We start from the raw sequence: 144179 nt of genomic DNA, 5'->3' as shown, positions 1-144179 counted from the left end.
ATCATGCCTTGGTAGCTCATGTGGATCAATATTTGTGGCATGCTCGCTACGCACATCTGAATTATACTTGTTTGTGGCTGTTGTTTTCTCAATAGATGGTTAAGGATCTTCCACCAATGGAACCCTCCCACTCCACTTGTGTGGCTTGTCTTTAGGGCAAGCAACACCGAGATGCCTTTTCTCATGAGGATACTCATCGGGCTTCTCATATTCTGGAGCTCATTCATATAGACTTGTGTGGCCCCATGCAGACTACTCCCTAAGGAGGAGCCAGATGCTTTATGCTTATTATTGATGATTACTCGGACAAAGTCTGGGTTTATCTCTTGGCTGAAAAATATCAAGTTTTCTCCTGCTTCCAAGAGTTGATGACTTTGGTCGAGAGTGCGAAACCACAAAACGTTTGACAAGTCCGCTTCGACAATGGAGGAGAATTCATCTCCAAAGACTTCCATAAATTTTTCTCACAGAAAGTTATAAGCCGTCAATTTTCCACACCTCAAGCTCCTCAGCACAATGGTGTGGTTGAATGCAAGAACATGATTTTAGGAGATGGCCCATACCATGCTTTCTTCTTTTGATCTTCCTCCCTCTTTGTGGGGAGAAGCTGTGAACACTATTGTTTACATTATCAACCGTTCTCCTACAAAGACGGTTTCTTATATGATTCCAGAGGAGGATTTTATTGGACAAAAACCTTCTGTCTCTCATTTGAAGGTTTTTGGTTGTGATGCCTCTGTTCATATCCCTGATTCTGACAGATCCAATTTTTATCCTAAGTCCAAGAAGTGAAAATTCTTTGGATATAGCTCTCATTCCAAAGCTTACAGATTATGGGATCCGGAGTCACGATCCTTGGTGATTTTTCGTGATGTTCACTTTGTTGAACCCTCATCAGATGATTCTCGCTCTCATCCCAAGCTTTACCCAGTGAGGTCCCTCCTCCTTCCTCAGCCATCCCAACTCCACCACCATATTCTCCACCATCAACTTCTTTACCCCTACCTCTCCACCCCCACTTTCTGCTGCCTTGGCTTCTCCTCCTCCTCCTCTTGCTCCTGTGCAGCAATAGAGGATTGCCCCCAAGATTCCATGATGACTGGAATCCATTGTTCATGATTCTCATCTCTCTGATATGGAACTTCATCAGTTTGCTGATTCTTCAACATAATTTTTGACACGTGCATAGAGATTACAGCAACTTCGTCATTCTTGTAACCTCACCCTGATGAATATAGTGATACAGTCACATGAGCCTACTGTAGCTAAAGAGGTTCTTGCTCTTCTTGAGTGGCGGGTGGTCATGGAGGCCGAGATTGATTCCATCGAGAGGAATCATACATGGGAGCTTGTGGACTGTCGGCCTTTGCATCGACAGGTTATTGGGGTCAAGTGGGTCTTTAAGACCAAGTTTCATACTGATGGATCTTTGGACAAACACAAAGCCAGATTGGTTGTCGAGAGCCATCCAATTTCTTGCCTAATGGATCCTAACTCCAAGCTCTCCTATGACGATCCCTCTCTCCTCTTCGAGGATACATAGTACTGGAGGCTTGTTGGTTCTCTTATTTATTTGACTTACACCAGGCCCGACATTTCTTACAGTGTCAGTGTTCTCAGTTAGTTTTCATCCGCTCCTTGACATTCTCATTGGCAGGCTGCTCTGAGTGTTCTCTAATACACCTTGGACTCTCTCTTTTGGAGGAGGCGCTGAGCTTATTGGATACTCTGATGCTAATTGGGTGGGTGACTATAATACTACATGCTCCACTTTTGGTTATTGATTCACTCTTGATTCCGATCTTATTTCTTGGAGATGCAAGAAGAAAAATAAAGTTTCATTATCTTCTATAAAGGCTGAGTACCATGCTTATTTGGATGGATACATGTTGTGAGCTGTTATGGATGTTGAGAAATCTTGATGTACTCTTGGATTCCCCAATAAAATTTTTACAGACAACCGTAGTGCCTTGGTGTTGGCTCAAACTTCTTCATCCTTTCATGGCAGGACCAAACATATTGAGCTCCACTTTCAGGTGGTCGTCGATGGCATCATTACATTGGAGTATTGTCCTTCTCAAGACAACCTTGTTGATCTCTTCGCCAAACCTCTTTCTCGAGATACTATTGATCAGCTCCTTACCCGTATAGGAGTTAGACCTCCCATGCTGGAGCTGAGAGGAGGTGTTGGACATGTCATCTCTAGCTCTCTTTTACTCCAGTTAATGCCTCTTTTTATCTAGATATTTATCTAATGTCATTAGGGATTTTCCCCATATTTCTTCACTATTTTATAGCTTATTTTTAGGCATTTATCACTTTTGCTACAGTCGTGTGCCTTTTGCTACTAGCCGTCTGCTCTCCATGAGATGTATATAAGCATGACCATTGTGCCTTCATATTCATTCAATACTTTTCAGTTTCTAGCTCGTGTTGGATCTCTCTTGGTTGTCTACTCTGTTGTGTGATCTTTATTTCCTTCTGCTTCATATTTACATATTCTCACACTATGTGCTAAAGTGCAGCCAATTATGAAAGCCGAGGCATCTATGTGCACATGAATAATATCCCAATTAGGAGATCTTAGAATTGGTGCACTTGCTAGGGCCTTCTTGAGAGTGTCATAGGTCTTTTTACACTCGTTTATCCACTCAACGATGACAAGCAGCCTATACAAGGGTCTTGCCATGTTGACATATAGGATTATAAATCTTTTATAGTATTTGACATGTCCCATGAAATACTGGACACCCTTGTAGTTGGTGGGTGGTAGAAGCTCAAGAATTAGCTTCACCTTGCTATCATCAGTGGAGATGCCATGTTCAGAAACAATGTGGCCCAATATTACTCCATGCCTCACCTAGAATTGGTATTTGAGTGGGCTAAGTGATATTTGATATAATTTGCATTTTTTAGTACCTTTCTAAGGCACCAAAGATGTGCTTTCCATTTGGAATTGACAAAAATGTCATCCATGAAAACCTGAAGGGACTCCCTAAGGTATTTCTTGTATGCTATGCACATAAGTCTTATAAGCCTTTGGAAAGTGCCTGGGGCATTGGATAGGTCGAATGGCATAACCATGTACGCATAAATGTCCCACTCTCTGTGGCAAATGCAATCTTATGTTGATCTTTTGGGTCTATTTCCACTTGGTTATTGCCCGAGAACCTAGTTGTAGGTCTCCTTGCTTGCTATTCATTCTAGCACATGCTTGGTGATTGTTAATAGGTAATAGCCATTTTGTGTGCTTTATCTCATAAATGAATCCATCTTCAATGAGTTTGTCAATCTCATTCTTTGACCATCCATCTTCAATGAGTTTGTCAATCTCATTCTTTGACCATTCTTGAATACTTTGTTTTCATTTGGTAGGCTCTATGCGTTGATGGCCACGCTCCTTCCACAATGGGAATTGTGTGCATGACCACCTCTGAGGGTGTGCCCTTCCTGTCAGTATATTTCCAAGCAAAGAAGTGGGATCCTCGTGAGGATTTGCTAGGTTGACCTCTTTAACCTTAGCCTGTCCACCCATCGTAAGATGTTTCAAGGGTTCTCTTTGCCTTCTCAAAGTGCACAAAGCGGTCACCCCCGCAATGTATGTTTTGAAATGCTCAGGCACCTATCTAAGGTCTTCAGCACCAATACTCTCTGTTGTAGGGTGCACTTAGCTTCTTTTTTTGCTTCTGCTAAGACTTTGTTCTTTTCCCTTCTTGCAAACTGTAAGTAGTTAGTGTCCCCTAGGATTCCCTCTTCCTCCCTCTCATAGATTTCTGTTAGGGTCAGTTGGGTCATGGGGGTCACTCTGGGAATGGGTGATTGTAATATCGGAGGTGGTAGGGGTAGTTCTGGGTCTCTTAGAAGGACTCCTCTTTGGGGCATATATATGGCACTAAGTGAGGTGCATTGATAGGTGTTGGTCGGGTGGAGATGGTGCAACCATCGATTTGCTGCCTCTTTTGTTGCTGAGGCAGACTTTTGTAGCAATGGACAGTGTCATGGTTTCGCATGTGCACCAAACACCTCCTTGTCTGTCTTAGGTGGGGACATTCTGTGTTGGTGTGGTTGGTGCTGCATGGCATATTGAACACTAGAATAACTCACTTTTAGGGTACAGATGGGTGGAAGCATGGTAAGGTAGAGTCAAAAGATGTGTCCCATACATAGCTATTAAGTATAGTTAAATAGCAGTCAAAAGATGTAAATTTAAATTTTATTAAAAAGGTATTTTTTCAAAACTGTTTTTTTTTAATGAATGAAACCTCTCACTCCCCCTCCCCCTCCCCCCCCCTCCCCCCCTTCTCTCTCTCTCTCTCTCTCTCTCTCTCTCTCTCTCTCTCTCTCTCTCTCTCTCTCTCTCTACATCTCTATTACTGCAACAGAGTAGCCATAGCCATTAGCTTCTTTGCAATGTTCTGGAATACATGTTGGGCATTGAAGCCACGCACACAAAGGCATGGAGAGTGGGAAAGAAGAGAGAAGGTAGTGGCGAATCTTCTAAGGAGAGAGCACTTATTATTCGTTTCCCCTCCATGGAAGCGAAGAAGGACTTCTTGAAGAGACGTCCTACACTCAAGAGGATGGGAATATATTTCTTGAAGATGACCTCACACTCTCGCAACTTGCCCACATGAAAGAAGTTATGCTCGAGATAAGGGCAGCCCGAGAGAAAGGGAAAGTGGCCTTCTATAGAGATGGTAGAGTGGTGATTATGGAGAGGCGCTCTCACGACGGCGCGAGACCTATGGGACTACACTCAAAGTTGCTACTTGGAATTGTAATGGATCTCTACGCCTTGATGTAGGGGCTTTTGAGGATAGTTTCATTGGAAGGGACATCATCTTCTACTGTGAGACGCATCAGGCTCCTGGACAGTCCATGCCACATGTTAGTGGATACCGATGGGAGATAGCTTGTAGATAGGAGACTCGTTCAGAGCATAGAGGACGGGGCTCAGGAGGAGTGGCAGTATTGTTTAGAGAGGAGCTGCAGCCCTGATACATATAGTTTGCAGAGATGAGCAGGCTAGGTACATGTGGGTTAGACTGAGGGCAGAGATGGGCAGATATCTCTACATTGCTATATGCTATTTTGCTCCTAGTACATCAGTGTATGCATCACCTAGCGGCGGGCAGTCTTCCTTTTCTATTTTGGATGATGACATTCGTTCTCTAGGGATGGTGACATCATTCTCCTGGGGGACTTCAATGCTAGGACCGCCCATAACCAGATAGTATTTTATGATACCTCAGAAGAGATGTTGAGGGAGCTTGATGTTAGGGATATGGGCCTATCTAGACTCTCACAGGATGAGGAACACACTAAGTATGGGTGGTATTTGATAGACATGGGGACTGCACATGGATTGGCCATCCTGAATGGCCTATAGAGATTCCCGGCAGCAGCGGGCGGTTTCACTTACTTTCCACATCGGCATGGTGCTAGTATAGTGGACTATGTTATGGCTCAGCCCAGTCTCATTCCCTCTTTTCAAGATTTTATGGTAGGCACTAGGCCGGTTGGAGTAGCAATGGATCATGCTATCTTGTCCTTCACTCTCACATTTCAGTTCAGCACAGCTCCATTGGGACAGGTCTCCACACACACTTGTTATACCTTTACGAGGGAGATTTGCACCATGTACACGGATGAGATATACAGACACTTATGTGCCGAGGAGCCGGGACGGCCATTAGATGAGCTCACTCAGATATTGATAGAGACGCTTCATGCTGCAGCATTAGAGGCATATCCCCATAGTCAGCCTGCACGGAGACAATTTGGGAACATGCCGCCCCAGAACAGCTGGTATGATGAGTGCAGAGAGATGAGGATCAGATTACAGAGAGAGGTGCTCATGGGTGTTACCACTCACAGATAGTCACGGATTACCTTCCAGCGCCTAGTGCGACGGAAGAAGAGGGCTTATCTTGCTCAGTTAGAGAGGGATTTGTATCAGTTATTTATGAGTCAGGACTCAGGCAAGGCATGGAGACTATTCCATGAGCATTCACCATCACGAGCCATTACCTCCACAGAGATTTGGGGTGAGTATGCAGCATCCCTGTACACAGCACCAGGACACCGCCCTTGCCGCCAGGCCCAGAGACATGTGCTTTCTTTATTGCTGAGATGGTAAGGAAAGCTATTGACAGGATGAGGAATGGGAGAGCATATGATCATGAAGGTTTGGTAGCAGAGCACTTTATTCATGCCAGAGATATGCTTGCAGAGCTTATTGCTATGATGTTTAACCGAGCCATGTGTGACGGTTTTCCAGAGACTTGGAATATGTCCACGATTGTCAGGGGATCCCATGCTTCCTGGGAATTATCGTACCATCATGATTGGTCACTCATTGGCTAGATTATATGCATCTATTCTTGAGTAGGAGTTGAGTAGATGGGCAGAGAGAGAGGGCATACGTGCATCAGTAGGCAGGGTTCAGGAGAGGTTTCTCCACTCTTGACCATATCTTGACACTCAAAGCTATTATTGAGGAGGGCAGATTATATGGCAGGAGGATTTATTGTTGCTTTGTGGATTTCTGCAAAGCTTTTGACACAGTATCGAGAGCCAGACTGATGCGCAGACTACAGGAGGTGGTAGTGCCCACAGAGCTGATTTGGGAAATCATGGCTTTATATGGGGCAGGTACGTACTACTCAGGGTATATCTAAGGTGGCTCACTCCACAAGTGGGATGAAACAGGGCTGCCCCCTTTCTCCCACCTTATTTGGGATGTATGTGGATGAGGTTTCGGACTATGTAGAGCGGGAAGGTGATAGAGGAGCACAGCTAGCAAGGACATGGATTTCGCTGTTATTATATGCTGATGATATTGTGCTGATCTCAGATTCTCCAAAGGGGATACGTCATTTGGATGCATTGCACACGTTTGCACAGGACAGTGGATTGTCTGTTAACCTTAGTAAAACCAAGGTGATGGTGTTTAACACCACAGCACAGCACAGCGGGTTAGAAGGTCAGTACCCACCTTTACATATGGTCAAGAGACAGTGGAGTATACAGATGCATATACTTACCTTGGTGTGGTTTTTAGTGGCCCACTATTTTCCTTGCGGAGAGCAGCGGAGACCAGATTGACCAGAGCTTATGCAGCATTGGGGAGACGAGAGGATGTATTCGTAGGTTCAGTTTTAGTAACCTCGAACAAAGCTCTGGCTCTTTGACACTTTGGTCACTTCAGCCATGCTGTATATGGAGTGGAGATATGGGGATCCTCAGTGGATCACCACAGCTGAGCTGGTATTGTTGAGATATCGAGCTCATCCACAGTGAGGCGGTGGACACTGATGACCCGCCTGGGGGATAGGCCCCACACTTACACCACTGGCATGGTTGGTGAGATCTTGGGTGATATGCGGCCAGTGGGATGACAGGTTGTGTGACAGCCATTCTAGAGACTGGCATAATTACAGCGCCAGCTCATTTAGTTGGGTTCACACTATAGAGAACTCGTGTATGTATTGGTTGAGTACCTTTCATATTAGGTGTACTCTTATCTTGTATATGGTGTGTTGAGTGTTGAGTGAAGAAGAAGAAGATTTTCAGCCTCTCACCTTGTGTGTTCTCTATTAGGGTTTTGTGAGTGTGTGTGTGCTTGCAAGAGCTCAAGCTCTCTTCCCCCCTGCATCTTTTCATGGTATCAGAGCCTGGTTCGTGCTAAGGGCTGAGCTGCAAGCAAGAGAACCACAGGAAGCGATATGAGGGTAAGAGCTTCAAATACTCTTTCCTACTTGTGTTGGTGACTGCACCCTTGTCGGGAGCTCTACGGGAGGCACCGGCAAACGATCTCTGATTGACGAGCTTTCTTCGTGGGAGTAAAGCTATAGGGCAACTATATTGTCTTATCGGACGTCATTTTTTGGGCCGAAAACGCGTTTCGGGCGCGTCTGGACCTCCGTTTTTCAGAAAGCAGGCGATTTCGAGCACTGCTGGGTAAGTCATCGATTCTCTGCATAACTCCGTTTTAAGAACTGCAGGAAGACAGATTGACTATGCAGACACTGTGGGTACTGCAAAGAGGTCAACAGTTGCCATTGGGTGTATGTATGCACATTGAAGTCACTGGTTGTGACATTTGAGAGTACTACAGTACCGCTGTGCAGTAATACAGCAGTTTGTGTAGGACAAACCAGAGTGCTGTTTCTGGTAAAATTGTGTGTTTGGCAAGATGTCAAATGATGGGATAACCCAGATTGTGGTTGAGAAGCTTGATAAGAATAACTTTCATGCTTGGAGATTCAGGTTGATGAATTTCCTGATGGGAAAGGGCTATTGGGAATACATAGAAGGTGAGCATGAAGAGGCACCAGAGATACCGGACATAAATCCGACTGCTGCAGATGTGAAAGAGTTTAAAGACTGGAACCAAGGAGCCAGGAAAGTTATGTATTGGCTCTCCATTAGTATACAGGACACCATGATTGGGCACATTCAGGATGCCAAGTCCCCCAAGGAGGCGTGGGACACCTTGGTAAAGCTCTATGAAACAAATACCAAGGCATGTAAGATACAGTTGAAGAATGAACTTCATACTGTGGAGAAAAAGAGCATGTTTGTGAATGACTATGCGTTGAAGATAAAAGGTATTGTGGAATCCCTTTTGCATCTATTGGTGTGTCAGTAGATGATGATAAGATGGAGGTCTGTCTATGTGGTCTCGGGCCACAATACAAGGCGTTCAAGACATCTATTCAGACTCGGAAAAAAATTCCCAACTTTACAGATTTGGTGTCTATGCTGATTATAGAAGAGAAGAGCTTGGGTGAAGACCAACAGTCTTCACAAAACAAAAACAGTTCAGAGCAATAAGCCTTTTACACAAGTTTAGGAAGAGGACGAGGTAGAGGACGTCGTGGACGCGGTCAAGGAGGTGGCCGAACAGGTAATCAGAATTATGGCCAGTAGTAGCAACACCAACAACAGTCCCAGAATACACAACAATAACAACAACAACACGTAGGTGAAAGAGGCAAATTCAGAGGCAGGGGGAGTCAAAGAGGTCATGGAAATTGGCAAAGGCAGTATAATGATGCACGTGAATGTTATTATTGTGGTAAGCCTGGACATGTGCAGGCAGAATGTTATAAGAAGCAGGTTGACATGCAAAATGGAAAAGTGCAGCAAAACAACTATGCATTCTCAAGCAGAAATAATGAGGATAATGAAAGGTTGTTTGTTATGCAGCATGTCGTGAATGCCATGTCTGAAAATGTTGATGCAGCACAAAAAGATGATGTATGGTATGTGGATTCAGGTGCTTCAAACCACATGACAAGTCATGGGGAGTGGTTCAAGGAGATGAAAAACCCGGAAAGACCAGGTTTTGTTGAGACAGGGGATGACACTGCTCATCCAATTGCCCATGTTGGAGATGTGCTATTATCTATGCAGGATGGCAAAGTGAAGTACCTTGTAGATGTACTTCACCTTCCGAACATAACAAAGAATCTGGTTTCAGTTGGCCAGATGATTGAGCAAGGTTTGCAGGTTCGGTTTAACCCTGATGGTTGTTATGTTGAAGACTTTAAAGACAAGTGCAGGTTGGTTGCAAAAGGCAACAGAGTAGGCAGAATGTTTACATTGAATGTAGACATGCCTGAAATGAGTGTTGCGATGTTTGCAAATGGTTTAGAAATTGTTGCAGACACAGACATTTGGCATAAAAGAATTGGACATGTGAATGTGCAGCGAATGAAGTCTATACAGACTAAAGAAATTGTGACAGGGCTGCCAAAGTTTAAAGTGGAAGGTATGCAGAGAATATGTGAAGCATGCCAATTTGGAAAGCAAACAAAGCATGTATTTCCACGTAATAGATATGTGAGCAGAAATGCACTAGATATTGTGCATTCAGATGTATGGGGTCCTACGAAGACCATGTCTATGGGAGGTTGCAGGTATTATGTGACATTCATTGATGACCACACAAGGAAAGGGTGGGTATATTTCATGAAGGAGAAGAGTGAGGTGTTCACTCACTTTCAGAATTTCAGAGTTTTGGTTGAAAAGCAAACAGGGAAATATGTAAAGTGCCTAAGGTCAGATGGAGGGGAGAGTACTTCTCCAATGAGTTCGCTGAATTTTTGAAGAAGAATGGTATTCGGAGAAAGTTTACATGCAGATACACTCCGCAGCAAAATGGAGTTGCTGAGCAAAAAAACAGGCACATTGCTGAGATTGCACGAGCATTGATGGAAGAGAAGAATATGCCGCATAGCTATTGGGCTGAGGCTGTTTCTACAGCAGTATACATCATGAACAGGACTCCAACTACAGCCATACATGATGTAACTCCAGAGGAGAGGTTTACTGGCAGAAAACTAGATTTGTCTCATCTGAAAGTCTTTGGATGCATTGCATATGTGCATGTGCCAGATGAGCTGAGAACTAAGCTGGATCCAAAAGCTGAAAAATGTGTGTTTATTGGATATTCCCTTGAGCAAAAGGAATACAGGTGTTATAACCCTGCTACACGTGAGTTGAGGGTAAGCAGGAATGTTGTCTTTGATGAGATGAGCAACTAGTATGGTGCTGAAAAAGAAGCTATTGGGGCTTATGTGAGTGGAAGTGTGGTTGCACAGAATGCATGTCACCAATCACAGTCTTTGATGAGTGGACTAGGAGCGTCCTCATCTAGTGGGTCTGTTGATAGACCATGGAGTGGCAGGCTGCGTCATAATACCAGTCCTGCAAATGTGATTAGTACATCACGTAAAGGAAAAGAGAAAGTGGTTGAGCCCCTTGGTATGCCTGACATTTCTGCAGGGCATTCTCATGTTGATGGAGAGTTTAGTGGCAGGCTGCGTCATAATACCAGTCCTGCAAATGTGATTAGTACATCACGTAAAGGAAAAGAGAAAGTGGTTGAGCCCCTTGGTATGCCTGACATTTCTGCAGGGCATTCTCATGTTGATGGAGAGTTTAGTGGCTCAGATATGAGCCTGGATGAGGAGCTTGGGATCCCAGCTATGAGAACACCTGGTGTAAAGAAGGCTATGGAATCCATGAATGAAAAGCTGCGAAGATCTGGGAGAGTGAAAAACCCTGTGCAGAGGTTTACCTATGATGGTTATGTGGCACTATGCATATATGGCAAAGGTTGTGCAGGTTGTAGAGCCCACATGCATTGATGAGGCTGTTGGAAATGTGTGTTGGGAGAAAGCTATGGATGAGGAGATTGATGCACTATATGGAAATGAAACTTGGGATTTAGTGCAATTGCTTGAAGGCAAGAAAGCCATTGGATGCAAGTGGGTGTATAAAGTAAAACATAACAGTGATAGAAGCATAAACAGGTACAAGGCTAGATTGGTAGCCAAAGGATATGTGCAGACATATGGCATTGATTATGAGGAAACTTTCAGCCCAGTTGCCAAGATGGCAACAGTGAGAGTTGTGATAGCAGTGGCTACATCAAAGCAATGGTCTTTACATCAGATGGATGTAACGAATGCATTCTTGCATGGGGATTTGCAAGAAGAGGTGTATATGTTGCAGCCACCTGGTTATGAGGATGTGGGTCACCCCGAGCATGTTTGCAGGTTGAAGAAAGCCTTGTATGGCTTAAAACAAGCACCAAGAGCATGGTCTGACAAGATTTTTGAATATCTTGTCACTATTGGCTTTCATGTAGCCAATGCAGATTTCTCGTTGTATGTGAGACATGGTGATAGAGCGGTTGTGCTTGTTGTCATCTATGTAGATGACTTGATCATTACGGGGGACCATGATGCAGAGATCTTTGATGTAAAGATCTTGCTTAGACAGAAGTTTGAGATGAAGGATCTGGGGGTGCTGAGATAGTTTTTGGGCATTGAGGTGATTAGGTCACCACATGGTATTGGATTACTGCAGAGACAGTATGGCTTGGACATGTTGTCCAAGTATGGTATGACAGGCTGTAAGCCTATCTCAGTGCCATTGGATCAGAATGGCAAGTTGAGTGTAGATTCAGGAGAGATTTTGGAGGATCCTACTATGTAGAGGTCTACTACCATTTTGTCAGAGAGAAGGTCTTGGCAGGAGACCTTGACCTTGTGTATGTCAGCACAGAGGATCAGGTAGCTGATATCTTCACCAAAGCATTGGGTACAGAGAAGCTCCACAGATTCAGAGCTTCGCTTGGTGTACATGAGATGGAGTTGAGCTCGAGGGGGAGTGTTGAGATATCGAGCTCATCCAGTGAGGCGGTGGACACTGATGACCCGCCTGAGAGATAGGCCCCACACTTACACCACTGGCATGGTTGGTGAGATCTTGGGTGATATGCGGCCAGTGGGATGACAAGCTGTGTGACAGCCATTCTAGAGACTGGCATAGTTATAGCGCCAGCTCATTTAGTTGGGTTCACACTATAGAGAACCTGTGTATGTATTGGTTGAGTACCTTTCATATTAGGTGTACTCTTATCTTGTATATGGTGTGTTGAGTGTTGAGTGAAGAAGAAGAAGATTTTTAGCCTCTCACCTTGTGTGTTCTCTATTAGAGTTTTGTGAGTGTGTGTGTGCTTGCAAGAGCTCAAGCTCTCTTCCCCCTGCATCTTTTCAGGTATGATATTATCCGTGCAGAGAAGGCTGCCCCCCCATTGGTAGTAGAGGCACTCACTCGATCAGTCTCCTTTATACATAGCACTTGGGCTCTCCCTAGAGACAAATATCCCTCTAGGATCCTTTGCAAGTGACCTAGCGCTTCACTCATAGGCCGCTTCCTTGGTCCCTCATCCACCATACCGGAAGCTCACCATTTAAATCGAACTGAGGCTGGTCAAGACCTCGGTCGACCTTGCTACGTGAGACGTCCTCCATTGACTCTCCATCAGCTGTTGCAACTTTATCAGTTAGGTCACCACCACAACCTCATTCACAAGACGATCAAAAATGCTTCCCCAGCATTTTTGACATAAAACAGTCATTTAAAAACAGGTCATAATTACAGTTTCTATAATGAACTCTCGTCTTTCACATTGTTCCACATCAATCCACATTACTTAATCCACGTCCAGTTCATATGTATACCCATTCTCATCCAATCGCATCATTTTTCGTCTCATCACATCTTTCCTCATTTACCCTCATCACATCTCATCCACTCGCATCATATGTATACCCATTCTCATCCACTCACATCATTCTCATCCAATCGCATCATTTTCTATCTCATCACATCTTTCCTCATTTACCCTCATCACATCTCATCCAATCACATCATTTTCTATCTCATCACATCTTTCCTCATTTACCCTCATCACATCTCATCCAATCACATCAATCTCATCCAATTGCATCATTTTCTATCTCATCACATCTTTCCTCATCCAATCGCATCAATCTCATCCAATCGCATCATTTTCCATCGCATCCATCTCATCCAATCGCATCATTTTCCATCGCATCAATCTCATCCAATCGCATCATTTTCCATCTCATCCAATCGCATCATTTTTCATCTCATCACATCTTTCCTCATTTACCCTCATCACATCTCATCCACTCGCATCATATGTATACCCATTCTCATCCAATCGCATCATTTTTCATCTCATCACATCTTTCCTCATTTACCCTCATCACATCTCATCCACTCGCATCTACCCATCTCCATATCTCATCATATCACATTCATTCACATCTACCTCGATCCACATCACATCACATTACATTCATTCGCATCACATCTCATTACATTCATTCGCATCACATCTCATTCATTCACCTCCCAATTCACATCACATCTCATCCATTCACCTCCCAATTCACATCTCATCCATTCACATCTCATATCATTCATTCACATCCTGATTCACATGACATCACATCTCATCCATTCACATCACATATCATTCATTCATACTTGTCCGACTCACATCACATTATATCCACCCATTCACATCTATCACATCACATTCATCCATTCACATCCATCACATCACATCCATTCACATCCCATAACATACATTTACATCCGATTCGCATGACATCACATCTCATTCATTCACATCCCGATTCACATCACATCACATCTCATTCATTCACTCAAATCGACATCACATCCTTTCACATACACATCCACATCCATTTTTTCACATACGCATCCACATTCATTCTTCCACATACACATCCACATTCATTCTCATTACATCACATCCTATCACATCCCATTTTGGGGATTTTTCTTTTATAAATTGGATTTATCTCCTCCCCATACTTAGATTGATCCTATTGGTCCATATAGGAACCTTAATTGGAGCATAATTCAAAATTTTCTGAAAATTTGGACCCTTAGGCTAAGGCCCTTTTTACCTATTTTCAATTAATTCCAATTGCACATTGGAAAGTTCTTTTTGAATTTCTGTTTCAAGGGAAACCATTTTTGACACTAGACGGATTTTTATATCCAAAAAATATCTCAATTTTGGATTACCTCTCTCTAGATATTTTCTCTCTCTAGGTCAAAATAGGGTAAAATAGAATCTTTCTTTTATTTCAAAGAGGAAAATAATTACAAAATTAGAAGGGGAGGTTCTTACACCTTTACACTTCAAAAGGGGGAGGGAGGAATCTTACATTTGTGGTGATTCTAGCAGCTCTGAGCAGAGCCTTGATGAGGAGGTTGGAATTCCTTTTATGGTTACTCCTGGTGTAAGGAGAACCAGGGCTGTTTTGAGGACACCCGGCAGTGATCCAGGTGTATACAGGTCTATGAGGGTTAGGTACCCTGTTGACAAGTTGAGATATGACGGATATACATCTCATCATTATGCTTACATGGTTAAAAAAATACAGGAGTTGGAGCCCACTTGTTTTGACCAGGCACTTTAAAATAAGAAATGGAAAGTTGCCACCATGAATGAGGAGATGGGAGCATTGGATAAAAATGCAACATGGGAGTTAGTGACTTTGCCTAAGGAAAAGAAGGTAATTGGATGTGGGTCTATAAAGTCAAGCATAACACTGATGGTTCAATGAGGAGGTATAAGGAAAGATTGGTTGCCAAGGGCTATGCATAGACTTATGCATTGACTATGAGGAGACATTCAGCCCGGCTACAAGAATGGCAACCATGAGAGCTATCATTGCTACGTCTGTACAAAGGGTTGGTCTTTAAATCAGATGGATGTAAAGAGTGCCTTCTTGCATGGTGATTTGCAAGAAGAAGTATACATGATGCATCCACCAAGTCATGAGAGTGATGCACACCCCCAGATTTTGTGTGTAGGTTACACAAACCTTGTATGGCTTGAAGCAGGCACCCAGAGCATGGTCAAACAAGATCGGGGAGTATCTTGTGACCATTGGATTTCAGATATCCAATGCAGATTTTTTGCTTTATGTGAGAAAGAGAGATAGAGGGATCATGTTATTAGTCATCTATGTGGATGACTTGATTATCACTGGTGATAGTGATGATGACATACATGATGTCAGGAGGCTTTTGAATCAAACGTTTGAGATGAAGGATTTGGGTGAGCTGCAGTATTTCTTGGGCATAGAGGTGGTGAGATCACCTCATGGCATTTTGTTATTATAGAGGAAATATAGCTTGGACATGTTGTCGAAGTATGGTATGAAAGGCTGTAAGCCTGTTTCAGTGTCATTGGAGCAGAACACAAAGCTTTCCATAGATACAGGTGAGCTTTTGGAGGACCCCACTATGTACAGGCACATACTGAGTAGCTTGATCTACATGACTATAACTAGGCTAGACTTAAGCTATGTTATTAGACTTGTGAGTCAATTTATGCAGGCTCCTAGAAAGCCACACTTGGATGCGGGTAGACGGATTCTCAAGTACATAAAGTCTACAGTTGATTACGGACTTTTCTATGAGGCTGGTATAGAGATACATCTACATGGGTACACAGATGTTGATTGGGTTGGTAGTGTTGCAAACAAACAAGAGATCTACTAGTGGTTTTATGTTCTCATTTGGGAGTGCTGTTGTGAGTTGGAGCAGTATGAAGTAGCCAACAGTTGCCTTGTCGAGTAGAGAGGCAGAGTACAGGGGCGCTGCTATGGTAGCTTATGAGGTAGCTTGGTTTTAAAAGCTATCTTTGTACTCAATAGTTGCCTTGTCGAGTAGAGAGGCAGAGTACAGGGGTGCTGCATAGGGGTGCTGCATGGCAACTTGTGAGGTAGCTTGGTTTCAAAAGCTACTTGATGATATGGGTGAGCCCGTGGATAGAGCACTTGTCATTTATTGTGACAACATGAGTAGTATACAATTGGCCAATAACCCAGTATACCATGCTAGAACAAAGCACATTGAGGTGCACTATCACTTTGTGAGGAAGAAGGTTCTAGCAGGTGATGTAGATCGAGTATATGTCAGCACAAAGGATCAAGTGGCTGATATCTTCACGAAGGCATTGGGTACATAGAAGCTCCACAGGTTTAGGAGCTTACTTGGGGTGCAGTGTGTGGAGTTGAGCTTGAGGGGAAGCGTTGAGATATCGAGCTCAACTAGTGCTATGGCAGACATTGATGACCCACTTGGGTGATAGCTTCCGCACTTATGCCACTAGCATTGTTAGTGAGATTATGGTTGATATTCTGCCAGTGGATGACAGGATGTGTGACAGCCACTTTGGACTATTAGAGTTATGGCATAGTTATAGCACTAGCTCATATAGTTGAGTTCACACTATGGACTAACCATTATATGTTATTGTAGTAGAGTACTTTCCCTTTATGTATGTACTCTTATCTTTTAGTTATATGGGTATGAAGGGAGTGTGTGCAAGGCTCTCTTAGGTCTTTAGCACTATGGGTGGCTTTATTTTGATTTCAACTGATGATGAGGGTATGGCTACTACTACATGGACTTGGTGAAACATCCACAAACCCTTATACAAATGCTTCAAAGGTGGTGGTGGCATGTGAATCAAGGAGGAAGCCACTACCCTCCACTCTTGCTTAAACTTGGGGTTGTCATCAGAGGCATGGCTTTAGGTCTTTACCGCTTCTTGGATTTAATAGTGGACGACCATTTGCACCCTTTCTTTAATTCCTTTTTCATCAAGCATTCGAGGCATGCCCTTCATTTATGTCCTCTACCTTTATGCGTTTGTCCTTTAATTGGCCTCAGACATAGTTTTTTAACACATTAATCCATACATGGATCTCAATCTTTGCTCACATAGTTTCTCTAAGGAAACTAACCTCTTTGAGAGGGGTTCCATTTGATATTATGTCTTGCTAGAAGGCTTGGAACCAATTGTTCCATTGGCATGATTACTTCAAGCTCATGCAAGCTCTAAAGGTGTGTTAATAGCCACCTTGTAGGCAGTGCACGGGCAAAGTGTTGCATATGCTTCCAATCACTTCTGAATGCCTCTACTATCTGGGTGAGAATGGTGCCTGAAGTCTTATTTGTGCTATCAACTTAGCCATTCACTTGTGAGAAGTAAGGTGCCGACTTTATGTCCACCGAATTCCTTAAAAGCAAGAACTCCACCACTTTAATGACAGGAACCACAAAGTCAACATCTGCTGGATCAATGCTATTAACTGCTGGAACCAAAGTCGGATTATCTCCTGACTGCTGATCCTGAAGTCTTTTAAGCAATCTTTCCTTAAATGCTGGAACCAAAGCTAACAACTGATCTAATGACAATTGCAAGGGAGAATTTATGAGTACCTCAAACCAATCTTTGTCCCTTTCATCCTTCATCTTCACATTGCTTGCTGACTGATGCAGAACTAACTCTTCTTCATCCTCCAACTCCGATTCTTCTTGCTTGTCCTGATTCTTCAAAATTCTTCTTTGTACCTGGTCCCTGATGCCTTTTTGTTCCTTCCAATCAATTGGTCCTTTCTGTTTAGACCTGGTAACAGCCAATACCTCAATATCCTCAATATCCTCAGTATGCTCTTTGCTTTGCTGCTCCTGTATGTTTGGACCTTGCTTTACCTGTACCTGTTCATCTGCTAATTGAATCATGATTACATTTGCTTGAGCTGCTGGTTGATTCTGTTGTTGCTGCTGCCCCTGCTGGTTATTCTGATTGTACCTAATCACTGGGACACCTCTTTCTTCTCTATGTTTCACCCATAAGGCACATCCTGGCCCTATCCAATGATCTGGTGCTGAACAATAAACACAAGGCATGACTCTTGCCTGTCTTCCTTCATTGTTTTCCTGTTCCCTCCATGGTGGTCTATCAGATCTTGCTCTCTGAAATCCTCCTCTGCCCCTAGTTGGAGTAGCCTGGTTTGCTGCAACCTCACCCCTGCCTCTACCTGCATAAGGTGTAGTCTGACCCCTGTTCTCTTGGGATTATACCAACATAAAGCTGTCTTATGCCCATCCTTGTCACAAATTTCACAGAACTTCTTTTCTTTTGGTGCTGCAACAGAATAACCTATCTTTCTTAATTTACTTACCAAATCCTCCTCTTTGGATTGCTTTGCTTTGGTCTTGTGCTTTTTCTTTGTCTTCACCTCTTCTTCGTCTCACTGTCGGATCCTGCTTCTGAATCCTCCTGCTCAGAATCTGATGCTGACTCTGGCTGGTCATCTGACTCCGAATCATTCTTTTTGGTGTGTTTGCCCTTGCCGCTTCCAAGTCTTTTCTCTACTCTAGCTGCTGCAATTACCAAATCATTAATTCCACCTGCAATATCAATGCTAGCCACTGCATTTTTCAGCCCACTTCTCAATCCTTTCAGAAAATAACCTGCCAGCATCTCATTGGTGGGTCTCTCATTTCCCTGTAACCTTTCAACCAGAATTCTGAATTTCTGAGCATAGTCCTCTACAAGCATCTTCTTCTGTCTGATGTCTCGGAGTTTTCTTAAAATGTCTGTTGGAGTCTTTTCCCTCCTGAATCTCTGCAAAAAGGCTGTTCTAAGATCATCATATGTTGGGAAGTGTGGTATCCCATATTGGCTAAACCAACTCATAGCCTTCCCTTCTAGAGTTGCTGCAAATTGCTGCAATTTAACTGCATCATTGTACAACACAGTATACCCATTTGCTTCCCATTTTGTCTCAAACTGAGCTACATGACAATCAGCATCCTCCTTAGATCCTCCGCTGAATTTAGCTGCTTTCACCCTAGGGTTGGGTAGTTGTTGAGCCATCGGATTTGGCTGAGGTGGTTTCCTAGGTCTTTGCCTGGTAGCCCCCCTTAATGGGTTGAACTGAAGACTCCTTCTAACTCCTGCAGACCTTCCTGTCAGGATTAGGGCGCCTAGAAGTCCCCCCACTAGCCTCTTCTCTGGTGCAACTGAACTTTCCCCCCCTTGGCCTACAACAATTTCTTCAGGGATTTGGTGTTCCTGATCATCTTCACCCTTGTCATCATAATGAAACGGGTCAGTGTTACCAATTCGGGCCTGAGTCCTGGTATAGTAAACCCTTCCTACTCTTCTATCCCCCTCTGACATTCATTTCCCTTCTCGTAAAACAGAACGGGACCAGCGGGATCGCCAATGTGTTTGGGGTTCTCAAACACAACACAACTAACTACTTCTGACACAGCAAAGACACCCCCATTAGGTAACACTAACCTCAATTCCCACATCAGGCTAAACACAAACAGAGCATAGAGAACACGGATTGAGTAAAGATTTGCTAAACAAGATAGAGAATAACAGAACTGAACTGAAATACCATGTTTTGATTGATCAAGATGAATCGTACATTGCTTTCTTCTTCTTCTACTTCTTATAAAAGACGACTACAAAGCCCCTATAAATAGGCGACTTCAGACAGTTTAGACGGATGTAACTAGAATGTCACAAGACACTAACAGATGATATCCGACTAACCAGATCATAACAAACTCCGACTGATCAATAATCTTACTGAGTAGAATTTCGACTGAGCAAAGATACATATATCCGACTAAGCAACTATTAGGCAACTATTAGGTATTCTATCCATAGTTCAACAGTGTGTTCACACAAATCACTACCATATAATGCTACAAACCTCCCCTGGAGTGATGATATGAACATGTATAGGGTATGGCCGATCAATCCTGAAAAGGTAGTAAGCCTAAAGCTTTACGAAAAGCTTCGAACTTTTTACGGAGGAAAAGCCTTCGTGAATAAATCTGTCATGTTGTCATGTGTAGACACATAGATCAAGTTGATCTCTGTTTTGAAGAGAGTCTTTTCCTAACATAGTGGTAATCCACCTCAATGTGCTTAGTGTGAGCATAAAACACTGGGTTCCTCGCAACAACTGCTAATGCACTCTGGCTGTCACCACAGTGAAAATGGTAGTGCTAGACGACTATCGAACACCCAAATCAGCCACCATAAGAGGTCTGAGCCACACACACTCAACTATAGCTGTAAAAGCTACCTTGTACTCAGTCAGCTTCACAGCTAGGCTGCTTCTTGTTGCTGAGCCATGGTATACATGAATCACCAAGGCGAAAGCAAAACCCACTAGTAGACACTCGTGTGTCATAACATCCGGCCCAATCTAAATCACTAAAAGCATGCAGCTGTGACTCACCCCCCTTTGGATAAAATAATCCAAAATATTGAGTGCCCTGTAAATAGCAAAAAACCTACTTACAGTCTTCAAGATTAAACCTCTTCAATAGCTTCTGTATATATTTGGACTGTAGCATAACAATGTCATCATTGCGCTGCATAAACTGATCCCCAAATAATAATGCAAGGGCCCGAAATTTGACATCTCAAACGATGACTATAGCCTTAAAGGCTGAAACCTGATCTATATAGGTTTGGTGATGAGGAGCAACATGTCATTAACATATAGAACGATGACCAAAAATGTGTCCTTACTCCTCGAGGATACTCTCTGTTGGACTGTTGCAAAAATCATTTGCAACCAAGTATGCATGAATCTTCTTATACCATGCTCTAGTAGCCTGCTTAAGGTCATAAAGAGCCTTTTTTCAACCTGCATACTTTAGACTCTTCTTCTTTCACATCAAAACCAGGAGGCTGTGATACATAAACCTCCTCATGTAAATCACCATTCAAGAATGTAATCTTAATGTCCAACTGATGTACATTCCACCCATGATGTGATGCCAAAGCAATGAGACACCTAATGGTAGTCATATGAGATGTGGGTGCAAAGGTCTCATCATCATAATCAATGCCCTTTTGCTGGGCATGCCCCTTTGCAACAAGTTTGGCCTTGTAGTAGCGATCAATGCTACCATCTGCTTTGCATTTTAACTTGTAAACCCACTTAGTACCAATGGCCTTCTTGCCATGAGGTAGATCTGTTAAATACCAGGTGGCATTCTTGAGTATAGAGTTATACTCATCTTGCATAGCATGCATCCAATGATCATCATCCTGTGCTTCCTCAACAAAGGAAACAAGTTCCTCCTCATTACATAAATTAGAAATGAGAATAATCTGCATGATGAGAACCTACACAATTTTTGCTAAGTAAACGAGCTGCCAACTTGCTATCCCTCAATGTCTGCACAAGCCATTTTGGCATATGCCTAGATTCTCTATGGCTGCTCTCTCCTCATCCACTATATCCTCAATATTTGGCTCATCAAAAGGCTGATTCGCAGTCTTATTTTGCACCTATAAAGGCTGAATTTCAGCACTTGGTTGAGCATTCAATTGCTCTACATATGCCTGCCCTCCATTAAATAAAGGTAGGAGCGAATCAAACATGTCTTGTGAGCATACATTATGCTATTTTTTGCATGAAAGCATGGCTGAACTGAGTTTTTGACAAAAACAACATCTCTACTTTCTAAAATCTGCTTTGAGGCCAGATTGTAGAGTCTATATCCCTTGCTTTCTGAATTGTATCATTTAACTGCCTTATCATCAAGCTTACTGCGTTGTTGCTCAGGCACAAGAGCATAAGCAAGACAACCAAAAACACGCAAATGAGCCACAGAAGGCTTCCTGCCATGCCAAGCTTCATAAGGAGTTTTAGACTACAAGGCCTTGGTAGGGCATTTGTTCACCAACACATAGTTTGCGCACATAGTTACGCAAACTGACTACAAGGCCTTGGTAGAGCATTTGTTCAACACATAGTTGCCTCTAACCAAAAACCATGAGGTAAATCTTGGGATTTCACCATACATCATGCCATCTCCATGAGAGACTTGTTCTTCCTCTCAGCCACACCATTTTGCTGAGGTGTGTATGGCACTGTACATTGATGCCTTGGACATATACTCCCCCCCTCGATCTGAACAAAGGGTGCCAACTTTACATTCACATGCATTTTCAGCCATGGATACGAAGTGCTTAAAGCACATAAAAACCTCTGACTTCTACTTTAATGGATACACCCACCTATATCCACCTATATCTGGAGTAATCATCAATAAAAGTGACGAAGTAGAGATATCCCCCAATAGATGGTGTCCTCATAGGACCACATACATCACTATGTATAAGCTGTAATTTCTTAACAGCTCTCACAGATCCATCCTTTGGAAATGATACCCGATGCATTTTACCAAGAATACACCCCTCACATACATGTCTAGTAGAGGGGTCTCAAGAGTTGGCAACTCAGACACCATATCATACCTTTGAAGGCGTAACAAACTATCATAATTCAGATGGCCAAATTGTGCATGCCATAATTCTGCATCACTCATAGCACTAGTCATAGAGACTAAGCAAGCATCATGCTGTAACTTCTCAAATACATCCATGTTATATAGGCCATGAAACAAGGTACCTAAGGCAATGATAGAATAACCATCATTTCTATCCTGAACTGTACATATGTCATCTACAAATTTCGCCATCAAGCCTGACAAGGCTAAGGTTGAAACTGACAGAGCAAGTTCTTCTTAATGCCTGGCACATATAAAACTATCGAAAGAGTAAATGTGCCCCCATTTGCAGCAGTGAGCACAACTCTACCAACTCCTTTGACAGGATATGAGGAACCATTTGTACATGTGACAGTTCTTGCACTTGGGACAGATTCCAAAGATGAGAACAAACCTTTTTGTGAAGTAATGTGCTTACTAGCACCACTGTCAAAGGACCAAGCATCCGATTCAACCACTGACATGCATACATTATGAACAGAAGGGTCATAACTACAATGTACAGTCCATGCCCAATCATCTTGAGCAAAGATTCTAGATTCTTTCTAGCACCACTGTCAAAGGACCAAGCATCCGATTCAACCACTGACATGCATACATTATGAACAGAAGGGTCATAACTACAATGTACAGTCCATGCCCAATCATCTTGAGCAAAGATTCTAGATTCTTTCTGCTCTGCACTTGTTGGTGCAGATGCATCAGCCACCACAGCCATGCCCGATTCTTTCTTTTTCTCCTTCTCTAGCCTTTTCTTGCACTCATGTATGTAGTGCCCTGGTTTCCTGCTCTGCAATAGTGACACTTACCCTTCTTTTTAGGCTTACCACCTTCTTTCTCTGCATCCTTACCTAAGGATTCTAATTTTGGCTTATAGCCACCATGCAAAGAAGATTTACCTTTGTCTTTCTGATTGGCAACAAAAGCTTGGTCTCACCAACTCGCATATTAGATCTATTTTGCGTAGACTGCTCTTCTATCAAGAGTACTGAAACCAGCTCATCAAATGTAAGGGCATTTGGATTTCCCTTCATCATGAGTCTAAGGGTAGAGGCAAAACTCTAATAAGAATCCGGTAATGCATTGAGAACTATGGGCACCAATGTACTATCAGGATATATCTCATCCACACTAGCAAGCTGCTCCTTAAAATCTTTGATCTTGGTCAAGAAGCTATCCATTGAGTCTTCCTCGTTCATGTGCTCAAAATCCAATTGTTTGCGCAAATATGCAACACATGCTTCATTGTGCACCTTGTATGATGCAGTAAGTGCATCCCATGCCTGTTTTGAAGTCTTACATGATCAAATATGAGGAATGATGCTTCGCTTCACAGAAAGTGCAAGCAATGCATGTGTATGTGCATCTCTTCCATCCCATCTCGTTTGAGTAGTAGTGGGAGGTACTGGTGGTGCATGTGGAGGAGCGACATTTGTATAAGATTCTACTTTAGATGTACCTGCAGCACCTGGTTGCACTGGTAGTTGTGAAACAGGATGAGTTTCACTACCACTGACCACATTCCAAAGGCCTTTAGCAACCAGTACATGCCTCATCATATAGGACCACAATGGGTAGTTAGTCCCATCAAGTTTGTCCTCAGCACAGATAACATGTTGAATACATCACTACTGCTAGCCCCATGACTTTCTACCAAATGCAAAATCTTTCAGCACACTGCAAGTACTCAGTATTCACTGGATGCAACCCTGGATAGCTGCCAACAACTGACTGAATCACCCTGCAAAGTGTATGAAAAATAACACAGAGTAGAGACTAGAGTGTTACTGGCAAAAGTACGATGGTTAATGTTGTTGAAGTCACTATAGATGCTGCTGTACACCAAATCTTTCCCGCTACACAGTCCAAATACCCAGAATCGAGCAGAACCAATCCAAAATAATGCCTCTCCAAAATGTCTGCAGAAACCTTGCGGTGCACAAAACGCACCCGCTTGTATACAGCACACGACAATATACACCTTCTTATCCTAAGAGGGTATCTCAATTGGAGACAAAAAAATAGGGTCGTGTGAGGAGGGAGGCAGACTACTAGATCAAGGAAGCTAGCTCTGATACCAATTATTGAAATTAGGGTTAGGGTTTCAACAATGCACACACATAAGATAGAGAAGCTTGAGAGCACACAAACTCACTAGAATAGAATGAACAAATGTATGCCAGATACAAAAGATAAGTACACACCCCAAAATGAGTAGATAAGAAAGTGTACATACGCACGGGGGAAAAAACCTCCTAGTGAGGGAAAAAATGCCCCGGCGGTCCTAAGTGTGTTCACACACATCACTACCATATAATGCTAAAACCCCCACCATACAAAGCTTTATTGCAACTTATTGCACCAACATGCACTATGATGTATGATTTGAGGAGAGAGAGAGAGAGAGAGAGAGAGAGAGAGAGAGAGAGAGAGAGAGAGAGAGAGAGAATAATTAGTAAATTCCACCATAACTTAGTGACGTCTTGAAAAAAAAACTTATGAATTCAAAAGCTTGCGAGATATTCTTGGAAGCTCGCAAAAAAAAATTCCCCAATGTGACTATGATAAAGCACACCTAGGCTCCCTCTTTGCCCCTTCGCTAATGGGACAACCCACAAAGGCTAAGTCTCATTTTTTAAATGCTTATTCAAAATTACAAAGGTTAGGTGCATACGATCCTTCTCTTAAACCATGGTAAACCTTATATTTATATCGATACGCTCCAAAGAGTGTAAACCATCATAGAGTGGGGTAGAGAACCTTGTAGTCTTCTCTCGTGTCCTCGACAAAGTTTCCTCCACCTACACCAGAATGGAGGCTTGTGCAAACCTCTTTTGTGTTCTCCATTGTTAACCTATGACAGACATTGAGACTTACTATGTTTTACATCATTAATTTAAATATTCTGAGTCATGGGCCGGGCTTGTCGGCACCATATGTTAAGGATGAAGGGATTGGGTGATCTCGCCGATGAGAGGCGCACCTTGAATATCAGTAGGATAAGGGTTAGGATCGACCGGCCATGTATGGGCGCCCAAGTGTGAACGGCCAAGTCACCTATAAGAGTCAAATGTAACCCTAAAATCCTCATTCTCATGTGTTGTGAATACAAGAGTGCTCTTGCCTTATCTCCTTGGTTTCCTTCTCCTGCGTGTGTGAGAGAGAGAGAGAGAGTGAGAGAGCGATCGAGCACTGTGTAGCGGCACGGTGGCGGAGAGGCGGTAGAGCGGCGAGACGGCGGCTCCTTCTTCACGGCTGCGATGCGAGAATCCTTCAAGGCGGCGGTTGAGCGGTGAGTGACACACCCTTTGCATTCTATTTGAGCTTCCTTCCCTAGTTGTATGCTTGTAGCCATTCGTGGCTCGTATACGGTGTCCGGCAAGTCCCCAGCTACGACCTGTGCGGCAAAAGCGCACATTTTTGACGCCACTATCGGGGAGTTGCCCTGCACCAAGCTCCAGTTTGTAGCTCGAGCTGCTGCATGAAGTTTAATTTACACTGTAGGAAAGCGACTGTGTGTTTGTTGTTGAGGTATTTCCGTGTTCTGTTAGGCTGTTTCTGCAATTTGTCTTCTGCATTTCTGTTATTTTTTCCGCTCCGCGTGTGGGCGTGCATTCTGTTTTCTGGTTTTCTGCGAGGGGGGATTTTTGAATCCGTGGACCTGTGCTGTGTGCGAATTGCACCGCGGCCAAGGCTGAACCCTAGATAGAAACCCTAGAAAACTTATCCCAAACCAAAAAAGAAAAAAGAAAAAAGAAAAAATTAATTTTGAAAAAAAAATTAAAAAAATTAAAAATTAAAATTAAAATTTTTTTAAAAGAAAAAAAAACCAAACGTGTGGAGAGGAAAGATTTTTCATTTGGAGAAAAATTTTTTGAAAAGAAAGAACCCCAAACGACCCACGGCCTCGGCCTCAGTCTTTTGATATATATATATAGGAGAGTGAGCCTCCATAGCTTTCTTTCAAGTGAGAGCTTACGGGAAGTTGTGCCCTATATGTAGCCCACTCCCCAAGGAGTAAAGTGAGCATGTGGGATAAAGCCCTCACCCTTTCCTCCACAAGCAAATAGGCTTTCGCCCCTTCCCCCCAAAGGAAACGGACTGTTTTGAGGACTACAGGAGCTCTAGATAGGCGAACACGGTGCTGTAAAGCACACTAGGACCCTTTAAACGATACGCTCATTTCGAGCTATCACACGACCATAAGTAAGGGGGTCAAAAACGGGTTAAAAACAATCTAAAAACAAGTAAAAACAGGGTGCGAAACACCTAAGAAACCACTTGTGTGAGTTTCAAGGGTAGTAACCAGGGTACCCACGTCACATGCATCTACGTTCTGGTCCGGTGCTAGAGCCTGAACCACTAGAAAGTGTTTCAGTTTACGCAGGCTCACACCATCCCTCCACGTTAGCATCTTGGCCTTCGACTGGAACCCAAGGGAGTGCAACCCAAGATCCACGAATAGTGGATAGTGACTCGTCCTCTGACTCAGAAGCCATGGAAGGGCACCCTACCAAGAACCCTAAGGAGACAAGCAAAAACATGCCAGTGTGGGCCCCACAACCCGGATCTAGCATGTTTAGTCGTCTAATAGAGACCTTTAGTAGAGCTACACGCTCTGAGCATGCGACAAGCGAAGTAAATGAAGAAGGAGGGGTAGTGGATTCACCATTCACATCTCATGTGGACCCTACCCTCCCAAAGAGTGTCCATGTGGATATTCTACCGACTTCGTTTAATGAGGGCCCTACTGAGCTACCACCTTTCGATACTCTTCCTAAAGTAGAGGTCCCTAGAAGCCAATCCATAAGAAGTGACATTGCGTCCACTTCAAGAGAACCGTTTGGCACACCAAGTCTGGATGGGATATTTCTCAATGAAAATTGGGAATATGATCTACACACAGAGACTCTAACTGACCTATACACGGGTTACACATACCATGTAGGTTAGTTAGAAGTCCTACGATCTACATCTAGCGCCACTAATCTACATCTAGCGCCACTAATCTAGAGGAGTAGCAACAAATGATATGTGAGATTATTCATAGAATTATCCAAATTGAGAGGCAAAATAGGGGAGTGAACTTAGTTTCCACTGGCCCTATGAGGTTTTTGGATATGGGCAAGGCCAAACAACCAACCCTATCACAATTGGAGACTCCCTCTCGGTGAGTCCCATAGACCCTTCGTATGTTGTTTCGCCTGGAGTCTCAATGCAGGTTGAGCCCACGAGTAGTAACTTTAGCTTTCCAACCTTGGCTCAACTTTCCATTCAGGAATCCGCAATGCCTACCCCAATGATGAGCATAGCAAAAAATGCACCTGTTACCGCTATAGTTAGTACGACACCGCTACCTAGTGGAACAGTACCTACAACAGTGCGTGCCAGTGCCTATCAACCATATGTACCTATCGCTACTCATGCTCATGTAGCTCCTACGCCTCTTAGTATGCCAATGGCGTATGCTCCACGACCACCTTATCATAACCATTATCCGAGGGGAGCTAGGCCTAGTCACATATCATATCCTACGTCGTTTGCCAACATACTCAGACCAACGCCAACTCCTATCAGCCACGCTATCCCAGAAGTGCCTCCACCAGCTATGCCTGCTCACCTAGGTGATCTCGCAGCGTTTGCTCAGACGATCGGACGATCCATTGCGGAAAACATGCAGGGCATGCCTGAGAGAGAACCTAGAAGCAAGGCAGTACAAGTGGCTAAGCTCACTCAAAACTTCAGTGGTAACGAGGATGTTAGGAAGCACATTGAAGTATTTGAACACGTGTGTGATTCTTTGGAAGAGCACAATGAGTTGCATAAGTGTAAAGCCCTAGGCTTAACCTTGAGTGGGAAGGCCGGAGATTGGTATCGTACCTTAAGGGTTGAAGAGCGCACTCACTACCCCACTCTCAAGAGACTGTTCTTGAAAGAATACATACGTGAGGGTGTGGTTTGGGGAGTAGCATCTCAACTCCAAAAAGCCTAACGTGAGGAAGGGGAGTCAATGAGAGACTTTATAAGTCGATTGAAGCATCTAAATTCTCGCTGCACTCCTAATGAACGCTTCAATAACAACCAACTGCTCGATAGATTCATCCGAGGATTGCGCCACGAGGACATTTACAATGGCCTAGTCATTAGAGGTCTTACAACGTGGGAAGCAGTCACTGCCAATGCAATCCAGTTAGAAGACAACTTGATGATTTGCAGGTAAAAAGGTGTCTTCAGAAACAAAATCCGTTAGTTCGCAAGTATCTGGGCACGAGCCAATGACAGTAAAACCTATTGCCAAGGAGCCCAAGATATCCGAAATGTCTGTGAGACCGACCTTACTAAGGCTCTCCAAGAATACTTTAGGGGTAATCGAGCTCCTCAGAATAGCCATATGTACCCAAGGAGAGAGCAACAATGGTGTTCGGTGTGCTTAGGACCACATAGCACGAGTGAATGTCCCACATTCAGAGTCAAATTCAATGGGAATTGCAATGCATGTGGTAAGTATGGCCATCAATATAAAGATTGCCTAGTACTTAAGCGAATGTTGGCAAATCAGGCACCACTGGCCTAGCCAAACACACCTCAAGTACCCGCGCTGATGCCTGCACAACCTATCGAGCAACCGTCACAGCACATAGTTCCAAGGAATCCGAATGTAGTCTAGTCTGTGCCGTTACCACCGCCAGTGCTAGGACCACAACCTCCACATCCACCAAGGATTACCCCAATAAACCATATGGGTTGTGAGTCACATAGTGCGTGTGGGGATTATGAAGAGGAGATAGACCCCACTGCCCCATATGGGATTGATACGTTTGAAATGATTCCCCAGTACTACATGGAGGATCATTTCGGGCAAGTCAAGCCTCCTGTATATCAAGCGGCTGCTCTTGCCCCACAAGAGGGCAAAACCTTAATACCTTGGCGAGGAGACCACCTCTTCAATGCTACGATTGTGGTGGACCGCATCGTGTAGTGGAGTGCCCTAATAGGCTACAGAAGATCGCTACTCAAATGCAACCAAATCAAGGGAGCACATCGGGAATGCCGGTACTTACATGTAATCGTTGTGGCATAGATCATTTGATCGCTCAATGTCCACATAATCCTAATGCACCCAAGATTACGCCATTGAATTTGGTTGAGGTCACCAACCAAGCACGAGGAACCACACCTGTTGTACCCGCGAATGTAGTTACACGGTCAATGCTTCAAAATCAAAACTACATTCTTGAAGAGAGGGATACTGCATCAATCGCTCAGGCAAAGAAAAAGAAAACACGACGAAAGAGATCGCTTAATGCCACGAGCTCCAAGCCCAGTTCAAAGACTAACATAGGGACAGGAGACGACCCCGTGTATATGAATGATCCTGAAGATGATTCTGATTCAATAGAAACCATGGGGACCAAAGCCACTACCTTAAGGGAGGAACCCACTCGGGAGCTCAATGAAGGAGAATCAAGCGAGTACATAAATAAGGAAAAACAGAAGGAAACTTCCTCGGTCCCACAACTAAGTCAGTTAATGCCCTCTCGACCACCCAAACTGACTGAGACTCCCCACCAAGACAAGCCACGTGGGCCAAAAACCCTCAAGAAAAAGATTGGAACTTACCCAAACCCAGTTGAGGAGATTGAACAAGTGCAACACTTAAGGGGTTTGGTAGAAGAAACACAAAGAGAACTGGAGCCAAACCCGAGAAAAATCAAAATTCCAAACACAGTGTTTCCTATGCAACTTCAGCCTCACCGGAACCATAAACCGTTAGCTATACCTAGTATCATTGGGGAAGAAAGTGAGGATAGGACATTCGGAAGTGGGCAAACACCCTTCTTGCTGGAAAGAATGTTTAGTGAGGGAATGCCTGACCCCATTGAAGAGGAAGTGATTCCATCTTCACCAGTCCCTAGTCAAGGGGCGATGTCTCGAAAAGTACCGTTGAATGTGTCCAAGCTAATGGATTTCATGTCCTCTGAGATCAGAACCATGATCATATCCAAATTATACGGAGATCCTGAGCTATTCTTAGCTCTTCGGGCATTTCTCAATGGAGAACTAAAGGCGGGGCTACCACAATTTACAAATATGGATAGACCCGACACGCTTCAAGATGAAGGGGAGCATTGGGATCTACAACCCAACTTAGATGAAGACTCGGTCGTGGAAATACCTGTTAACAAGTTGGGACAGTACTTTGAAGGTGACGAATCTAATGCAACCCTCCCCATTACTACCAAGGGATTAACTCTAAAGGGAATCCTTGATGGTGGTGCTGGCGTGAGCATTGTGACTAAAAACTGTTGGGAATCTATGGGAAGACCTCACCTCAAAGTCACAAACATAGTGGTTAAGATGGCAAACGGAACTATTGCTAAACCTATTGGAATATTAAGGGACCTTAAGATCAAGGTTCTGGGATACAAGGTACGACATACCTTCATTGTAATGGATTTCTCCAAGCATCCTATGTCATGTCAAATGATCTTAGGACGTCCTTTCATGAGAGAAGCACAAATGGTGCATGACTAGTTGAAAAAACATGTCTATCTACAATTCCAGGACTCTGTCATTCGAGTTGATCTTGAGAATGGTCGTGCACATCCTTTAGGAAGCAAGGTTATCATTGATAATTGTTCGGATACCACTATTCACTCCGCCCCATTAAGGTATTGCTATACATGCAAAAAAGAGACTGATGATGGGAAAGATTCTCCTTATATGGATGTCCTACCGGGTATGACTGAGTTAGATAACGTGGATTGGGTACACCTAGCGGCAACCATAGACACATGGGAAAAAAGAGGCACAAGTTGGGTAACACCTGAGGGGGGCAAGATATGCCACCGCCGTTAGTGCCAATAAACATGATAGGTGTTATGCACTTGACTCCTGATGGCAAGAACGTGGCAAACTCCACCGACACTGAAAGTAGCAAAGACTCTGACCAATGCAACTCTGAGTCTGAATCTCAAGAAGAAACTGACCCTGAGCCTGATGGGGGGAAAGAATCAAATATTCACCCAAATGTGGAAGCAAGGTGCTCAAGGCCTAGGACAGTGACCTCATGCAACTCATCCGAAAGTGAAGATCGACCAAGTGAGTTCGAATCTGATAGAAACAAAAATCAAAAACTTGGTAAGAAGAAAACGAGACATAAGCGCCAACGCTATCGAGCTAATGTACGAACTGCAATAAACAAGGAGAGATCCACTGCAGAATGGCTTAGTTATGTAGGAGCCATTGTTGCTCATCGGAAGATAGCAGATAATTGGGGACAATATCTCCAAAGTGTCATGTGGTGTATTCCGCAACCTCATGACGTCGCCCAATTAGAGGTCGAAGAGAAGCCGAAACTAAGTCGTACTGCAAGAAGGCGACAAAGCCAAGAGTTAGCTCAGCAACAAAAGGAGGCAGAATTGAAAGAAAAAAGCCTGGCACAACAAGAACCAGTAGACTTACACCCTGCACCCGAGCATTTCAAATCATTCACCACAGGGGAACGTAAAGTGGTCTACAAAAAAGCCCAGCGAAGAACGCCTACCAATGGGAGTAGCGGTGTCTACGATGGCCCTATGGTAGTTAAGGAGATAGACTTAGCAGATCCGGGTGAGGAGTCTAAACCAGTTTTTATTGCTCAAGACCTCACCAAGGCGGAAGAAGCTGCACTTACGAAGCTTCTTAAAGAATTCAAGGACATATTTGCTTGGACATATCATGATATGAAGGGTGTTCCACCCTCGGTGGTGCAACACACGATTCCAATGATTAGCACTGCTAAACTAGTCCAGCAACGTCCCTACCCAATGAATCCTAAGTACGCAAAGATTGTACAAGAGGAAATTGAAAAGCTTGTAAAATGTGGATTCATATACCCTATTGAGCACTCAAAATGGGTTTCTCTGATAGTCATCGTACCGAAGAAGAATGGGAAACTCAGAGTCTGCGTTGACCTCAAAAAGGTTAATGCAAGATCATTACCCCTTGCCATATTCTGAACATGTGCTTGAAAGAGTGGCAGGCAAGGAGGCATATAGCTTTTTAGATGGGTACTCGGGTTACAATCAGATCACAATTACAGTCGAGGACCAAGCTAAAATAGCATTTATCATGGAGTTTGGAGTGTTTGCCTTTCGCGTCATGGCTTTTGGCTTGACCAATGCACCTACAACATTCCAATGATTGATAAACACGGGCTCGAAAGGATGTAAGAACACATTTTAGTTCAGGAGCGAAGATCAAAAGAAATTTAAATTTAAAAAAAAAGCCTATAATAAATGGCAATGCAAGTCTATGATGTGCTTTAATGTTGGCCTATTGCCTTATTAATACTTGGTAGGCGAGGAGTATTCTACTCCAGACCGATGCCTTGGTTGGTAGGGGGTAGCCTTGCCTAAGGTAAACTAATAGATTCTTGGAGAATGCTTTGTGTTAAACATGGTACCAGGATCGATGTTAGTTTTGCCTTAGGAAGGTCGCCATTGTGTGTAAAAATTGTCACGTGCATAAAAAATAAAAATAAAGGCAAAAGGCTCCTGTAACTTTGATGTTTCTTGTGTCCCTAGGCTCGTGGTATTAACTTGTTCTTAGAGTAGACACAGTGTGGTCATCAGTTTATTTATTAAGCTTGGTTATTTTCCTTGACTTAGGCCAGTTATAAACCTTGATTAACCTTCGACACCTTGCTAACTCTTGATTTACTTTCAATAATTTTAAACTCCTGTTAATTTGCTACACTAGCTCATTCATGTGACCCTTAAACTAAGTCTCATAGCAACATCCATTGTGGTCTAACATGCTTGAATTTATACACTTTATATCTTTTGAATTCCAGCATACTTTCACTCTACTTCCCTGTTTTGCAAACAGTCTACCACAACAACCCTATCGAGCTTACCATACCATAGCTTCCGAGGACGGAATCTACATCAGGAAGGGGGGCATGTTAACCTATGAGACGGACATTGAGACGTACTATATTTTACGTCATTAATTTAAATATTCTGAGTCATGGGCCGGGCTTGTCGGCACCATATGTTAAGGATGAAGGGATTAGGTGATCGCCGATGAGAGGCGCACCTTGAATATCAGTAGGATAAGGGTTAGGATCGGTCGGCCATGTATGGGCGCCCAAGTGTGAACGGCCAAGTCACCTATAAGAGTCAAATGTAACCCTAAAATCCTCATTCTCATGTGTTGTGAATACAAGAGTGCTCTTGCCTTATCTCCTTGGTTTCCTTCTCCTGCGTGTGTGTGTGTGAGAGAGAGAGAGAGTGAGTGAGAGAGCGATCGAGCACTGTGTAGCGGCATGGTGGGCGGAGAGGCGGTAGAGCAGCGAGACGGCGGCTCCTTCTTCACGGCAGCGACGCGGGAATCCTTCAAGGCGGCAGTTGAGCGGTGAGTGACACACCCTTTGCATTCTGTTTGAGCTTCCTTCCCTGGTTGTATGCTTGTAGCCATTCGTGGCTCGCATACGGTGTCCGGCAAGTCCCCAGCTACGACCTGTGCGGCAAAAGCGCACATCCATCATGGGCTAAAGAAATAGCTTCATCAAGTGTAGTAGGTTTGAACATGTTTACCTCTTCAAGTACTTCTTCAAGTACTTCTTCAAGCATACGCAGTTGAAGTAGAGTTTGCCAAAATTTCTCCATGTATTGTGATATCATCTCACAATCGTCCATGCATGACATATTTTGAGAGTAAATTGGGGTGGCAAAAATCTTGACTTCACTTTACACTGAAATTCCACCCAAGTAGTTGGATTGTCACTGCTTTTGCGAAGAACAAACCAAGTAGTTGGTTTGTCACTGCTTTTGCGAAGAACATTCCACCATAATGATGCTCAATCAACCATGTGGTTGGCAACACATTTGATCTTATCCCTTTCTGAAAAGGTCTCCTAAGAAAAATATCATCCAATTCACTTAACCATGAAAGGACAAGACGAGCATTCTTTTTGCCATCAAATTTGAGAAAAAAAAACTACAACAGCTAATCTTACTGTCCTATTTTGTTTATTGAGCCTTGATGATTTTGGCGATGCGTGCATCTTCAAATTGTGGAGTAGCAACTTCATTACTATCAAGTCATTATTCAAGGATGAGGCGCTTTTGTTGTTTATCTTAAAGTAGTTGATCGAGAAGTTGAATGCGATCTTCAAAAGTTGGTGGTGGAAGTGGTGAGTTTATAAATTCACCATCTCGGGCGTTGGCATCTCCATTTTGATAGTGTTGTCGTTGACGGGTTGGTTGAAATCGACTTTCGAATCCATGGGCTTGTGATGAAGAGGCGTGCATTGATTGGGTTAACTGGCTCAAATTTTCCTTAGTTCCTTGAAAAAACTCTTGAAAAAATTTTAGAAATTTTCTATAACTTTTTGAGAATCTTTAGGAATTTTTGGGCTCAAAAAGAGTATTTTTAGGTAAATGAATGAGCTATGCGAGAATAAAGATAATTTTTGGAGTTCTAAATTTTTTTTAGAATTGGAAAAAATATGCAAGATTCTGTATGAGGGTTGAGAGTAGAGGATTTTTTTTTTAGAATTTGAATGGGTTTTGGAAGCTGTAAAAGAAAGGTTTTATAAGCTTTTGAAATACTAATGTTTTAATACCTTTTTAAAAAAAAGCTTTAAGTCATAAAGCTTTATTTAAAGCTTTATTAACCAAAGCTTAAGAGAAAGCTTCAATGGTCGGTATTGCACAGCGAGTATGCAAAAATAGAAAAGTAACAAGATATTTTCGACCACCGAGTGCCGTTGAGGAGAAGGTGAAGTTGAATTGTAGCAAATGACCAAGGTGAGAGCGGTTTCGGGGCCTCTGGGTGGGAGAAACTCATCCTTGGTGGCCGATCCGGAAGAGGGATTGAAATTTAAAAAACCACTTTGGGATTTTAGGTGGTTTTTGCATGTGGTTTTGAAATTGGACAAGTGGTGTTCCACCTTGAAAGAACTTTTGGGTAAAAGAATTATGGTTTTTGTTACCCAATGCACAAAACATGCCTTTCTTGTAAATCATAGTCTTTCTATGCTTTGTATTTAAAAATTTACCTTTGGCCAAGCTCTTCCACTTCTTTGCCCACTACCTCTTCACCACTTTCAATTAATTGCAATCACTCTTGTCTCTTATACTACTGTTTGTGGGAGGTTGACATGAATCCAAATTAGTGATTTGCAATAATATAAAAATGTTGAAAATAGATAGAACAAAGGAATACTCAAGACACAATATTGGGTCCAATTTGCCCCCGCATAAGAGTGAGTCCACACTTCCTCTTAGTGTACTTAAATTTTTTTCTTGGGATAGCTTTTGGGGCTCAAAATAGTGTGCTTTATAAATATGTCGACTTCTTTAAGAATAGCTTCATTTAAAAATAGCCTTCTTGAGCATGCAAGCTAGACTTCTTTAAAAATAGATGTGAACCTTGAACCATATAAAAGTGTACATATCTTGAAAATTAAAAAATGCATAAGTGAGCTTTCACATATCCCAAATAATATATGCATTGCTAATAAATATAAATGACACCCAAGGTAAATTAATGGCAATTATTGTCACAAAATCGAATATTATTTTTTGATATTTAAAATCGGTCATCTCAAGATATTCTTGAACCAACACCAGCTCGCCTCCATTATCTGGTCTAATGATCTACACCTGCATCAACTAAGCTAATCAATTAATAAATTAATTGATTAAAAATAAACAACCATACAAAATTTCATATCATCAAGACGATGCAACCGATTTTTCCATGCATGTACGGGCGTACGCATAAAGTAAGCTACGATTGCCTCGATTAGAAAGGTGTCCCAATCTAAACCTATCTAGGAGAATTCATAAAAGTGAAAAACGTGGGAATATATATTCCATGGATTAACTCCAATCCGTCAAAAATAGAAAATGTGGGAATATATATTCCATGAATTAACTCCTCATAACAGTGTCCTTGTTGCCCAATCTCCAAGAGGAGGCTCACTAATCTTATGTCCCATAAATTCTCACATAAAGAAAGCAATACGAAATCCTGGTTTGTGTCCCAACATTATTCACTCTTTTCTTAGCATTTTGGTCTCTTTGAGGCAACAAGATCATGGGATCATCCCTTACATTGATATAAGACCAAATTCACAACTTGACTCCTCACACAATTGGAATTTTAGCCCAGAACTTCGTTAGGCTTAAATGAATAAGTTCTGTTTCCAGCCATAGTAGTAGTAGTAGTAGGAGCTTAAGAAGATTTCCCTAACCCTTCAAATCAAGAGTTAGTTAAGACTCTACCACTTTGCAGGTGCATAGAAATGCCCAATTGAGTCCTAACTTAGAAATGTCCAATTGAGTCCTAACTTAGAAATGCCCAATTAAGTCCTAAGTCTAATGGGCCTTTGGTCACTTAGTCAAAACATAATACATTTACTTATTCACAAAAATGGTAGTTTTGATGGCTTCACACGAGGTTATCAACATGCTATGCATGATCAAGAATAGTCCAAAACCAAAGTCTCTTAGCTTTTTCTAGCACAAAAGACTAATAACTTTTTCCAGCACTGGCTCAAAAACCAAGTTCCTCTACCTTCACAAATTTTAGAGTCATATAAAGCTATGAGGGTCTAGTCCTAGATGAGATATGCTTACAAGTCTAGTCCTAGATGAGATATGCTTACAAGTCTAGTCCTAGATGAGATATGCTTACAAGTCTAGTCCTAACAAGATATGGTCACTAGTTTGCTACTTTTATTTAGATGTGAACAAAAACTACTAAAAATAGCCATAGACTAAAGTTATCCATTTAAGCCTAAACTTGATATGTGGGTACCTCAAGGGTACCATACACATAGGCATATGCTCAATTCTAGTTAATTCCTCCCAAGAAGGGAGATTTTGACAAGCATGGAAAACTAAAGAGAACCCTCTGTTTTTAATAATTGGACACAAACTTTGTTCAAGTGATCTCTTTTAGGATCTATCTAAACTAGACCTGAGCATGTGTCAAGAAAACTGAAGAGAACCCTCCGTTTTCAACTACTAGACACAACTTTTGCTCAAGTGGTCTCTTTTAGGATCTGTCTAGACTAGATTAGAGTATGGGTCAAGATCTTTCTCTATGTAGGAGATGGTCCTATTCTTAAAAAAGGGGAGTCAGATAGAGTCAAGCATGGACAACTTGCCTTCTTAAGGTTGGGGTTTATAGAATCACATGAGCAAGTCTAAATAGTGTCCAATTGAATCCTAGGGTAGTTCAAGTAGTGTATATGCCCCCTACAATTTTGTTTGAATTTGGCAATCTGGGAGAGGAAGCTAGAAGTAGGCATGGAAAACTATATTTAGAAGGGTTGAAATACCTAAACTTAGAAGGATTGAAATCCCTAAACTAGATTTAGAAGGGTTGAAATACCTAAACTTAGAAGGGTTGAAATCCCTAAACTAGATTTCCTAGGAGGCCATATGATTTAAAGACTACTTGGATTAGATTTGGCGCACTCCTAAAGAGGCTACATGCTACGCTAGACTACTGTTATCTCATAATGGTCTACTAGATTTAGAAGGGTTGAAATTCCTAAAGTAGATTCCCTAGGAGGCCAAATGGTGTAGAGACTACTTGGATTAGATTTGGCATACTCCTAAAGAGGCTACGTGCTACACTAGACCACTGTTATCTCATAATGGTCCACATATGGAGTAGGTAGACTTTACTCTTTGACACCCTATCCTGACATCACGGGGGCAAGAGGGACCTAAGATGAGCTCAGGTAGCCATCGGTAATTTCTAGATTCTAGTACATCTTTATGGGTTGGGTTTATCTACATTGGGGATGGTGGCACTGACTATGATTACGGACCTACACAGTCATGTCATGGTTGCCATGCGCATATACAACTGCGTATATATGCGCTTGCTCAAGAACGATGTTAAAGCCATCTTCTCTTAAACCATGGTAAACCTTGTATTTATATCGATATGCTCCAAAGAGTGTAGGCCATCATAGTGTGGGCTCAAGAACCTTGCAGGCTCCTCTCTTGTCCCCAACAAAGTTTCCTCCATCTACACCAGAATGGGCTTTCTCAGTAATGGCATTAAAATCATCTTCAATGATGAATTTTCTCATGATGTCGTCTCTTAACCCTTCTTATAGCATTCCCAATATCAAATCATGTGTGTGGGGAGGTGGGGGTTTCTAATGAGGTGTCTACTAGCTCTATCCTTGTTTATGGGACATTTTATAAGGAATCCATTGGCCAAGAAGTGGGCTATCTTGATCCTTCTTATAAAGAATTCCCCTATCAATTGGGGGGGCTGGGCTCCCATATGGCATTGTATGTCTAGCCGAAGACAATCAACAGCTTATATAAGGGTTTAGTGTAGCATACCAAAAGATGAATCTTCTACAATGTGCCCCTTGAATCTCTGCACCCCCTTATAGTTGATGGGTGGTGGTAACTCCAAGGTCACATGGATCTTGTTCTCATCTCAGAAGAGATTCCATTTTTGGAGACAATGTGTCTAAGAAGGACACAATGTTTAACCCAGAATTGCCATTTAAGTGGGTCCGATGAGATGTGGTAGAGTTTACATTACTCAAAACAAGCATAAGATGAGCAAGATGCTCCTTCCACATTGAGTGCACACAGAGGTTATCAATAAATATCTTCAGGATATTATGAAGGAGATTCTTGAAGGCTATACACATCAAGCATTGGAAGGTGGTGGTGGGGACATTGGTCTCATCAACAAACCGCGAATGGGATGACACGATAAGTGTAGTCTTCCCACTCTCTAGTAAATATTGTCTCGTAAGGCAAAAGATATCACTATGTAGTAAATGTTGTTTTGTAAGGCAAAAGATATCTCTCCACAGTAAATGTTGTCTTGTAAGGCAAAAGATATCTCTCCGTAGTAAATGTCTTATAAGGCAAAAGATATCTCTCCGTGGTGGTAAATGTTCCCCACTTTGTAGCAAATGTTCTCCATTGTGTAGTAGTAAATGTTATCCACTTAGTAACAAATGTTTTCCCATTCTAAAATAAATGTTATCTTATAAGGCAAAAGATATTGGACTCTAGCATTAACTTTTGAGGTTTAACACAAAATCTAAGCTTTTTGTTCTTCTTGGGAACAATCACTATCGGCGGTGAAAAATCCTTCGTCGATGAGCTTGTCTAGATCTTTGGCTATTTGTCCATACTATTCATGTGGTAGGCTCTTTGTTTAGATGGCTTTGCATCTTCATGGAGAGGGATAATGTGTTTCACCACTTTTGAAGGAATTCCCTTCATGTCAATTTACTTCCACGCAAAAACATCCTAAAATTCTTTAAGAAGGCTACCAATTCTTCTTCTTTCTTAAGGGCGAGGTCTTTGGCAGCTTAGGTTCTTTCACCAGGGCTAGCAAGATTTACTTCTTTGACCTTCGCGGGGCCATCATATGAGGCAAGAGGCTCTCTGCATAGGTTTCCTTAAGCCTTCTCACCATGTACATGTCAAGTAGCATGTGGCACATACGTGGGCTCGACCAACTACGAGATTGCATGTTGGAGATCGGGCGACGAGCAAGTTTGAGGTTCAAGGGGGTGAGATGCCCGAGTCGAAGTACTACAGGTGTCTGGGCTAGTGTGGGCATGCACGCTCCTACATATAGCTCAGTGGGATAGGGGGATCCCTCATTCTTGCTCTATGGTTGGGAGATGAACATGAGCCATTCCTGTCCCATTCTGCGTAGCCAAAGTGTTTCCATAGGAGTGACCGTAGAATCACTGTCATGATTGGTTTGATTATATGGCAAGATAGGTGGCCGCGCAGCGAGCAAGACCGCCTACTCGCATGCGTATGACACGTCAGCACATATGTCGGCACCACCAATAGCAATGCCCAAGACGGTAGCCCGATAGTAGCATGCAGCAGTACACACCATGCCCAAGGTATACCTTAAGCCACAACTGGCCGCGCCCATGAGAGGGAGTGTAAGGAGAAGACAAGAAGGAGCACACACATTAGTTGAGATTAGAGGTGTGAGAAGAAGCTCTAGGTGCTTATCTCATGCAAGAAGGGAACCATCATGTATAGCAGCAACATCAAGTTGGTCGCTTGCTTCTTTCATGCAAGAGAGGAGAGGAGATTGGTCTCTATCTCTCGACCTCCCCACCATCTGCAACTCTCTCTCCACTGCTCCATCAACACAAGCACACGTAGTTGTGCCAGAGACATCATCGCTGGGCTCGTTGCCGCAATGCGCACTTCATCAACATTGGTCGGCAAACCTAAGGACCGAGTAGCTAGTTCCTATTTTCTTGCCCTACATTCTTTATTTATTCTATTTTCTTTGGATATTTAATTTTAGATATTAAAATTTCTTTTTTTATTAAATCTTGAAAATGGTCTCTAGCAGAGGTAGTGCATCCGTATGTGCCAAGTAGTTGTCGCCTAACAAACCAATGTGGTTTGTCCTCCGTCAGTCTCCGTGAGCTCGTGGATCCCCTCCACATCCTTTATCCATTGACGACCATGTGGGCTCATCCGCAAAGTGATGGACAACATAACATTAGATTATGATAGTCCGTAGAGGCTAGCAAGGCTAATGTAAACCACTCCTAGGATAATCTCCTCAACGAGGAGAAGTATGGAGACGATGCTCTTCGTACAAACATGGATGTAGATAACTCCGAGATGAAATCTTGCGCGAGTCCATTGTCCAATTGTTTACTAGGAGCCAAGTTTTAGAGAAAAACCAAAATGAAATTTGGCCATGCTTAGGAGAATTCACGCTCACTTGGATGCTGCACCCCGGCCACTCCCATAGGGAGTAATGTTGCACAGAGATCCGCACACAAGAGGGTATAATTTCCCTCTTGATGAGAGGATGTAGGGCCTCATGTGGGTAAGCAAGCCACAATGCTTGCCAAGCAGTCTCTATAGCATTTACTAATTTCCTTAAAGACCTCAAGGAGCTGACCTTGGGGGGGGGAAAAGATAGGCAAGGCATACAAATGGTGGATGAGCTTGGCCGATATAGCGCCATGCACCCTCATACTTGGGCAGAGTTCAAAACATTGTTTTGAAAGGAATTTTTGCCAGTAAATGAATTGTAGAGGTCTTGGCATGAGCGGGATAAATGCTTGATGCAGGGCATATCACTCACCCAATACATCTCTTAACTACCATGAGATTATCTTAAAGATAAAGGGAATCGATGAATTCTAAAATTTACGTGGTTTCACGAGGGGCTTGCTCCCTAATTACAAGGCTTATGTTGAGCCTAAGTAGCCCAATGATTTCAATAAAGAAATCAAATATGCCCAGATTTATGACGACATATTACGTTGATCCAAATCCAGTCTTAGGAAGACAATTGACTAGAAGGGTGCGATTTTATAAGAAAGTTGTTTTGAAGTAAAAAGGGGCAAGGGAGTTAGGGTGATCAAAGGGAACAACATGGGCGTTGTATTGGGCCAATGAAGAAGGTGGTTAAGAGTGTGTGTGCAGAAGAAAGAACTTCCAATGCTTCCACTTTTGGCAAAGGAGTGGGTGGATATGAAGACAATGTACAAAAAGCGAACCCTTGTAGAGTTTTAGGATGATTGTGTACTATTGATAATCTCTTGGTGGTTAGACTTTCCTTGAGACCAATGAAAGAAAAGGTTGAGTTTAGGATGATGGCATATTAGTGGTTAGAATTACTCAAGAGCAGAAAGGCTAAGTTTAGGAAAAGAAGAAAAAAGAGAGCTTGTAACCAAGTAAACAAGGTAAATGTAGGAGCTTAAATATGTGAGGCTAGAAATATCTTTTAAAAGCAACATAAAACATATGTGGGAGAAATGTAGTTGAGTTATAGTTGAATTATGGCTGATCCAAATAGTTGAGTTATGCAATCATCAAGATTGATGGTATATGGATTACATATAAGTGTTCCTTATGGGATAAATGTTCTTGAGTTGTAGCTAAATTATGGATGATCCAAATATTGTTTACAAATGTACCATCTTATCATGCACATCAATGGCACCGTACTTCTCCTATCTTGAGCAAGATTATGTGGAAGAAATTCTCAAGATTGGGTGTGTGATAAACATGGTTATCCATGGTTAGAGATGTGAGGCACTCTTTAAAGGCATGACCTCCTAGGGAAGATTCAATGAATGTTCCCTATATGATTTCTAGTCCAAGACCACCTTCAAGTGAGTTCAAATATTCCCTATATGATTGCGAGTCCTAGACCACCTCACACACTGAGTGAGAATATCACACCCACATGACATAGTTGGCCTTACAAAACCTTCTTATCCTTTGAAGTCTGAGTTCCAATAAGTTCTTTTTCACACCAGAATTCTCAACTATGGATGAATGGGAATCTAAGAGCCCACATAGCAAAATTCTAAGAGAATGAGCCATGCAACAGAAATTCTCAATGATGGATGAATGGGAATCTAAGAGCCCACATAGCAGAATTCTAAGAGAATGAGCCATGCAACATTGAGCACTCTCCTTCCATACTCAACTTATCCAAGACACTTATTTGACTTGTTCACGAGTGGGAATTTAAGAGCTCACATAGTTGAACTTGAAAAGTATGAGCTATGCCATAGTAATCACTCTCCTTCCATACCCAAGACCTAAGGATTATCGAAGGTTCCCACCATGAACAAATTATGACACTATTTTGAAAGGAATGAAATGAATGTCGTGTGTATAAGGGAAAGATAGTGTCCACATTCTTTGGTGACGGTGATGGCGTTAGCATGATCATCAAAAAGGATTTCTTAGAGGGGTCTTGTGGAAGCCCACCACTTATAGACATCGGTCTTATGGTTAAGCTTTTTTGATGGGAACATAGCAAGACCTTTGGGCGTCCTTTAGGATTTGTCCTTCAAGATGCAAAAATAAAGACCTTTGGGCTAAGCTTCCACCACTCATACATGGTGATGGATTTCTAAAGAAGAGGTTTATACACCAAATCCTTGGAGGGCCTTATTATATGAGAGACACAAGGTTGGTTCATTATTGGGAATCACATTTACATATGAGGGTAACCAAACCTTGAAGATGGCTTGAAAATAGGATTGAATCACCCAATGGGCCAAGGCATTCTCACAAATGAGTCCGATACAACGATTTGGACTATTTTAGTCAATATCTGTAACACATTAGCTTGGATTACTTTCATTGATATCTAAAAATCTTGTAACAAGATGTTAGATGGTGAGGATGACCACCACTTTGGTTGATATATATTCAATATCTATGACATAGTAGCTCATTTCGCTTCAATTGAGATTTGTAGAGCTTGCTAACAAGATGTTGGATGGTGAATATGGGGAACTGAAATATGGGCCTTGCTTCTTGAAGCCTAATGACTCTGAGGACCACCTTCACAAGTTAACCTGGTTTCACCTACCAGACCTACCATAAGGTGCTTCCCCATCTTACTCGCATATATAATGGATGCCCAATTATAGTAAGACATCACTGGAATTTATAAAGCAGCCTTACCCTAAGTTTAATACCAAATAGGGAAGTCACTAACTTCATGTACGTACTTGCTTACAACAACAACTAATGTCCCACAACTATTGTTAAGTTTTGCCTAGCCTAATGTGAAAGCTAGCCATCGTTTGGCCTAGTGTAAAAGCTAGTTATTTGTATATAAGTCTATTTTGATTAAGCAATATTCATTCTCTTGCAATTAAATACTTATGAGCTCTCCTTCTTCTCCCTACCCTCTTGCTTATGTTTTATTGAATCTTACTTTGCACAATGGATGCTTGCTAGATAAATTTGATTATAGGATCTCTCTTGTATGAGCTTCTCCTCTCCATCCACCTGTGGTGATTGATCCATAGTGTAGGAAACCTTCTTCTCACCTCCATCAAGGTGATTGAAGATTTACCTTTACACCCCATAGCCATGGAAGCATTTCCATGTGACAATGGAGTGAGTACGCAAGGGGACGATCCACATGGGAAGTTGCATTTATGACTCTATGGTAAAGCACTAAATGATACTTGTTTTGGCAATGGCTAAGGTAAGCACTTAACCTCTTTACTTAAGCACATTTGGGGATGTTGATGGAAAAATTCATAGGGCTTAATCTTATGTTTTTTGGTCAATTCCAAGTTATTAGGTTCACCCAATATTTCCTAGTGTTGATTATGAAGTTAAAATCCAAAAAACATACAGCTTTGGAGCTTTGGAGCTTTGGATGTGTTAGTTTTGTTACTTTTATTGCTTTTGAGTTTGTTTTGAATCTTGTTTTGCAATAGGTTAAATTAACAATGTGTTTGCAAGATTGGAAGGAAAAACCCTACTTTGATTATTAGTTGCATTTGATTTGAGCCCAAGTGGCTTAGATTTGATTACATAATTGAACTAGTGTGATTAAGAGTGATATCACTCTGAAAACATAAGCCTTGAGACCTTATAAAGTGGATTAGGTTGTGGTTGTTCTTTTCCTTTGATTGCGTTTATGAATTATTGAAATCGGTAACTTAAAGCATGTAAAATCAATCAAAAACACTTAGTCAAAAACACTTAGTCAAAAACACCTTTAAGGTAGGAGACATGAATCCACAATTATGCATTAAAAAATACGTGAGCATGATCTATAACAAATGTGAGACGCGAGTATGAGCTATAAGGCATGAGCATGAGCTACAACCAACATGAGACGTGATGTGCACATGAGTCAAATGGTTGTTAAACTTAATATAGGCAATGAAACTTGCCTTGAAAAATTGTAAGGACACACCTACCCATGTCCTAATCAGATTTTTGTATCATATAATCTATAATAGAATCAATTTCTAAGAAAAATACTCTTCTTTGTAATTATTATAACATTAAGTATAATTATTGCTCAATAATTGCTTACCAACCCCGAGTGAGGCACATGGCCCCCACACCACTTGGTATCCATGCCCAACTGTGCCTATTTCATAAAAGAAAAAATTAGTAGATCTAATAAAAATCCATGAAGATGAAATACATGAGATGTGAGATGCAAGCCATGATCCTATTTCATAAAAGGAAAAATTAGTAGATCTAATAAAAGGAAAAATCCATGAAGATGAAAGACATGAGATGTGAGACACAAACCATGATCCGTGATCCATGATCCTATTTCATAAAAGGAAAAACTAGTAGATCTAATAAAAATCCATGAGTCCAACAAGATGAAAGACATGAGATGTGAGACGTGAGCCATGATCTATGATCCATGATACATGAGTCCACAAGGCATGAGACGTGAGGACATGAGTCATGGGTCTAGCTCACCAGACTTATGTGAGCCATTTCATAAAAAATTGTGAGTCTATCTAGCCATTAGACGACGTAAGCCCAACGAGCTGTGAAATGTGAGACGTGAGGCATAGACGTGGGACATCAATCATTTCATTCAAAAATCAATGATGTGGTGAATTGGCTAACCGTGAGATGTGAGCCCACAACTTTAGGTGAGCCAAGTTGCTCCAAATTCATGTGAGCCCACCAAATGCGAGCATCGTGTTAACTATTATTTATAAAGAAATGACAATTTTCCACAATCTTGGATGGTGGTGTCAGCATAATTATTAAGGATTTCTAGGAAGCCTGAGGAAGCCCACTACTCGTTGGCACAAGCCTCATGGTCAAGCTTGCTGATGGGAACATAACCAACCATTGGACTTCCTGCATGATGCAAAAATGACTACCTTTTTTAACCAAGTTTCCACCACTCATTCACGGTGATGGATTTCTAGAGAAGATGATTATACACCATGATCCATCAAAGGCCTTACATGAGGGATACAAGGCTGGTCCATGATTGGGAAACCAATCACATTTATGAATGTAAAGATAATCAATCCTTGAGATTTTACTTTTAAAAAGGAAAGATTCATCCTATGGGTCAAGGCACAGCTATCCGAATCAACATGTGTGGATATTGAAGATGAGAACCAAGACTATGAGCCTCTTTCAGAGCCTGATGACTCCCAGGATTGGATTTACGCCTTGGCACCACGGACACTCTTCCATAGAATCTTGGAATAGGATTTAAAAGACAAAAAAAATAGGACAAAGATAACCTCCTTGTTCATGCTTAGTGCAACATCACATTGACTTTGAACTAGGAATAGCTAGTGATTCATCTAGCAAGGACTCCTCCACATAAGGATCAACTTCCACATTACCCATAGTCGCACCCATCTAAGAAGGAGAAAGCCACATAGATGGATCTTTATAGCTTCGCTATGTTGAGGCTGTGTATTCCACATTACCCATAGTCATGTGATGCCCATCCAAGAAGGAGAAAGCCACATAGACAGATTTTCATGGCTTCATCATGTTGATGCCATGGATTCACACGAGTTCACATGACACCGACTCCTGACAGTGGGAAGCTGAGCTAAACAAGATCATCCTCTAGGTAATGGATTCTCATCAACTCACATGATACCTACAATCAAAAAGCTCACCTAAATAAGGTCATCCTTTAGGTAATGGATTCTCATCAACTCACATGATACCTACAATCAAAAAGCTCACCTAAATAAGGTCATCCTTTAGGCCAAGGCATTGGCTAATAAAGTTGACGACGAGGAGCCCATGAGCTTCAAGTAAGCCTAAACTTTGTCGAGATATGCAAGCTTAGCAAAGTTAAGGCTAAGGCAAAGAAAAAAATTCCAATAACTCAAAGATCTTACTAAGCCTCAAGAAGAGGATCTAAGGTAAGTGCCATGATTAGTCTTAAAACAAGTGTCTCTCTATACACAAGTATGCCTCATGTTCCGTTCTCTAAATCTGAGAATCTTCTTGAGTTCATGTGGAAGAGAGTGGTTCAACAAGTTTCACCAAAATGTTAGGAGTAACTATGTTTCTCCTTATGGTCAACGGTTTTTTGGAGTCTACTGACATGAAAAACAAAATGTACTCAAGAGCTCTCCGTGGTGGTAACTCAAGTTTGTATGCTACGCTAACAATCTTCTTAAGGATTTTAAATGGACCGCAATATCCAGGAGAAAGATTTTACACTTTCCTATCTTGAGAGTCTCCGACTTCATAGAGAGACTTTCAAGAAACCAAAGTCACCCTCTTCAAATGTCACTTCTCTGCGACTCTTACAAGTCAGCATATGTTTTTGCACTACCTTGTGCACTACAAATGCTATCTCTTGCTACTTTTAGCATATCTTCCATGTCTTCAAGGAAATCCTTGACAAATTGAATCTTCTCCTTTTGTGTCCCTATGACCACATGAGATCTCGACTCGAAACCATACATTAACATGAATGGGCTAAATCCAGTTGTTGAATGTTTCAAAATTTTATAAGCAAACTCTAAATGTGGCAAGTACTCCTTCCAATTGGATTGCTTTTTACTAACATATTCTCAAAGCATGTTCTCTAATACTTAGTTGACTCTCTCGATTTGACCATTAAACTGTGGATGATCAGCCGTATTCATACTCAGAGTATTGTCTAACTTTTTGAAGACTTCCCTTCAAAAGTGGCTATTGAACTTTTTATCTCTATTAGAGACTATATTTGTTGTCAGGCCGTATAGCTTGTAGAGATGTTTGATGAAAAACCTAGCTAATTTTGGAGTCTTTAACTTCTTTTTAATAAGAATAAATTTAAGCATCTTGGTAAATCTGTCAAAACCACTATCCAAACCAAATCATTCCCTCAATTCTTTCTAGGTAATCTAGTGATAAAATCCATGGAAATACTCTCCCTTTTCCTTTTGGGAATATCCAATGAATGTAGAAAACCACCAACCTTGAGACACTCGTGTTTATTGACCTGACACTTTTTGCATTTCAACACAAAGTCATGGACATCCTTAAACAAACTTGGCCAATAAAATTATCTTTTAAGTGCATAGGTCTTCTGTATCTCGAGATGACCAGTGCTCGGACTATCATGAATTCTAATAAGAATTCAATGCCGAAAATCACCAATAACTTGTACACAACTCTACCTTTGTAGAGCAAGAACTCATCGCCACTGGAATAATGTCTATACTTTTCCCCTTGGGGAACTTTATCACCACAATAACTGGTACACAAACTCTACCTTTGTAGAGAAGGTACTCATCGTCAATGGAATAATGTCTATACTTTTTCCTGTGAGATGAACTTTATCACCCCCAAATTAGCCAATGTCAAGTGGTTGTGAAGGGTTCACCCCCGAGCTCTTCATCTTGGTACATAATCCAAGAGACTCGCCTAGTCTCTTGGATTATGTACCAAGATGAAGAGCTCGGGAGAGTGAGAACTAGTCTCTCCAAACTAGTTCTCACTCTCCTTCTCATAGAAACCTCGGCTAATCACTTCGGATTAGTGCTCCCTTTGAACGAGGAAGGTGTAGGCTGCTGAGCAGTGCAGTTGCATACACCAAGATATACCTCTAAAAAGACTAGATCATGCTCGCATATACCATGTAGTGAATCCAAGAATTTACTCTTGATTGTGGTGAAACTCAACTCGTTCACCATCGGCATGCGACTCAGTGCATTTGCTATATTACGTTAAATTTACCTCTCTTACCTCTCTGTTGTAAGAGAGCTATAGGTCAAACTCTTATAGTATCTCCCCCCCCACTTTTCTACCTTTCAACTCATTTTGACTAGAAATCTATTTTAGACTTTCATGATCCGTCCAGACCACAAAGGTAATACCATACAAATAATGTCGACACTTTTTTAGAGCATGAATTATAGCTAGTAACTCTCACTCATAGGTCAAGTAGTTACGTTGTGCACGGTGTTGTGCACGGTCAAGCTTCTTGCTTTCAAATGCAACATGGCATCCCCTTTGTATTAAAACTACCCCTATGGCCTCCCCACTAGCTTCTGTTTCTATTACAAGCGGTTTAATGGGATACACAATACTCAAAATAGGTGCTGATGCAATGGCCACTTTGAGTTTTTTTAAACTTCTTTATTGAGAATCCCCCCAACAAATAGTTTTGTCCTTTGTCCTTAATTGATCGTTAAGGGGATTGCGACCTTTGCGTAGCTCTTTACATATTGTCAATAAAACCCCGACAAACCTAGAAAAATTTACAATTGTTCTAGGTTCTTTGGTCTAGGCCATTTGAGAATGGCTTTCACTTTCTCGGGTTCCACCTGAGTTCCCTCAGTGGGGTAGATACAACATAGCCTAAGTAGTGAATCTCCTTAGCGAAAAATGTGCATTTGCTTTCCTTCGCAAATAGCGTATTTTTCCTAGGTAATTCAAACACCAAGCACAAATGCTTTAAGTGTTTCTTTCTTGACCTACTATAAACGAGTATGTCATCTAAGAAAACTACTACAAATTTTCCTAAAGATGGACTTACCACATTGTCCATCAGCATTATAAATATCATTGGAGCATTCGTCAAGCCAAACGGCGTGACTAGGAACTCATAATGTCCAAAACGAGTCCTAAACGTAGTCTTGGGAATATCCTGCTCCCTAATCTTGACCTGATGATAGTATTTTGCCTTGGGTTCTAGATTTTGTTCACACAAAGATAAAACAGATTTAAGCACAAATAGGGGTATCTCCCAAGGGCATTTCAGTTTTCACTACTTAAATCAGTTTCATCTACGAAAACATTGACATTAACCTTTATCACTCACATTATAAACGAGTGTTCACCACGTCTAGAAGCACAAGTGTTGAACTTAAAATTAAGCAAATTAGAACGTCCTACAACATGTCCATGTGCAACTCACTCACGTAATTGATTACATATGCTTCGGGCCTATTGTGATCCTCACATCATCGTCCATTCGCTTCATCGGATAGATAAGCTGCCTTCTCTATCTTCTTTGATTCTGTTACTTTGCCCTTTCTAATATTCTACTTTGCTTTCCTCCTTTTCTTCCAAAGAAACTCATAGTTCTCATCAATTTCACTACCTACCTTTTGTTGTTTCCTTCTTTTGGATTGCCTTGTGCTCTTTTTAGCACCCTCAGTAAGAGTTGCTTCATGTGTTATAGTCTCTACCTCTTCTTGTTCTATCACATTTTCGTTAACTCTTTTATCTTCAGTGGTAGCACATAAAGAATAGTTATTGTGAAAAGAAACCTCATTTGTAGCTATTAAACTAATAAAACCAAGGATTGAATGATTAAGAAGATTAGAAAGATATAGATGTTTCGCTCCATAGAAAAAATGAGTTCACAGCCTCATGCAACATATTCAAGTCTACATGTGAAAATGGAATTGGTAATGGAATGTCTGGTTTGCTAAGCATTCTATTATTGTCACACACACATGCCCCATTTAGGGAATAGTCTAGCTAGTGCTTGTTTACATGACTCGTGCAAATTCGACCTTTCGATCACCATGCATCATTGAAGCATCATTGCCTCTCACAAAATCCTAATTCAAAAATAAAACTTTGATCCCTATACCTCGTGCTATTTGTCATATCACATTGTTTGAAAACTATTTATGTAGTATTAAGCTACAATTCATTAATTAGAATGATCTTTGCAATGGAAATTCATCAAACTCACCTCCATCGGTGTAGCATCTTGTCTAGGCCTAATTTACCTCATTTACATGTCCTGATTCCATCTCGACTAGAGGCATGCCCCCTAGCCCCACCCCCCCCCCCCATTTTTTTTTCATTTTGGGCTCACCACGTTTTGTTGGGGAGCATGTGCCCCCTAGCAAGTGGTGAGCTCATCACTTGCTAGGGTGCCTATGCCCCCCCCCCCCCCAATAAAAATTACGTGAAACCATGAAGACTAGAGGAGAATAAGAGAAAAGTTTGGAAAAAAGGGGCCACATGCCCCCGTTTTTTCTAATTTATAGAAACCATGAAGCTATAGGAAATATGGAAAAAAAGGGGTTACGTGCCCCATTTAAAAAAGACAATTTGAAGAAACCATGAAATTGGATGAAAATTATAGAAAAATTGGGAAAAATAATAGGTGACATGTGCCCCCTTTTTTCCCCAAATTATGTGAAACCATGGAAACTCCACGAAAATTTGAGAAAGTTTTGAAAAAGGGGGGAGGGAGGGGGAGGGGTGCACATTCCCCTTTTTCTTTTTCAAATTTGAAGAAAACATAAAGTAGGGGAAATTAGAGAAATTTTAAAAAAATATAAAAAAGGGGAGTATGCCCCTAGAAAGTAGGGGGCATGTGCCCCCTTTTTTAAAGAAACCATGAAACTCAAGGATTTTGTTTTTTTGGAAATGTCTCTACTTGGCACCACCACTCGCTACCCTTTTTTAAAAATTGAATAAACCATGAAACTAGAGGAAAATTAGAGAAATTTTGAAAACAAAAGGAAGCATTTCCCTCTTAGCAAGCAGCAAGTTGGCAACTTGCTAAGGGGGCATTTCCCCCTTAGAAGGTAACAAGCTTGCAACTTGCTTAGGGGGCACGTGCCTTTTTTATATATATAAGGAGACACATGCCCCCCTTTTTTCTTTCGAATTTGCCCTCTTGTTTTCTTTCAAATAGGAGACCTGTGCCCCAGATTATCTTTCAATTTTGAAGAAACAATGAAACTAGAGGAAAATAAAAAAAATTGAGGAAAAAAAGGAAGGGGCTACATGCCCCCTAGCACGTGATGTGCCCCCCCTCCCCCCCCCCCTTTTTTTTTGTTTTGAAGAAATCACGAGGAAACTATAAGGCTGTAGGAAAATTAGAGATTTTGTTTTTTAAAAAAGGGAGGGGGGTTGAGAGCGTGCCTCCATGGGGTGGGGGGAGGGAGGGGAGAGGGGGGGGGGGCATGTGCCCTTTTATATTTCAAATTTGAAGAAACCTTGAAACTGGAGGAAAATTAGAGAAAACTTGGAAATAAAATGGGACAATTTTTTTCCATTCCAAATTTTAAGAAACCATGAAACTAAAGGAAAATTTATTTACTTATTTGGATAAAAAGGGGGCACATGCTGTTACAATCTCAGATGCAGCAAAAGAAGGTGAGCACAAGAGCTTCCATAATACTGTGTTCACTGTATGTGTAGTGTGAGCAACGTGAGAGAGAGAGAGAGTTATCCAACTTCTAAAGGTTGAATTTCATTATCCTTTACACACTTCAAAATATGTGCTACAATATATACACACTTCAAAATATGTGCTACAATATATACAAGATTTAGGGTTCTAACCCCCAAATTTAAGCACACACAAATACTACATTGGTTGCCTACACATGCTTTGCTAGGCACACACACACACATTACAATGTTCTGCTTACATAAATAGAGGAGTTCCAACACATGCCACTTGCTAGGGTGCTCCTTTTGTTTTTCCAAATTACATGAAACCATGGAATCTCGAGGAAATTTGAAATAAAAAAGGAAGCGTATACCCTTGAGCTTTCCACTTGCTAGGGTGCCCCTTTTCTTTTCCAAAATTGAAGAAACCGTTAAACTAGAAGAAAATTGAGGAAAAAAAAGGCAGGTGCCCCTCTTTTTTTCTCTTATTTTTCTATAGTTTCCATGGTTTCACATAATTCGAGAAAAAAGCTAGATACGTACCCCTAGCAAGTGGCGAGTTCTTAGCAAGTAACAAGCTTGCCACTTACTAGGGGGACATATGTCCTCTCCCCCCTCCCTACCCTCATCCCCCCCACAAATTTTAAGAAACAGTGAAACCAGTGGAAAATAAGAGAAACTTTTGGAGAAAAAAAGGGGCACATACCCCCCTAGCAAGTGGCAAGCATAACTAGAGGAAAATTTGGAAAAAGAAAAGGGGCCACATGATTTAGTGCATGTGTCCCCTTTTGTTTTTTAGAAATTTCTCTAATTTTCCTATAGTTTCCATGGTTTCATGTAATTTGGAGGGAAAAAAAATGCCTCCCCCCTAGAAAGTGGTGAGCTCCTATTGCTAAAAGGCATGTGCCCCCCCTTTTTTTCTAGGTAAGGAAAAATAGAGAAATGAAAAAAAGGGCACATGCCCCCTAGCAGGTGGCAAGCAAAATACTAGAGGAAAATTAGAGAAAAGTTTGAAAAGAAAGGGGGCATAAGCCCCCTAGCAAGTGGCAAGTTCACTACTTGCTAGGCCCCCTGTTTGATTTTACAATTTTCCTCTAGTTTCATGGTTTCTTCAAATTTGAAAAATGAAAAGGGGGCACATGCCCCCTAGCAAGCTCGCTACTTAGTGAAGAGCTTGTATCTTTAACTTGGCTAGCCATGCATGCAGAGAAACGAGTGGGAATGTAAGTGATTTTCAATAATAAATGTAAACAAGTGGGAATATAAGTGATTTTCAATAATAAATGTATATTAAATACTACATGGCTTGGTTAACTCGACACCAAGAGGTATCTATATCTTTTCTTCATTTTCACTATTCCCATGCGTTACATGCGACTTTCACTATTCCCATGCCTTACATGCGACGGGTTCTAGAGAGGAAGAATTATAGGTGACAAGTTCTTTGCGGAGCACTATTAATTATCCTCACTTGGAGAAGCATGGTCTTTTGATGTGCATGATTGAATGGGTTCTTTGAATTTTACATGTTAGAGCCAATAAACAGTTCAAAACGGGCACACAAAGGCAAGGATTGTCAAACGAACGAGACGAGCAAAGCTGCAAAGGAGTGTCGTGCACAAAATGCGCACGTAGTTACATCAACAATAGCGCCGCGGAGACCTACAAGCCACGCGGGGTTTGGAGGCGAGAGGAGGTTTGCTCAGCTCAGGCGGGTTCTCAGATTGTAGGCAGGCAGGCAGGCAGGCAGGCATTTTTGCCGAAAAATCCCACTGAGTTTCTGTCCTTACGGTGCTGTCCATACCGTCTTCATTGCGTGTCCGTACCATCCAGTTCAACTCATCTCGTTCAGCTGAAAAAATCGAAGTAAGATCTGCCCTCACATAAATATTTGTTGAATGAGCTTGGAGAATGCCTAGAAATGATGGGTTGGTTGCACAACAACACCCACCACGAGCCGAGGATGACTCTGCATTATTGTCGTCTTCACCACCACCACCACCACCACCACCATCACCATCATCATCATCTTCTTTATCAGCATCATCAGGTCTTGGACTGACTTCTTTCCATGGAGCTGAAGATAGTTTTGGGCTGGGCAATCCCCGCCTGATCAAGAAATCACGCTCAATCTTTGCCTCCAATGCAAGAAACGACTCATCCATGCCATGCTTCCCAGGACCCCTGCTCCCCACTGTGAGAAGCCTCAACAGCTCCCCTGCCTCGTTGAACCCAGCGACAAGAGATACTGGAGATGGAGAACCACTTGCAGCTGATATGGAGACCAAACTCATCCATTCTGCTATCAAGAACACTGGTGAAGCTGATGCTTCTGTCGAGATGACAAGTGCATCTATTGCTAGCTCTAGACATGGGAACAGAGAAGATATAGAGCCGAGGACTCCCAATAATGAGGCTGCCTTTATAGCTGGCAGAGAGAGTGCTACCCTTTGGGCTAATTCTTCAAACCTTTACCCCAAGCACTCTACTTCTAGTGCATCGAAGGGAGCATGGAAGTACAGGTCCAGAATGGATCCTGATGGAAGTGATTCCTCACTCATGCCGCCTGCCAAGTCCCAAAGAACAGCTGCAGATTACAACTTCAGATCTGGTCGTTCCAAGAGTGATCAGTTCAAGGGTAGTTTCCTGCAGGATCTGAGAGCTGGACAGGAATTCCAGGTGCACACATTCCAAGGGGAAGCCCTTGTCAAAGGAAATTTCTCACCAGCATGGGAAGGGCCATGCCCAGCCTCTTAGTAAGCCTCAAGTTGCTGTGATGCCCCCTCAACACCCATCTCCAGCCTCAAAACTATGTGCCGAGAAAGCAAGCTGGAAGTTTCCTTATACCAGGAGAAGAATACCGGAAAGCATGAGCTCTAGGCAGACATCTGACACAAGGTTGAGTGAAATTAGACAGCCGATGCAGACCTGCACCAGTTCTATGGAAGGGAATGGCTCCAGCTTTCACCCCTTCAAGCCTACGCCTTCCAAACTAGCATCCTTCATTCGATGGCCCTTTGGACAAAACAGATCAGGTTTTCACTTTGCAGTCCTCCTGGTACCTCACCAAACATTTGCGTGCTTAGTAGGGTATTTGAAAAGCTGCAAAAGACTTTAATTGTGTGTTTGCTTGAGGATAGCAACTGAATTTATTTGTTTTCAAGGAATTTGGTTCTTTTTTGCATTTGTACACATGAAATGGCAAGCGGTAGTTCCTGCAAGGCTGTAATTCACTTTTTTTATCCATGTTTTATGGCAGTTCATGATAATTTGCATATTATCGGTACAATATTCTGTGGCTGAGCATCAGCAGTTCATGCTTCTAAAGGTAGGAAATGTTGTCCTATCTTTGATGTGCAGCTACCCTTGTTCAATTTTTTTGGAGGCTCATTTATTAAAAGCAGAGAATTGTTTTCTATGCTTGCAGAGAGAAAATGCCAGGCTTAAAGAGTACACTGTTGCTACTTGCCAAAGTTTTGAAAATTTGGAGAGGTACTCAGACTCCCCCAAAAAATCAAGAGATTCTGAGGAAGTCTCTTCTAACAGGATCACGTGGAATTCATTATTCGTTGGTGTTTTGGTTCTATTATTGTGTGGGTCTTGTATAAGAAGATATCGTATAGTCATCCTGTGCTTGACAAGTAATTTGAGTGATAGGAGTACAGAAGAAAAAGTTCCCATCAGCAAGCATGTAGCATATCTTGTGGATGTGCTGTTTTCAACCCATCCATATGCAAAGGCAGTGGCTCTCCTTTTAGCTACTTTACTGCTCATTGGTCTTGGGGGATTCTCACTCTATGCTGTTGGCGACGAGAGCTTGAGTAGTGCTCTATGGCGCTCCTGGACATATGTTGCAGATTCCGGAAATCATGCAGACAATGCCGAGCTAGGGCCACGCATAGTCTCTGTAAGCATCAGCATTGGAGGCATGTTGATATTTGCTCTCATGCTTGGACTGGTCTCAGATGCTATATCTGAGAAGGTGGACTCTTTACGAAAGGGTAAGAGTGAAGTGATTGAAAGTGATCACACTCTTATCTTAGGATGGAGTGACAAGTTGGTAAGCATCGATACTACTTGAAGCTCTTTGACTTGCATCAGCAGCTTCTAGCTAGTCTTTCTGTAGGATCACTTTGTTCTGCAAAGAGTCTCAACAGTTTTGTTCTACATTTGCACTTGCATGCAGCCGCATGCACTCATGCACATCCATGTCATTCCAATTCCTTTAAGGTGCCTTTGCTGTAACCTGGGTAGGGTGTTTAAGGAACTTTACTCACCTATTAAACAAGAGATTAAGACTATGACAAACTATAATCCATTTATTCAACAACATCACAATCATAAGAGAATAACATAATGAGATACTGGACACCGCATTGGACCGGAACGGCAGGGCCCCCTTTTGGTAATGACATATTATTCAAGATTTTCTAGTACAAGCACTGGGGCATCCAGAAGGATCATTAGATTCCACATGGAAAGCAAAAGCAAACTTAGACAGTGCCTGGAAACACAATCGAAACCCTCGTCTCCCCATGGAGTAGGTGACATAGTGCTCATGCCAATGCTCCTGGTGTCTAGCATGGTGAGTTTCACCACCCCATGTGCCGCATGTAGCCTTTGAGGCCTTACTGATGCACACTGTGTATGTACCAACCTTTCCAAGCAAAGGGAGTCCTCGGAACATGTGATAAATACCTGGAACCAACAGGCCGGTGTCGATCTCCAGTCTTCAATGTGCTCCAAAGATCCAACACTCCAAAAAAATCCTCATATGAAGGCCATGTATGATGGCAATCTTCCAAAGTTCTTCCCACTAACCAAAAGTCTCTGGAATCCACGCCCACAAGTACGATGATGACGGGCACTCGTGAACGATGTAAAAGAGCTTCCAAAAGCAGATTAACCCACAGAAAATACACCAAAAGCTGGCACATGAGTAAACCAGCCAATGTTCGGCCTGTGGACTGCTGTATGGACTGGATGTACGGCAGCAGGAGGGTGCAGACGATGCAGTGTACGGCAGTATGATATGTCTGCGCAGGTGATCTCAGCAAAGGGGCGGACTGTATGACAGTCTCCAGCAACAGGTACAGTAGTAGACGACCACTGTATGGCCAGGAAAAAACACAAGTACAACAGTTAGGTACAGAGGTGGTACAGCCTGCAGATGACGGCACAGCTGTACGGCAAGTGGGTAGAGGACTGTATGGCAGGTGCTTATGGACAGCAGCAGGACAGGTACTCCACAGCAGGCCGGTGAGGTACAGTAGAAGGTACAGGTGGTGCAGCTGTACGGACAGAAGAGGCAGGTACAGCCGTTACTGTGGCAGCAGCAAAGCAGGGGGGCCTTCTTGATGATGATGGCAATGGAGAAAAAGCTGGCACCTGTGATGATGATGATACAAGAAGGTCAAGCCCATATATTTATACATGGCAAGTGTGGCAAGTGTGCTATTTGTGGGGAAAAGCTAAAACATGCTTTTTCTTTTATCAGGATAGCTTTTCCCACTTTACAAAGATATACTACTTTTAAATACAATTAACGAGGTGCCCGCACTTTTATAAAGTGGTATGGGTGGCCTTTTAAAATAAAATGCACAGCCAAGTCACTCATAAAGCGGGTTTTACAAGTTTTTCAACATTTTTAACATAAGTGATGGACTTATCTTGTTCAAGTCAACACGTAAAAATGTTAACAAACAAAGCATACCACATGTCCTAGGGCTACGTAGTTCCAGGTGTCCATGCCTCCTAAGGACGACACATAACAAACAGGCAGTCCCACAAAGCATACACATGCTCATGTGTAATATCTTTTATTAACATTTTTTTTAAAATTACAAAGATAATGGAGGACTAGTCCAAAATGGTGCCATTCCCCCAGGCTTACTCTTTCTCTCTCTCTTCTTTCTTTTTCTTTCTACAACCTTCTCTATTTAGAAATGAGCAAAGCTATTTTCTTCAGGTTTAGTGACTCATGCTTTTTGCAGGGATCCCTTTTGAATCAAAGCTTGGGTGGACGTGTAGTCGTGGTGCTTGCTGAAAGAGACAAGGAGGAAATGGAATTGGATATTGCAAAGCTTGAGTTTGACTTTATGGGGACATCAGTTATTTGCCGCAGTGGCAGTCCTCTCATTGTGGCAGATCTAAAGAAGGTCCACTTCATTCCAACAAGCCGGTATAATGTAAAAATAAAAATAAAAATATAGGAATGACAAGGATTATCATAATCTGTTAATGACATGTTAAATCAAGTAATACAGGTTTATTTTGCAGCTCTTGGCCACAAGGATTACTTATATTTATTTTTATATATGCAGGTTTCTGTTTCAAAGGCTCGCTCTATAATTGTACTTGCTGAGGTTGAGAATGCAGATCAGGTAATTTTCATAGTGATATCACTTGGATTTTCTTTTGTGGACATCTGGTATGTTGGCGAGAATGCTACGGTTCCCAAGCTTTCTATGTGTGTTTGCATGAGTATTACGTTTAGCACTCATTCATCAGCTCATCATGGAAGTTCTTTGACCATGCAAGCTTGTGCTATTTGCTATTGCAGAGTGATGCACGGGCTTTGCGAGTAGTGCTGAGTTTGACAGCTGTCAAGGAGGGTCTGAGAGGTCACATTGTTGTAGAATTGAGTGATCTTGATAACGAGCCACTTGTAAAGCTTGTTGGTGGAGACATCATCGAAACTGTTGTTGCACACGATGTTATTGGTCGTCTGATGATCCAATGTGCCCGCCAACCAGGCCTTGCTCAGGTCAGCAACATTTCTCTCTTCTTTTCATGCAGCCCCTGTATATCACGTGTTGCAGGCTACGTATGTATATGAAAGCCATAGTAGTGATTGAGACTGTTTTCCTTTTTTGGATGCAGATTTGGGAGGATATTCTTGGATTTGAGAATGCTGAGTTCTACCTCAAAAGATGGCCACAATTGAATGGCATGCGGTTTGAAGAAGTTCTTGTGAGCTTTCCTGAGGCTATACCATGTGGGGTCAAAGTTGCTGCCGAAGAGGGGAAGATAGTTTTGAACCCTGATGATGATTACACCTTATGTGAAGGAGATGAGATTCTTGTGATAGCTGAAGATGATGATACTTATGCTCCTGCCTACCTTCCACAGGTGTTCATCTTTACAGATGCTCAATGAGATCTGAAATTCATCATGCCGTTGGTTAGATGTATATACAAAATGGGTTGTTATCGGAAAAGCTCGAGTGTGCTTGAACTCTTTGTTTTTTTTTGTTTTTTTGTAATGTAAACTGGAGAAAGAGAACTGGCAAAAGTTATCTTTTGAAACCAGGAAAAGGTCCTATTATTTGAAAAAAGTGTCTGCTCAAAGCAGACTAGAACCATCGAAAGAGGTTCATAATAAAAGAAAACCCTCATGTGAGGTTAAAAAACCATAGGAGGAGGGAATGAAACTCGCGGTGCCCGGGGGACTAGGGCCCTTGACACACTTGTTGATACCATCAGTGCATATTAAAACATTTAAACATGGCCAACGCCTTAACACATATCCATCATCACCTTGCATAAAACATACAAGTTGGACAAAACATCCACCACAAATGCTGAAAAATGGAGCTTGCACATGTGACACTGCATAGAGGCCGGAATGGGCCGACCCCTGCCACCCCCCCCCCCGGGAGTATTTTATTACCCAAGGAGAATAATATCATGTACAAGCTTTGAAATATCTTTCTCTCTTTCCACTGGCTTACAACTGCTTCAGAGTTGTTTCTTCTGGCCCTTTGCGAGAGGAGGGGTGTGACAGTTTGAAGGGTGGAAACAGAGTTAGATTCTAGATTTGTTCTTTGGCTGAGTTTGAGGCTACGATCATGGAACAGCCAGATGCGTGCTCAAGGCTTCCCTGTTGTATTGTCTTGGTTGATTAGAGGAGACAGCAGTGTGTTGCTTTTGTGGGACACAGATCTGTGTGTGTATCCTCTATGCTAAGAGGTCTTGAGGGTTGCCAGATTGGACATGCAGGTTTCTTTTCCTTGACTGGCTTTGTTGTTGTCAGTTAAGCTTTTCCATTGAATTTGAATAAAAAAATACCGAAAGGGGCGCCGAGCTTTGGGGCCAGGAGGTGTCGTTTTCTTTCCTATTTTGGAGCACTCTAGCTCCTAATTATTTGTTTATTGTCTGGACTACAATTGGTTTGGGTGACTCCTAGTCTACCACACTTTGGTTTCTACCAGAGGCCAGTTTCAAGGTTCCGTTGCCGGGACCATCATCAACTTTCTTAAGGGGGTGAGCTCTTGGTTGTCTCCAAGAAAGCCATTGTTGAAAATTTCAGCAAGATGTCAGACACAGAAGATGACTATTTTTATGATGATGAGGAAGAGCAGAAGACCTCTCCTGAGAGAAATGAATCTGAGGATATACTTGCAGGAGAATAGGCTGTAGAAGATACACGTTATGAGGATGTAACACAGCCAGAAGACATGCCAAGTCAAGAGGAAGATGATGCCCAGTTTAAAGCTCGTTTGGCAGGGGCAATGGATGTGTTTATGCAGCTCATACAAAGTGAGAAGTTTGCTGAATTTATGAGAGCCCCTTTTGATCATAAGAAGAAGAAGAAGAAAGAGCGTTCTAGGAACCCACCTCAGGGCAATAGTGGTGCCTTCCCATAGGATCCTGCTTTTGGACCGTTTGCTAACATGCAGAACACTTATGGTGCAAACCCACAGAGTTCCTTTTTCGGACAGCCACCTATTCCGCAACAGTCTATGCATCCAGGCTATTTTGGCGGTGGTTCCATGTTCCAATCTATGACTGGGGGACACCCTCAGAGAGGCATGGGAATGCAAGGGAATTTTGGAGCTAATTTTCAGCCTGGTATGCAGGGGAATATGTATGGAGGCATGCAGCCCGGAATGCAAGGGAACATGTATGGGGGCATGCAGCCCGGTATGCATAGTGGTATGTTTGGAAACATGGGGGGATCAGCAAGAATGCATGGTATGCCAGGTGTGGGAATTGGCAATGTTGACCCTATGATGGGCATGAATGCTGGGGGTAGCAATCTTGTGAAGCCACTGTTAAAAGTAGTATCTCATATGGAAACGAGTCGTAACAAAGGGCATAAGTTATTATTTAACTTTTGCTACATGAGTCGGCCATTCACATTGTGAGGGTATAAATACCCATGCCCACCATTGTATTTTATTATCTGTTCATTGCTAAAGTTCAAGTTGTTCGCCAACCTCTCTCTCGCTCTCTCTCTCTCTCTGCGTCAACTTCTCTCTCTCTCAAAGCGTGTATTCAAGCTTCCGCATGCACCATTCTGACATGGTATCAGAGCTTTGAGGTGCGCATCTCTCCTCCAGCGCTACTCTCCCTTTCCCAACGTTTTTGGCGTTAGTGTTCAGTGAATCTCAGTAGCATTTCAGCCCTGCGTTTTGTGTTTCCAGGCGGCATTTCCTGGCTGCCCATGCACGTGTGAAGACCTGCCTCTGCAGTGCAGTAGGCGATCAACAGAGCAGTCTTTTTTGCTGCGTTTTGTGGGCCAGGTACAGTGTGGACAACAGACGGTTTCTTTGCTGCGTTTTTCAGGCCAGGAGGGCACCGGTGATGCAAGGGTGGAGCCTCGGGAGTGGAATCCAGGACGCGGCCAAGACTTGCAGGTCAAAGTGCTCAAGGACTCGGGACGAGATTTCAACTGTGTTGACTGTTACAAGAGGAGGAACGAGAAGTGCGTCGGCTACGGAGAGGAGGTTTGGATCGACTGAGAAGATCTTGGACAGAGTTTATGAGATGGGTCTCCCGTGTTCAAGCAAGGACGACAAACTGAATGGCGACAACTATGCGCATTGGAATTTGATCATGAGGCTGTGGTTTAGCAGAAAAGGCTTATGGGACATTGTTGATGGCTCGGAGGAACGTCCCCGAAGGGATAGCAATCGGTTCACACGTCTTCAGGAGGAAGAGTTTCTCAAATCTCTTGTGGATTGGGAAGCTCACAATGCGAAGGCGATGTCGGCGATTGCAGAATCTCTCACCAAGGAAATTTCCCCTGCCATTCAGACTTTAAAGACTGCCAAGGAAATGTGGTCAAAGCTTGCAGGAATGTTTGATCGAGACTCAACAATGCGAGCAGTAACCCTTCTCGGCCAGTTGTTTTCCATCAAGTTTGAAGCCGGGACCTCTATGCAGTCATTTCTAATGAAGGCAAAGGTTATCCATGATCAGTTATCGGCTATGAATAGTGCATTAACTAGTACCCAGTTAGCTGCCTTGGTTCTTACGAAGTTGCCTGAGGAGTATGAGATGGTCTCGAGGGCATTACGCTTACAAGTCACGAAGGAAAAGCTGGAATTTGATGATCTCAGCTCTTTTCTCATTGAGGAGGAAGCAGTGCTCATTTCCCAAGGCAAGATTTGGGTTCCGAAGGATGTAGAATCGGCACATGCTGCATCAGAATCCAATAAGAAGTCTAGAAGCCGTTGTTATAAGTGCGGAAAGCGAGGGCATTTGGCTCGGGATTGCAAATCCAAAGCTAAAGCTCAAGGCTCGACGAATGACAAAGGCAAAGGCAAAGCTGACGAGGATGACAGTGACAGTGATTCTACTAGGGATGCTACGGCGTCTGCCGGTGTGGCGAGGACTACACTGGCACATGCTCCAGCATTCTAGCTTGGTGGATGGATGCTACCACGTGCTTCAGCCAAAGAGAGGCATGTGAGTGGCAGAGAGGGGCAGTCTGTGCTCCCGTTTTTGGTGATTTGGACCCGTGTGTCGGAGTTCAAGGCACATGCATCTGGCATGGAACAGCTTGACAAATCTATGGACGTGATGTGTTCGTAGTTCATTGGTAGCAGACTATGGATGGGATGAGTTCCTAGTTCATTGTCAGAGAATTTTGGGCATCATGTGTCGATAGTTCAATGTTCAGGAGATCTTTTGGACGTGATGTGTTCGCAGTTCAACGAATGGGGGATCATGAATGTGGAGTTGTCTGCAATTCATTATTCTATGTGGCAGCTAAAGCTCAAGATGGCATTTTCTTGTGGAGACAGGATGATTGGTGCATTATCCGAGGTGTACCTAGCAAAGGCCACGCTAGGGTGTCCATGGTTGCATCTGCATCGACTTGGTTTCTTCATCTATGCCCACTATGAGCTACAGAGAGGGTGTTAAAAGTAGTATCTCATATGGAAACGAGTCGTAACAAAGGGCATAAGTTATTATTTAACTTTTGCTACATGAGTCGGCCATTCACATTGTGAGGGTATAAATACCCATGCCCACCATTGTATTTTATTATCTATTCATTGCTAAAGTTCAAGTTGTTTGCCAACCTCTCTCTCGCTCTCTCTCTCTCTGCGTCAACTTCTCTCTCTCTCAAAGCGTGTATTCAAGCTTCCGCATGCACCATTCTGACAGCCACTTCCTTACGATAATCTAACGCCTATGGGTAAGACGAAGGATTATAAGGAAGGGGGAGCTGCAGTGAAATTCGACACATTCAACGGGGCCAAAGACAAGCTAAAGGCACTTACCTTTTTATAGCAGTTTGATGCTGCTTTTTCTGGTGGAAATTACACGGAATCCTCTAAGGTGAGAAAAGCTGCGACTTTTCTCAAGGGCAATGCATTGCAGTGGTGGTCCACTCTTCTTTTGCAGGGCATAGCACCATCTACTTGGATACAATTTAAACAGGTGTTCTCTTCCGTGTGGCTCACATCTACTTTTGAGGTGGATGTAATGACAGCATGGCACAAGTTGGATGCATCGAAGTGTGAAAATCTTGAGGATTATAATAAGAAGTTTTGGGAAGCCTTACTCCCAGTTACTTCTTATCGTGCTGTGCCTTTGTCTGAGCAGGTTGAGAAGTATTTTTGTGGGCTGCCCAAGGAAGGGCGTGACTATTGCATAAAGACTCGAGTAACAAATATGTCGCAGATGATAGAGAATGCTATGACGGCAAATGCGTTACTCACTGGAGTCTTATCTGGATTTAAAGGAAGTAAAAGCACAAGCAAGAAATCTGAAAAGTCAGGGCATGCTTCGCGTGATGCAAAAGGGTCTACAGAGAAGTGGTATAAGAAGTTACCCATGCCCAAGAGAACTCCTGAGGAGAGACAGGCTTTGATGGATGCTAGGAAGCACTTTTTCTGTACTGAGGAGGGACACGTGTCTTTTAATTGTCCCAAGCGTGAGTCCCAAAAGGACTCTGACACTAAAGGGGAGCCCAAGTCTAAGAAACCAAAGCCTTCTGCAGGGTTAGTTCTTGATCTTGTTGGGGAGCAGCCAGGTGGTGAAGAGACTGAGTTGTGCAGAGCATGGGGCAAAGTGAGAGATCAGAATGGCTTAATGAAGTTCTTATTCTAGAGCAGATACTCGCACATAAGGAAAGAAAGGTACGAGGTAAAGTTTCCCGTTGCTATCTTGTGAAGTTCAAGAACTATTCACCGATGGATGCGAAGTGGATGGAGGAAGGTGACTTCGCAAATTCACCTCAGGTTTTGCAGCTCTATCTCAATGCCTTTGAGTTGGAGCCGACTCTTGTTACGGCTCATTCAAGTTCAGCAAAGCATGGGTCTAGAGCATTGCCTGATGCTCAAGAGGGGGGTAGCACCTCCGCTTCCTTGATACAAACAGGCTCAGATGACATCTAGAGGTCGCTTGGTGCAGCTTTTGTCTCACCCGAAGGTACTGATGGTTCACAGTGGTATACAACTTGGACTATTACTACACCATTGGTTTGCAGTGAATGTTGCTACATATGCATGGCTTAGAGAGATTGGGACGCTGATCTTGCCATATTGTACATTTCACTTTGGATGTGTTGCTGTATCACCAGATTGCAATCGAGGACGCTTGCCATATTTCAAGAGGGGGGTATGTCATGACCCTATGAATGTACAGCACAAGTGTGAGCATGGTGGCCGGTGAGCAAGATAAACATTTAATTGTTCATACTTAGGTGCCCGGACAAAAGGTTAATGTGTGGACATCCCCAAGTGTGAAGAGGGACCAAGGGATTTACTATTCTAATGTTTATAACCTTGGGTGGCCCCTAGGCATAAGTTTTAATAAACTTAAAAAGGGCCTTAGGGCCTTAGGATTTTTATGGAGAGAAGGGGCTACTCCATTTTTGGAAGTACATGTCAGAATACGCAACGGAGATGATGACCAAATCTGGGAACACAAGAGCAAAAACGCAGGCAGAAAAACAGCACAAGAGAGAGAAAGATGTAGGCGTGTAACTCTGCTCTATATACACAAGAAGATCCCGAGAAATGATACAAAGAGAGAGAGAGATGTAGGCGTGTAACTCTGCTCTATATACACAAGAAGATCCCGAGAAATGATACAAAGAGTAGTGGGGAGCATGGGGCATATTTATATGCCCCATAGATGCAGTCGGCCTGTGCTGGAGGCCCTCCACGACTGCACAAGGCAGTCGGCCAGCAGTAGTAGCCTCCACGATTGAAGAACCAAGTCGGCCAGCCACCAGCACCTACACGACTGTGTAAAACAGGTCGGCCAGCCATGGGGTGCAGTCGGCCAGCCCCATGGGCTCCTGCCAACCATCTGGCATCCATCCACACTACGGAAAAATGGGAAAAAATAGGGGAAAAATGCGGGGAGTGAGGAAAAATGATAAAACACCTGATAAGGGCGGGCACACCCACAACAAAGGCCCTGGTGTATAAATCTAGACAGGAGATGACTTCTAACACCCCCTCTCAGCTCCTAGCTGTGTAACCAACCACTGGGAGCTGGGGTGCCGCCTGAGCAAATCCTGAGAGAGCGACTTCGTGAAGAGGTCCACCGTACTGTCCTCCGTCGAACAGAACTCTAGCAAGATGTCATCAGCAACGATCTGTTCACGAACAAAGTGCCTCTGGATGACTATGGGTTCCTCCAGTGGAAGCCCAAACCTGCAATGTAACCTCCTGCTGCTTCGTGAAACTGCTCCTGGGCCATAAGTAGATCTCCTCGTGTCCGGATCTCCTCCCCAAACTGAGTCACTCCAGACGTGGAGTCGGACTCCATCAATCAATCCCCCTCCTGTGTACAAGAGTCCATGATCCTTCGCATGTCGCAGAAACCACAGGAAACGCAATCCTGCCTCCCAAAGAGTCATCCGCAACCATGAGCTCAACCGCCTCATCAGGAAGCTCCCGTCCAATCTGGTGTCCATCAACCAGATCAATGAACCATACAGCTTCTGAGTCACAGAGACATCACACTGCTCACAAGGATCAACACCTGTTACGGTGCACAAACAAGTCCTGGAAACCTGATGAAACCTGTCAACCACCCCCTCTGAATCCGGAACCACAAAGCCTGGAGAAACCACCTCCTTCTGCATGTCACCTGCCTGGCTTTCCGAAAGGTCCCCGTGGAAAGAACATCCTCATCTACTGGAGGTTCTATGTCCTGAACACTACGAGACATCAGAGCATAAGTGACCTGTTCAGCTTCCTCTGACTCACGAACACAAGAACTACCAACATCAGTACTGGAAAGTTCCTGCCTGCTGCCATCTACTGGCAAGCTATCCACCATTTGGTCCCGGAAAGCCCGCACCTGCAGCGTACCCACACTTAAGTGGCCATTACCAAACTGCCACTCATCACAATCCTGAGGACCTGGGAGAGAGAGTGCTGAAAGCCTGTAAACTCCATTCTTCACTCCACCTTCCCAAACCACTTGGCCTGTTGCTTTGTCCCGGAGAGCAACAAAATGCTCATCAAACTCCACCCGTACGCCAGTCTTGCAAACCTGATGCACTGACAACAGATGAAAACCAAGTACCGGAACATACAACACCTGGGAGGAATGCTTCCCCCCTCTGCCATCGGGAACTATCTGCATCTTGCCCTCAGTGTGAACTGGGATAATGGACGTATCCCCAATAAGAATATGACCAGAAACCCTGCAGAGATCCTGCAGAGATCCTGTAAACCGGAACGGGAAGGAGTCATGTGCCTGGAAGCACCACTATCGAGAATCCACTCCCGAGTATCCGTTGCGGAGAGTCCTCCAATCTCCTCCCTGCCTGAAGAAAATGAAGCATCGGTGTCCATCACCTCCAGGTGCACAAAAGCCGAAGTCTTCATGATTGTTGCTGAGGAATCTTCACCCTTCTCGGTCTTCCGCTTGGGACACTGCCTCCAATAGTGGCCTTTTTCGCCACAATCATTACAGGTCCTCTCTGCCTTTAGTTTCTCGCGGTCAGCGTCGGACTTCTTCTCAGAAGACTTCTCCGATGAAGCCTTCCCTTTGCCCGAGTTACGGCCTTTCGACTGTTGGCCAGTTAAGGCCTCCGAACCTCCACCCTGAGGAGGGTTCGTGAATCGTTCCTCCTGGTCCAGGACCATGGGCACAAGCTCCTCCCACGTGATGGTGCTGAGCCTTCCACTGGTAATCAAAGAGGAGTAAAATGCTGAGTACGAAGAGGGCAAATGTGACAGCAATGTGATGGCCATGTCCTCTGACGATATCTCCTTCCCCAGCTTGAAGAACTTCTTGCTGAAGAGCCTGCAGCTTGTCAATATGCTCCCGCATCGTCGACGACTTTGTAGGGCTCATAACCCGCATCTGTACTCCCAAGGAAATCCTCTTCATGGGCGATACCCTGTTGTAAAGTGAGGCCAAATGCTGCCATATACCTCTGGCCAGCGTTATGTGCTTTACATGATTGATTACCTGTGGTGTGCAGTTGAGGAAAATAAACGAACGGACCCTGGCGTTGACACGATCCCACATCTGTGTCTGGCCTCCCGGTCCTTCCGGATCGACGGCTTTTTCTATCCAAAAATATTCAAAATCTGAATAATCTCTCTCTAGAATATTTTCTCTCTCTAGGCCAAAACAAGCAGAAGTAAGATCTTTTATATTTCTGAAGAGAGGATTGATTACAGGGGAAGATGCTAGGCATCTTGAGAGGATGGGGAGGAATCTTACAAGGATGAAGTCCTAAGTGATGTATTTCATGGATATATTATGAGAGTAGTTATTGTAATAGCATTAGGCCTCTTATGAGCCTAAAGTGCTCGGTCGACCACAGTTTAAGTGAGTGTGAACACTTATGGCCATGTATATAATGTCATGGAATGTCCAGTTGTACTAGGCATTGGGCATGTGTTTCTTCTTCATTATTCAAGCGTGCAAAAGATGTGCGAAGGCTTGTGATTTCCAATTTAAAATAGCCTCCATTCTATAAACAAATTGAAAAGGTGTGAAACCAAGAGAGAGTTTGTAAGTTGTCCTATAGGTCCATAGGACCTCTCGCAAATGCACATCCCACTTTCTCTTCATAGTATCCACTAGCCTAGACAAAGATCCACAAAGCAGTCCATAAGTTTTTTCTACTAAACCATTACATTGGGGATAATAGGGAGTTGACATAGCATGCTTTATTTTTAATTTCTGCACCAAAGCTTCAATCAAGTCATTCCTGAAAGACCTCTCCCCATCCGTACGGATTTCTAATGGGGGCACCCAAATCGGGCACATATGTATTCCCTGAGAAAGGATGCCACAACCACTGTTATATTATTGACTCCCCTTCCTCTACTTCCGGCCGTGGAACACCAACAACGACGAAATCGGCGAGGTCGTAAGACTCCAGAACAGATTCCATCATCACCTTCCATATGCCGTAGTTGCTCCCGTCCAACTGACGGTCCACCGGGAACATGGGGAGTGTCGGGATCTTCACATGTCTCTCGGCCATCTCAAACAGATCTGCCATAGCGGGGATGTACTCTGAAAAGGGTGGGTGGGTGGGAACAAAGAAGGAATAAAACCTGCAAGTGGCTGTCCAGCAAATCAGACCGCCTTCCTCTTGCTTCTCCTCTTCCCGATCAGCCCAAAACAGTCCACCAATCAGCCACAAAAACAGTCCCCCACTTGCTCACACAAATCCCAAGACCTATCCAGAGCCTAGGGCTCTGATACCATGTCAGAATACGCAGCGGAGATGATGACCAAATCTGGGAACACGAGCAAAAACGCAGGCAGAAAAACAGCACAAGAGAGAGAGAGATGTAGGCGTGTAACTCTGCTCTACACAAGAAGATCCTGAGAAATGATGCAAAGAGTAGTGGGGAGCATGGGGCATATTTATATGCCCCATAGATGCAGTCGGCGTGTGCTAGAGGCCCTCCACGACTGCACAAGGCAGTCGGCCAGCAGTAGTAGCCTCCACGACTGAAGAACCAAGTCGGCCAGCCACCAACACCTACACGACTGTGTAAAACAGGTCGGCCAGCCATGGGGTGCAGTCGGCCAGCCCCATGGGCTCCTGCCAACCATCTGGCATCCATCCACACTACGGAAAAATGGGAAAAAATAGGGGAAAAATGCGGGGAGTGAGGAAAAATGATAAAACACCTGATAAGGGCGGGCACACCCACAACAAAGGCCTTGGTGTATAAATCTAGACAGGAGATGACTTCTAACAGTACACGCCTCTCTCCCTTCTTTCTCTCACTTGCTTTTAGAAAGTGCAAGGCGGCTGGCAGCGTGGAAGAGAAAGACGTGAGGGATTCTCAAAAATAGGGCGCTTAATTCTCTGGAGGAGAGTCGCCTGAAGGGATATGTACACGGCTGCTTAGCCGCTTCTCTCCATAGGCATACAGTCGGGCTGGTGCAAGCGGCTGCAAGACAGCTAGTACAAGCGACTGCAGGACAGCTGGTACAGGCGGCTACAGGACAGCTAGCGCAGGCAGCTACAGGACAACTAGCGCAGGCGGCTGCAAGACAACTGGAGCAGGCGACTGCAAGACAGCTGGTACAAGCGGCTGCAGGACAGCGGGTACACAGAGAGATGGGGGAGGAAGACTGCAGGCGGGCGGTTGACAGGGCTATAGAGCTGGGGCGGTCCAGGCGCCCCAAGATGAGAGGCCCATCTCGACACCGGTGGAGACTACAACAGAGGATCAGGACCATACTAGCACGGCATGGGAGACGTCCTGGAGGACATTGAGGATATCCGCCATCGACCGATGAGAGACATCTTTGGATAGTGATGTATATGATGCTTACCTTTGTTGCTGGAGTTTTCCTCCCAGATGTTATCCATTAGGAGCTCCTAGTACCTTAATTTTCCTCATAGTTGTTTCAGTTTCAGTTAGTTGTTTAGTTGTTTTTAGCTTTTCTTACACAGACATTGTATCAGATCCACCAATTGTTGTAACCTTTTTGGTCTCATAGGTCATTTTGGCCTTCTGAAGACGTTAATATATCATTTCATTTCTCTGGATTCATAGAGAGGCCTAGATACATGGAGGGCTTTTTACCACACGGCTCCCGAGTGGCTATTGGTCAGCTCAGAGTTTCATCACACCGATTGGAGATTGAGACTGGCAGAGCAGCACGGATCCCCCGAGAGGAGAGGGTATGTAGATTGTGCAGAGAGGAGGTGGAGAGTGAGGAGCATTATGTATGCAGATGCAGAGCATATACAGCCATCAGAGAGAGATATCCCATTTTATTCAGAGAGCCACATTCCCTACGCCAGATCTTTGAGGCAGCAGACCAACGCATACTGGGGAGATACATTCTAGACATACAGCGCCACAGAGAGACATTATTACAGGCTCAGACAGCTCCAGAGGGGGAGCGATAGACACAGATTACTACATTTTTTCAGAGATCCACACCCCTCCCAGCCCCTACACGGCAGGGAATTACTCTCCAGAGAGCAGAGACACTTAGAGCCCGCAGGAGACAGAGGACACCTGGCTTTCGGACACCACGCCTATACCAGAGAGAGATGACAGAGATCAGAGCTCAGTTTCACAGAGAGGGTGCGGAGCGACTGGCTCGCTTCAGAGCACACCCAGGCATGTTCTTCAAGGAGCTGTGGACACCCCCTTAACTGATGTATACCATTTTATACCCCCAGTATGGTACAGGATGGAGCTAGCTAGGTTGCATATCATGATTGTATACTCCATGCATATAGCTTTGCATTCTCCTAGTAGTAGAGCTCCATCCCCTGCACACCCAGATTCAGCTTTTTTATTCAGTACTTTTTCATTTTGTTGGGATGACAGAGGATACCCCATACAGGTACTCCGATTTGTCTCATAGGCCGAGTTCGGTCTTTTGGAAGACGTTAATAAAATCTTTCTTTCTTTCTCTCTCTCTCTCTCTCTCTCTCTCTCTCTCTCTCTCTCTCTCTCGTGTGAGCTCTGGAGGGCAAAGGCGGGTGGCTGCAATTCAGGACAGCATACACTATACTCTCAGGGCTGGTGTGGAGTCAAAAGATTGCCAGGTGTAGCACCTGGCAACAGTTTAGCAGAGGGGAATGTCACGTGCACACCCTATGGGTTGTACAAGTGACATGGCATCCATAAGCATTTACATTTATCCAAGCATTTACAGCATATATCACAGCATGTGATATATCATTTAGCAAGCATTAATCCATTTATCCAAGCATTTAGCAAGCATTAATCCATTTATCCAAGCATTTACAGCATTTAGCAAGCATTAATCCATTTATCCAAGCATTTACAGCATTTACAGCATTTACAGCATATATCACAGCATGAGCATGTGTTTGGGGCTTTTACAGCACCAACAGCAGGTACATAGCATTTAGAGTATTTATCACATCAGTGGTCAACAGCCGACTGCACTAGTAGAGCATTTATGAAGTCATGGGCATTTTTCAGCAACCGACAACAGTTTTATAGGCATTTAGTGCAGACGTGAGGATACAATCTTCTGGCCGACTGTTGTACAGTACCCAACCAGCATCCAAATTCTAGTATATATAGAAGTGCATCATTTCAGTCATGGAGCATCTGAGCATATTGCATTCTTCTCAGCGTTTTCCCTCCTAGGGAGCAAAGGGAGTCAACAGATCAACAGTTCAGCATCATCATCAACAGTTCAGCATATTCAACATTCAGTCATCATCTCCTACCTCCTACATGGAGGAAAGCCTGCATTCCAAGGGTGGACCTCAGCATTGGAGACGGGAACAGTCATTCATCATCAGCATTCAGCTTATCTCTCTCTTCCGGAGATAGATACTCATCTAGGAACAGCATATATCTATTTATAGATCTTCATTGTAACTCATCTATTTAATATAGCTGCATAGCATTGCATTGACACCATTGTCTATCTCTTAAGTATAATTAAGTGAAGCTTAGTTTAGCCTAAGGTTGTTTTACTACGATCAATCCCCCGCATGTCACACACATAGTAGTCATGCTACAGCAGCTTCGTGCGCAAGGGTATCCCTCGTATCCTCATCCTCTACGGTGTCCCGGTTATGGCAGAGGACCAGGCGAGTGATGAACTCTAGAAGATCATGTCTCCAAGACTACTTCCACCATGACTTTCTAGATGTCGTAGTTTGTGCCATCCAACTTTGCATCTGAAGGAAAAGTCAGAAGAGTGAGTATCTAAACCACCCGAGGTTAAAAACACAGACACCAAAACAGCCCAAGAGCTGCTCTCTGCACTTGGTAGGGAGGGTGGGCACAATAGAAAGTGAGTGGAGAGGAGAGAAAAATGAAAAATAATTCAGATCTTCCCCTCCAGAGAAGAAAACACAGGTTTGAAACACTGCAGGCAGCCACCAAGTTCTCGTGAAAACACGGCAAAAATCAGCACCAATCAGCCTCTAATCAGCGATTCTAGGTCTAGATGCCTCTGGGCTCTAATACCATGTCTGTTACATGCGGAAGCTCTGAGAGTCTTCTTTCAGCCCTAAACACCATCTAGAACATGCTGATGCAAAAACGCAGACAAAAGGGAGAGTAGAGAGAGAGAGATAGCTGGAAATTCAGTATATCATATGGTACAAAAAGGTACATAAATCCTTGCAGCCCAAGGGCTGCCTTCCATGAAAAGGTATAAACTCTATTCTAGGCCTAATTCTATGACTCAGCCCATTGCTAGCCTAAATGACCAAAACAATGAGATCAAAGGCCTTTTATAGGCCATTGGGAAGACTAGAGAACTGGCCGACTACAGGTCGGCCAGCCACCTGGACACCCACATTTTAATGAGGTACCCGACCTGCTCTACTGCAGCCGACTCAGACTCTTCATGTTTTCCACTCAGTCGACAGGTCCCTGTGTCCACTCCAGTCCATCCCTTGCCATAACGTGCACTTCAATGCTCCAAAATATCTGGTTCTAGTGAGTCTTTATCATGTTGCCTCCAGGATTAGCCCTGAGATTAGCATGTACATGTGTGTGCACATGACATCCCCCTCTGCTAAACTTGATGACGGGATTCCAATCTGCTTCTTGGATGACTGTCATCATCCCACTCCATTCTCGAAGTCCCTCTGTCATCCTTCCTACTCTGGCAACCTTTTCACTGAATACCCGACCCGGTCTCCAAAACCACTCTAACTCGGAAGAAGATCTATGCATCTGTTCCATCCAGTCCCGAATCCGTTCCTGCTCTGTCTCTAAACACTGTCTTGGTCTTCATTCCTGAGAAATGAGTCTGGCACTCTCACTCCACCCCTCGGAGGATCATCCTCCCTTGGAACCGTTGCCCGAAAGCCTTTCTTGGCTCATAGGACTACCATCCCCTTTGGGCTTTGTGGAACACCACCAACCAACCTCCTGGGAGCTCTTCCATTGTAACATGACTACTATGCGGAAGCGTGCTTAAATGATGATTAACGCAAAGCAATAAAGATTAACGCTAATCACATGCTCATGACATAGCGTAGAGAGGAGGAGAAGAGAGAGACTCTTTACCTAACCTACTCCTACTATATATTACTGAATGAATGAGTAATTACAATGATTGTCATAGATCCAATGTAGATCTAGACTATGAATGCTACGAATGAACTTATGCTTACTGTTCTCCACTGTGCGTTAATGGAAAACGCTGATTTGGAGATGTACTTGGCTGATCCAAACTGTTAGACTGCATGTCCTTGGTCTTGGCTCTGCAATCTCTGTCTCTGAATGATTATGAATGATCCATGACTTGCCTTTATATAGGGAAGTGATAGCCAGTCGTAATCAGGTCGGTTTTCACTTTTCAGGCCATAAAAAGTCATCAAAAATGTCATAAAATGTGTTCATATTGTGTCCATAATATGTACCAACCATTGGTACATGTCCTGGGCACTTCCGGGCACCTATAGGGCCACCAAATTGGCTCCAAACTGCCCATATACGACCTCTAACTTTGCCCTTAAGGCGGATGTAAGGAATAGTCATGTCTACGTGGCACCGGATTAACGTGTGCAGGTGACATTCCCTCTTGCTGAACTTGGAACACTGGGGCACATGTTGCGCCTTTGCTCTACTCCCGTATGGGTCCTCGAAAATGCGGAAACTTTGTTGTTGTGGAGGCACCCACACAATCTTCGAAACTGACTTAGGTAGCACGGCTACCGAATCTGCTTGCTTCTTGGATGTCTTTGCCATTGCCTCCTTGGAAATTGCAGGCGCTGGAACTGGCCCCTCTAACTTAGGATGCTCTGCTGGCACCGTAGACTCCATGGAAACTGTGGGGTTGACCTCATCCTCCTCCGAATAGGATTTGGAGAGATCTACCTCCTCTGGAACTACTGAAACACTTAACTCATCCTCCTCCTCAATGGATTTGGAGAGAATTGCTGGAACTTCCTCCTCTTTCTCAATACATTCAGAGAGAACTGTTGAAATCTCATCCTTCTCCTCAATGGATTTGGAGAGACATGCTTGAGACTAGGAAACTGTGATGACTTCTGGTACACTGGATCTTCGGAAATTGATTTTGACTTAGAGAGAAATGTTGGAACTTTGGAGATTGTGATGACCTCGAAGATTGGCTCGGGGACTGTTGGTGGCTCTGCATAACTAGACAATTGTGGTTCTTGGTTGACCTCGACCTGTGGATCCAACACTATGTCTTGTGTCTCTATGGTATCCCTTTGTCTTTGGTCCTTATACTTCACCACACCTGCTTCCTCTATTTGAACTTCATCCATGGGTGGACTCACCGCGGTACTTGCTGCCTTTCTTGCTTGAATCTCCTATTGGCATTCTATCAACTGTTTCCCCAAATAATGATCTTTGAATTCCATTCCGTACTTCTTTTCCACTTCATGCAAACAAGAAATTTCATTCTTGCAATACTCCACCTCAGACTTTGCTAAGGTCGTCGTATTGATAGGAATCCATGAAGAGCTGCTTGTTTTTATGCAGAAATCAACCCAAAAACCCTAATTCTAGGCTTCTACATGCATGCTAGACTCCCTAGAATCATACTAGGTTGAAACTAGACTTTCTAGCACCATGCTATGCTGAAATTGGACAAAAAAACTGATGCAAAAACGCTGATTTACCACAAAAATGCAAACCCTAATTTTGCATGTAAACCCTAAAAGGCAAACCATAATTCAGCATACACAACTCCTACCTAGGATAGACCTAGATGCTCTGATACCAATGTAACATGACTACTATGCGGAAGCGTGCTTAAATGATGATTAACGCAAAGCAATAAAGATTAACGCTAATCACATGCTCATGACATAGAGTAGAGAGAAGGAGAAGAGAGAGACTCTGAGAGAGACTCTTTACCTAACCTACTCCTACTATATATTACTGAATGAATGAGTAATTACAATGATTGTCATAGATCCAATGTAGATCTAGACTATGAATGCTATGAATGAACTTATGCTTACTGTTCTCCACTGTGCGTTAATGGAAAACGCTGATTTGGAGATGTACTTGGCTGATCCAAACTGTTAGACTGCATGTCCTTGGTCTTGGCTTTGCCATCTCTGTCTCTTATTGATTATGAATGATCCATGACTTGCCTTTATATAGGAAAGTGATAGCAAGTCGTAATCAGGTCGGTTTTCACTTTTCAGGCCATAAAAAGTCATCAAAAATGTCATAAAATGTGTTCATATTGTGTCCATAATATTGTTAGAAGTCATCTCCTATTTATATTTATACACCAGGGCCTCTGTTGTGGGTGTGCCCGCCCTGTATAAGGTGTTTTATCATTTTTCCACACTCCCCGTATTTTTCCCTATTTTTTCCCATTTTTTATAGTGGTGGGGAGGGTTGCCAGAGGATGCCAGGAGCACTCCAGTGCTGGCCGACTGCATACACATGAGTCGTGGGCTACTGGACTGCTGGCCGACTGCAGTTTCTTAGTCGTGGGCACTTCTCTGCTGGCCGACTGCATTTATGCAGTCGTGGGCACATTTTCAGCAGTCGTGGGCACTTTTTATGCTGGCCGATTGCTCTCCCAGGGGTGTATATATAGGCCCCTTGCCCCCACCACTCATTCATTTCAGTTTTCTCGGGATCTTGTGTATAGAGAAGAGTTTACACACCTATCTCTCTGTGTTTCTTGTGCTGTTTATTTTCTGCAGTCTACTTGCTCTTGTCTACCCAAGTTTGGTTATCATTTCTGCTGCATATTCTGACATGGTATCAGAGCCCTAGACTCGAGATAGATAGTTTTTCTGAGCAAAAGGGGGAGCGTTAGGCTGCTGATTGGTGGACTGTTTTGGGCTGAACGGGAAGAGAAGGTGCAAGAGGAAGGCGGGCTAAGGTGCTGGACAGCCACTTGCAGGTTTTCAGATTTTTTTTTCCCACCCACCCACCCTTTCAGGTTACTCTCCGCGATGGCAGATTTACTAGAGATGGCTGAGAAGCACGTGAAGATTCCGACTCTCCCACGTTCCTAGTGGATCGTCAGCTGGACGGGTCCAATTACGGCATCTGGAAGGTCATGATGGAGTTGGTGCTGGAGTCATATGACCTTGCTGATTTTATCATCATCGGGGTTCCACGGCCGGAAGCTGAGGAAGGGGAGTTACTGTCGATGAGGAAGGACCGCGAGGCACAAGCACACATGTGGGATCGTGTTAACGCCAGGGTCCGGTCGTTTATTTTCCTCAATTGCACACCACAAGTGATCAATCATGTGAAACACATGACGCTGGCGAGAGGCATATGGGAGCACTTGGCTTCTTTGTATAACAGGGTATCCCCCATGAAACGGATCTCCTTGGAAGTGCAGATGCGGGTTATGAACCCTGCAAAGTCTTCGACGATGCGGGAACACATCAAGCAGCTGCAAGCCCTTCAGTAGGAAGTCCTACAAGCTAGGAAAGAGATATCATCTGAAGATATGGCCATCACTTTGCTTTCCCACTTGCCTGGTCAGTATTCTGCTTTCTATTCCTCGTTGATCACGAGTGGCAGGCTCAACACCATTACTTGGGAGGAGCTTGTGTCAATGGTCTTGGACCAGGAGGAACGTTTCACGAGCCCTCCTCACGGCGGAGGTTCGGAGGCCTTAACTGGCCAACGGTCTAAAGGCCGGAATAACAACAAGGGCAAAGGGAAGGCTTCACCGGAGAAGTCTTCTGAGAAGAAGCCTGATCCAGAACGAGAGAAGCTGAAGGCCGAAAGATCTTGTAATGATTGTGGCGAGAAAGGCCACTACTGGAGGAAGTGCCCTAAGCGGACAGGGAAGAGTGCTGATTCGTCAGCCTCAGCTACAAAGACTCCGGCATTTGTGCACTTAGAGATGGACTCCGATGCTTCATCATCTTCGAGCGAGGAGGCAGTTGGCTTCACCGCGAAGGATACCCGGGAATGGATTCTCGACAGTAGTGCTTCCAGGCACATGACTCCATCCCGTGACTTCTTTCTGGATCTGAAACGGTAGTCAGGTCGTATCTTTATTGGCGATAACTCCACTATTCCGATACATAGTGAGGGCCGGATGGAGATTATTCCCGACGGCAAGGGGAACAAGCATGCTTCCCGTGTTCTTTATGTCCCTGCTCTGGTTTTTCATCTTCTGTCAGTGCATGAGGTATGCAAGACTGGCTTTCGGGTGGAATTTGAGGAGCACTCAGTTGCTCTAAGGGACCGTGAGACTGGCCAGGTTGTTTGGGAAGGCGGTGTGGAGAATGGCATCTACAAGCTCTCTGCACTCTTCTCATTGACAGGTTCTCAAGTCCGAGATTTGTGGCACTTTCGTTTTGGCCACTTAAATGTGGATGCTTTGAGGCGCGCCTTCCGAGACCAGATGGTGGTTGGCTTGCCAGATGTTGGTAGTAGGCAAGGACGTTGCAGTTCTTGCATACGTGGTAAGCAGCACAGGGAATCCTTTCCGAAGCAGGCTTCCAGGCGGGCTTCGAAACCATTGGAGTTGATTCACACTGACTTGTGTGGACCTCAGCAGATACCATCTTTGGGAGGATCTCTCTACTTTATGCTGCTTGTTGATGATTGTACCAGACTCACGTGGGTCTACTTTCTTTCCCAGAAGGACCAAGCTTTTGCTCGGTTCAAGGATTGGCACGTGATGGTGGAGAAAGAGTTTGGATATCAGGCTAAGACTCTCAGGGCTGATAAAGGAGGTGAATTCTCCTTGACTGTATTTTTCAGGTTTTGTGCAGATCATGGCATCAAAAGGGAATTGGCCAATACCGGATCGCCTTCAGAGAATAGAGTTGTTGAACGCAAGAACAGGACTGTGGTGGAGATGGCGAGGACCATGCTGGAGCATCGTGATCTTCCTCGTCCACTTTGGGGTGAGGCTGTGGCAACGGCTGTCCATACCATCAACCGCTCTCCGACGACTTCAGTATCCCATATAACTCCATTTGAGGCATATTTTGGCAGGAAACCCGATGTCTCGCACTTCCGTGTCTTCGGGAGTGATGCGTATGTACATATTCCGAAAAAGCAGAGGGGGAAGCTTGACTCCAAGTCCCGCAAGCTGGTATTTGTGGGGTATAACTCTCTTTCCAAGGGATACAGGTTGTATGATGATCCAGATAGGAATGAGATTGTTGTCAGCCGGGATGTGGTCTTTGACGAGCATGTTCCAACATCCACTGTCGAGGAGCTACCACTTCTTGGAGATCCAGAGGAGTCTGATGATGATTCCCAGTCTATCATTCCAGTTGATCCACCTCAGTCATCACAAGAGGTTGAGCCCGCAGCTGGAGTAGAGCCCCCACGACCCACAGGAGGCTCCACGATCTGTTCGAGTACCTAGGTGGTTGTTAGACACCCTTCGAGAGTTAGGTGTCACGGAGCTACCCTCCGAGTGGACCACAGAGGACGGCCCTCGAAGATCACATCGAGTCCGAGATAAAAGCAACACAGCGGAGCTTCTTCAGGTGAACTATGCTTTGATGTCTCGTATCATGCGGGATAAAGAGCCCACTTCCGTACAGGAAGCCCTTTCACAGGATACTTGGAGGAAAGCCATGCAGGTGATGCCATCGAGAAGAACAACACTTGGGAGTTGGTACCGAGGCCGTCGAAGCGGTCAGTCATTGGTGTCAAATGGGTCTTTAAGACCAAATACGCGTCTGATGGGTCGGTGGACAAACACAAAGCCAGGCTTGTGGCTAAAGGTTATGCTCAGCGGCCAGGCATCGACTACGAGGATACCTTTGCACCGACAGCGCGGATGTCCACGATTCGGACCGTTCTTGCCCTTGCTTCTTCTCAGAGGTGGCCCGTGTATCAAATGGATGTAAAATCTGCGTTCCTTAATGGTGACCTGCAGGAGGAGGTGTACGTTGAGCAGCCTCTAGGCTTTATTGTTCCAGGATCGGAAGGGATGGTTTACAGGTTACGTAAGGCCTTGTATGGTCTTAAGCAGGCTCTCAGGGCTTGGAATCAGAAGATTGATTCCTTCTTTATTCGGACTGGATTTCAAAGATCGGTTGCAGATCCGAACCTGTATCTCTTTCGGAAACGCGGCATGGTCACACTTATCATCCTTTATGTGGATGATCTCATTCTCACCGGCGGTCATGTGGAGCACATTGGAGTGACGAAGGCTGCCTTGTCAAAGGAGTTTGAGATGACCGATTTAGGCTTACTTCACTTCTTTTTGGGATTGGAGATCTGGTAGAGCTAGAGGGGGTTTTTCGTCTCTCAGCAGCTGTATGTTCATGAGTTGCTTGAGGCCTTTGGGATGGAGAACTGCAAGCCTAATACTTCGCCGATGGAACACAAAGTTAACCGTTACAGATCCTTGTGAGCCAGTTGATGCCTCACAGTACCGGAAGTTGGTTGGTTCATTGATCTGGTTGCTGAACACCAGATTGGACTTGAGCTTCTCCGTGGGGCTGTTGAGCTCTTTTATGCAGACGCCATTGAAGTCTCATTGGGACGCAGGATTGCGGATCTTGCGGTATCTGCAGAGTACGAAGGATCTGGGACTCTTTTACACAGGAGGGAATGGAGTCAAGCTCCAAGGCTGGAGTGACTCAGATTGGGGAGGAGATCCAGACATGAGGAGATCTACTTTAGGATACAGTTTTACCCTCGGCTCAGGAGCACTTTCTTGGAGCAGCAAGAGGCAGCCAACTATTGCCCTTTCTTCGACAGAGGCAGAGTATCGGGCTACTTGTGGTGCTGTATGGCTGCGGAGGCTGCTAGGCGAGATTGGGTTTCCACAGAGGGAGCCCACAGTCATCCAGTGCCATAACCAGAGTTGTATAGCTATTACTCGGAACCCGGTTTTCCATGCCCGGACCAAGCATATAGAGATACAGTATCACTTTGTACGTGAGAAGATCTTGGCTGGTGACATCTTGCTACTTTATTGTTCGACGGAGGACAATGCAGCGGACCTCTTCACGAAGTCTCTACCTCAGGCTATGCTTAGGCGGCACTCCAGCTCCCTTGGGTTGGTTTCACAGCCAGGAGCTGAGAGGGGGTGTTAGAAATCATCTCCTGTCTATATTTATACACCAGGGCCTCTGTTGTGGGTGTGCCCGCCCTGTATAAGGTGTTTTATCATTTTTCCACACTCCCCGTATTTTTCCCTATTTTTTCCCATTTTTTATAGTGGTGGGGAGGGTTGCCAGAGGATGCCAGGAGCACTCCAGTGCTGGTCGACTGCATACACATGAGTCGTGGGCTACTGGACTGCTAGCCAACTGCAGTTTCTCAGTCGTGGGCACTTCTCTGCTGGCCGACTGCATTTATGCAGTCGTGGGCACATTTTCAACAGTCGTGGCACTTTTTATGCTGGCCGACTGTTACTTAAATCTGAAATTCACTTACTTGTGGATGGCTGATAGAAAACCAATACTTGTGGTGTTTGTGTAGAAGTTGAAGCCACCCAGGAGATGCGAAGTCCCCTTGTAGAACGCCAGTGGAGAAGATGTGCCACCTCTTTCAAAGTAAGAAACAGAGAGGTAGGCTTAGAAGATTATAACACCTTGTTGAAGTCAGAGTCACCTCGTGGAGAACCATCAAGACAAGCACCACCACAAAGGGCACAGCCGCCTGCTGTGAGAGAAGAAGCATCCACTTGCAAGGGAGGAGCTGCCTGGCTGTAGTGTGGAGGAGCTCAAGCAGAGTCGCCTGAGGGCAGTGTTCTACTGGCGGAACACAAGCGCTCAGCCACAGCCGCCTGTAGGGGCATGCGTAGCTTGGAGAGGTGCAGCCGGTAGAGGATGGGCAGCCTGCAGGTACTGTCGCCTGGGGGAGTAGCCGCCTGTAGGAAGGGAGATGAAAGGAGAGAACACACGCAGCTGCCTGCAAGAGAAGGCAGCGCAGCCTGCATGGAGTAGCAGCCAGTCGCCTGCAGAGAGGAGCACATCTGGTTGCAACCGGTTCTGGCCGCCTGTAGAGGATCACATCCGCCTGGTTATTCAGAAACGCAGCCAGCAGCCTGGTTGCTGTAGGAGCAGAAGCGTAGGCGTCGTTTCTTGATCTTCACGTGGATGGAGTAATCGGGTGATGTCCACGCTTGAAGGAGAGAGTCTTTTTTATAAAAATTAAGGTGTAGTTTACTCTACGCTTGCATGTGGGTGGGGAGTATGGGTAGGTGACCATGCCCACCCCCACACTCACTTACGTGGGGCTCCCCACCTTGGCTCCTAAGTGGGTGCCCACATTTAAGTGAATGTGAACACTTAACCTTATAAAACTAAAGGTTAGAAATAAAATAATAAAAACAACATGTGCAACATACTTACCACCTGTTCACATGCACCAAAACTCGTCAGAATACAGAGCAGACTTCACGACTCACTGGCAGGCGTCCCCGCTCAGTAAGTAACACGTCAAGCAGGCAAACACAAAAATACAAGTCATGCGAAAATAGTTTCAAGCATGCAAATCATGTGTGCATGTGCAAATAGTAACATGGACATATCTCCCGTTCATGGAACAAGTACAAAATATCTGTCGGCACAAAACTGGCACGACATAAAAACATAAAAACCTGGTCTTCCTATGGAGTAACAGTCCCATAGGTAAGACACAGTTCCAGGCACGAGTCTCCCTATGGTGTGACAGTCCCATAGGCAAAACACGGCACGAATACTGGCTCTTCCATGGCGTGACAATCCCATGGGTCGAACACAGTCCAGGTCATACACGGGTGGCGCCAGTCTGGCTCCCGTCCATACGACACCATCTTGCTAACACACGGGTGGCACCAGGCTCGCTCCCGTCCATGTCAGCAAAATACTGGCCTCTTCACACGAGACATCGGCCTGGCCTCAAGTGAACGAGACGCAAAAACTGGAGATGGACCAAATGGTCGGCCAATTGGTGACAAAAGCTTTCACCCATTGATTCTACTTGCATGCGGGATGACATTGACAAACTGGAGTCATTGCAATTTGAGATTTTTGGATGCGGGAAGGAGATTTCCGCCAAGGATATGGCCATCCGGCTACTTGCTCAGTTGCCTCGAAAATATGAGAGCTTCTATTCTTCACTTCTTTCCTCAGGATGGATGGAAACCATTACCTGGGACGAGCTGGTGCCTATGGTCCTTGATCAGGAGAGCAGATTCAAGGATTCTTCTTCAAAACCAGGCTTTCATTGGACAGAGAGGGGGGCAGCCTAACAAAGGCAAAGGTGGGGCACGAGCTGGTGCCTATGGTCCTTGATCAGGAGAGCAGATTCAAGGATTCTTCTTCAAAACCAGGCTTTCATTGGACAGAGAGGGGGGTAGCCTAACAAAGGCAAAGGTGGGGCACCTCCCTCTAAGGACTCGCTTCCAAAAAATTATAGTTGAGGGTGGCCTCGGTTGGGGTGGAAAGAGCAGCTGCCATGGAGTACTTCGGAAAGGGGTAAAAACCAATTGCCAAAGAAGTTTTCAATGCTTCTTGGAAGCAGCCAAGAACGGATGGAAGAAACTGGCGGGAAGAAAATGGAAAGAACAGGCAAGAAACGGGATACAAGGAACTATGGAACATAGGTGGAAGGGATTAAAAAGGGATGGCCTTGCAAAGGGGAAGAGCCAGCGGGGGCAGGAATAGGCAAAGGGAAGGGAGGGCCAGGAGCCCCCAAGCAGGATTACGAGGGGAAGAGGCGAAGAGGGGGCAGGGGGGGAAACATGGCTGGGGGGTTTGGGGTTGCAAGAGGCTAGGCAGGGGGCTGAGTGCTGCTAGTAGGAACTCCTTTTCGTGCCACTACTAGAAAAATATGGTAACTTGTGTTTTGTTGTCGTTTTTTTCTTTCTTTTGTACTGTGTGTGTGTGTGTGTGTGTGTCTATTTGATTGGGTGTGTGGGGAGAAAAAGAAGGGGGGAAGGGGGAGGATACTTCTTCTGAGCAAGATTTGATAGATTTATGCTTCTTGGAGGAGAGAGAAGGGAAAGGAAGGGCGAGGAACAGAAAAGAGAGGTAAGGAAAGGAGTTGGAAGTGCAAAGGGGAAATGGTAGTCTCTGTTGTTGTTGCCAAGTGTGGTTTGAAAGGAAGGAATCATATACTCAATTGTTTGATACTTATTATTTATCATATGTAAGGTGAGGGGCCTTCTTCCAGCTGCTCAGATTTCTGGAAGAGGCCATGGGACAGTTTTCGGCTGCAAAAGATCACTCTCTTTCTGTGCCAGTTGGTACATCCAAACATGGTGGTTGGCCATGGGACAGTTTTCGGCTGCAAAAGATCACTCTCTTTCTGTGCCAGTTGGTACATCCAAACATGGTGGTTGGCACTTGTCTGGCCATATAGGAGGTAGGCCAGCAATCTGTCAGAGGTGCGGCCATCTCTAGGAGTCACAACGTCATTGCCTTTGGGATTGCCAGAAGGCTCAGCGTGTTTGGCAATGGATTCTCCGCATTTTCACTATGGACTAGCCCCCCTCCCACATGGTTAATTGGGCCACTGACGCTGAGGCCACCATGGCATATGAGGAGGAGGGTGTGGGACTTGCCCTGCATGTCTCTCATCTCCGTATTTCTACGGTGCCAGTTCTAGCTCCATCTACTGAACATTGGACTGCCGGTTCCAGCCAGTAATGGGAGATTTGCAGTAGTATTGCTACATGGCACATTTGGAGAGCTCGATGTAGCGAAGCCATCGAGGGCACCCTCACCCCGCTAGCGGAGTCCATCCAGAGCATTTGGCTTGATATCATTCATACCCTCCGTGGAGAGTGGGGGAAGCTTGAGGGTGGCTCCGACTGTATGTGGAAGCGCCGCGAGACCTTCCTGAGGATTTGGCGTCATAGTCCCTTTCTCACTGATAGTGGTGGTGAGCCCACTTGGCACTATAGACCATAGGTGTGGTTTGTTCCCCCCTCCCCTCATTGTATGAGATAGCCTTCTCCTCCCAGAGCAACCAGCTAGGGTAGAAGAGCATCCTTCCCCTTTTTCTATTTCTTCACTCTCGTTTCCCTTTTCGGAGCTGAGTTTGTACTTAGCCAAGTACAGTTGCGCTTTGCAAATATATTTTCTATGTAAAGTTGTTGGTTCTTGCATAGATCGGCTTGCTATCAATAAAAGAAAGCCATGAGAGCCTGCTTATGTAAATGACTGAACAAAGGAGAAGTTCAACCTATTCGTGTTTATGGGTGTTCTTACTGTTTGTTCCTATGGTGCAGATACGGGGTGGATCCTTGCCCAAAGTTATCGTTCCCCCAAAGCTTCCTGAGCGGATCTTATTCTGTGGTTGGCGCCGTGACATTCATGATATGATCAAGGTGACTTGCAAGTTGCAGCATCAGATTTGACAAACAGTTTTTGGAAATTCAAATCTTACATTCAAGGTTTTAAATCTGGTCTCTGAGTTCTATTTGTGGTCTTAATGATTTATTTTATTTATCCCACAGGTCCTGGATGCCTTTCTTCCAAGTGGCTCAGAGTTGTGGATTTTCAGTGATGTTCGTGTAGAAGAGCGAGAAAAAAAGCTTCTGGAAGGCAACCTTGATCTCTTGGTGAATATAAGGCTTAAACATCGGGAAGGCAATCCAGTCATTCGGCAGCATTTGGAGAGTCTGCCTTTGCAGACGTTTGATTCGGTTGGTAGTTATTCAAGCTTCTTCTGTTGAGAGAACTCTGACAATCAAATGTTTTGGTACATCATTTGGAACCCGTCTCCATTTCCATCAAATTTGGTCATCATCCTTGAGATGTGGAGATGTGAATTGGCTTTGTTTTGCCCAACTCTATATATAGCATTGCCAAAGGACAGATGTGGGAGTCTAATTTATACCAGTGTAAATTAATGTTATCTGGCAATCAATTTTGCTAGTGCATGCCTTTACAGAAGCTTGGCTCTTTGAAGTATAAAATTGTGGATAAACAGCGATGAGGAAGATGTAAAAGAAATTAAGAGCAGAAAATTTAGATTCTCTCAACCTTGAACTGAATATAGCTTCCAGAATATACAAAGAATCATACAAGCTTTACTAAGATCTGAACTGCTTACTCAGCTCAAAGGAAAACATAGCAGGAAAACTCATGTAGTCTTGTGCCAGCTGTGTGCACTGATGCATTTTAACTGCTGTTGTTTGGGCTGAGCATTCTGATCTTCTAGAATGGTCCTCTCTTTTTTCTTTCCCCAAGAAAAGATCCTTCTGTCGAAAGAAAATGCGTGCATGAAGTAGATAGACTACAACCCTCCACGGAAGCAAAGGCAGTGCAGAAAAAACCCCATAAGAGGATACAAAAAGCAAATGGAGAAGGGGAGACCTCCCTCTCCGGCTGGTCGCTTTCGAGGGAGGCTACAATGGTGAAAAGGGTGGAAAAAGTCATAATGGGGGCCTATGTCACCAATCTCCTGAATCATGACATGTGTTTACATGTTAATCTTGGATTAGGGTTTTATGGACAGATTTGATGAGACTTTGGCTTGGACATGTGCATGAATTTCACGGATGGCTTCCATGAAGAGTCCACAGTGGGTGGCTCCCATGAAGGTACTAGTTTGGATATGTTGTGCGTGAGGATGATCAGTCATGGAACCTGGTGTACATGATGACACGATGGGAGATTTTTCAAGACAGCAATTGTATGTGCAGCCTTGACATTGTCTTTGTGCGCATGAAACTGTGTTTGTGGCATACGGACATTGCGTGATATTTGTTGCATGTGAATGTCCATGGGACCAAGGACGCTTGAGCATTCTATGGACACATGTGCTCGACTTGTTTGGACTCTGGAGCCAAAGAGCATGGACAAATGTATCCCAGCTAGAAGCTGTGACACTTGTGGTTTGGTCTGTATGAAGACTAGACCAACGATGCCACCAAGTGATTGCCTCACCCGTAAGGTGGGGAGCCGGTACGTGGACTCTATCTCCTGAGGATCTGCAATCCTAGCTAAAGGAAAATGAGCATTAAATTGATGAATAAATTGATTAACTGCTAAATGATCACACTTACCATCATACTTACTAAAGTTCGGATGACGGTAGTTGATGTCGTGGGTTGCTGGCTGGTGACACCTATGGGTGGGAAAACTGAAGAGAGGTACTGATACCTCATATGTATGGCCTCCTTTTCTCTTTGGTGTTCGAGTAACATGCGCTCTTGATCGAGCTCTCGTTGGTGCTCCCGAGTGGCGAGTTCAGCCTGACGTTGGCCTTTGTCGATCTTGCGTTGGGCTTTCTCATAGTCCCGTCTATCTGCTTTTTCTTACCGCCGTCTAGCCTCATCGTCTCGTCTTTGTTGTTCCATCCGGAAGAAGAGAGTGACGAAGTCAGGGGTAACTGGAGGTGTGGGTTTTGCTGCTATTGTCTCCAAGAGTTGGAGACGCTCCATGAGAAGCTGGTTTTGAGCTCGGAGTGGAGATGTGGTATCTGTAGTAGGTGGAAGAGCAAGGTGACGTCTTCCTGCTGATGTGTACTCTCCTCTGTAGACATGATGCTGAAGTCGGTGGTCGTGCTGGAACGCATCCAAGGATGCCCTCATGCTATGATGCGGTGTGTGTGCACAAGCTGAATCTGACACCAATGTAACATGCAAAAGAAGTATTCGTAATTAAGGATCCTGTCACACAAGTCTCACACTGCCTTCTGTATCCCGAGTTTCGCGAGTTTAGCAATCCACTTTTATGACTTCAAACTTTAAGAGATTTAGAGAGAGAGAGATAGAACTGTACACCAGATTGGGTCCCGAATTACCCACTGAAGGGTCCCCTATCCCGTTACCGGAATAGTATTTGCTTTTATTACTTTGAAGAGAATGACTTTGGACTGACAATAAGCCAAACGCAAGATCTAAGAGGACCAAGAGTCGGGCTGAACTGTACACGGCTGTAGAAGCACCGATAATGACCGATCTCGAGCCTATGCACTCTGGACTTTAACTGATTGACTGACTCACTATGGCTGAGGAATGACGGACTAAGGATTACAATGGGGTCACAGCCTACGACAAATATAAATCCTAAAGGGTTCTAATGTTGTACAATGTTGCATTGATGATGATGAGCCATCTTGTCACCATGCACTACAGTGCAGAGTGCATGTGACAATGCCTGGGCTGTCAAAGATGAAAGGGCTCATGCCTTTATATTCTTCAGCATAAAACTCTCTATTGCTCGTCAATTTGATGACAATGATGAGGAAACCACAGAAGAGTTGTGGGATACCATCCAGAGGAGGTATCACCGTGAGAACTCTGCTCAGAAGGTAGCCTTGGAGAATTAGCTCTCCAACCTGAAGATTGCCAATAATGCTAACATCATGGATACGGAGTTCATAACCATTTAGAAGCAGTTGGTCTCTTTGGGGAGCAAAGCTACTGACGAGGACTTTGTCAATCGGTTTCTCGTAAAATTTCTTTAGACTTTCTCTGCTTTCTGTGATATTATATCACTTCTTCCTTCTACTCCTAATCTACATACCATTGTTGGCATGCTTAAGGATAGGGCCATGAGAAGAAGAACAGCCAGGGTACTTTCGAGACCCTTCTTCCAGGCTAAGGGCAAAAGCAAACGGCAGTCCAAGGTTTCCACGAGCAACAAAGGTGACCACAAACTTGCCAACAATCCCGCTCATAAGAAGCTTACGTGTCATTATTGTGGTCTCAAAGGTCACATTCAGCTCGATTGTCGCAAAGAAGAGAGAAGGTGGGTATGCTAAGAAACCCCGCAATCAAACCTCTTCATCCACCAACCAAACTCAAAAATCCTCTTCTACCAAGGAGATTGTCTTATTCAGCATTGAGGAGCTTCCCTCTAACTCTCCTGTTCCTTCCACCTCACGTCTTATGGATTGGGTGGTTGATAATGGGTGTACTACTCCAATGAGTCTTGATAGGACCATTCTTCTTGACGTTCGTCCCTGCTCTTGGACGGTGTCCATTGGTGATGCTTCCAACTTGGAGGCCTCTTCAGTTAGTAATGTGCGACTTAACTCTTCACCGGGCCAGTCTTCTACCATTCGGGATGTGCTTCAAAGTTCATGTTCCCAAGCTCTCCAACAATCCCCTCTCAGTTTTTCGAATTGCGGAGAAAGGATATGGTGTCTGCTTTGATAGTTCCGTTCATGAGATCATCGACACCAACACCTTGCAAATTGTTGCCACAGGTATCCAGGAAGGTGGTTGAAGGACTTTGGTGGCTCTTTGATTGAGTCCCAATCTCATCTGCTGCAACTTCTTCACAGCTATCATGCCTTGGTAGCTCATGTGGATACGGATTTTTGGCATGCTCGCTTCAGGCATCTGAGTTATACTTCTCTGTAGCTGCTGTCTTCTTAGTAGATGGTCGAGGGTCTTTCACCACTGAAACCCTTTCCCTCCACTTGTGTGGATTGTCTTCATGGCAAGAAACACCGAGATGCCTTTTCTCACGAGGCTACTCATCGTGCTTCTCATATTCTGGAGCTCATTCATATTGACCTATGCGGACTACTACCCAAGGAGAAGCCACGTATTTTATGCTTATTGTTGATGATTACTCACACAAAGTTTGGGTTTATCTCTTGGCAAAAAAATCTGAAGCTTTCTCTCGCTTCCAAGAGTGGGTGACTTTGGTTGAGACTATGACTACACGGAAGGTTTGACAAGTCCGCTCAGACAATGGAGGAGAATTCATTGCCAAAGCCTTCCATAATTTTGGCTCATAGAAAGGCATAAGCTGTCAATTTTCCACACCTCACACTCCTCAGCAGAATGGTGTGATTGAACACAAGAAGAGTATTGTTCAAGAGATGGCCCGTACCATGCTTTCTTCTTCTGATCTTCCTCCCTCTTTCTGGGGAGAAGCTGTGAGCACTGCTGTTAACATTATCAACCGTTCTCCTACAAAGGCGGTTTCTCATATGACTCCAGAGGAGGCTTTTATTGGACAAAAACCTTCCATCTCTCATTTCAGGGTTTTCGATTGTGATGCCTATGCTTATCTCCTTGATTTTGACGATCCAAACTTGATCTCAAGTCCAGGAAGTGCAAATTATTTGGGTATAGCTCTCATTCCAAAGCTTACAAATTATGAGATCTGGAGTCGCGATCCTTGGTGATTTCTTGTGATGTTCACTTTGTTGAACCCTAAGATGATTCTCGCTCTTTTCCTAAGCTTACCATTGAGGTCCCTTCTCCTTTCTCGTCCACCCCAACTCGTACAAAAAGGTACTTGTCAACCCTAGGCTGTCTTCATAAAAAGGGTGATAAACACCAAAATCTGCCCTAGACTAAGGACCCTAAGGATCCACTCCCTAAAGGAATGAATGGTCAATTCAATGAGCACACTTGGCTATTTATATGGGTCTTGGACACTTGGTATACTCGCCGACCAGCAGTCCCAGCCGACTGTGCATGAACTCCAATAAATGAAGCGCTTCAGCCGCCTTTGTCTTGATTCAGCTGCTAGCCTCCTTATCTCTCAGCCAACAGCTTCTTGCTGAGTTCTAGTACAGCCGACAGCAGCTTCCATGCCTTCCAATGCCGATCCAAGCCCCTGCTTCAAGTACAAACTGTCCATAGCCTTTTGTATCTTGTGCTCCAAATCCTGACTCTATCTGGTTCATACTCTTTATTTGGCTGCCTCTTCTGGACCAGCACTTGAGAATGTCCATGGCATCTTTCATGCACATGACATCCCCCTCTGCTAAACTTGATGACGGGATTCCAACCTGTTCTTGGATCCTCATATGGGTCCACAAGGGTAGGGACAAGATGGATCTAAAACAAGACATAGTCAGATTGATTGACAAATAGACAGACATACAGACAAGACTAGATAGACAGAAGACTGCTGTAGACAATAGATGGACCTTGAAGACATCCCCTCCTCAAGGGCAATCTCTGCCTCTTGGGTAGGGACAAGAGAGAGATCCAAAAGCAGAATGAGTAAGACACTAGAACCCCTTGACCTACATCATCGGTGGTCAAAGTGGTAGACAAGAAAGATGAAGTAATCAGAAAGCCCACGTTTCATCATATGAGGAATGAACAGCAAGATCTGCTGATGGAGATGCTGCAGCAACATGGGCTGAGGTAGATGTAGGGGCTCATGTACAGGGTTTAGAGTAGCAGTCCTTCTCCCGGTGATTATCACGGCCACAAATGGTGCATGGATGAGCCTTGAAGCAGTCCTTCTCCATATGATTAGTTTTGCCACAATGGGTGCAAGGCTTTCTTACCTTAGAACTTCCTTTCTTTGCTAAAAATGCAGTGTCAGTTACCTTTTGTTGTTGAGTTCTTTCCTCTTCTTGGAGAGCATTGATGATACCTTCAAGAGTAGGATTATTGTGATACTTGAAGGTAGTGACAAGAGTAGCATAGGTGTCAGGTAAGCTTTTGAGAAGCACAGCAATAGCAATATCTTCGGAGATGGGGGACTTCACTGATGCAAGCTGAACCATAAGACTGCGAAGATAATTGACATGAGAGGCTATAGGAGCTCCCTCCTGCATATATAGATCAAAGAATGAGATCATAAGTGCAATCTTAGAGTTTTTAGAGCGGGGTTCAAAAAGGGTATCCAAAAGTGTTGCATTGGGCAAGCGTGGGAATATGTGGTAGGTGTTCCTGCATGGTAGAAGCAAGGCTGGTTACCTGTGAAGACTTTGAAAGCTTTGGAGAGAGTCATGACCAATTGTCATGGCTAATGTGAGTATGTGCACCGTGTGATCGGCTGTCACAAGTACATGAGTGCTCTTGGAATTCGTGGCTGACTGCCATCGGAATTCCTTGGACTTTTCTGTCTTTCATATCTTGGATATACTTGGAAAATCTGGTGTGCACGGGTTGAGGATTCTTCCAGGCAGAGCCGCATCTGGAGGAAGTATATGTAAATCAGCCCATTGGTTTTGTAGTTCCTGGTGAGGAACATAAAGTATGCAGGTTACACAAAGCATTGTATGGGTTAAAGCAAGCTCCAAGAGCTTTGTATGATAGGATACATGCTCATCTAACCAGCCAAGGTTATGTGAATAGTCCAGCTGAAAGCACATTGTATGTGAAGAAAACCGATGCCGATATTCTCATAGTCATCTTGTATGTAGATGACATGCTCTCTACAGGTACTAGCAAAGCACAAATTTCAGATTTGAAAGCTTATTTGAAAGCTGAATTTGATATGTCAGATTTGGGGCCTTTACACTACTATCTCGGCATACAGTTTATGCATACAGATCTCGGCATACAGTTTATGCATACAGATGATGGCATTGTTATGCAGCAAACTAAGTACATAAAAAGTTTGCTAAAAAGGTTTCACATGGATGAATGTAAGCCCATTTCTACTCCAGTAGAACCAGGTGTACGGCTTACTATGCATGATATTGGAGAGCCTTTTGAGGCCGGCATTTACAGCCAGGCAGTGGGATGTCTCATTTACTTGTGTAACACGAGGCCAAACATATCTTTTGGGGTGTCTTTGTTAAGCAAATTCATGCACAGCCCAGGCACAAAGCATTGGCAAGCAGTCAAACGCATTTTTCGTTATTTTAAGGGTACCTTGGATCTTGGTTTGTTCTATCCCAGGGGGGGCAGCTTGCAGCTTTATGCATATAGTGATTCAGATTGGGCCGGTGATTATGATACCAGGCAATCCACCAGTGGGAATTGTTTTTTTCTTGGCAGTTCATGATATCTTGGTTGAGTAAAAAGCAACCCACTGTTGCCACATCTACTTGTGAGGCTGAGTACAGGGCAGTCTTCACAGCTGCAGCAGCAGATTGTGTATGGTTGAGGAGACTATTGGCTGATCTTCATGAGTGTCAGCAGACACCCACCACCATTCTCACTGATAGCCAGAGTGCTATGGCCGTGGCATGAAATCCAATATTTCATGCACGTACCAAGCACATTGAGATTCATTATCACTATGTCAGAGAGAGGCTACATGCAGGGGAGATTAGTTTATCTTACTGTCCTACATAGGATAATGTTGCAGATCTATTCACGAAGGCTTTACCTCGAGAAAAGTTTGAAGCTTTCCGCAAAGCTTTGGGCTTACTCTCATACAGAGAGTGATATGCTACCTTGTACAGGTTCACACTTCCACTACAGGGGGGATTTGTAGGTATATGCTCACTTATGGTAGTGCTATGTGTGAACAGGGCTTAACCAAGGGCAATTTTTTCCATGTGGTCCTTTGGATATCAAGTGTGAAAGAACACTCTACATATAATATTTTGTACTTCTATATTATATGGATGTGGCACACATGCAAAGGTTGACTTGCATTTTGTGGCTACCACACTTTTGGCTCTCTCTCTCTCTCCCTCTCATTTTCTCTGTGTGAGCTTCTCTATCTTGCACCTAACCCTAATGTGCAGGTTTGTGTGTGAGTGTGTGAGTCCAACACCAACAGATCACCCTTGGCATCCACACACATAGACAAGCCAGAACGCTCTTCAAACACCTTGTGCAAAAGAAGATGTGGGATTAGCTGGCCAAGCTTGAGATGGAGATATACCAACTATTTTTGGGGCAGGACAACAAGAGGGCGTTGAAGATGTTCCATGAGCGATAGCCACCCACACCTATCACAACACCTGAGGCATGGCATGAATATGCAAGAACTTTATATGAAATACTAGGGCAGCCCCCCCATCCCTCATCCATCAGCGACTCGCTCGGATCATAGTACCTTTGTCACCATTTGGATGGTTTTGGAGGCTATGGACAGACTACGTAATGGAAGAGCCCAAGACCAGGATGGTCTAGTGGCAGAACATTTTTCACATGCTAGAGATGTATTGGCACCACTGCTAGTACACATGTATTGGCACCACTGCCAGTACACATGTTTAACAGGGCCATTTGTGAAGGTTTCTCAGATAGTTGGTCGGCACATACTATTGTACATCTATTTAAGAGTGGTGACCCCATGATACGAGGGAACTATAGGACCATCATGATTCGCCATTGCTTGGCCAAGATATTCGGATCTATTTTGGATCGAGAGTTGAGTAGATGGGCTGAGACTTATGGACTCAAAACACTTGGGCAGGCAGGTTTCAGATGAGGTTTCACGACTTTGGATCACATATTTACCCTCATGGCTCTCATTGAGGAGGGACGAGCACGGGGGAAGAGGATATATTGTTGCTTTGTGGACTTCCTCAAAGCCTTTGACACGTTGCCATGTGCCAGACTCATGAGGAGATTGCATGACATTGGTATTCCCGAGGAGATGCAATGGGGCATTTATGCATTATATGAGGTGGTGATAGGCAGAGTACGGACTCTTGGAGGCATGTCAGATACAGTGACTAGCACCATTGGGGTGAAGCAGGGATGCCCGCTGTCATCCACCCTTTTTGGACTTTACATTGATGAGATATCCAACTACATTGAGAGGATGGGGGGCCAGGGGGCCAGTCTTGCAGGGGTTTGGATACCCATACTGCTATATGCCGATGACATTGTACTTATTGCAGACTCCCCTAAGGGTTTGCAACAGCATTTGGATGCTTTGCAATCGTTTTGTGCAGATAGGGACCTCACAGTGAACCTTGGGAAGACTAAGATTATGGTCTTCAATACCGCACAGGCCTGGGTGACTAGATCCGACCATCAGTTCACTTTTAGAGGTGAATCAGTGGAGTACACCAAATCATATGTGTACCTAGGAGTCACATTCAGCAGACCACAGTTCTCTATGAGGCAGGCAGCAGAGGCTAGATTGGCATGTGGATATGCAGCCCTAGGGGCACTAGAGAGACAATGTGCCTACATTTAGTTTCAAGAGCCGCGCACCAGACTTTGTTTGACACATTGGTCACACCTACACTCTTATATGGCTCACCTATATGGGGACCCAACCTCTTCCACATGAGGAGGGAGCTGCTTGTCGGCTAGGTTGGACTAGAGAGAGATTTCTATGATGGATGGCAGGTATTAGAGAAACCATTGGTGACTATGATCGCACGCATGATTCGGAGCAAACCATCAATACCTCATGAGATTGTCAGAGTAGAGATAGGAGCCACACCAGTGGTTACCGAAGCCCTGTTCAAGTCAGTGACATTTTTGCAGAGGATATGGGAGCTTCCTAGACAGAGATACCCACACCTAGCACTTATCTCTTCCAGGCAGTTAGCAGCAGACGGCAATACACGATGTTGGACACCCAGATGTGTACCTGGCTGAGATTACATGGCATGATGATTGATGCACTCCCTCCATTTGATTACAGCCTGGACTGCCCCTTGTTGGACCTTAGTCACTCTGAGCAGAATAGGGTGATCAGGATGGACATCGTGAGGCTAGATGCAGAAAGGACATGGTCCAGCTCCCCCCTACCACTAGGCACGAAGATGGCCCACTATCGGGACCATTTTCTACATCTCTCCCCAGATGGCTTTGTGACACAGTCTACATACATGGACACCCATCTCTCACATGGCATTCACAGTGCCATTGGACAGATCCACACTTCATCACATCAGCTGAGGGTAGAGACTCGCAGATACGAGGGGGTGAAGCCAGAAGACCGCATTTGTTAGCTATGTCACCAGGAAGTGGAGTCAGAGGAGCACTACATATGCCGATGTACTGTGTACTATGATATACGAGGGAGATACTGGTGTCTCTTCCGAGAGGGTTTTGGAGAATTACGACATGTGATGGAGTTTGAGGATCAGAGGTGTTTGGGGCTTTTCTTATTGGAGCTTAGACGCCATCGAGAGGCTCTCCTACGAGCCAAGACAACACACTAGGATCCACCCCGCTAGCGAGCCATGAAATATTTTTTTAGGGCCAGGACCGCCCCGGCAGATACGACCATGACCTCCACTACCCCCTCGGAGAGCCAGACGTCCTTCAAGAGGAGTCACCCTTGACAGAGCCACAGCACTTTGTTGAGCGAGACGCCCATGCTTACCAGGACCTCGTCCATGGCCGCTTCATCACCGGTGGATTAGAGCCATCATCACCCGCCACAGGAGACGACTGCCTCGCCACTTTAGTCTCTCTATCTTACAGCACCCCATGAGAGAGATACTGAGATGAGCAGATTACACCAGTCTTATGCTAGTTGTAGATATTATACACTTTTGTTGTACCTCAGTAGGAGTATTTTCCTTTCATAGCTGTTTAGGACTGTTTTAGGACTTTTTTAGTCCTTTTTGTCTTACTTTTGATGAGACACCATCAGCTGTGTACTATGTTTTGGTCTCATAGGCCACTTTGGCCTTTCGCAGACGTTAATATATCTTTCTTTCTTTCTTTCTCTCTCTCTCATGTACCCCATTTTGACTAGTAGCATTAGCTTCCCAACCTCCCTAGTTGCTGCTTCCGGATGCTCCCTACTGATGTATTGTAGGGCTAGATACTTACCTTCAATTCTTTCTTTTCTTTTCCAGACAGTGTATCAGATGTCACATGGTTGTAACTTTGGTCTCATAGGTCACTTTGGCCTTTTGAAGATGTTAATATAACATTTCATTTCATTTCATTTCTCTCTCTCTCTCTCTCTCTCTCTCTCTCTCTCTCTCTCTACGCACTTACACCATGGATATCTCCATCCATCCTAGGTGTACTTGCGTACCTCCGAGCCAAACGGAGACCGAGAACACCAGGCTACCAAACTCCCAGACTACATTAGAGGGAGATCACAAAGATACGGGCTCGACATCAGCACCATATCTAGGAGCGGCTAGCTCACTTACACTCACACCCGACGATCATGCTCCGGGATCATGCTCCGAGGTATTTTTGCCTCGCCATCACCTATGTATCACATATTACACCCCCAATATGGTACTGGTTGGAGCTAAACAGATCTGCATTGCATTCTTGTATACCCTACGCATCTAGGTTGCATACTGAGTCTCTAGCAGTAGTGCTCCATCCATCACACCCCCCCACTAGCTCAGTACTTTCATAGTTTATTTCATGTTCATTTTGTCCTTTTTTTTTTGGACATCCAGAAGACATTGACAGTTGTACATTGATTTGTCTCATAGGTCAAGTTTGGCCTCTAGTAGATGTTAATACAGCTTTCTTTCTTTCTTTCTCTCTCCCCCCTACTGCTTACCTTTGTTGCTGGAGTTTTCCTTCCCAGATGTTATCCATTAGGAGCTCCTAGTACCTTACTTTTCCCCATAGTTGTTGTTAAAGTTTCAGTTAGTTGTTTAGTTGTTTTAGCTTTTCTTACACAGACATTGTATCAAATCCACCAATTGTTGTAACCTTTTTGGTCTCATAGGTCATTTTGGCCTTTTGAAGACGTTAATATATCATTTCATTTCATTTCTCTCTCTCTCTCTCTCTCTCTCTCTCTCTCTCTCTCTCTCCTCCCCTACTGCAAGTCTCTGGCGAATCTTCTAAGGAGAGAGCACTTATCATTCGTTTCCCCTCCATGGAAGCGAAGGAGGACTTCTTGAAGAGACGTCCTACACTCAAGAAGACGGGAATATTTCTTGGAGATGACCTCACACTCTCGCAACTTGCCCACATGAAAGAAGTTATGCCCGAGAGAAAGGGAAAGTGGCCTTCTATAGAGATGGTAGAGTGGTGATTATGGAGAGGCGCTCTTCATGACGGCGCGAGACCTATGGGACTACACTCAAAGTTGCTACTTGGAATTGTAATGGATCTCTACGCCTTGATGTAGGGGATTTTGAGGATAGTTTCACTGGGAGGGACATCATCTTCTACTGTGAGACGCATCAGGCTCGTGGACAGTCCATGCCACATGTTAGTGGATACCGATGGGAGACAGCTTGTAGACAGGAGACTCGTTCAGAGCATAGAGGATGGGGCTCAGGAGGAGTGGCAGTATTGTTTAGAGAGGAGCTACAGCCACTGATACATATAGTCTGCAAAGATGAGCAAGCTAGGTACATGTGGGGTAGACTGAGGGCAGAGACGGGCAGATATCTCTACATTCCTATATGCTATTTTGCTCCTAGTACATCAGTGTATGCATCACCTAGCGGGTAGTCTCCCTTTTCTATTTTGGATGACGACATTTGGGAGTTCTCCAGGGATGGTGACATCATTCTCCTGGGGGACTTCAATGCCACGACCACCCATAACCAGACAGTATTTTATGATACCTTAGAGGAGATGTTGAGGGAGCTTGATGTTAGGGATATGGGCCTATCTAGACTCTCACAGGATGAGGAACATACAGTGTATGGGCAGTATTTGATAGACATGGGGACTGCACATGGATTGGCCATCCTGAATGGCCTACAGAGATTCCCGACATCGGCGGTTTCACTAGCTTTCCACATCGGCATGGTGCTAGTACAGTAGTGGACTATGTTATGGCTCAGCCCAGTCTCATTTCCTCTTTTCAGGATTTTATGGTAGGCACTAGGCCGGTTGGAATAGCAGTGGATCATGCTATCTTGTCCTTCACTCTCACATTTCAGTTCAGTACCACTCCATTGGGATAGGTCTCCACACACACTCGTTATACCTTTACGAGGGAGATTGACACCGTGTACACAGATGAGATATACAGATGCTTATGTGCCGAGGAGCCGGGATGGCCATTAGATGAGCTCACTCAGATATTGATAGAGACACTTCATGCTGCAGCATCAGAGGCATATCCCCATAGTCAACCTACACGGAGACGATCTGGGAACATGCCCCAGAATAGATGGTATGATGAGGAGTGCAGAGAGATGAGGATCAAATTACAGAGAGAGGTGCTCATGGGTGTTACCACTCACAGACAGTCATGGATTACCTTCCGGCACCTAGTGCGACGAAAGAAGAGGGCTTATCTTGCTCAGTTAGAGAGGGATTTGTATCTGTTATTTATGAGTCAGGACTCAGGCGAGGCATGGAGACTATTCCATGAGCATTCACCATCACCAGCCATTACCTCCACAGAGATTTGGGGTGAGTATGCAGCATCCCTGTACACAGCACCAGGACAGCCACCCCTGCCAGACCCATCGGAGCCATGCCCAGAGACGTGTGCTTTCTTTACTGCTGAGATGGTAAGGAAAGCTATTGACAGGATGAGGACTGGGAGAGCATATGATCATGATAGTTTGGTAGCAGAACACTTTATTCATGCCAGAGATATGCTTGCAGAGCTTATTGCTATGATGTTTAACCGAGCCATGTGTGAGGGTTTTCCTGAGACTTGGAATATGTCCACGATTGTGCCTATCTTCAAGTCAGGGGATCCCATGCTTCCTGGGAATTATCGTACCATCATGATTGGTCACACATTGGATAGATTATATGCATCTATCCTTGAGCAGGAGTTGAGTAGATGGGCAGAGAGAGAGGGCATACGTGCATCAGGGCAGGCAGGGTTCAGGAGAGGTTTCTCCACTCTTGACCATATCTTGACACTCAGAGCTATTATTGAGGAGGGCAGATTATATGGCAGGAGGATTTATTGTTGCTTTGTGGATTTCCGCAAAGCTTTTGACACAGTACCGAGAGCCAGACTGATGCGCAGACTATAGGAGATGGGAGTGCCCACATAGCTATTTTGGGGAATCATGGCTTTATACAGGACAGTTGTGGGGCAGGTACGTACTACTCAGGGTATATCTGAGATAGTTCACTCCACTATTGGGGTGAAATAGGGCTGCCCTCTTTCTCCCACCTTATTTGGGATGTATATGGATGAGGTTTCGGACTATGTAGAGTGGGAGGGTGATAGAGGAGCACAGCTAGCAGGGACATGGATTCCGTTGTTATTGTATGATGATGATATTGTGCTGATCTCAGATTCTCCAGAGGGGATGCAGCGTCATTTGGATGCATTGCACACGTTTGCACAGGACAGTGGATTGTGTGTTAACCTTGGTAAAACCAAGGTGATGATGTTTAACACCACGGCACAGTGGGTTAGGAGGTCAGTACCCACCTTTACATATGGTCAGGAGACAGTGGAGTATACAAATGCATATACTTACCTTGGTGTGGTTTTTAGTGGCCCACTATTTTCCTTGAGGAGAGCAGTGGAGACAAGATTGACCAAAGGTTATGCAGCATTGGGGAGACTAGAGAGGATGTGTTCGCAGGTTCAGTTTCAGGAACCTCGAACAAAGCTCTGGTTCTTTGACACTTTGGTCACTTCAGCCATGCTGTATGGAGTGGAGATATGGGGACCCTCAGTGGATCACCACAGCCAAGCTGGTAGCACTGATGGATGGAGATGTGTGGAGAGGCCCTTGGTTTCTATGATTTCTGTCACCAGGAGGTGAAACTTTTTGCAGTTGTTTTCCTTATTTACATTTCTTTATAAATATATATTTTTCTTTTCTTTCTCTTTGGTTGCTGTTGTTTTCCCTCGGGATCTCTTGGAAGGGCTTGGGCCATTGCAATGTCAGAATGGGTCAGCCAGTGGGACTTTGGACCAGCGGTTGGCTAAGCCTGAGAACTACACTGAAAGATGAACGACAGTGTCCAGGACATGGCCACTGAATGAGGGCATAGGCCGGTTTACACTAGTAAGTGGCCGCCACCGAAATGTGAATGTATCTTGAATTCTAAGCAAATTCTGAAGTGACCATAGTGGTCAAAGATGGTCAGGAGACCAGAAGGAATGCAGATGACATCATCCCTAAAATCTAGGGAACTGCTATTTTTGGCAGTGTCGGAATTGAAAAGTGTTCGCGTCAGTTTGTGCGGAATGTCAAGGGGACCAAAAGCTGACAAAGGACTGTTGTGAGAATGTGAACCAGTCAGGAGATTTTTAGCCTGGAAGATTGCATGTGGAAAAGGCTTAAAAATGTGCCAAGTGTCAAATTTATGTGCATTTTCCACATTGAGAAGAGGGAAGCGTGGGAATTTGGGCTGAATGAGGCTCATTTGCAGCCATTATGGTGGATTGTTGCAGGAACACCAGCTACTGTGGTGCACTCCCTTGCCCTACAACTCATGAATTGAGGGTTGAGCTTGCTCCCCACAGCCTCTCTCTCTCTTTCTCTCTCTTGCAGACTATGGAAATGCTCTCATCAGATAAAATCAGGTACAGTTGTGTGAATTTCATGCTTATATGCAAAGGCTAGTTGCCTCCTTGAACAGGAACCGGTGTAGTTAGTTCCTACACCAAAGCAGGGACGGAAGAGGGTAATAACCTCTTCAATACAATGCTGTTTCAGCACTGTTTAGGTGCTGTTTTTGGGCTGTTATGTTGCCCGGTTGATGCCAAAATGCAGTAGGACTTTGCTTTAGTCCTCCAGGACAGTACAAGGGTTATTTTGGGCTGAAAACAGAGCTGAAAACAGGTCTGTGCAGAAAATTACAGCAAGCTGAATTGTGATGTTTTGGACTTCATTGGGTAGCCTGATGCCTATGGAAGTGAGCCTGTCAGTTGGGACTCATTCTGAGATGTTATGGAACAATTTTAGTGCAGTTATGCTGGCAAATTTCTCCCAGAATTTGTAATACTTAGCTGATGCAAGTAGAGTGCTTTGTTGCACTCGTGCTTTGTATTTTCCAACTTTTTAACAATAAAGAAATACCGCAAGGGGCGCCGGACTTCGGGGCCAATGTGTTGTTGAGCGAGGGAGCGAGGATTCTGTGATTGTGTGTCTGAGTAAGTCCAGGTTATTTGTGAATGAACTACCGCTTTATGTGTCCATAGACCGGTTTTATGGTTCCATTGCCGGGATGGGGTCCTCTTTTCTGCAAGAGCCCGGACACGGATTGGATTGGGTGAACAGGAGACACACATAGTGAGGCACAATTGATTACAGGTGAGAAAGAGTACGGTCTCTTTCTTTGCATACAGGTTCCCTTAAACTTTCAGTTGACAGTATGACAGACAAAGGGAAAGGTAAGCTCCCTGCCGAAGAGAGTTCCTCTTCTACTCGCAGACAGCGTATAGAGGTGACAGGTGCCCAGGTGTCAGCCTCTGCTCGGACGGAGCTAGTAGTACAACCAGCCTTGTTAGAGGAAGAACAGGAACAAGAGGATTTATTTCATGCGCAGCTCCTGAGCATGGTTGGTACCTTTGAACAGTTGGTGAAGAATCCCAAGATGAAGAGGTATTTGCAGTCAAGGACAGGGGATTCCCAGGCTGAATTATCTTAGCATGCAGTTGAGAGGGCACAGGAACAAATGCCAAGGATGCCACAACATGTAGAGCAGACACCAGCAGTGGCAGTTGATCCAGTGCAGCATGTTACACAGGCACAAGTACATGCATTTAATGGTCAGGAAAGTAATGTGCAAAGGGTCATGCCGACCATTCCTCCATTCGTTGCTTTCTAGCCTGGCTATTTTGGTGGTGGGTCTGTTTTCCAGGCCATAGCTAGGCCGCCCACAGTTTTGCCAGGATTGATGTCAAGAGGGTCACGAGGAATGATGCCTATGGAAGCCGTGAACCCTCTTTATGCCAATATAGGTGTGCAGCCCGGATTTCAAACTTATTTTAGTCCAGCTTTGGGGCCCGCAGCACCTGTCAGTGTGGCTGAATTTTCTCAACCTAGTGGACAAAGAGCAGTAAGGACTGATGCAGAAAAGGTGCAAAAGGATTACAAAGAAGGAGGTCAAGCAGTAAAGTTTGAGACTTTCAGTGGGATGCAGGACAAATTGAAAGCGCTGACTTTCATTCAGCAGTTTGATGCAGCATACACTGGGGGTAACTTTACAGAGTCTTCTAAGGTGCGGAAGGCTGCTACTTTCTTGAAAGGTAATGCATTGCAGTGGTGGACTTCACTGTTGATGCAAGGACAAGCACCTGCTACATGGGTTCAGTTTAAGCAGCAGTTCTCTTTTGCCTGGCTTACAAATACTTTTGAAGTGGATGTTATGATAGCATGGCACAAACTTGATGCAGCCAACTGTGTAAATTTGGAAGAATATAATAAGAAGTTTTGGGATGCACTCTTGCCAGTAACTTCCTACAGGGCAGTGCCATTGTCAGAGCAAATAGAGAAGTATTGCTGTGGTTTGCCCAAAGAAATCAGGGATTATTGCATTAAGACCAATGTTTCTAATATGACTCAGCTCATTGAGAATGCAAACATGGCTAATGCATTGTTACAGGGAGGTTCACGTGGCTTTAAGAACACAGTGAACAAGGAACCTCAGGGCAAACAAGAACCAGTTGTGAAGAGGGATTTCCCACCTAGACCATTCTATGGAAAGAAGCCATTTGAGAAGAAGACTTGGCAGTCACACAGCCTCAGAAAAGTGCTGGTCAAGGCAAAGGACAGAAGAGGCCACTATATGGCAAGTCAGAGAAAGGCATTGATGCAAGCTGGGAAATGTTTCATCTGTGAACAGAAAGGGCATATGGCTGCAAAATGTCCACAACAGCCAGCAAAAGATGCCGAGGATAAAGAAGGGCCACCCAAGAAGAAGACAATGCCGAGTGCAGGATTGGTACCTGACATGGTTGGTGACCAGCCATGTGATAATGCTACAGAATTGTGCAGAGCATGGGGTAAAATCAGAGATGCTACAGTGTTGATTTTCTTTGACCCTGGTGCTCGAGCCAACTTTATTTCACCGGCATTGGCAGCCAAGTTGGGAATTCGTGCTGAAGAGATGGGACCAGTTGGACAGGCTGATTTGGCATGCCCTGGGCATTCAGTTCCTGTCACTCCTATACTTGGCAAACTTCGCATGCATATACAGAGTTATGTAGACACAGAGGAGTTTCTATCATGCCCTTGGAAGGATGTGATGTCCTGTTGGGAATTCCATGGTGTCATAGGAAACATGCAGTGTTGGATGCTTTCAACAGGAAAATCACAATTGTACATAGGGACAAGACTCATGTTTTGTGAAGATGAAAGGAGAGTCTGTCCCAGTTATTTCTGCTTCTTTCTTTTATTGGCCAGCTTTGAGACGTGATCTTGATGCTTATGTCAGATCTTGCCTAGTATGTCAGAAGGTCAAGTTTGACAGACAGAAGGCACCTGGGTTATTGCAACCACTGCCTATTCGAGAGAGACCATGGGAAAGTATTGCCATGGACTTCATTTTTGATCTTCCAAGGACAACGATAGGGAATGATGGAATCTGGACTATAATATGTAGATTCAGTAAGCAGGCACACTTCATTCCTGTTAGAAAGAAGATAAAACCCGAGCACATGGTCAAGATTTTCATGCAGAATATCTTTAAGTACCATGGTATGCCACAGTCTATAGTCAGTGATAGAGACCCAAGGATGACAAGCTTGTTTTGGAAAGCATTGTTTGAGAATATGGGCACGACCTTGAAATTCTCATCTTCTTTTCATCCTCAAACTGATGGACAGTCTGAAGAGGCTAACTCTACTGTGTTGGATCTGCTGAAATGTTATGTGTCAGAACATAAGGCAGCTTGGCAGCATTATTTGCCATTAGTAGAGTATGCTTACAACAATACAGTGCATTCCTCTATTGGCAAGGCACCTTTTGAAATTGTTGAAGGTGGCAAGAAAGTACCTCCCATTCTCCAGACAAAGGATAAGATATTTGAAGCAGATCGGTATGTTGAGGGATGGCAAGAAGCGTATAAGAAGGTCAAATATGCCTTGGAAAAGTCACAAGCTAAGCAGAAAAGAGCTGCTGACATGCATCGCCGAGAGCTCTTGTTTAAAGAGAATGACTGGGTCTTATTGCGCTTTGAAAAGGCACGACTGAGAAAAAGAAAGGGCAAGGAACGTATGTTTCCTAAGCTCAGTATGCGATATTATGGTCCTTTCCAAGTCTCAGAGAAGATAAGTGATGTGGCATACAGGCTGAAATTGCCAGAAACCTGGAAGATACATAATGCATTTCATGTGAGCCTTTTGAGACCTTTTATTGGCAATGTGCCAGAAGATATGGTGCCAGAGGAACAGCCTGAAGTGGAGGAATTGGATGAAATTCTGGTTCCTGAGCAGATTTTGGCCCATAAAGACAGAAAAGTGAAAGGACAAGTTGCAAGAAGATACTTGGTGAAATTCAGAAATTATTCACCAATGGATGCTAAATGGATGGATGAAGTTGAACTAGCTGATTCACCTCAGTTGATGCAACTTTACAAGGAAGCCTTCCTGTTAGAACCTGCAGTGGTTTAATATGCTTTTTGAAGCTGAATTCTAAATGACCTGTACATTTATATTATATGTTTGGCAATGTACAGTTTTGACATTTGTTGTCAATGACTTAATCAATGAATGAACTTTCAGTGCTTTGAAGTTGTATCTGTTACGCTTCAAATGAATGATTTACATGTTGTGACACTAATAGTACAAGATATATGCTATCGCCCTGTGTTGCATCCGGAAACATGTATTTGAAAGGCTTGAACCTGCGATGGCACAAATGGTAGTGGGGAATTCCTATCATCGCCCCGTGTCATCCGTTGGCAGGAGATACATGCGATGACACTAATCACCTGGGAAATCTGGTGATCATCCTGTGTCATCCGTTTGCATGTGGACTTGCAATCGAGGTCGCTTGCTTCTTTCAAGAGGGGGGTATGTCACCAGGAGGTGAAACTTTCTGCAGTTGTTTTCCTTATTTACATTTCTTTATAAATATATATTTTTCTTTTCTTTCTCTTTGGTTGCTGTTGTTTTCCCCCGGGATCTCTTGGAAGAGCTTGGGCCATTGCAATGTCAGAATGGGTCAGCCAGTGGGACTTTGGACCAGTGGGTTGGCTAAGCCTGAGAACTACACTGAAAGATGAATGACAGTGTCCAGGACATGGCCACTGAATGAGGGCATAGGCCGGTTTACACTAGTAAGTGGCCGCCACCGAAATGTGAATGTATCTTGAATTCTAAGCAAATTGTGAAGTGACCATAGTGGTCAAAGATGGTCAGGAGACCAGAAGGAATGCACATGACATCATCCCTAAAATCTAGGGAACTGCTATTTTTGGCAGTGTCGGAATTGAAAAGTGTTCGCGTCAGTTTGTGCGGAATGTCAAGGGGACCAAAAGCTGACAAAGGACTGTTGTGAGAATGTGAACCAGTCAGGAGATTTTTAGCTTGGAAGATTGCATGTGGAAAAGGCTTAAAAATGTGCCAAGTGTCAAATTTATGTGCATTTTCCACATTGAGAAGAGGGAAGCGTGGGAATTTGGGCTGAATGAGGCTCATTTGCAGCCATTATGGTGGATTGTTGCAGGAAAACCAGCTATTGTGGTGCACTCCCTTGCCCTACAACTCATGAATTGAGGGTTGAGCTTGCTCCCCACAGCCTCTCTCTCTCTTTCTCTCTCTTGCAGACTATGGAAATGCTCTCATCAGATAAAATCAGGTACAGTTGTGTGAATTTCATGCTTATATGCAAAGGCTAGTTGCCTCCTTGAATAGGAACCGGTGTAGTTAGTTTCTACACCAAAGCAGGGACGGAAGAGGGTAATAACCTCTTCAATACAATGCTGTTTCAGCACTGTTTAGGTGCTGTTTTTGGGCTGTTATGTTGCCCGGTTGATGCCAAAATGCAGTAGGACTTTGCTTTAGTCCTCCAGGACAGTACAAGGGTTATTCTGGGCTGAAAACAAAGCTGAAAACAGGTCTGTGCAAAAAATTACAGCAAGCTGAATTGTGATGTTTTGGACTTCATTGGGTGCCTGATGCCTATGGAAGTGAGCCTGTCAGTTGGGACTCATTCTGAGATGTTATGGAACAATTTTAGTGCAGTTATGCTGGCAAATTTCTCCCAGAATTTGTAATACTTTGCTGATGCAAGTAGAGTGCTTTGTTGCACTCGTGCTTTGTATTTTCCAACTTTTTAACAATAAAGAAATACCGCAAGGGTCGCCGGACTTCGGGGCCAATGTGTTGTTGAGCGAGGGAGCGAGGATTCTGTGATTGTGTGTCTGAGTAAGTCCAGGTTATTTGTGAATGAACTACCGCTTTATGTGTCCATAGACCGGTTTGAATTTCCCGGATGATTAGGGCCAAGGCCTCCGTACCACATGATATTATCCGTGCAGAGATGGGTGCCCCCCCATTGGTAGTCAAGGCACTCACTCGATCGGTCTCCTTTATACATAGCACTTGGGCTCTCCCTAGAGACAGATATACTCGCTTAGCCTTGGAGTCTTCACGACAGTTGACATCACAGGGAGACGGATCATGTTGGTATGCACAGATGACAGCTTGGTTCCAACTGCATGGCTTTAGTATGGACAGGCTACCTCCATTTCAGTACTCCCTGGGATGCACCCTCCCTCTCTCTCACACGGGCAAAGATTACCAGACTTATCAGGCAAGACTTGACTCAGCTGGACACTAGGAGGACATGGATACAGCCGACACACGAGCGAAGATGGCTTTCTATAGAGATCATCTTCTCCAGCTCACGGAGGATGGGTTTGTGATTAGACCCAGCCACATGGATACTCATCTTTCTCATGGGGTACGGTGTGCTATTGGTCAGATGCGCACATCCTCACACCAGCTAGAGATTGAGATTGGCAGGTTCAGAAGAGTACGAGCTGAGGCCAGGATTTGTCAGCTGTGCCAGATGGAGCCAGAGACAGAGTTGCATTACATATGTCACTGTCCAGTAAATTATGAGATACGAGGCCGTTTTCACTGCCTGTTCAGAGAGGGTTTCGGACCATTTTCTAGAGTCATGAGATACCAGGATCAGAGATGCCTCGGATTATACTTGCTGGAGCTGCGTAGACATAGAGAGGGTCTCTTGAGAGGGAGGGGATCAGAGAGGGAGAGACACCTATAGAGGCAGATTATAGACTTCCTTCGACTAGAGATTGAGCAGTCAGGCCAGCAGGCATTGCAGCTAGCTGTAGAGTATAGCCGCACCAGAGGTACACTGATTGATCGGGCTATAGAGTTGGGGCGGTCAGGCGCCCCAAGATGAGAGGCCCATCTCGACACCGGCAGAGACTACAACAGAGGATCAGGACCATACTAGCATGGCATGGGAGACGTCCAGTCAGAGTACTCACCATGGAGGACATTGAGGATATCCGCCATCGACTGATGAGAGACATCTTTGGATAGTGATGTGTATGATGCTTCTCATAGGTCATTTTGGCCTTCTGAAGACGTTAATATATCATTTCATTTCTTTGATGTATACCATTTTATACCCCCAGTATGGTACAGGATGGAGCTAGCTAGGTTGCATATGATGATTGTATACTCCATGCATATAGCTTTGCATTCTCCTAGTAGTAGAGCTCCATCCCCTTCACCACTCATTGTACTTATTGCACACCCAGATTCAGCTTTTTAGTTCAGTACTTTTTCATTTTGTTGGGATGACAGAGGATACCCCATACAGGTACTCCGATTTGTCTCGTAGGCCGAGTTCGGTCTTTTGGAAGACGTTAATAAAATCTTTCTTTCTTTCTTTCTTTCTTTCTGAAGACGTTAATATAACATTTCATTTCATTTCTCTCTCTCTCTCTCTCTCATTTCAGTACTTTTTCATTTTGTTGGGATGACAGAGGATACCCCATACAGGTACTCCGATTTGTCTCATAGGCCGAGTTCGGTCTTTTGGAAGACGTTAATAAAATCTTTCTTTCTTTCTTTCTTTCTTTCTCTCTCTCTCTCTCTCTCTCTCTCTCTCTCTCCCCCCCCCCCCCCCCTACTGCAAGGCATACATCAAGACAGTGGAGGACAACACCAAGAAATTACTGGGCGAACAAAAGAAGGTGCTAGACAGGGTCCTGAAGCAACATGAAAAACAGTTGGAAGGCCTCTGCAAGGAGATACAAGGAAAGAACAACAGGATTGAAGAACTGACAGCCCAAGTGAACCACCAGGAAGAGGTGATTCAGATGTTGAAAGAGACCCAGCTGCAACAAACAGGAATGCCAGAAGCTGCCCCAATGATAGGGAAACTCCAGGCAAAAATGGAAGCCCTAAAGGCTACGGTCAAGGACCACACAGGAAGGGGAACTGAATATTTAGGAGGGTTTAAGGACTGACTTGGAGCAGTTGAAAGCTGCGAGTGATAAGCTGCAGGAAGAACTGCAGACCACGAAGAAAGATTGGGTGGAGGTGGTGAAGAAGCACAGACCCCCGCAGAGCATCATACAAGAGACTCTCGAGGAGGAGAAACGCAGGGAGGATAGGGCCCTCCATGTGTGAGTACGGAGGCTACAGGCGGGGGCTTCCCCAAAGGAGGATGCCATGACACTTTGCTAGATGCTAGGAGTGGACGGGATCGCCCCCCCCCCCCCCCCCCCCCCCCCTTTTGCAAACACATGGAGGGCAGGAAAGGATATGACACGAGAGCGACCCCTCATCATTAGATTCCCTGATGCCACCAGCAGACAGGCCTTCTTAGACAGGCGGGCTGCCCTCAAGGGCGCACATGTGTACATGGGAGATGATCTCACTCCAGCACAGGTGGCACACCGGCGTGAGGCGATGGTGACTGTTCATGAGGCCCGCAGAGCAGGCAAGTGGGCTATCTACAGGGATGGTAGAGTCATTATCACTGAGCGCCGTCCCAAATAGGGACGCGGGGTCTATGAGACCAAACACTTGGGGTTGGCCGTATGGAACTGCAATGGCATGCTGTGGTTGAATCCAGGAGGCTTGAGCGAGATTCTCACAGGCAGGGATGTCATTTCTTTTACAGAGCCTCATCAGAGCTCTGAGAGGGGCTTACCATACATAGCCGGCAATGAGTGGGAGTCAGCTTTTCGAGGAGAGACCCGCACATCAAGAGGAGTACGTGGCTCTGGGGGGGTAGCTATCCTTTTTAGATCCCATCTCCGACAGATTCTTAGCATCGTCCGGAAGGACAAGGATGCACGATATCTTTGGGTGCGGCTACAACTTAGCAGTGACAGAGTCATCCACATTGCTGTGTGTTATTTTGCACCACGCCACTCCCCTTACGCCGCACAGCATGGCCAGTCACCGTACTTACCATTATATGAGGATATCATGGAGTTCTCACAGCTGGGGGAAGTCCTCCTACTCGGGGATTTCAACGCCAGGACGGGAAGTCAACAGGTCCCACTACTCGATCTAGACGACCCTATCAGACTATAGGAGCTGAACATCACTGACACAGGGCTACAACGATCGTCACAGGACCGTGAGGAGGTCATAGTGTCCGGGAGATATTTCTTAGAGCTGGGAGCGGCACATGGTCTCGTTATCTATGACTGGATGTCCCGATGGCCCTCCTCCGGTGCCCTGACCTCCTTCCCTCGCTCAGGAGGTAATAGCACTGTGGACTGCCTTATGGGATCTCCGGCTTTGGCACACCTTATCCCTGACTTCTCCATTCCGCCATCCCCTTTTGAAGCTGACCATGCCTACCTCTCCTTCACTCTCACCTGCACACCACCCGTCCCTCCACCACCTCTCCCCATCTCACATTACACTCAGGTCCTCTTTGATCAGGAGCTTGACCTTGTTTCTCCAACCACATCTACTGCCAACTCCAGGATTTTGAACCTAATGTCTCCCTATCCACCCTCAGAAAACACAACTCACCACCATACTCCACACATCGGCCACAGCTTCTTTCATATGCACGCGGCGGTCTACCGCCAAGCCACCTTGCGGTTCCATGCCTCAGAACTATTGGTATGATGACGAATGTCGGGCCACACGCTCTTGTCTTAAGCATGAGGTACGGATTGGGCAAATCACGAAGCGCCAAGCGCAATGGATTTCTCAATGGCTCACCCGACGCAAGAAACGGGAGTTATATGCTCAGAAAGAGGATGAGTTGTACCGACTTTTCTTAGGGCCGAACTGCAAAGAAATGCCATAACACAGCCCAACACGAGGCAACCAAGCCGGAACATAGGCTGTAGAAATGCCGAGCCAACAATATAATCCATATACCTCCGTGTGGGTACTGATTCTTCCCCAAAAACCACGGGTCTTCATGCAATAGAAAGGGTACAACAAGTACAACTCTCCATTCAGTCGGTACAGCAGGTACAAAGGCTGGTACAATCGGTACAATGGTTGGTACAGCAGGTATAGTGGTTGGTACAGAAGGTACAACAAGTACAGAAGTTGGTACAGTCGGTACAATGGGTGGTACAGCAAGTACAGAAGCTGGTACAGCCAATACAAGGGTTGGCACAGCAAGTACAGCAAGTACAAATGTTGGTACAACAAGTACAACGGCTAGAAATCATAATAAATGATTAAATACCCTTGCCTTCAGTATTTCTTCGCGATGGAAGCCTCCAAAACAGTCCCCAACAGCCGGTATTCTTCATGGGCAGCCTTCAAGAGAGAGAGAAAGAGAGTAGCCATCATTAGGGCAACCTGTAACGGTGGTAGAGGCTAGTGTGGAGCAAGAGAGCCTCTATTAATGAAGAGAGAGGGCTCCAATTTATAGATTTGGGCCTCCCATGAGCTAAAATGGCAAGAGAAGGCTACAATGACAAGTGGAGAGCCACACAATAGCTGAAGTGACAAGTGTGAGGCCACTTGTCTCACTTTGATCCACTTTCTAACAAGTGTCAGGCCACTTGTCTCACTTTGGTCCACTTTCTTGCCACATGTCCCAATCTAAGAGATGGGTCCTTCCATAATCTTTACCTCTAAAAATATCCCAACTGGTAGACATTCTGTCATAGGCACTTTGCCAACTCTTGGTATCTGCTCAATTCCAGATGTAATGACGCGAACAGAATTTCCATTGGAGTCGGGCCAAAAATAGCAACTCTTCTAAATTTTAGGAGTGTGGTCCTTTGTATTCTAGGATAATCTCCCATTTCCAAAGCTTGTACTTTCCAAATATATAAACATCCTGGAGTCCACCAGACCCCTTTCAGACTGGGAAATGTCCAGGCTGGTGACATCTAGTACGGTGTTAATGGTTAACTTTGTAGTCATTTAAGTGCTTTAGTGCGTTGAAATTTGCGCTCTTGGTTATATAGGCCGCAGCAGGGACTTCTCTCATGTTCCGAAATGGACTGGAGCCCCTCTTGGGATGCCCACCCGAAGGAAGCAATTAACCTGTCGAGGGGCCTTGTCCAGAGACGAGGGGGTGTTGCTAGGGGGGGAGAGAGAGAGAGAGAGAGAGAGAGAGAGAGAGAGAGAGTCTCCAAGATCTCCTCGATACGTTGGCAGACCTCAAGGTCTTGGATGAGGCAGTCCAGGAGTCTGCTTCTTGTCCTGTTGCCACCGGTGTCTGAGGTGTAGAAGAATGGGGTCGTGATTGGAGGTGGTAGTCCCGGTTAGGATGGCTACAGAACCTCCTCGGTCGTAGTCGCGCTCATCTTGAGAATTTCTGTGCTGAATGTAGTTATCCTGCACTCTATTTTTTTCTTTCTTTTCATGTCTTTGTCAGCTTACCGCTTTTGCTTGAGAATTTCTGTGCTGCATGTAGTAATCCTGCAATTTTTTTTCTCTTCTGGCATGTCTTTGTCTTTGCAAGTTGAAGGCCACAACCTCTTAGAAAAAAATTGTATGCAATATGCAGTAGACAAATACTCCACCAATCATCATCGATCTTATTCTTCCATCGAGAGTCTTAAATCACTCCTTTGCGTATAGTAAATGGTAAATACCATGCAGAGCAGCTCCATATTTACAAGAAATCAAGCGTTCAGCTCTCCCATATGTGTCACTCAACACTCTTGTGCTGCTTTGATAACATACATATGTGTATCAACCGAGTAGAGGTTTCTTATAGAAAATCCTAGTGCCGAAAACTCCACAAAAAGGTGCATGATAATAGTCTTATTCCCACAAACGAGTCTATTAGGTCAAAATACTGTGGGGCTGAATCTAGCATGCATTCACTTATAACCATTGCCACAATAAAAAGTACATAGAATGTAAACTGGATTCAGCCCCATAGTATTTTGGCAGCCAAGAGTTTCTATGTTTATGGCTTTCCAGTCCTTAAATAAAAGCAATTGTTGCGATGCCTCCTCTCCATACAATCTAGGGACCCAGTACAGTCCCAGTTGCCACTCTTAGGGAACACTAAAGAACCCTGGAAATAAATTTCTTGTACAGCTGTCTATTGGAAGGTCACCAACCCACTATGTTACACAAGAATCCAAATCATCTTTGTTGCCAAGCTAAGTCTGTTGGCATAACACTTACGGAGTTGTTTCTCCTTCTTCTGCATGACCAAATCTGACACTTGGATCATTTTTCTATAGAACTCCGAAGTCCATGTAATTTAACAATGTCCTAATTTTTTGACATCTCATTATACATAGGCAAGCATCAAGACTCACTTTTATGCTCAAATTCAGTGAGATGTTAAACAGCGTTACAAGGAAAAGAACATGGATCATTGTAGATGTCATCTTTGAAATAGACACTTCAAATGGGCATGGGACATGAAAAAAAATGGGACATGATCAAAATTGAATATGGGGAGATTATTTAGAGGAAGAAAATTGGCTCAAATTGAGCTAGGATATTCACACTCAGTGTATTATGAAGCTCCAAATGATTGTAAAAACCCTCATTGTTACCACAGCTGGTCATAAGCTTAATGCCGTGTTGCTTGTTTAGTGTTGATGGGTCTTAAATGTCCCAGTGATTAATTAGCAGGGACAGTTAACATAACCCTGGAATGCAGTCATGAGGCCATACAAATTTTCATGTTTGTGTTTCCCTTCCAGTATGCATGTAAAGCTACCAACAGTCAACTACATCGGTTGAGCTCTTGGTGGAAATGGGGATGATGTTTTGGGGAAAACTTTTGCATGTATAAAAGTGTTCTTCCATAGATTTCTTAGCTGCTCCCCACCTGGAAGCCTGTTACGTTCTTCTAACAGTTTTTGTTTTTGATGCTAGATCTTGATTCTTGCGGATGAAAAGCTGGAGGAGAATGTTGTGATTGCAGACTCTCGTTCTCTAGCAACTCTTCTATTGATTCGTGACATTCAGGTGCCTTTCTTTGCCCTATGTACTTGTTCTAGTTTCAAATGATACAAACACGATGGAATTGCTTCATGTACATTGCCCTACTAATCAGCTTTGTCTAGCTTTTGGTGTATATGTGTGCGTGCATGCCCATGGGTGTGTAGGTGCATGCTTGATCTTTTGTACTTCAAATGCCACATCAGCAATCTCAGTAAATGGCTCAAGCTTTTAGTGCATCCTTTGATTTGTGATGCTTTTGTGGTCAATCAATGGGCATTAGGATATCTCTAACCTCGAGAGTTGACATCATGACTCCTGACACTTGGATCTATTATAAACATTAACAATAGATTAGGAGAAACAAAGTTTTCTATGACCACCTTGCTAACTTCTTAGAGTTTGGGGCGCCGGCTGACTATGGCCGCCTCAGATGCCTTCTTGTTGAGGCCGGTGAGTTCTCGGAGATCATGGCACCACTCCGATCCAAGATTGGAATAATCGGAGTCTTAGTGGTGTGAAAGGTTACTAAGTCTTGGTGTGAATACACTAGGTGTGAACCACCTCTTATTAAGAGATTAAAGATAAGGGCCCTAGTGCCTATAAAAGCAAGGTCTTGGGTTGTATTTCATTCTTGCCAAAGTAATGAGTATCCCTTGAGTTCTTGCAATTTTACTTGCGTCTATTGCATCTCTCTCTCTCAGAGAGCTGGGGCGCTCATATGGAGACCTAGAGAGGAGAGGATCTGCCGATAATTCCACACAGAGGTTGAGACAGAGGAGCATTACATATGCTGCTGCCCAGTATACTATGAGATCCGCGGGAGGTTTCACTATCTGTTTCGTGAGGGATTTGGCCCACTCTTCAGGATCATTGACTTCCCAGACTAGCGTTGCCTAGGGCTCTTCTTTTTTCAAGGTCCTAAAGTTGGTCTTGATCTCGCCGGCATCAATGTGATGAACCATCGACTAGCCTTTCCCTCTAAGCATAGGTTCAATGCATGTACCTTGGTGGGACAATTGGGATTTCCAAAGGCTTCACATCTCTATTCAAACATTCGAATGAATTTAACAGGGTCTATTTGTTCCATCATATTTGCCCATGATTTTGGAAATTTTTACGGCCGTATTTCTGTATGAGTCACTGAGGCCGTATATGAGTGCTCTTGTTTGGGAGAGACTCACTGAGTCCTTGGGCTCTACCCCCCTTCCTAGACTAGTCAGTATGTCCAAGGTGTGGGCATCCAAGAAAGGGTTGGTACCTATAGGATTTGTGGGAATGTTAGGTAAGGGACCAAAGCCCAATGGGATCGAAGTGATAGGGGCCTCCTTGCCGTCAAAATATGCCGTCCCAGCCGAACAGTATACTGGAAAAAGGTGATCTCTGTGGCCTCATGGGATGCATAAGGATCATGCCACTCGTACTCCCCGGGGTCCCACTGTAGAGCTGGGCCAAGGGGCGCGCTGCATATGCCCATATGCGCCAATCCGGGAGCACATCAGCAGGGTCAGGGTCAATTTGCCACTTCCGAGAAGCGGCAGCCACTACCCGAATCCTCTGAAAGGTGCACTCTGCAACCAAAGGTGACTCCACCTCCACTCTCTGGAGTCTGCCCTCATCCTGAATCTCATAGTAGAGGCATCTACCATCCTCAGTGCTAGCTCTGACAGCAATCAGGATCTCCAACTGTGTAAAGGCTCCCATCCACCGTGGGGCCACTGGCTCGAGAGACGTGAACCACTCCTCTGTGAGTGCCTCCTGAATATCATCCCTCATAATCAACCCCCCTTTGAAGTGACTCAGCCTCTCCACCTGGATCTCCTCTGGTAGACTGCAGAAAGCCTGCCAGTCTCCAAAACTACGAGCTGGGCCTGCCGCTAAAGGTCCCCAGGCTAGACGAGGCCGAGAACCCAGCATATGACCCTGCTCCGTGCGAACCGCTGGGCTCCAGATGAGCGGCTGTCTGGCCCGCTCCTCAACACAAGAAGGAGGCCGCTGAGAGAGCCCCGGTCTCAGCAGCTCCCAAGCTCTCATGATACTCAAAGCAAATCTGTCCTCCCATCCTCTACTGAGGCCTGTCCTCCTCATCTCTATGAAGATCCAGCGAATCTCTGGTGCCCAAGTACCCCCTGCAGGGGGCGCCCGAGCCTGCAGTCGCTGCAAGAGCTCTTTCCAAGGCTCAGCGCCTGGAAGCAACCCCCGAACAATAAGCTTCCCCAATAAGGCTCTACTCTGATCGACTGGATCTATAATGCCCAAACCGCCCTGAGCCAGCGGAAGTGTAATAACTGCCCATGCAACCTTTGCCCGAGCTGGCTCACCGTCCTGCCCAGACCACAAAAAGTTCCTGATCAGCCTCTGTACCTGGCTGATGCAAGAGCTCGAGAAAATCCAGCAAGACGTAATGTACCACATGGTCGCTAACAGCACCTGATTTGCCACCACCACCCTCCCAGCCAAGGATAGTCGAGCTGTACTCCAATACAATAGCTTCTTCCGAATGCTCAAAAGAAGCAGGGCAATCTGCTGCTCAGGTGACAAATCGAGTCCAATCTGGCATCCCAAATACCGCACTGCTGTGCCTGGAGGAATCCATCTAAAACCGGGGTCCGGGCTCCATGCCGGAGTGGGAGCACTACTGATCCAAAAGGCCATTGTCTTGCGCCAATTGATCAATGCTCCCGAAGCTGCACTAAAAACCTGGAGCGACTGCTCAGCCCGAATAAGATTGGCCTCTTGGCCATGCAAAAATAAGCCCGTGTCGTCTGCAAACTCAGCATCAAGCAAATCCTCCCCCCGGACTGGGAGCTGAAGTCCTCTCAAACCAGCATCAAGCAAATCCTCCCCCCGGACTGGGAGCTGAAGTCCTCTCAAACCAACCTCCTCTGCCGTCAAATACATACTCATAGCCTCCGCAAAGAAGAGAAAAAGGAAAGGGGCGAGAGGACACCCCTGACGGACTGATCTGGTCAGCTCAAAACTCGGCCCCCGTCCTCCTGCAATGAGCACCTGGCTGCGAGCTGTGGAATACAGAGCTGCCACCCCTCTGATCCATCCTGGCTCAAAGCCCAGGCGAAGCATAGTGCCCTCAAAGAATCCCCAATCAACTCTATCGTATGCCTTCTCAAAATCGAGAAGCATCACGACCAAGTCCTCGCCAAGAAATCTAGCTCGGGCCGTCGCCTCCCAGAAAGTAAAGATGTTGTCAAGGATACTGCGCTCCTTGACAAATCCTGTCTGAGTAGCATGAATCAACTCCCCCAGGAAGGGCTGGATCCTCAAACTCAAGGCCTTTGCTAAGACCTTGTAGACAGTATTGAGGATCGTAATAGGCCTCCAATGCCGAATGTCATCTGATACTCCCTCCCCCTTGGGGATAAGATAGATCAAGCCCTCTGAAAAGCTCTGCGACATCACCCCAGTGTCCAGAACATGCTGAAACCCCTGCGGAGGCCTGGCCCCAAAAGGTCCCAATAGCGCATAAAAAAGGCCGGCGTCAGTCCGTCCTCCCCTGGGCAACTATGCCGCGGCAGGACCCTCAAGGCCTCGGCAAGCTCAATCTCTGACAGAGGCGCACCTAGAACTGTACGCATATGGTCTGTGACCCTCCTCTGCACATGGGCCCACACAGTCTGTCTGCAAACATCTCGATCCTCAGTGGCTGGCTCCGCTGAAAGCAGGTCACTATAAAATGCAGTGGCAATGGCTCTGATCTCCCCGAGCTCAGTAGCTACCGATCCATCCGGTCTACCAAGCTGGCGGACTCCTGCTCGCGCATGACGGGGTCCAATGATCTCAAAAAACTCCCCAGTCACTCTATCACCAAGCTGCGTCCACTGAGAGGCCTGACAACGATAGTAAAACTCATGTCTCTGCTCCTCTACCTCTCTAACCTCCTGGCGTGCCTGGCTCAGCTGGGACGCCACCCACTCACATGCAGGCTGCTGCTCCTGAAGGCGCTGTAGCGAAGCAAGGCTGCGTCTCAGCCGTTGCTCCCGCTCACGAATCTCTCCCAGTCGTGTCAAAGCTGCAGCGTGTAGAAAAGAGCTAAGAGCACTGACTATCATGCCAGATCCTCTCAATGTCCTCAGCGAGACTGGGATCTGCAAGTACCCTCTCTGGGATCCTCAACTGCAAGCTGGGCTCCCGTGTCCCCTCCTCCAATGTCAATATAACTGGCGCATGATCTGAAAATGAGGTGCCAGCGAGAATGCTGACGGAGCCCCCTCGCTCCCCTAACCAGTCGCCCACATAAAAGCGATCAATCCGTGATAGATTAGTCCCTCCCTGCCGGCGATCCGACCGAGAGAAACTAAGACTGTCCTGAGACCGGGAGAAAGCCCTATGCTGCCATGCATCAGTGATCCTCAGTGACATGCAAAACCGGTCCCAAGCTGCAAGCTCCGTGCCGTGCACTGTAACATGACTGCCTCCCACCCTATCTGCCGGGTCCTCAAGCATGTTGAAGTCTCCCCCAACACACCAATGTGCGGCCTCTGGCAGTGCATCTGTAACCTGAGTCCAGAACTCTGCTCTGGCAGTGCATCTGTAACCTGAGTCCAGAACTCTGCTCTGGCACTAGCATGATTGGGCGCAAAGATGTTGAGCACACCCAATAGCTCATCATGCATCCTCAGAATGACATGCTGTGCTCTACCAGGCACAATGATCCCTCGATCCACAATGGCCTGCCGCCATACATCTGCAATAACCATGCATACTCCTCCCTGTCCACCCAAAGGACCAAACCCTGCAGACCAAAAAGTGTCCCATCTACCAGGCATCACCGAACCATATCTCCGGATCCTGGGACCTGCTCTCACCCAAGTGGTGCTCCTGCATCATCAAAATGTCAATGCTGCCACCAACCAGGCATCTCTGAAGCTCCTGCCTCAAGCAACCTCGATAGCGTATAAAGTGTGCTCCGCCAAGGCCCTGTACATTCCATGAGATGATCCTCATGGATGCCCTGCTGAGGTGGATGCTGTCTCAGCCGTACGGCGGGCCTTTGCAAGCGGCTTGGATGGAGAACGGTTGCGAATCTGCCCACCCGGTGTACTGCAAGAATCCCGGATCAGGCGCCAGTGGCTGTGGCCCATGGCGACTGCCTCCTGCTCTGACAGAGAAGCCTCGTGTATACTCACATATCCAGGGTCGCGTGCCAAGTCTGCCACTATGGGCACGACCAAATGCCGAATCCCTGAGGTATCCACACTCCCGGGATCCAAGAAAAAATGAGCCAACTCCCAAAGTCGGCCTATCACATCTGTCACCTCCAGATCGCTCATGTGGTGAGAAAACTCAACTACCTGAGTCTTCAAAGTGCTGAGAGCGAGCTCTAGAGTCCACTCCCAGTCACAAGGTCCACATAGAGGGAACGAGAAGGCCACCGCTGAGTCTAGTGCCTCCTCCCCGCGGGCCGGAGGTATCACTACATGAACTCGAATGGGTGCTGGCTCATGGGGGCCCTCTGCTCCAAAAAGCCGTGTGAAGGTATAATCAAAGGCCTCTGAGCGCTGTCTAATGCCAAGGCGACTCAGCCGACTGCGGATAGATGAAATCCGTGAGGCCCTAATCGGCATAGGTCTCCTCTGTGATGCTCGAGCGAGGTCAGTGCTCAGCGCTCTCCGGACTGCAGGTGAGCGCCAGGGAACTGCCAGGGCCTCCCGGGAAAGTGAGGCGGGCGGAGGGGGAGGCGGGGGAGGCGAGGGAGGTGGAGAGAGAGCCGCTGCCGAAACCGGAGCGGGGGCGGGAGGAGGCGATGGTGGAAGCGAGGCGGTGGGAGGGGACGGGGGTGGGGGGGGTGGAGGGGGAGCTGGCATCTCCTGGTCCTCGGTCGCTGCAGGGGTCTCCTCCTGAAGGGGAGCAAAGCTGTTCCTCACGGGAACCCAGTGAGGCTGAGACTGTGGCTGCTGCTGCAGCGGTCTCTGGGCGTGCTGCTGTGGCTGTCTCCCTCGGCGGCGCCCCTGTCCAGGCTGCCACTCCGAGGTCTCTGTGGCCTGAGCAGGTGTCCCGGAGGCAGCCTGCCGAGCCGAATCTGTGGGCGGGCCATCAGTAGCCTGCTGCTGTGGTGAGGGTCGAGGTCTCCTGCGAGGGCAGCAGGCCTTGGCCAGATGACCGACCTGCCTGCAAATGAAGCACTGGTTCGGGAGCCCCGAGAACTCCACTCTCTGATCTATCCACCCCCCCCTATCCTAGGTAGCTGAATGACCTTAGGAAGGGAGGAGATGTCAGACACCAACACTCTGACCGAAGGTAGCCCAGCTGCTCTGGCCACCACTGAAGCTGCTGAGGGGCCCGTCTCTAGTACCGAGCCCACCAATGCTCCGAGCCTGGAGAGGAGCCGAAGATACTCCCGGCAGAGACCAGGGAAACAAACTGTAACATGGAAGAGGCGCTCTCCCTGCTCCGCCGCTGCTGGGTCAAATCCATGCTGCCAAGGTCTGAAGAAAGCCCGAGCACCCCTGATGTCAAGGGGACTCATGGCAAGGACCTTGGCAACGCTCTGGGCGGCCTCGAACTCGATCTGATAATGTCCCTGGCCCAGAAGCTGTACATCCAGGATCTTGCCCACATCTGCAAGAAGGCGGGCCTGAAGAAGATCCCTGATCTCCCCTCTGCTGGGGCGAGTGCCGACTATACGGTAGATGGTGGAATGGGCCTGAAGGCGTTCCACCTCTGCGATGAGGCTCGCTTCCTCTTCCGGCGAAAGAGAAAGCCTGATGGGGGTGTCGTCGGGGGCGGGCGAGGGGGCTTCGGATGAGTCCCTGTGAGGCGAGGTGGGAGGAGTCTCCATCAGAGTCTGAAGCTCAGGCGTAGGCGAGGCGAAAGCGGAAATCCTGCAAGAAACGGGCTGCACACAGCAAGGCGGACGACCGGAGGAAAAAAGAAAACGGAACCCCCAGGGGGGCGGAGGTCAGCACGAAAAGGGGGGGGGGGGGTAGAAACGGCGATGGAAAAGCCTGGGGGGGGGGGGGGGGGGCGGCAGCTGCACGAATGAGGGGCGAGGAGGAAAATGCTGGCGGAAGGGGCGATGCAGAGGTGAGATGGGCGAAGAAGGGGCTGGGGTGAGCAGGCGAGGAGGCGAGGAGGGGGGGGGCGAGGGGGCAAGGAGGAAGCGCAGCAGTGAGGGAGGGGGGGCGCAGCAGCAAGCTGGCGAAGGGTGGCGGGCAGAGCACAGGAATCAGCAGCAGCAGGCGGGGGGGGGGGGGGGGGGGGCAAGAGCAAGCGCACAGTCGGGGGGGGGGAGTTGGTGTGCAGGTCGCGCAGGCAGGAGACGGGGCGCAGCTTCAGCGAGCACTCGTCTCCTCCCTCACTTGCTTACGGATGTTCTTCTTCACCACCTCAACCCATCCTGATTGCTTATGTCCTTTGTGATCTCCTTGGAGATCTCTTCTTTGATGGCCGTGAGAGGGTTGTCATTGATCTCCCCTTCCTTCTCGGTGTTCTTGACGGCTACCAGTTCCACTTTCAATGCACTGACCTCCTCCTTGAGTGCTGTGTTCTCTTGTTCAAGGTCCGTGACCCGTGCTTCGAGGGCCATGATGTGCCGATAGTTTGTTCTCCACCTCATTGAGGTTGGAATCGGATGTCTTCTTGTATTAGTGCCTTCATTGCCGTCTCGAGGGCCTCGAGCTTCTCTTGGAGACTTCGAGCCATTCCTCGAGCTTACTTTGTAGCGCTTCCCACAAGCAGGGAGGAGAGAGAGAGAGAGAGAGAGAGAGTTATGTTGCTGCCTTGGGGACCTGAGGAAGGTACCCTAATCTACAGCCATAGACTGCCTCATACAAAAGGTGATAAACACCAAAATCTAGTCCTACTCTAAGGACCCTAAGCACCCATTCCATAAAGGAATGAATGAATAGAACAATGAGCAAACTTGCCCTTTTATAGGCATGCTGGACAAATGAAACGCTGGCCGACTGCTGTCGGACCAGCCGACTGGGCATTATCTCCAATAAATACTGGTCAGGCTGCGTTTTCTCTGTAAACTGAAGCGCCTGCTGCCCGCCTCTGAACTGGTACAGCCGACAGTCTCCTGTCTCAGCCAACAGCACTTCCCATGCTTTCCATGCCCTTGCTCCAAGTCCAAACTAGTCTCTTCAGCACCTTATGCTCCAATTTCTGGTTCTAATGGTCATTTTCTTGGCTGCCCCTTCTGGATTAGCTCTGAGAATGTACATGGGCAAGCATGCACATGACAGCAGCCACCCTCTCATGCTCATGTAGCCGCCATATATCCGCCTCCTATCAGCCATGTCTGGTTCGTTTTTTTTTTCATATGCTGTAACCAGCCTATAATCAGCATTCTTTCCTCATGTAACAGCTCTCTGATCTGTGTTTTCTTCCCATGAAGTGTCCCATACTATGACCAGCATACAGTCTGTGTTTTTCTCATCATGAAATATTGACTGCCATGCTTGACATGGACCTGCAGCCATAACAGTCATTCAGCCATGTGTTTTTCACACATGGATGCCTTCTGCAGTCATCATCATGGGGCCTCTACACTAACCAGCCGTGTGCAGATTAGTGTAGAGGCCCCATGTGTTTTTCACACATGGAGCCTTCTACACTAATCTACACCATGAAGGTGCAAAGGCAACATGTGTGTTTTTATCAGCAATTTCTTCATCTACTTCATCAACATGTGCATTAATTGTCAGATGACTCTTTGGTAAGATGTTCAATGGATCAATCTTTCTTTCAGTGTTTTTCTTCCTTCAAGGAGGAGGCACGGGCTGCACCAATAGGTTGTTCAACCGATGATGCTGAGACCACATCATCCACTGAAAGGACTCAACTGGATGCCAAGGTGGGGTGGGTGAAGATCCAACCCAAAAACAACATGACTTGTGCCAGTTGATCTGAGCTCCGGAGGCTAAGTAGAAAGTCTTGATGGTGAGGGAAAATCTCCGCAAGTTCCGTTCCTCTCCGTAGGGGCTGTGTCGTCTGCAAACTCCGAGTCAAGGAACTCCTCCTGGGATCTAATAGACCTTGCTTTTATAGGCACTTGGGTGCCCTTATCTTTAATCTTTTAATAAGAGGTAGTTCACACCTGATGTGTTCACACCAAGACTTAATAACCTTTCACACCACTAAGACTCTGATTATTCCAACATCCCTCCTCGGAGTGAAGGTGGTGAGACCCAAACGCAAAAGAAGCGACCAACCTCCAACTCCATCACATCACTGCAGAGACGCAAACTAGCCATGCTATTCCCTCAATTAGCTTATGATTGAAGCTAAGATTATTGCTTAGTCACTCCTCCCGACTCCTAACTAGGATAAAAATACATGTTTGCCTTTTATAGCATCAAGGCATTACAACAACTCCAAAAACATCCAAAATATTGGACAGAGAACCCTTGACTCAACATAAAATAGAAAATGGATAATTATGGAGAGATTAAGATCCCTCCCTTGATGCCAGTGAAGATCCTTTTGCGGCATCGTTTCCAAGCAATGGATGCTTGGGTCATCCTTTTAGGCTCATTGGCTAGGGTAGTGGTTGGGAGCTTTCATGCGGCACGACATTCCCTTGGTGGTCATAGGCTTAGACAGGGGACTAGCTCTCATTGGACCCTTTCCCCCAACATAGGACTTTAGTGGTGGCGCACTTCAAAGGCTCCATCTTCACCCCACGGACAGGGAGAATCATCAAATTTTCACAAGACGAGCTCACATTTCTCCAACACGACATTGACATTTGGTCTAGACCACCCTTATCGCGAGGGTTTATGGCTCCCACCTCTCTCGCTCGTGCAGGCCCATGAATGGCTTCTAATAGCTCTCCCTTCGGAGCTGATTGTGCACTTCTAGGATACACGTTCGCTTGGTCGAGGCTTCTTCTAGGTGGACTTTCTTTCTCCGGAAGCTACTTCTTTCAGGACCAACCCTAGCTTTTTCTCGGAGTGGGAAAGAGTGGTAAGGTTTTCATCATTCCCTTACCCATGCGAGACGTACCCTTGTCTCTAAAGGGGGTAGAGGGGGCCTATCTCCAGCTACTTCACTTGAGGATCAGTTTCGGGAGCTGTTTTGTATTTGTGGAGACTTTCTTCTGTGACAAGAGTTTACAGTTTTTTCTCTGGAGGAGAGCAGTGATCTTTTCAGAGATCCTGAGCAGAGTTTATTTTGTCCGAGCTTGTGTTCTTTGTAGTGTTTGCAGAACAAGGAGGGTGTTTTGCCCTTGCGGTGTGATCCTTTCACATGGATCCTTTATTTGATGCTGATTCTTGGGATCTGGTTCTACTTATGGAACAGTCTTCTGCCATCTGTGATGCTCTTGAGGACTTGTTACCACTGCAGTTTATATTCCTGCTTCCCTTCCTCATTGTGAGGAGTCTACCTCTGCCTCTCTTTGTGATGCTTCTGAGGATGCCCCTCCCCCTGCCAGTTCTGCAAGCTTGTTGTTTTGGAGGATGGTTTTTTGGACCTAGTGGGATGCTTTGGATTTGTGGTGGTTGCTAATTGTGCCTGGGGCACAGTGGTTCTTCCAGAGTTTTTTGGATTTGGATCAGAATCAGGTTGGGCTTATATCAGTCTGACGATATCTATTTTTAGAGGGGGATGTGGAGTCCTTTTATCTTGCGATGCCCACCTCAGTGGCGTGTACTTATGTACAACATTGGGCAACTCATGGTACTGAGTTTAAGCAGATGGACCTCATCTTTTCTACAGAGTCTTTACATCTTGCGATGTCGACCTTTTCAGAGAATGCTTTTGTACAGCATTTGGCTACTCTTGGTACAGAGTTGGAGCAAATTGACTATTTCTTTTGAGGGTTCCAGTGAGGAGCAGTTTGCTTCTCCCATGATTGATTATATAGAGGATCTGATCTTGGTTGGTTATGAGGTTTTTCATACCTTCTCCAGGCTGGATACACGACATTCGACTTCGGGGAGTGTTCTTACACTTGGGTTTGGAACCATTATTTGGAGCACGTCACAGTCTATATGGTTGTTTTCTTCCAGAGAAGCGGTGTACTTGGCAGCTTGTTCTGTTGCTTTTGTAGTTGAGTTGCTGAGGAGATTGCTTGTGGAGCTTTCTTGGTATCTGTTTCTGTAGTCTTTCATGTTTGATCGAGGACGGCGTCTCTGGCTTCTTGGAGTTCACTCAGCATCTGGTGCTGAGAGGGGGTGTTAGACATCATCCCCTACTTGTTGGCTTCCTATTTGGTGTCCTATTTTAGCCTCTAGGGCTGACCATGTTAGTCAGAGGGGCTGGTCACCCCTCACATATATTTTACCCATATTTATTCCCCATTAATGGTCCTGGGTATTTTTCCCAGTCGTGGAGGTACTTTTGCTCTAGTTGGCTGCCTTCATGTAGGTGTATATATAGCCGGCATGCCTCCCTCATATATTCACTGCTTGCTTGGCTTGTCTAGCTGTAGTCCCTCACATACGAGGTTCTCCCCTCTTGCTCGGGACATGTATTCCTTTTGGTGATGATATTGAGAGCAGGTTCTTACCTGTGTTTCCTCTCCATCTCTCTCTCTCTCACTGTCTCCTGTGTTTCCACTTTCCCTTCTTCCGCTGCACATTCTATCATACAACCGGGGTTCTCATACTATCTCCTCAAGTTCAAGGGCTATCTGATCCGGCAGGCAATCTGGTTTTATGAGGATCAATTTGCGGACGAGTCTCACCCGGGGGCCATGCAGCTGAGGACAGCTGCAGTGCAAGAGGGCAATAATGCAACACACCTCAGAGTATTCAGGACACATCTCCCAATCATGGGACAGCTAGCCATGAGTTAGTAGAGTTGGGCAGGTCACAGGTGTGCGCAGGCCTGTGGGATGTCTCACGACAAGCGATGGTGCCACGTGGCACTGCTACATGGTAGCAGGCAGCTAAACATCAGGTCAGCTAGGTTGGCCTGCACAACAGGTTGTGGGCAGTTCTATAGACAGGCTGACCAGCATTGGGATGCGTATATATACACACACGTATGAAATTCGTCAAAGTGCATCTGCATTTTCTCAGCACTAGACTATCTATAGAGAGTTTCTCAAAGGAGTATGGGCTGGCCAAGGAGATTTTCAGCAGGCATGGACTGTGAACTAACGTCTTCATTTTCAGCCGTCTCTTGTACTTGAATTAGAGCAATAATTTAGGACTCTTGTGTGTGCTGTGTATTTGTTTCTACTGCTATCTCTTCTCTCTCCTCTCTCCTCTCTCAAGCCCTAGCGTATAGGCACGAGTGTTTTACAGTGATCTCACCCTCAAGAAAATGGAGACACGTTTTCTCTTTCCCTCAAAGAAAGGGTTGTCCCCTTTTTTGATTAATCTAGATGTACAAAAATCAAACATTGGCAGCCATGCATTTCCACTGTCCAGGAGCACACAGTGAGCTTAGCCTTATCAAAATTATGCAAGACGGAGCTGACTTTTCTTGCAAGGCAAGGTTTCTCACTGCTTTGTGGAGAGACTATCGCTAGAAAGCTGACATTAGAAAGCAGAAGTTGATGCAGATGAGATGAAATATATGAAGCTTATAAGCTGTACGTAGACATTGAAGTAGAGGTACAGTAGAGATTCTCACTAATGAAATGTGAATCTTGTCTCTTTGGTGCAGTCGAAACGATTACCCCTCAGTTCTTCAAGAGTGACTCAAGTACGGCGACCTGGCTTCATGCACAGCTCTTGGATTGGTGAAATGCAGCAGGCTTCCGACAAGTCAATCATAATAAGCGAGATTCTAGATTCTCGAACAAAACACTTAGTATCTGTGTCGCAGATTGGTGATTATGTGCTATCGAATGAGCTTGTGAGCATGGCGCTGGCCATGGTTGCTGAGGAGAAGCAAATCAACCGCGTTTTGGAGGAGCTTTTTGCAGGAGAGGTAAGAGTTGAAGCATGAGACCCCAAGTAAATGTTGGAAGGAAGGTGTGCTGAGTGAGGTAATGGTGGTTGACACAGGGGAATGAGTTGTCGATTAGGTCAGCGGAGTTTTATCTGTATGACCAGGAGGAGCTCAGCTTCTTTGAAGTAATGATGGCAGAGACATGAAATAGTAATCGGCTATCGTAGATCTTCTTAGGAAAGGGCCATCATAAATCCTTCCAACAAGGCTTCTTTTCACACATGGTCCATTGCAGATGTTTTCATCGTCCTTTCATCAATGGACGCCGCCTAGTTCATAGGCATCTAACTCTCGGCCCCATAATGAGACCCAACCATTCTACTAGCTCCACTAAGTGATGTGCCTTTAGAGAGCCAAAACGAAAAAAGCTTTTATTCTTTTTTTAAAAAAAATTATAAAGATGACTAGAATTGAATATTGGATCCATTTTACTATATAAATTGTACCTATGGCCCACAATTTCACATTAATTATAACAACTTTTATGCACAAAAAATCATAAAAAGTACACTAAAGAAACTTTGGTTTTTTTTTGGTCTTAGTAATATTGTACCAATTGTATTTTATACCACTGTTAGATTATTCAATTTATAGTCTGGATTGAATTTATGGTCACACTTGTACGCAAAAAAAAAGCACCTAAAAAAAACAAAGAACAAAGATTTTATTCTTCTTAATATGAACAATTAGATTCAATCTACACCATTTGAAGATAAAATAAAGCTTTTATTCTTTTTGATATTGACCATTACATACAATCTCCACTATACCTTAAGACGATGATGCTTTTATTCCTTTTTATATTGTCTTTTAAGTCCAATCTCCATGTTCACATTAATTATGACAAGTGGAGCCACCTATACACGAGTAAAAATATATGGTTTGTTAAAAAGAATTTAAAAAACAAATGTACCCCTTGAAAAGAATGAAGAGTTTATTCTTCTAGACATTGATTAAATTTTATGTTATCTGATATGTAGAGATAGATTCAATCTATGGCGTGTATTGATTCCAAGGTCACACTTTTACATTGATTATAACAATTGGATGATAGTTTGTAATAAAAAAACATGATAAAAAGATCTAGTTTAAAAAAACTTTTATTCTTGTGAATATTGATTATTAGATTTAAACTACATCGCAAAGATTTTAATAATTTTGATATTGATCGTTAAATTTAGTATGTAGGGTAGTTTGACTCTATGGTCACATTTTTACAAGTGGTGGAGCTACTTGTGCACTTGTAAAAATATATAGTTAGCAAAAAAATTTTAATGCATTAAAAAAACACAAGAAAACAAGCAAAGCTTTAATTTTTTTTGATATTGATTGTTACATTCAAAGATTTTATTCCTTTTGAAAATAAATAAAAGATAATCTATGCTTCCTTTAAAAAAAACACCTTATTTCCTCTTTTAATTTGATTGTTGGATTCAACCTTTTCACACTAGTTTGACAAGTGCTATCATGTGTGCATATGATGTGTATTTAATAAAAGCACCAATTGGAAAAAAAAAATTGATCCTCCACCACCTAAAATTTATATTGGCCATTAATTCAATCCACAATGTGAACAAGGTGTCCAATCATACCTTTTGACTAATTGTAACAAGTGGAGCCACCCATGCATAGGTTGAAATATATGATTTGTTTTAGAAAACATAATTAAAAAAACACCACCTCAAAAGTAAAAAACTCTTCTTGATGTTGACCATTGAATTATGGTCTTTTAAGAAAAACAAAGCTTTTAATGCTTTGAATTCGCAATGCTTAAAAGAAATGAAGCTTTTAATTGATCAATAGATTCAATCTACAATGTATTTTAAATCTATATGCGCAATTTTACGTTCATTATTTTAGTAAGATAATGTTGCTAACAAATGCATTTGATAATAAGTATCATTCTAAGAGTGGGATTTGTGAATACTATAAGTAAAACCAAAAAAATTTGTGCAGCCTTGATGTATACTAAAGAGCATAAAGAAGAACGAGATACAAAGATTGTTGACACCCACAAATAGGTGAGCACACTTGATTGGTCAATCTTAGGGTAGAAGTCATTAACAATCAAAATAGTACAAGTTACACTACAAAAAAGTACACATAGAATTTACTCATTAAAAAATGATTTCACTTTCTCAGTATATATATTGCTTAATGTAACAGCATTATTAAAAAACAACAGATCCTTATAAAGATCATTTTTCTTACATTTTATTCTTCCAATAAGATTTTCATATCATTAGGTAACGCAAATCACAAGGGAAAAAAATGCACAATAAGTTTGGTGGATCAACATCATGAACTTAACCCAATGAAGATAGTGTCTAAAAAATTGGAGTAATGTATTAATATCAACATAACTTATGCAATGCCACACCAAGACACTTCTCCTAGGGGGTAGACGACCATTTCAACCTTATGAAAATTCATGAGCTTTTATTCTTTCATGTCTCTAGGTTTTAACTTGAGCTTCTTTCCTTTCCACTTTCGTTCTCAGCACCTACAAAATGGAATACTTGGGTTTGTACATGACTCACTAGAGCCTACTCATAAAACAAGTTCACTCTATAGAAGTGCATAGTAAATCTTTTACCATGACCAACCTTTATAGTTGTATTACATCTGGAAAACCTTGTACTACTTCTCCACAGAAGAATGAAGTAAGAATGTTTTGGCCTCCACTACTAAGAATTAACTTGTGACTTCTCTAGGTCTTTACCTTTACATAAACATCATAGGTCTCTACTTGACCTTTCAAAATGATATTATGGATTTGGTTGACCTACCATATTCTTCTTGACTCACATGTGCACACTTTTTGAGTCATCTTGACCTTCTGGGTCCTTCGCTTTCTCTATTTGACATCAAGCACAAGGTAAGACTGCTTTATATGTTCGATCATCGTCTTACAAAAGATAAGTGTCTGTTTGAGTGGGTAAGATGGCAAAGCGTCTTACAATAAGCCGAGTGGGTGAAACCATGTTAACCCCCCCTTCTCATATTATTATTGTACTATGAGAAAGAGAGCAAGAGGAAAAAAGAGTGAAAGAGAGTAAGACAAGAGAGAAAGAGAGAGAAAAAGAGTGCAAGAGGATAGAGGAGAAGAAGAGAGAAAGAGAAAGAGGGCGCATGAAAGCCTCCCCTGAGAAGAGAGCCTAACCGGGGAGAAGAGCCAATAATGCAACCAAAGCCGACAAAAGCCCAAGAATCAAATGTGCTCCATATCTCCCTCGAAGGCGCAAAACATGCCAACAACCATGCTAATCAAATGAGGTAGAGATACGAGGTCACTGTAAAGCTACATCTCACAATCTCGGCATTGTCTGCTGATGACAAGCCATCCAAATGATACATATGATACGTAACACACCCTTTCATGTGCACAAACACGTATACCTTGTAATGATTAAAAATTTAAGTAAAACAAAACAAAAAGCCACAAAAACAACAAAACAATCACATGTGCACACACATTTACATGTGTGCGCACATGCACACACACATTTACATCCACGCATGTGCGCACACACATAAACATGTTTACCCTATATCCTAAAATTTTCACCCCCTTACGCCCCCTTATTTATAACCCCTTTTGTCTTTTAAGTCTTTTCTTTCTTTAATCCCCCTCCTCCTCCTTTTATTTTACCCCCCAATCTGTTCTTTTATCCCATTCACTGAAAGAAAAAAACCCCTACTTTCCTTTTACCAATTTATTATTATTAATTTTTAAAGACCCCCTCCCTTAGTACTAAGTCACACTACATTATAGTGTTGGGATCAATGGTTGGGAATGTTGGGCAATCACATCTAGCATCACACGCAAAGATTTTGGTGTTTATTGACCTGGCACTTATTGCATTTCAACAAATAAGTCTGGACGTCCTTAAACCAACTAGGCTAATAAAACTGTCTTTTTACTAGTGTATAGGTCTTCTGAATCACGGGATGACCCGCACTTGGACTATCATGACTTTCTTTAAGAATTTGGGCCCGAAAGTCACCAATAGTTGGTACACATGCTCTACCCTTGTAGAGTAAGTACTCGTTGTCAATGGAGTAATTAGCATATTTCTCCCCCTGACGAAGTTTATCACCCCGCTTTGAAGCCGTGGCAGTCAAAGGTGATGAAGGGCCTACGTCAGAGCTCTTCGGCTCCAAACTATACCCGGAAGACACGGCTAGTCTCTTCGGACTAACTCTCGCTTCCCTTCTCGTTGCACCTTCGGCCAGTCTCTCCGGACTAGCAATCCGTGCCAAAAAACGAGGGAGGTGGTCGCGTCTGTGAAGAAGTGCGTACACGTAGTACAGTGCGCCAGACCTCTGTAAAAGATGGATCGTGCTCACTTAAACCACGTAGTGACTCCAAGAAATCATTCTTGAAGACTGTGAAACTAAGTTCATTAATCTGTGGCATGTGACTAAGTGCATCTGCCACCACGTTATACTTACCTTTCTGGTAACGTATTTGAAGGTCAAACTCCTGTAGAATCTCCTGTAGAATCTCCGCCCACCGAGCTTTTCTACCCTTCAGACACTTTGACTTGAAAGCCATTTCAGACTTTCATGGTCTGTCCGGACCTCAAAAGGAGCACCATATAAATAGTGTCTCCACTTTTTCAGTGCATGAACTATCGCTACTAACTCTCGCTCGTAAGCTGAGTAGTTACGCTGCGCACGATCTAACTTTTTACTCTCAAATGCAATTGGGCGTCCCCTTTGCATAAGTACGGCCCCAAATGGCCTCATCCTCACTAGCGTCTGTTTCTAAGACAAACGGCTCATTTGGATCGACAATAGTCAAAATAGGTGCAGTTGCTACGGCCACCTTGAGCTTACCAAAGCTCTTCTGTTGGGCTTCCCCCCAACTAATGTTTTTAGTTTTTGACCTTAACTAGATAGTCAACGGGACTGCGATCTTCGCGTAGTCCTTCACATACTATCGGTAGAACCCCGACATGCCAAGAAAAATCTATAGTTCCTTGAGATTCTTCGGCGCTGGCCATTTAAGAATAGCCTCTACTTTTTCTGGCTCCATCCGCGTACCATCGGTGGATATAATATAGCCAAGGTAGTGAATTTCTGTTTCAAATTCACATTTGCTCTTCTTTGCAAATAGTTTGTGCTCTCGCAATAACCGAACACTAGACGCAAATGCTACTATTCATTTGACAAGGCAAGCTATAACTTTATGATGAGAGCAATTTAGGGAGATGTGATAGTTACATTGGAAACCTTGAAAGCTCATGATTCTCTGGGTAATCTTGATTTAAAGAAATGGATAAGAATGATGTATGACCTTTACTTTTGGGGATGAAAGAATATGGTGCACATTACCTAATAGCACACCAAAGCTAAGGATTACATGCTTAGAAGAGTGGGGTAGCATTGTGGCATTGTCTCATTATATTGTGGAGGATGATTATCACCAAGGAGTGAATGAGACAATAAAAACAATCAAATCTAGATGATGTACCGATATTAGAAAGCACGGGATATCCACCTCTTTTATTAGGACTTCATCAACGGCTATGGTGGTTGTGAGAGATAAAACCATGGAGGAAAACTTGAATGTCAAGCCAAAAAAGGGTATAAGTAAGGGTATGAATTGTAGATAAGGCAAATGTGAAAAATCACTTAAAAGAGATAATGATTGAGCACAAGGTTAGACTAGTATTGGCTCGATCTACAAAAAAGAATGGTGGAGAATCTGCTTCCTCTAGGTTGTGGTGTGTTGTTTTCCATTCTTGCATGATGTTTTTCTCTCCTTTACAAATTTTCATACAGACATTTTCATGCATGTTTTTAAAAGTAATACAATCTATGAAGGAAAAAGGTCTTGCGTTACTTCTTAATGTATGGTCTCTTCAAGGAGTGTACCCTCTCTCTCTCTCTCTCTCTCTCTCTCTCTCTCTCTCTCTCTCTCTCTCTCTCTCTCTCTCTCTTCAAATATACATTGATACAACCTGTAAAAATAAAGAGTCCTTGCACTAGTTTTGTGACATTGTGGTCATTACATAAAAGCCACAATCAATCTCATTAGGTTGATGAGATACCTACAACATAAAAGGAATTACCTTACATGATTAAATATGCTCCTTCAAGACAAGATCTTCCATATACAATAGTAAATATAAATACTTCCACAAGATAATAAGTCTATATACCACATGACCTCATGCCTTACATAGTGCAATTCTGGGTTCTCCAACTCATACTTCATAGTAGGGCTAGAGCAATGCCAGCTAAGATGTTATAGCACTCTGCCATGAAATATGTCATTATATGTATATTTTTATTATAAAATACTATACATAAGGGAAGAAAAGATCTCATTGTTGAGAAACTCACTAATACACATCATGGAGATAATCGGATAACATGCACATGGACATGGAATCGAAAAACAATATAGTACTTTTTCTTCTTGGCAAACCTGGGAGACGAACCTTGTGGCCATTGAAAGTTGCCACAAGAACCCAATGGTTTCTGCCAAAGAAACTTGTTTCAGTCACACATACACTTACAAGACAAAGTATTAAGTAAAGGGATTATCTTCCTAGTATTACCTGTGCAAGATGTGAAAGAAGGTAAGCACATGTTGTGCTAGGTTGATGGGCCCAAAAAAGTTATCCACGATCATTGCATGATTGTGAACCCTAGAGGGCACATATGTATACCACAAGCTATCCACAAACCAAATGTTCTTGAGAACGTCTTGTGGTAGCTTCCTCCCCATCATAATACAAGAACTCCAAGTTAGCAAGACATTAGGTCATTTACATTGCATTATGCAAAGTTGTTTTAAGTCTCATTATCTTCATGGAGGCTTTAGTTTGAAAGTCATTGTCTATTAGTCTACCCTCAATTTTTGCATTAAATACTAGGTGTGCGCATGTGAAATGGAGGGTGCCTAGGTGTGCGCATGTGAAATGGAGGGTGATACTCTCTCTCAACCTATAGCATAATATTGCGTTATGATTGAAACCTATAGTATATCCTAAACCCCAAAACTGAAAATAACAATAATGATTGCAAAGGTTACCTATCTAGGTGGGTTTTTTAATCGTCCAAGTTAGGACTCATGCACTCGATCTTGTTGTAAAGAAATTTTGAATACCACTTCATTCTTGGCAATGCCTAGTGTAGGACATCAAAAAACTTACAAATCCTCCTCACCCAAGAGAGAATCACATTCTCTTCTTTGAGCATCTTTCTTTGGTGCCATGCCCACATGCTCAACCTTTATTCATGACAATGTTAGTAACTCTTGACATGCTAGACATATGGAAAATGCATGTTAGATTTGCAAACGTGCCGGACTACTTGGAACATCCGGGCCACATCTTCATCTTCTTCCTCACACATTGTGGCCTCAACCTCTCTTCTCCGTTTCTGTGACACTCAAAGAATTTAAGTCTTATTCTAATTTTCGATAATATATTTAATTTAATATAATTACATCACTTACGAAATTCTCATAGCCATTCTTGATTTGCTTCTTGATGTGCGAGATGCAACTATCCTTTGTCTCCATGTACAAGTTCTTGGCATCTTTGAGTTTGCCTGTAATAAATTCCTCCCTCGTAGTGGTGCTCTTATCTTCAAGAGTCTCCCACTCTTCTTTCACTATGCGGCATTGACGCCTAAAGAACTTACCTATATTCCTGTCAAATTTCTTTGGCGCATTCTCAAACCGATTCTTTGCTTGTCGCTCATAACGAGGACAAGGTAAGACCTCTATGTTGGAAATAGGGTTGTAGGAACGCGCGCGCATGCACACACACACACACACACACACATACACAAAAGTGGAGAAGCTCAAGGGAGCACATAATGAGATGATAGATAGATAAATGTGTGCTATACAAAGAAGATGAATATACCCCAAGATGGGTGTATACTAGCACGGGGGAAAAAACCTCCTAAAGAGAGGAAAAAGTGCCCGAGGGGTGCTAGTGTGTTCACACACATCACTACCAAATATGGCTGAAAATCCCCATGGGAGTGATGATGTGAACAAGGGGTGAGCTGGCACTAGAAGTGCAAAGATGTGCCAAACTCTTTGGACTGTGATAGGGAGCCCAGACTAGTCCCCAAAGGGAAATAAGTTTAAAGCTTTGCGAAACGCTTGAAACTTCTCTCGTGGGGGAAAGTCTTTGTGAACAAATCTGCCAAGTTGTCATGTATTGGCACCTAAGCCAAGCTCATTTCCCCTGCAGACCTCAATGTGCTTTGTGCGAGCATGAAAAACTGGATTCCTCGCAATTGCCATAGTGCTTTGACTACTTTCAATGAATGTGGTAGTGGACAAGGACTCACCAACACCCAAATTAACAAGGCGCCTGAGCCAAACACACTCAACTGTAGTTGTAAACTTTTCCCTTTACTCAACTTCATAGCTAGAATTGGCCATAGTGGGTTGCTTCTTCTTGAGCCATGATATACATCAATCACCAAGGCAAAAGCGAAAACCACTTATGCACATGCATGTGTCATAACATCTAGCCTAATCTAAGTCTGTAAATGCATGTAGCTATGATTTACCCCCCTTGGGATAAAATAACCCAAAGTTCTTAGTGCCCTTTAGGTAACAGAACACCCATTTGACAGACTGCCAATGCTTTGTGCCTCGGCTATGCATAAATCTACTCAATATTGAGACCATATACTGAATATCAAGCTTGATGTTGCACAAAAAAGATGAGGCATCCTACAACTTCTTGATATAACCCAACATTAAAAAAGTCATCTGCATCTTTAAGACAGTTGTAAACCTAGCCCCATAGGTGTAGCCACAGGTTTACAGTCCTCAAGATTGAACCCCTTCAACAATGCATCTATGTATTTTCTCTGTAGCATAATAATTCCATCATTACGCTGCCACAACTCAATGCCCAAATAATAGTGCAACGGTCCAAGATATGACATCTCAAAAGACCTCTAAATCAGTTATAAAAGCTGAAATATGATCATCATGAGGACCTATGAGGATCATGTCATCAATGTATAACACGATGATTAGTAAAATATCCTTAGTCCCCTTAATATAGAGGGTACTATTAATTGGACTATTGCAAAAACCCTGCGCCATCAAGTATGCATGTATCTTTTCATACCCTACTCTAGGAGCCTACTTAAGACCATATAAATATTTCTTCAATCTGCATACTTTTGATTCCTTACTTTTCTGGAACAAAACCACGAGGCAAAGATACATAGACCTCCTCATGCAAATCTCCATTCAAGAAAGCAGTTTTGATATCCAACTGACGTACATTCCAACCTTTATGTGCTGCAAATGTAATGAAAGTCTACATGGTAGTCATACAACATGTGGGTGAAAAGGTTTCACCATAGTCAATGTCTTTCTCTTGTACATAACCCTTTGCAACAAGCCTAGCTTTGTATTGCTCAACACTACCATTTGCTTTACCTTTGAGCTTGTAAACCCATTTCGTACAATGGCCTTCTTGCTAAGACGCAAGTCTACCAAATCCCATGTATCATTTTTGAGTATTGAATCATACTCAAATTGCATAGTACTCATCCAATTTTTAAATTCCTTTGCTTCATCAAAGGAGACAGGTTCCTCTTCATCACATAAACTAGTAATAAGAGCATAATCTATGTCAACAAGAGATGTATGATGAGAGCCTGCATACGTGTTCTTCTAGGCCTTTGAGTGGGCAATTTGCTGTCACACGTGGTGGTGTTTGCACACTAGCCATTTTGGCATACTTTTAAACTCCACAATTTTCCTTATTTCTTTATCAAATGCATCATCCACATTAGCCTTATCAATAGACTGATTTGTGGGTTGAAAAACATGCTGATTTATAAGATGTGGGCTAATTTTTAACATTCTTTGGATTACCCAAATGCTATGTATCAATGTGTCTTGCATTGAACAATGGAAGGAGAGTGTCGAATATGTCTTGGTGCGAATATACATTTTTCCATTTTTTTACATGAAAGCAAGGGCTGAATTGCATCTTCCACAAATACATCTCTACTCATAGGATTCCTCTTGGTAAGTAGCAGGATGATAGACAGTAATCCTTACTTTCTGAGCTATATCTGATAAAAATACATTTAACAGTCTTATCACATCAAGCTTGTTGCGAAGTTGCTTAGGCACAAGTACATAAGCAAGACAACAAAAAATGCGTAAATGAGTCACAAAGGGCTTTCTGCCATTCCGAGTTTCAAAAGGCGTAATTGAATGCAAAGCCTTTGTTGGACACCTATTTAAAACATATGTTGCACACATTACTGCTTCTAGCCAGAAACCATGAGGTAACTCCTGACTTTTGACCATACGATGTGCCATCTCCATGAGAGACCTATTTTAACATTCAAAGCCTTTTAGTTTACCTGTTCAAAACATATGTTGCACACATGACTGCTTCTAGCCAGAAACCATGAGGTAACTCCTCACTTTTGACCATACAACATGCCATCTCCATGAGAAACCCATTTTTAAGTTCACTACACTGTTTTGCTAAGGTGTGTAGGACACAGTACAATGGTGTTTTATCCCATTATTAGCCATGTATGCATGAAACTCCTTAGACCCCCTCATCAATACGCAGGGTACCAATCTTACATGTAGAAGCATTTTGAACCATACCAGCAAAGTGCCTAAAGCATATAAAAATCTCTGTTTTTTTTGTTTCAATGGATGTAATCAGGTATGCCTGGAATAATCATCAATGAATGTGACAAAATAGAGGTAGCCCCTAATAGATGGTGTCCTCATCATAGGACCACATACATCACTGTGTACAAGTTGTAATCAGATTCAATGAATGTGACAAAATAGAGGTAGCCCCTAATAGATGGTGTCCTCATAGGACCACATACATCACTGTGTACAAGTTGTAATTTTTGGATAGCTTTAATTGAACCATCTTTGGGAAATGATGCCCGCTGCATTTTTCCAAGAATACAGCCCTCACAAACATGTTTGATAGGGGCTTGAAGATGTGGCAGCTCAGACACTAGGTCATGTTTATGCAAACACAATAAACTGCCAAAGTTCAAGTGACCAAAGCGTGCATGCCACCACAGCTTAGCATCACCTATTACCTTTGTGGTGGTGAAAATTTTACATGCAGCATGCTTTTGTCTTTCATATGCATCTAGCCTATAAAGACCATAAGATAAAGTACCAAAAGAAACAATTGCTTTGCCACATCACTTGTGCGATCATGAACAATACATCTGTCATCCTCAAATTGATCCATTAAGCCAGCCTAGGTAGAGATAGATAACAAGTTCTTCTTGATCTCCATGGTACATATAATACATCTGTTGAAAGTATGATTGTACCACCATTTTCAGTACTGATCTCCCTGGTACATATAATACATCTTCTGATGAGCATACTGGAAGCTCACGGTAGGTCCTCCATAAAAATAAACTTGAGAAGAATACCCAAAACTCAAAATAGATGAAAGCTTATGCACACGACACAAGAATGGGTTTAATCTCCCCGACCATGAGAGTGGCTCACATCCTCTTCGTGGTGTATTTAAATATATTTCCTTGTACAAAAAGCAAGAGCCAAAAATACATGTTGCCAAAAATATGGATCTCCACTTTGGGCTTGCATAAGCCTAAATACACAAGTGTGAACACTAGGTTTACTCATGAAATAGAACTAATGTATATCAAAATGTTGCACACTAATGTGCACATAAAATATCACTGCCATTGCCGATCATAAATAATCACCACGCGCCATGCGCCAATAAATTTTTACCGAAGCAAGCCCAGTGGATTCATGCACATCCCGCACACTAAACCCTGCCAATTGACATTCACAATATAAGCTCAAAATATGTGACAAGTTAGAGGTGATTAGTCTCGCTTGCACATAAAATAAATATCCATTAAATAAATCCATAAATACCAAATAATTCGAATAATTCCAACATTCCTCCCTGGTGAAAAGCAATTGTCCTCATTTGTGCTAAACATGCAATACCTCAAAGTCAGTACCTTTGCATATTTAAACAACTACATGCAATACCTCAATTCGTGACCTTTTCACGAAAGAAAATATCAAGTTCAAAATATCCATCACAAAAATATGATTCCACAATATCAAAGCCTCGTGCAATACCTCAATTCGGTGACCTTTGCACAAAAAATAACCATGTGATACCTCAAATTGGTGACCTTCACATATCAATATCAAATACCAAAATAAATTACAAATCGTATGATACCTCAAATCGGTGACCTTCACAAGACTACACCAGCCTCAATACCAAGTGTAAGATTCACTGCAATTGTTTGTGAAAGGAGTCGATCAGGGAAGAGTGTGTAACAAGGGCATGGTCTGGAATCGACTGAGATTCTTCTATAGGATGATTCTTGTACTTAACCAAATATCTGACATAAATATTTCCATTGCGAGTTGTAGTTTGCTCACAAGAATTGCTTCAGGAAACTGAAATTTCTGTAGATTTAGCCTCTAGGAGAGGTGGGTCATCATAAACGGGGGTAGAAGGTGGTGTACCTTTGGTGTACCTTTGAAGGGTCGAAGTAGACTAATGTGAAAGGAATTATGAATATTCCAATGGTCAGGAAGGGACAAACCATAAGCATTGTCATTGATCCTAGCAGTAATTCTAAAAGGCCCATAAAATCGTGGAGATAATCATTTTCTTTAAAAGTCTTTGGTCTTCTTTGCTTGTTAGCTTGTCTAATGTAAGCTTGTTTAGCCTTAAGAATAGAATCACGAGCTTTGGCCAAAATACGGTTATGAGTCAAGGCAAAATCATCGGCCCCGCTAGAACTTCATGAGAGAGTCTAGTAATTGGAGTTGGAAGTTTCTTACCATATACAATCTCAAAAGGATCTTTGCCAGTGGTTGTATGAGGTGTGTTATTATATGCATATTGTAAAAGATGTAAATACTGATCCCAATTTGCAGGAGATGAGATAGTGTAAGATCTTAAAAGATCTAAAATAGTGATGTTTGTGGCCTCACTTTGTTCATTATTTTCTGGATGATATGTAGAACTAAAATAAATCTTAGTGCCTAAGTTTGAAAACAATGCCATCCAAAAATGATTACAAAAACGAGAATCACGATCTGAAATAATGATTTTAGATAAACCATGATTTGTGAAAATAGTTTCGATAAACAATTGTGTAGCATGTGAAGCATTCAATGTTTTACGACATGCAATGAAATAAGCTTGCTTACTAAACCTATCAACAATTGTGGTATAGGTAAACTGGTTATAAAGTCCATAGAAATTTCTTCTCATGATGCTGCTGGAATAGGTAAAGGCATGAGTAGCCCATACTGTTTTCCTTGACATCTTTTAACTCATTGTGACATGTCACACATTCCGATACAAAAGAAGCAACATCATATTTTAATTGTGGCCAATAAAAATATTCTTCTATGGTGCAAAGAGTGGTGAGAATGCCATGATGACCAACATATGGGGGACGATGCATCTCTTCAAGAATAAAAAATCTATAAGGAAGTGAATGCATAAACGTTTTTGAAAGAAAAGAAAACCACCATCATTATATGCATAATCATGAAGAGGAAACCAATTATTAGGTTTTAACTTGTGCCAAACATTAGAAATATTAGGATTTGTAACATATGAGTTACGCATATCATGTAAAGAATGAATGTTAAGCACTGAAATGTTAGAAATAGAAGGTTGTCGACTAAGTGCATCAGCCCCACTATATTTTCTTTATCAGGTTGATATTGAATAAGAGGATGAAAACTATGAATAAAAGATGCCCATTTAATGTGGCGGTCTGAGTTAAGAGGTTGATTAAGAAGATATCTAATACTTTATTGGTCGGTCTTAATCATAAACTCAGAACCCATAAGATAATGTTTCCACATGCGTAAGGCATGGACAACGACTAATAACTTCCTCTCATATGTACTATACGAAAGTTTAAAAGGTGTCAATTTTCTACTCTCATAAGCCAAAGGATGTCCATCCTGCATGAGGATAGCACCGATTCTTGAGCCACTAGCATCATTACGAGGAAGAACAGTCGAGTAAAGTCTAGAAGTTGGAGGATAGGTGTATGAGTCAACAAATATTTTAGTCTATCAAATGACTTTTGTTGGTTTTTTCCCCATCGAAAAACTAGACCTTTCTTAAGCAACATTGTCAAGGAAGTGCTATCAATGAGAAATTACGAACAAACCACCTATAAAAACCAACCAAACCAAGAAAAGATCTAACTTCTTTAACACATGGAGTAGGCCAAGTCTTAATGACTTTTACCTTTTTTGGATCAACTTTGATACCTTCACTTGAAACAATGTGGCCTAAGTACTCAATTTCATCTTAGAAAAAGAGACTTTTGTCCAGATTAACACATAGTTGTTTAAATATGCAAAGATACCGACTTTGAGATATTGCATGTTTAGCAACTGAGGACAATTACTTTTCACCAGGGAATAATGTTGGAATTATTTCGTATTTATAGATTTATTTGATGGATATTTATTTTATGTGCAAGCGAGACTAATCACCTCTAGCTTGTCACATATTTTGAGCTTATATTGTGAATGTCAATGCAGATCAGTGGTAGGGTTAGTGTGCAGGAGGATGTGCATGGTTCCACTGGGCTTGTTTCAATGAAAATTTATTGGCGCATGGTGCATGGCGATTATTTATGATCAGCAACAATGGCAGTGATATTTTATGTGCACATTAGTGTGCAACATTTTGAGATACATTAGTTCTATTTCATGAGTGAACCTTAGAGTGTTCACTCTTTTGTATTTAGAGGCTTATGCAAGCCCAAAGTGGAGATCCATATTTTTGGCAATATGTATTTTTGGCTCTTGCTTTTTGTACAAGGAAATATATTTAAATACACCATGAAAAGGACGTGAGCCACTCTCACGGTGGGGGAGATTTAACCCATTCTTGTGTCGCATGCATAAGCTTTCATCTATTTTGAGCTTTGAGCATTCTTCTCATGTTTATTTTTATGGAGGGCCTACAGTGAGCTTCCAACATTGAATACACCATGTGAAACTGAGTCTGTCTGCTCTGCAGATGTGCTTTCTACATCATGTCCACATTAGAAGAACCATGTCATTTCTCAATGCCAACCACAGCATTCCATAGCCCTTTGGCTACCAATATATGCCACATCATATAGGACCATAACGGGTAGTTGGTCCCGTCAAGCTTATCTTCAGCAGTAGCAGGATAACATCCAAAATACATCATTGTCTGCCATTTCTGATAATACTGAAGCAAGTAATCACACAACCTCCAAAGTGCTAAGTGCTCTTTGATGCAACTAAAGTGGCTACTAATAAGGTCCTTGACAATGGAGACCTACAAGGTGTATGAAAGAAATGTAGAGTATAGTGAGTAGAAATTTTACTCATAGGATGTAGAAATTGATGTCACTAAAGTAAAGCCTGTAGATGTTTTCTTGTGTATCTGCACACCTCTTTAGTAGATCTGACAAAACTACTCTAGAATTTGATGAAGAACAGTGCAAATCCGCTGATCCCTGAAGATGTTTTGCAAAAAATAAAAAATTGTGCGAATGGCCCCCATCGGAATAAAAATCTGATCGAAAAACGCCCCCAAAACGCACTCGAAATAAAAATCTGAACGAAAAACGTCAGTACAAAGTACTTCACACTTCATGGTCCTCTTTCTTCTCCCAAAAGAGCTCCTTGATCTAATTCAAGAAGACAGGCGACTCGAGATAAGGGGTAGGTAGCAACATAAGAGCGAGGAGTATATGCTCTGATACCAAATGTTGAAAATAGGGTTGTAGGAATGCGCGCGCGCACACACACACACACACACACACACACACACACACACACACACACACACATAGTGGAGAGGCTCAAGGAAGCAAATAATGAGATGATAGATAGATAATGAATGTGTCATGTACAAAGAAGATGAGTATACCCCAAGATGGGTGTATACTAGCACAGGGGAAAAAACCTCCTAAAGAGAGAAAAAGTGCCCCGGTTGGTCCTAGTGTATTCACACATATCACTACCAAATATGGCTACACTCTAGACGCTTCCCATCTCTAGGTTGCCCCACATTAAGCTTAAGGATGTCCACCACTACTTGATGTTCATTCTTCAAATGATGCTGCATCATGTGGACTCTCTTAAAATAAGTAGTGTCCCTCTTAGGACATGTTTGAGATGCTCAACATTGTCAAGAAATCCTCCCCAGTCTAAGTTTACTTTCATGGTGGCCAAGGAGATCTGACAGCGTGTGATGGACCTAGTGAGAATGGAATTTTGGGAAATTCCATTCCCAAGGTTTTCCTTGGGCTTCCTCCCTCCCTCCCCGGTCCGCATTTACTCTTCCCTCTTTCCTTGTAGCAGAGCCCTTTTGCCTCCCACCACGCCATCGATTTCATTGGAGGTCATTCCTTGCAGCACTGCCAGGTCACCACTAGGTTGTTGTCAGGTTGCCAATGTAGGTCGTGTGAAGATAATCACCAAGTCCGAGTCACTAGGTCACCCGACACTGCCTGCCTACCAATGTCTGAATGCTCAACACCGTCGTTGCTCTGCCATAGCCTTACAACGCTGCCACAACGCGACGTTGTCTGCCATAGCCCAACACTACTACCACAATCCAGGTAGGCTCCATTGACGCAAAGAGAGAGAGAGAGAGAGAGAGAGAGAGAGAGAGAGAGAGAGAGAGAGAGAGAGAGAGAGAGAGAGAGAGAGAGAGAGAGAGAGAGAGAGATGCATGCAATGTACATGCAACATATGTATGTATATATGTGATGTTCCATGTATTTGTTTGAGAGAGAGAGAGAGAGAGTTTAGTAATAACATGTGCATTATTATATTACTTATAGATGTCTATATATTACAAGGAGATTACACTCCTAGTGGCGGCATCCCCAGTCTGAGTTTACTTTCATGGTGGCCAAGGAGATCTGATAGCGTGTGATGCTAGATGTGATTGCTTAACATTTCTAGCCATTAATCACAACACTACAACCCCGTGTGACTTAGTGTTGAGGTCCCCCTGCTCCTTCCTTTATTTTTCCCAAAAAAGAATATATATATATATAGTTAAATTTTAATAATAATAATAATAATAAGGGCGCTTTGGTGCATGTAGGTGGCCTTGCTTTAGCTACCCTTGCTTTGGTGGCCACACGAGGGACCACGCCCATGTGGGCAATACGGCCATGCCCACATGCGTGGGACGGTGGTGCAACCACCCACGCCCCTGTCTACCCTCAGGACTAAGTGCCACGAGGTCTTAAAGACCCTTGTCAAGTGACATCAATGGATGACATTGATCAAAAATTGCACCGCCTTTTTTTTGGACCGTCGGATAAAGTAAACTAGGTGGAGTGACTATCACCCATTTCCAACCAACATGATGTGCTGCTATTGTGTCTGCACTAAACCACCGTCTTAGCCACTTCTTCCTCTTCCTCAATAGATTAAACTCGGAGCTGAGCAAAATGCACACTACT

At 44.1% G+C, this 144179-nt stretch overlaps 1 protein-coding gene across 1 annotated transcript; it reads left to right on the top strand.

Annotated features, from left to right (window-relative positions):
* Positions 1-53871: 53871 nt before the first annotated feature.
* Positions 53872-127284, top strand: LOC147622930 (putative ion channel POLLUX). Its single transcript, XM_086822543.1, is given in 13 exon segments — positions 53872-55536; positions 55738-55806; positions 55906-56538; positions 58472-58636; positions 58802-58861; positions 59041-59244; positions 59361-59609; positions 85292-85390; positions 85520-85708; positions 113739-113831; positions 126384-126650; positions 126728-126804; positions 126806-127284. Coding segments are annotated over 13 exon segments (2526 nt in total). The 5' UTR covers positions 53872-55254; the 3' UTR covers positions 126945-127284.
* The last annotated feature ends 16895 nt before the right edge of the window (positions 127285-144179 follow it).

Source organism: Cibotium barometz, chromosome 28 (assembly GCF_041138505.1).
Source record: "Cibotium barometz isolate CiBa-2024 chromosome 28, ASM4113850v1, whole genome shotgun sequence".
In the NCBI taxonomy this organism is placed as follows: domain Eukaryota; kingdom Viridiplantae; phylum Streptophyta; class Polypodiopsida; order Cyatheales; family Cibotiaceae; genus Cibotium; species Cibotium barometz.
This window is presented reverse-complemented; position numbering and strand designations above follow the sequence as displayed.